The sequence below is a fragment of the Crinia signifera genome, chromosome 2 (assembly GCF_055691185.1).
Source record: "Crinia signifera chromosome 2, ASM5569118v1, whole genome shotgun sequence".
Lineage (NCBI taxonomy): Eukaryota > Metazoa > Chordata > Amphibia > Anura > Myobatrachidae > Crinia > Crinia signifera.
The window spans coordinates 2243229-2387407 of NC_139218.1; the positions used below are offsets into that span (position 1 = coordinate 2243229).

Below are 144179 nucleotides of genomic sequence, written 5' to 3' on the forward strand. Positions count from 1 at the left end.
GTGAACAGAAAAAGTTTACTCCATCAGAGTTTAAACTGGAAAGATTTCTCAGTTTTCTTCAATCAGGTCTGGACCTGGGCCTACATTTAGGCTCCTTGAAGGTGCAGGTATCTGCACTATCTGTCTTTTTCCAAAAGAAGCTGGCTAATATACCTGAAGTGCAGACATTTCTGCAAGGAGTGTTGCATATACAGCCTCCTTTTGTGGCCCCTACTCCACCATGGGACTTGGATGTCGTTCTAATGTTCCTAAAATCCTCCTGGTTTGAGCCATTGGAGGAAATTGAATTGAAATATCTGACATGGAAGACGGTGGTCTAACTGGCCCTAGCTTCGGCTAGGAGGGTCTCTGAGCTAGGGGCATTAACTTGCAAGAGCCCATATTTAATCTTCTATAAAGACAGGGCAGAATTACGCACCAACCCGCGTTTTCCTAAAGTGGTGTCTGCGTTCCATGTGAACCAGCCAATTGTGGTTCCTGCTAGTGGGCCTCATTCTGAGGTGCCAAAATCTTTGGATGTGGTAAGGATTCTCCGTGTCTACATCAGGAGAACAGCGAGAATTCGCAAGACTGATGGACTTTTTGTCCTTTATGATGCCCAAAAGATAGGGCGTCCTGCTTCTAAGCAGTCTATTGCACGATGGATCTGTGCAACCATTAAACAGGCTTATGTGGTAGCAAAGCTGCCTAGGCCTGCTGGGGTGAAAGCCCACTCAACTCGTTCAGTGGGGACTTCCTGGGCGGCGGCCCGAGGAGTATTGGCCTTACAATTGTGTAGAGCCGCCACATGGTCAGGCCAACACACTTTTGTCAAGTTTTATAAATTTGACGCTCTGGCCACTGAAGATACTCAGTTTGGGCAAGCGGTGCTGCGGCAATAAGTTCCGCACAATCCGCCCGTTCTGATGTCTTTGGTATATCCCCATCATTAAGAACGACTTCCCTGTATCCCATAAGAATGGTAGAGAAAATAGGATTTTAATACCTACCGGTAAATCCTTTTCTCGAAGTTCTTATGGGATACAGGGCGCCCGCCTCTGTGCGGAGTTTTGCCTTACTCACTTTTGTGAGATGTGGACCAATACAGGGTCCTTCTGTTGCCTTTTTTGTTCCTTGCGGACATAAGGGTATAGGTTACCAAGGTAACTTTACTGTTACATCGTGTACATTAGCGGTTCACGAGTGTAGATTGATAGTTCTTATAAATTGTTCCAGTTGGAACAAAGTTCAAAAAAAAAGTTGTCACGATTGACATGTTCTTAGGCCCTTAGACTTCCCAGTTTCTGTGGTCGCTAATGTGGTCTATGTATGTTGAATGTATGTTGGGTGTGCTGGATGAATCTCACCACGGTAAATATTACACATATTCCTCTCATATTGTTCTTCTCCTTCGGCACAGTTTCTCTTAACTGACTAGAGGGAGGGGAGCAGAGGGGAGGAGCCAGTACACCCAGTATAAAGTTTTATATGTGCCTGTCTCCTTCGGATATGCTCTTTTCCCCATCGTTAAGAATGACTTCCCTGTATCCCATAAGAACTTTAACGGATTTAACGGTAGGTATTAAAATCCTATTTTTTGGCACTGAAATGGTGTGAGTGATGAGGTGTTGGGTGTGTAGTTGTTTGGGGTGGTGTGTGGGTGTTTATGTAGTGTGGGTGTTGCGTTAGATAGGCAGATGTGTGAGTGCACACACACCTAGAGTAGTTTGTAGGGTGCAGGTTTATTTGAGATAACATTAAGGGAGGTGTAGTGTTATGGAGTGGCGAGGCGTTGGGGGTGTAGTGTTACGGAGTGGCGAGGCGTTGGGGGTGTAGTGTTATGGAGTGGTGAGGCGTTGGGGGTGTAGTGTTATGGAGTGATGAGGCATTGGGGGTGTAGTGTTATGGAGTGATGAGGCGTTGGGGGTGTAGTGCTATGGAGTGGCGAGGCGTTGGGGGTGTAGTGTTATGGAGTGGCGAGGTGTTGGGGGTGTAGTGCTATGGAGTGGCGAGGCATTGGGGGTGTAGTGTTATGGAGTGGCGAGGTGTTGGGGGTGTAGTGTTATGGAGTGATGAGGCATTGGGGGTGTAGTGTTATGGAGTGATGAGGCGTTGGGGGTGTAGTGCTATGGAGTGGCGAGGCGTTGGGGGTGTAGTGCTATGGAGTGGCGAGGCGTTGGGGGTGTAGTGCTATGGAGTGGCGAGGCGTTGGGGGTGAAGTGCTATGGAGTGGCGAGGCGTTGGGGGTGTAGTGTTATGGAGTGGCGAGGCGTTGGCGGTGTAGTGTTATGGAGTGGCGAGGCGTTGGGGGTGTAGTGTTATGGAGTGGCGAGGCGTTGGGGGTGTAGTGTTATGGAGTGGCGAGGCGTTGGGGGTGTAGTGTTATGGAGTGGCGAGGCGTTGGGGGTGTAGTGTTATGGAGTGGCGAGGCGTTGGGGGTGTAGTGTTATGGAGTGGCGAGGCGTTGGGGGTGTAGTGTTATGGAGTGATGAGTGATGTGAGCCCGTCCCTGCGATTCCCTGACCCGGGGGTCTGCGCATGCGTGGTTATGCGCTGACCCCCGCCGACACCTCTGACCGCACTGCCCTGCTCAGGCAGTGCGATGTGTAGCCATAGACTACAATGGGCTATCGCCATATCTGAATGGCAATAGCCCATGGGTGCGAAGCCGGGCTGCCCAATGTTGATACATCGGGCAGCTTTGCATCCCCCATGGCGGTGAAGGGGGGGGGTGTGTCTCAGCAGGGATCGGAGATTCCTGCTGCGGTCCCCCTTTAATACATTTGGGGGATACTAAATATTTGTGGTTAACCCCCAAAAACGGATGTTATATGATGTGAGTGATGATGAGTTGGTGGTGTAGTGGTATGGGGTGCTGGGTGGGTGTAGGGTGTGAGTGATGATGCGTTGGTGGTGTGGTATGGCATGCTGGGTGGGTGTAGGGTGTGAATGATGATGCGTTGGTGGTGTAGTGGTATGGGGTGCTGGGTGGGTGTAGGGTGTGAATGATGATGCGTTGGTGGTGTAGTGGTATGGCATGCTGGGTGGGTGTAGGGTGTGAGTGATGATGCGTTGGTGGTGTAGTGGTATGGCATGCTGGGTGGGTGTAGGGTGTGAGTGATGATGCGTTGGTGGTGTAGTGGTATGGCATGCTGGGTGGGTGTAGGGTGTGAGTGATGATGCGTTGGTGGTGTGGTATGGCATGCTGGGTGGGTGTAGGGTGTGAATGATAATGCGTTGGTGGTGTAGTGGTATGGGGTGCTGGGTGGGTGTAGGGTGTGAGTGATGATGCGTTGGTGGTGTGGTATAACATGCTGGGTGGGTGTAGGGTGTGAGTGATGATGCGTTGGTGGTGTAGTGGTATGGGGTGCTGGGTGGGTGTAGGGTGTGAATGATGATGCGTTGGTGGTGTGGTATGGCATGCTGGGTGGGTGTAGGGTGTGAGTGATGATGCGTTGGTGGTGTGGTATGGCATGCTGGGTGGGTGTAGGGTGTGAGTGATGATGCGTTGGTGGTGTAGTGGTATGGGGTGCTGGGTGGGTGTAGGGTGTGAGTGATGATGCGTTGGTGGTGTAGTGGTATGGCATGCTGGGTGGGTGTAGGGTGTGAGTGATGATGCGTTGGTGGTGTAGTGGTATGGGGTGCTGGGTGGGTGTAGGGTGTGAATGATGATGCGTTGGTGGTGTGGTATGGCATGCTGGGTGGGTGTAGGGTGTGAGTGATGATGCGTTGGTGGTGTGGTATGGCATGCTGGGTGGGTGTAGGGTGATAGTGATGATGCGTTGGTGGTGTGGTATGGCATGCTGGGTGGGTGTAGGGTGTGAGTGATGATGCGTTGGTGGTGTGGTATGGCATGCTGGGTGGGTGTAGGGTGTGAGTGATGATGCGTTGGTGGTGTGGTATGGCATGCTGGGTGGGTGTAGGGTGTGAGTGATGATGCGTTGGTGGTGTAGTGGTATGGCATGCTGGGTGGGTGTAGGGTGTGAGTGATGATGCGTTGGTGGTGTAGTGGTATGGCATGCTGGGTGGGTGTAGGGTGTGAATGATAATGCGTTGGTGGTGTAGTGGTATGGGGTGCTGGGTGGGTGTAGGGTGTGAGTGATGATGCGTTGGTGGTGTGGTATGGCATGCTGGGTGGGTGTAGGGTGTGAATGATGATGCGTTGGTGGTGTAGTGGTATGGGGTGCTGGGTGGGTGTAGGGTGTGAGTGATGATGCGTTGGTGGTGTAGTGGTATGGCATGCTGGGTGGGTGTAGGGTGTGAGTGATGATGCGTTGGTGGTGTGGTATGGCATGCTGGGTGGGTGTAGGGTGTGAGTGATGATGCGTTGGTGGTGTAGTGGTATGGGGTGCTGGGTGGGTGTAGGGTGTGAGTGATGATGCGTTGGTGGTGTGGTATAACATGCTGGGTGGGTGTAGGGTGTGAGTGATGATGCGTTGGTGGTGTAGTGGTATGGGGTGCTGGGTGGGTGTAGGGTGTGAATGATGATGCGTTGGTGGTGTGGTATGGCATGCTGGGTGGGTGTAGGGTGTGAGTGATGATGCGTTGGTGGTGTAGTGGTATGGGGTGCTGGGTGGGTGTAGGGTGTGAGTGATGATGCGTTGGTGGTGTGGTATGGCATGCTGGGTGGGTGTAGGGTGTGAGTGATGATGCGTTGGTGGTGTGGTATGGCATGCTGGGTGGGTGTAGGGTGTGAGTGATGATGCGTTGGTGGTGTAGTGGTATGGCATGCTGGGTGGGTGTAGGGTGTGAGTGATGATGCGTTGGTGGTGTGGTATGGCATGCTGGGTGGGTGTAGGGTGTGAATGATGATGCGTTGGTGGTGTAGTGGTATGGGGTGCTGGGTGGGTGTAGGGTGTGAGTGATGATGCGTTGGTGCTGTGGTATGGCATGCTGGGTGGGTGTAGGGTGTGAGTGATGATGCGTTGGTGGTGTGGTATGGCATGCTGGGTGGGTGTAGGGTGTGAGTGATGATGCGTTGGTGATGTGGTATGGCATGCTGGGTGGGTGTAGGGTGTGAATGATAATGCGTTGGTGGTGTAGTGGTATGGCATGCTGGGTGGGTGTAGGGTGTGAATGATGATGCGTTGTTGGTGTAGTGGTATGGCATGCTGGGTGGGTGTAGGGTGTGAGTGATGATGCGTTGGCGGTGTAGTGGTATGGCATGCTGGGTGGGTGTAGGGTGTGAGTGATGATGTGTTGGTGGTGTAGTGGTATGGGGTGCTGGGTGGGTGTAGGGTGTGAGTGATGATGCGTTGGTGGTGTGGTATGGCATGCTGGGTGGGTGTAGGGTGTGAATGATAATGCGTTGGTGGTGCAGTGGTATGGGGTGCTGGGTGGGTGTAGGGTGTGAGTGATGATGCGTTGGTGGTGTGGTATAACATGCTGGGTGGGTGTAGGGTGTGAGTGATGATGCGTTGGTGGTGTAGTGGTATGGCATGCTGGGTGGGTGTAGGGTGTGAATGATGATGCGTTGTTGGTGTAGTGGTATGGCATGCTGGGTGGGTGTAGGGTGTGAGTGATGATGCGTTGGTGGTGTAGTGGTATGGCATGCTGGGTGGGTGTAGGGTGTGAGTGATGATGCGTTGGTGGTGTAGTGGTATGGGGTGCTGGGTGGGTGTAGGGTGTGAGTGATGATGCGTTGGTGGTGTGGTATGGCATGCTGGGTGGGTGTAGGGTGTGAATGATGATGCGTTGGTGGTGTAGTGGTATGGGGTGCTGGGTGGGTGTAGGGTGTGAATGATGATGCGTTGGTGGTGTAGTGGTATGGCATGCTGGGTGGGTGTAGGGTGTGAGTGATGATGCGTTGGTGGTGTAGTGGTATGGCATGCTGGGTGGGTGTAGGGTGTGAGTGATGATGCGTTGGTGGTGTAGTGGTATGGCATTCTGGGTGGGTGTAGGGTGTGAGTGATGATGCGTTGGTGGTGTGGTATGGCATGCTGGGTGGGTGTAGGGTGTGAATGATAATGCGTTGGTGGTGTAGTGGTATGGGGTGCTGGGTGGGTGTAGGGTGTGAATGATGATGCGTTGGTGGTGTGGTATGGCATGCTGGGTGGGTGTAGGGTGTGAGTGATGATGCGTTGGTGGTGTGGTATGGCATGCTGGGTGGGTGTAGGGTGTGAGTGATGATACGTTGGTGGTGTAGTGGTATGGGGTGCTGGGTGGGTGTAGGGTGTGAGTGATGATGCGTTGGTGGTGTAGTGGTATGGCATGCTGGGTGGGTGTAGGGTGTGAGTGATGATGCGTTGGTGGTGTAGTGGTATGGGGTGCTGGGTGGGTGTAGGGTGTGAATGATGATGCGTTGGTGGTGTGGTATGGCATGCTGGGTGGGTGTAGGGTGTGAGTGATGATGCGTTGGTGGTGTGGTATTTCATGCTGGGTGGGTGTAGGGTGATAGTGATGATGCGTTGGTGGTGTGGTATGGCATGTTGGGTGGGTGTAGGGTGTGAGTGATGATGCGTTGGTGGTGTGGTATGGCATGCTGGGTGGGTGTAGGGTGTGAGTGATGATACGTTGGTGGTGTGGTATGGCATGCTGGGTGGGTGTAGGGTGTGAGTGATGATGCGTTGGTGGTGTAGTGGTATGGCATGCTGGGTGGGTGTAGGGTGTGAGTGATGATGCGTTGGTGGTGTAGTGGTATGGCATGCTGGGTGGGTGTAGGGTGTGAATGATAATGCGTTGGTGGTGTAGTGGTATGGGGTGCTGGGTGGGTGTAGGGTGTGAGTGATGATGCGTTAGTGGTGTGGTATGGCATGCTGGGTGGGTGTAGGGTGTGAATGATGATGCGTTGGTGGTGTAGTGGTATGGGGTGCTGGGTGGGTGTAGGGTGTGAGTGATGATGCGTTGGTGGTGTAGTGGTATGGCATGCTGGGTGGGTGTAGGGTGTGAGTGATGATGCGTTGGTGGTGTGGTATGGCATGCTGGGTGGGTGTAGGGTGTGAGTGATGATGCGTTGGTGGTGTAGTGGTATGGGGTGCTGGGTGGGTGTAGGGTGTGAGTGATGATGCGTTGGTGGTGTGGTATAACATGCTGGGTGGGTGTAGGGTGTGAGTGATGATGCGTTGGTGGTGTAGTGGTATGGGGTGCTGGATGGGTGTAGGGTGTGAATGATGATGCGTTGGTGGTGTGGTATGGCATGCTGGGTGGGTGTAGGGTGTGAGTGATGATGCGTTGGTGGTGTAGTAGTATGGGGTGCTGGGTGGGTGTAGGGTGTGAGTGATGATGCGTTGGTGGTGTGGTATGGCATGCTGGGTGGGTGTAGGGTGTGAGTGATGATGCGTTGGTGGTGTGGTATGGCATGCTGGGTGGGTGTAGGGTGTGAGTGATGATGCGTTGGTGGTGTAGTGGTATGGCATGCTGGGTGGGTGTAGGGTGTGAGTGATGATGCGTTGGTGGTGTGGTATGGAATGCTGGGTGGGTGTAGGGTGTGAATGATGATGCGTTGGTGGTGTAGTGGTATGGGGTGCTGGGTGGGTGTAGGGTGTGAGTGATGATGCGTTGGTGGTGTGGTATGGCATGCTGGGTGGGTGTAGGGTGTGAGTGATGATGCGTTGGTGGTGTGGTATGGCATGCTGGGTGGGTGTAGGGTGTGAGTGATGATGCGTTGGTGATGTGGTATGGCATGCTGGGTGGGTGTAGGGTGTGAATGATAATGCGTTGGTGGTGTTGTGGTATGGCATGCTTGGTGGGTGTAGGGTGTGAGTGATGATGCGTTGGTGGTGTAGTGGTATGGCATGCTGGGTGGGTGTAGGGTGTGAATGATGATGCGTTGGTGGTGTAGTGGTATGGCATGCTGGGTGGGTGTAGGGTGTGAATGATGATGCGTTGGTGGTGTGGTATGGCATGCTGGGTGGGTGTAGGGTGTGAGTGATGATGCGTTGGTGGTGTAGTGGTATGGGGTGCTGGGTGGGTGTAGGGTGTAAGTGATGATGCGTTGGTGGTGTAGTGGTATGGCATGCTGGGTGGGTGTAGGGTGTGAGTGATGATGCGTTGGTGGTGTAGTGGTATGGGGTGCTGGGTGGGTGTAGGGTGTGAATGATGATGCGTTGGTGGTGTGGTATGGGGTGCTGGGTGGGTGTAGGGTGTGAGTGATGATGCGTTGGTGGTGTGGTATGGCATGCTGGGTGGGTGTAGGGTGTGAGTGATGATGCGTTGGTGGTGTGGTATGGCATGCTGGGTGGGTGTAGGGTGATAGTGATGATGCGTTGGTGGTGTGGTATGGCATGCTGGGTGGGTGTAGGGTGTGAGTGATGATGCGTTGGTGGTGTGGTATGGCATGCTGGGTGGGTGTAGGGTGTGAGTGATGATGCGTTGGTGGTGTGGTATGGCATGCTGGGTGGGTGTAGGGTGTGAGTGATGATGCGTTGGTGGTGTAGTGGTATGGCATGCTGGGTGGGTGTAGGGTGTGAGTGATGATGCGTTGGTGGTGTAGTGGTATGGGGTGCTGGGTGGGTGTAGGGTGTGAGTGATGATGCGTTGGTGGTGTGGTATGGCATGCTGGGTGGGTGTAGGGTGTGAATGATGATGCGTTGGTAGTGTAGTGGTATGGCATGCTGGGTGGGTGTAGGGTGTGAGTGATGATGCGTTGGTGGTGTAGTGGTATGGCATGCTGGGTGGGTGTAGGGTGTGAGTGATGATGCGTTGGTGGTGTGGTATGGCATGCTGGGTGGGTGTAGGGTGTGAGTGATGATGCGTTGGTGGTGTAGTGGTATGGCATGCTGGGTGGGTGTAGGGTGTGAATGATGATGCGTTGGTGGTGTAGTGGTATGGCATGCTGGGTGGGTGTAGGGTGTGAATGATGATGCGTTGGTGGTGTAGTGGTATGGCATGCTGGGTGGGTGTAGGGTGTGAGTGATGATGCGTTGGTGGTGTGTTATGGCATGCTGGGTGGGTGTAGGGTGTGAATGATGATGCGTTGGTGGTGTAGTGGTATGGCATGCTGGGTGGGTGTAGGGTGTGAGTGATGATGCGTTGGTGGTGTGGTATGGCATGCTGGGTGGGTGTAGGGTGTAAGTGATGATGCGTTGGTGGTGTGGTATGGCATGCTGGGTGGGTGTAGGGTGATAGTGATGATGCGTTGGTGGTGTGGTATGGGTGGGTGTCTATTTAGTGTGTGGTAGTGTGGGAGATATGTCAGAGGGCACACACGGGTAGAATTGGGTGTAGGGGTAAGGGAGGTGAGTTGTGAGTGAGTAGGCGTTGTGTCTGTGTGTGTGTAGTGGTATGGGTTGTTGTGGGTGTATTTGTAGTGTGGGGTTGTGGTACTTACAGATGGTGTGTGAGAGAGGTGGACAGTCCGGCGGGTCCCGTTGGTAAGTATAATGCGGCGGGTCCCGGTGGTGTCAGGGGGCAGTTCTTGGCAGTGTGTCCGCCGTGCAGGCGGGAGCTGGGAGAACTTTGCAGCAGCCACTGTGTCCAATTTGTGGGGCAGGATGCGTAGCATGGACCCTGTGTTGTGGGGGGACGGGACTTCCGGCTGGTAGTTGCATGGGTCAGGGGGAGTGGCGGTGGATGAGGGGATGGCAAGGGAGGTGGGGGTGGAGTGCGGATCGGTGTTTGGCATGGCTGTGTTTGCAGAGGGGGGTGAGGCTGGGTATAAATCTGGAGTGTGTTTTTGTTTGGTATAATGCGGGGGGTGGGGGTGTTTCAGCTGATGGTTTGGACAGGGTGGGTTGCAGTGCATGAGGGGGTGGTAAGGCATGGGGGGGGAGCAGATTGTTGTTGGTGCTGGTTGCAAGTGCTGATCCAGGGGGTGTGCTCCATGGGGGGGTGGGGTGCGTTCAGACCCGTTGCTCCAGGGGGGGATGTGGAGCGTGCAGACCCGCTGCTCCGGGGAGGGGGGGGTGCATGCAGACACGCTCCTTGGGGGGGGGGGGGTGTGCGGGCAGACCCGCTGCTTTGGGAGGGGGGGGTGTGTGCTCCTTGGGGGGGTGGGGGTGGACAGACCCACTGCTCCGGGGGGGTGCAGGGTGCAGGCAGGCAGACCCGCTGCTCCGGGGGTGGGCTGTGCGTGCAGACCAGTTGCTCGGGGTTGCCTCTTTATTTGCTGATTAGCGCTGTATCAGTCAGGCTGCAGAAAGCTTTACCTCTCTTCCGCACCACAATGAAGGCATGAGGGGGGGGTGCTCATTAGGCCGAGGTATGTGGTGGGATAAAGCTAAACTACTGTACATGTGTCATTTTCAGAAGTCATTTCCTGGTGGGGTCTGGCTGATCTTTGCACTGTAAATTTCAGTACTGCGGCCAGTGTGTAATTAGCAGCCAACCAGGGAACGTGGTGAGAATGGGGTGAGAATGGGGTGAGACGGCTCAGGGCCGATCATGTGTGTGGTGCAAATGGTTCTTATCCACATAAACCAAATGAACTGAAATTGGGTCAATTTATCCGACTGACGGCTGCTGCGAGTGGATTATTAGGTCAGTGGTTCCAGACCTGTGTGCCCAGGCTCCCTGGGGTGCCTCGGAGCACTTGCAGGGGTGCCTCGGTTTGGTTGTCCAGAACCGATTCAAATTATATATGGTCAATGTAATAGGCAAAACCAGAGCTTGTGGCTTCCAGTTTTATAATATGTGGATAAACAGAAGTGAATCCTGTCCCTCACCACATAACTGGACCAAAGGATGACATATACGCACAACTTATTTCATTTAATATTGTTTTCTGAAATTCTCGGTAGCAAACATTGCACCTAGGGGTGCCGTGACAAATATTCTGATAATCTAGCGTGCCGTGGTGCAAAAAAGTTTGGGAACCACTGTATTAGGTGGGGGGGGGACGGACTCACCTACAACAGTTCCAGTCAGGGGCAGGCAGCATGCTGGTGAGGATGGCTCATGGCTGGCTGTGGCGTATAGGGACGTGTGCTGTAGCCCAGGCGGTGTGTATAACGCTGGTCTTTTCCCTGGCGGGGCGGGTTTGTGTGTAACGCTGGGCGGGGGGGGGGGCGGTCTCCTAAGGCAGAATCTGGCTAGAATTTGTGTGTATAACGCAGTCAATCACTCTTGTAACTCCGCCCAGCGTTATACACACAGGGGATGAGTGACAGATCTGGCTAAATATATAAGATACTAGGTGATTCATCGCACCCTATGGGCGCTCTTCACACTGTCGTAAGGGGCTGCGCCCCCTTAATTTGTGAACGTTTGTATTGGGAGAAATATGGTTAGAATTGTATGAAAGATGCCTGTATTGCAACTTGAGTTATAGGTGAAATGTGTTATATAGAGAGCATATGATGTGGAAGGGGGTGTGTATTGTTTTTTTAATTAAAAAGCGGTTACAGAGTAAGATTTACATTGATAGTGTGGAGGGTACAGTGACAATAATATAGTAGGGTGTTTTTGGGTCAGCGGCTCCCCACTGGCGGAGGTCACGATACAGGAAAACAGGAGGCTGGGTAGTGATAGGGGTGTGTGGGCATAAGGGGGACTAAAGAGGAGGGTGGGAGACACTGTGCAGCTTCTGCCAGTGGGTGAGGGTCCAGCGTGGCAGTACAGGACAGTGGCCCTGAGTCAGTGTCTCTTCCTACTGGGTGGGAGTTAGGGTCCATGAGAGCAGGAGGCTGGGCTATGAGGCATGATAGGGGAATGTGGGCAACACAGCGTCAGCGACTCCCCAGAGGTGAAAGTTACGGTTCAGGAGAGCAGAAGGCTGGGTAGTGATAGGGGTGTGTGGGCATACGGGGGACTAAAGAGGAGGGTGGGGGGACACTGTGCAGCTTCTGCCAGTGGGTGAGGGTCCAGCGTGGCAGTACAGGAGTACAGGACGGTGGCCCTGAGTCAGTGTCTCCTCCTACTGGGTGGGAGTTAGGGTGCATGAGAGCAGGAGGCTGGGTGGTAAAGCATGATAGGGGCATGTGGGCAACACAGGGTGAGCAGCTTCCCACTGGCGGAAGATACGGGGCAGGAGAACAGGAGGCAGGGCAGTGATAGAGGTGTGTGGGCATGAGGGGTAGTAAAGGTTTTTGGCTGTTGCAAAGTAGGAATGGCCATTGGTGCAGACGCCATCGATGGTTGGCATTGATTGCGATTTTGCACCCTGCCATATTACTTGTATAACCATCGATTGTTGTAGCTATCGATGGTCATCCATTATATCTGACTGAATAGGCCGTGGGTCAATCAGAACTCGGAGGCGGGTCCATCAGGACATCTGGTTCTCCCATATCGATGGCAAAAGTATTCCACATCGGCCATAAACCATCGATGATTTGAAATCATTGATGATCGATGGGCATCCCTAGAACTAGAGGAGGGTGAAGGACAGTATGCAGCTCCCGGCAGTGGGTGAGCGTCTCCTCCCACTGGGAGGGAGTTAGCGTGCATGAGAGCAGGAGGCTGTATAATAGCGGTATGTGGGCAAGACATTGATAAAAGTTGTGGCGCTGGTGCAGAGGACCGTGGGGACACTTCTGGCAGTGGGGGAACCTGCAGTGCGGCAGCCAGGGCCAGATTTCCCACCTAGGAGCACCTGCTTGTGGTGGTACAGGATCCCCCATTCTCACGGGGGTATGTAAAATGCGGGAGCGGGATCGGGGGGGAATTGCCGGAAGGGGGTCAGGGGGGTCTGCGATTAGCGCGAGAGGGCAGGGGTCCGCAAATCACGGGGGGGGGGCTTGAATCGCCGGAAGGGGGGTCCGCAAATTGCGGGAGGGGGGTTGTGGGGGTCAGTGAATTGCGGGAGGGGGGGTTGTGGGGGACCGTGAATCGTGGGAGGGGCACGGGGGGTGCCATGAATTAAGGGAAGGGGGGGGCAGGGGTGTGTGTGTGTGTGTGCGGGGGGTGCCGTGAATCGCGGGAGGGGGGGGTCCGCGAATCGTGGGATGGGATCTGCAAATCGCAGGAGGGGGGGTCGTGAATCGCGGGGGGGGGTCGTGAATAGCGGGAGGGGGGTGCGAGAGGTGCCGTGGGGGTGTCGTAAATCTCGGTAGGGGGCGGGGATCCGCAAATTGCAGGGGGCGCGAATCGCGGGAGGGGGTGTGGCGAATCACGGAAGGGGGGCACTGGGGTGCAGTGAATCACGGGAGGGGGGATCGTGGGGGGCCACAAATCGCGGGAGGGGGTCCGCGGGGGGGTGCTGTGAATCACGGGAGGGGGCTTGGGTCCGCAAATCGCGGGAGGGGGGCACGGGGGGGTCCACAAATTGCGTGAGGGGGGGCGCGGGGGGTGCCGCGAATCACGGGAGGGGGGGTCGCGGGGGTGCCGTGAGTCGCGGGAGGGGGGGAGTTGCGGGGGGGGGGCGCGAATTGCGGGAGGGGGGGTCCCGGGTGTCTGGGGGGGGGGTGCTTGCAGAGGGGGGGGGAAGGAGTAATGGTGGATGGTGGCTGTGGAGAAATGGTGGATGGTGGGCGTGTACTGTAGCCCTGGCTGGGCGGGGGGAGGTGATGTCAAGGGGGAGGGGTGAGTAGAACACTGGTCTTTTTCTTAGGGGGGGGGCGAGTTTGTGTATAACGCTGGGCGGGAACGTTATACACATAGAAAACTGGTCTTTTCCCTAGGGGGGCGGGTTTGTGTATCCTGCTGGGCGGGAACGTTATATACACAGGGGATGAGTGGCAGATCTGGCTAAATATATAAGATATTTATATATTTATATATATATATATATATATATATATATATATACACATATATATATATATATATATATATATATATATACATATATACGTATATATATACTGTATATCAATCACAGTTAACATGGCAGGAGGAAGCTCCAAGAGATAATACAAAACGTACACAGTCTGCTGATGGTACACTGGTGTGTGAGAAGTGCACCCCAGATCCCTCCCTCACTCAAACACAGGGTTCCCCTGCTTGGGCTTTGCAGCTCAATGAGGTTATATCACGGGATGCAGTCAGAATCCCAATGGTCAAAATCCCGACTGGGTCATAATACCGACAAGGACAAAATACCAACATTTAAAATACCGACAAGGACAAAATCCCGACATATAGAATGTACAGGTGAAACTGTCAACATGACTTTGGCTCGACAGGTTGCGAGGTTGACATGGGTATTTTCAATGTTCAAGCCATCTCTAAAGTAAGCCCACCAAGCAATCTCTAAAGTAAGCCCACAAGCAATCTCTAAAGTAAGCCCACCAAGTGATCTCTAAAGTAGGCCCACCAAGCGATCTCTAAAGTAGGCCCACCAAGCCATCTCTAAAGTAAGCCCACCAAGCCATCTCTAAAGTAAGCCCACCAAGCCATCTCTAAAGTAGGCCCACCAAGCCATCTCTAAAGTAGGCCCACCAAGCCATCTCTAAAGTAGGCCCACCAAGCCATCTCTAAAGTAGGCCCACCAAGCCATCTCTAAAGTAGGCCCACCAAGCCATCTCTAAAGTAGGCCCACCAAGATATCTCTAAAGTAGGCCCACCAAGCCATCTCTAAAGTAGGCCCACCAAGCTATCTCTAAAGTAGGCCCACCAAACCATCTCTAAAGTAGGCCCACCAAGCCATCTCTAAAGTAAGCCCACCAAGCCATCTCTAAAGTAGGCCTACCAAGCCATCTCTAAAGTAGGCCCACCAAGCGATCTCTAAAGTAGACCCACCAAGCCATCTCTAAAGTAGGCCCACCAAGCGATCTCTAAAGTAGGCCCACCAAGCGATCTCTAAAGTAGGCCCACCAAGCGATCTCTAAAGTAGGCCCACCAAGCGATCTCTAAAGTAGGCCCACCAAGCGATCTCTAAAGTAGGCCCACCAAGCGATCTCTAAAGTAGGCCCACCAAGCGATCTCTAAAGTAGGCCCACCAAGCGATCTCTAAAGTAGACCCACCAAGCGATCTCTAAAGAAGGCCCACCAAGCGATCTCTAAAGTAGACCCACCAAGCGATCTCTAAAGAAGGCCCTCCAAGCGATCTCTGAATTAGGCCCACCAAGCGATCTCTAAAGTAGGCCCACCAAGCAGCGATTTATCTTTGATTAATGTTTGCCACCCCACACTAATTTGCATGTGTCGGCCCACGCAGAGGATGAATCGTAAGAAATATGACACTAGCCGATCTCGTCTGACTCATCAGATAATCAAAGTCTGGGTGATCACCAGATTATCGGCCCAATTATTGTACAACGAATAGCGGCAGGAGGGATGGGGAGTCAGGAGTGGTAGGTTATAGCAGTCATGATGGGAGAGGATGAGAGCTGGGATGAGCATTTCCCCGAATGGGCAGCCTTCTACTAGCACCAGTGTATATCACCTATAAGACGGCACCTGTGTGAGGTCGCAGCACATGGCCATACCTCCCAACATCACCTTCTCCAGAAGGACACAATGCTCTGTTCCTAAACTTCCCTGGTAATGTATGATTGCCAGCACCTGTGGTGACACCTTTCTTATCAGTTACCTAGCTCCCCACAGGTGCTGGCAATCCTACATTATCCATACCTCCCAGCATGCCCCTCTCCAGGAGGACACAATGCTCTGTTCCTGGGCTTCCCTGGTAATGTATGATTGCCAGCACCTGTGGTGACACCGTTCTTATCAGTTACCTAGCTCCCCACAGGTGCTGGTAATCCTACATTATCCATACATCCCAGCATGCCCCTCTCCAGGAGGACACAATGCTCTGTTCCTGGGCTTCCCTGGTAATGTAGGATTGCCAGCACCTGTGGTGACACCTTTCTTATCAGTTACCTAGCTCCCCACAGGTGCTGGCAATCCTACATTATCCATACCTCCCAGCATGCCCATCTCCAGGAGGACACAATGCTCTGTTCCTGGGCTTCCCTGGTAATGTATGATTGCCAGCACGGGTTGGGATCATTTGGTCTATTGCATTATGGTAGAAAGTCATTAGGTCGAATCCATTAGGTCGACATGCTAAAAGGTCGACATGACTCTAGGTCGACATGGGAAAAGGTCGACATGATTCTAGGTCGAAAGGTCATTAGTTCGACAGGTCATTAGTTCGACAAGGTCATTAGTTCGACATTGTCTATGTCGACATTCACAAGGTCGACATGGGGTTTTTCACAGTTTTTTTACCTGAATGTCAACACAGTCGACATGGACACAGTTTAAAGTGCACTGCATCCCCTCGCATCGCTCGCTGCGCTCGCAATGCGTCGGGCACGGTGCCTCGCTACGCTCGGCACACTATTTTATTCTCCCGCCACGCCCTAGTGGATGGTAGGGCATGAAATACCGCCTGTCGGCACATGTTGGCTCAAAAAACAGTGAAAAACTCCATGTCGACCTTGTGAATGTCGACATAGACAATGTCGAACTAATGACCTTGTCGAACTAATGACCTGTCGAACTAATGACCTTTCGAACTAGAATCATGTCGACCTTTTCCCATGTCGACCTAGAGTCATGTCGACCTTTTAGCATGTCGACCTAATGGATTCGACCTAATGACTGTCGACCATAATGCAGTAGACCAAATGACCGCATCCCTACCTCCCAACATCACCTTCTCCAGAAGGACACAATGCTCTGTTCCTAAACTTCCCTGGTAATGTATGATTGCCAGCACCTGTGGTGACACCTTTCTTATCAGTTACCTAGCTCCCCACAGGTGCTGGCAATCCTACATTATCCATACCTCCCAGCATGCCCCTCTCCAGGAGGACACAATGCTCTGTTCCTGGGCTTCCCTGGTAATGTATGATTGCCATCACCTGTGGTGACACCGTTCTTATCAGTTACCTAGCTCCCCACAGGTGCTGGCAATCCTACATTATCCATACCTCCCAGCATGCCCCTCTCCAGGAGGACACAATGCTCTCCTCCTGGGCTTCCCTGGTAATGTATGATTGCCAGCACCTGTGGTGACACCTTTCCTATCAGTTACCTAGCTCCCCACAGGTGCTGGCAATCCTACATTATCCATACCTCCCAGCATGCCCCTCTCCAGGAGGACACAATGCTCTGTTCCTGGGCTTCCCTGGTAATGTAGGATTGCCAGCACCTGTGGTGACACCTTTCCTATCAGTTACCTAGCTCCCCACAGGTGCTGGCAATCCTACATTATCCATACCTCCCAGCATGCCCCTCTCCAGGAGGACACAATGCTCTGTTCCTGGACTTCCCTGGTAATGTATGATTGTCATTACCTGTGGTGACACCTTTCTTATCAGTTACCTAGCTCCCCACAGGTGCTGGCAATCATACATTATCCATACCTCCCAGCATGCCCCTCTCCAGGAGGACACAATGCTCTGTTCCTGGGCTTCCCTGGTAATGTAGGATTGCCAGCACCTGTGGTGACACCTTTCCTATCAGTTACCTAGCTCCCCACAGGTGCTGGCAATCCTACATTATCCATACCTCCCAGCATGCCCCTCTCCAGGAGGACACAATGCTCTGTTCCTGGACTTCCCTGGTAATGTATGATTGTCATTACCTGTGGTGACACCTTTCTTATCAGTTACCTAGCTCCCCACAGGTGCTGGCAATCATACATTATCCATACCTCCCAGCATGCCCCTCTCCAGGAGGACACAATGCTATGTTTCTGGGCTTCCCTGGTAATGTATGATTGCCATCACCTGTGGTGACACCGTTCTTATCAGTTACCTAGCTCCCCACAGGTGCTGGTAATCCTGCATTATCCATACCTCCCAGCATGCCCCTCTCCAGGAGGACACAATGCTCTATTCCTGGGCTTCCCTGGTAATGTAGGATTGCCAGCACCTGTGGTGACACCTTTCTTATCAGTTACCTAGCTCCCCACAGGTGCTGGCAATCATACATTATCCATACCTCCCAGCATGCCCCTCTCCAGGAGGACACAATACTCTGTTCCTGGGCTTTCTGGTTATTGCACGATTACCTTCATCTGTGTTGAACAGGTTAATTGATGAGAAAGGTGTCACCACAGGTGCTGGCAATCCTACATTATCCATACCTCCCAGCATGCCCCTCTCCAGGAGGACACAATGCTCTGCTCCTGGGCTTCCCTGGTAATGTATGATTGCCAGTACCTGTGGGGAGCTAGGTAACTGATAAGAAAGGTGTCACCACAGGTGCTGGCAATCATACATTACCAGGGAAGCCCAGGAACAGAGCATTGTGTCCATACCCTCCAACAGTACCGTTTTTAAACGGTCTGTACCGGCAAAATTCAAGTGTACCGAATGTACCGTTTTTTCTAGACAAAGAGTGTGTTCCTCCACCAGTGCGCACAGCAGCCTTCCTTGCTAAGTATATAGGGTGTTCCCTTAACCCTTACAAAACAACAGTGCAGAACAAGAATTTATACATAGCTTAGTTCAGGCGCTGATTGGTTCAAAATCTGGCAATCCTCCCATCAAATGTGTTGTGATGGTACCATGTAAAGAAAATTTTCAATATAGTGAAGTACGATTAACAACACTTTAATACATACAATCACTGGTAAATCCCACTTGGATCTCCAGTGTATACACTACATAAAAATTGACAGACAGAGTTTTCACACAGGGTAATCCCTGACAACAGCAGAATTTGCTAAAATCTCCAGGTGTGTATGGAGGATAAGGTCACAATTACCGGATTGGGGAAGAACTGGTATCAGCAGTTCTTATGCGCATTAGTGAAATTGTCCCGGGGCAAGTCACTCTCAGCAATCTTCCACTCTCCGGCACTGCGGCTCCAAGTCCTCCTGTCCACACCGCTGGCGAATGACCAACGCGTTTCGACTGTATAATCAGTCTTTATCAAGGTCCAAATACGAGATAAGTCCTCTCCCACCGTTGCGGGGTTTATAAGGGCTGAAGAATCGCTCATTAGCGATTACCAGTGTGTAGTCCCGCGAGACTACATTTCCCAGAGTTCTCCCCGCCGGAAGTGTCTTTATTCCTCTCCCGGAACGTCACTTCCGGTCGCAATGTTAATCGGAGATTTCTCAGATGCTGTCCGGACTACATTACCCATAATTCTTCTCACTAGAGGTGCGGCCGTACGTTGTATCGTCGCGCTGGCCGTCCTCTTACATTTGTTGTCATGGTGACTGTAAACATTCCGTTCTCCCGACCAGTCTATATGGTATTATAGCTGTATAGTATGAAAAAAAGGGATTATAACGGCTGCAAGTTATCCTTCATTTGACATGCATTATTTACTTCCTGAGTTGGGATAATATTGACAGAATAATTTAAAGTGCAGGTGCTATATGTAAACATGTCCAGTAATACATATTATAATACAATCAAATACAGAAATTAATACATTGAAAAGCTAAAAGTAGAAATGGTACCTAAAAACCTATAAAAACCGGTTAAGTGAACATGTGCGTAATATTAAAAAAGGATTGGACACTCATGCACTATCAAGTCTTTTTAAAAAATGTCACCAGAATGATGTAACAAAAATGTCTAAATTCTGTGGTCTGAGATGGGTAAAAGGTCACTGGAGACAGAGGGACATAACCACTCAGTTGGCAAAATCTGAAATGAAATTGATATATGAACTGGGGACCCTAATACCCAAAGGATTGAACTCAGACTATGAGATCAAGTGGTTTTTATAGGTTTTTAGGTACCATTTCTACTTTTAGCTTTTCAATGTATTAATTTCTGTATTTGATTGTATTATAATATGTATTACTGGACATGTTTACATATAGCACCTGCACTTTAACCCCTTCCCGCCCGCGGACGTACCTGTACGTCACGGCAGCGGGGTAGTTCGCGCACCTTGCCGTACAGGTACGTCCCCGCTGTGTCATGTCGCCTTGTCAAGTGACAAGGCGACATAGTATAGATGGCTGCTGTCATCAACAGCAGCCGATCGTGTCAGTGCGCCCGCGGACCAATCAGAGTGGTCCCGCCCCGCCGATCGCTGTGATTGGTCAGTCAGTCCTGACTACACCAATCACAGCCTTTCTATTGTAAAAGGGGTGTTTTGCTTCTCTTCCCGGGCTCTAACCCTCTCACTCGTGTTAGAGCCTTGGAAGGAGAAGCTGTGTCAGAGCTGTGTTAGAGTTTAGGCTGTGTAAAATTGCGCTGATCACCACAATACCCCTGCCTATATCACCCTCCCTGTGGTCATCTGTGCTGGGATCACCCTCCCTGTGGTCATCTGTGCTGTGATCACCCTCCCTGTAGTCACCACCTAATTTTGTGTGTTGTGATCCGTATAATTTTTCTGTACCTTATCCGTACACCATAATTTTTCTGTGCGTTATTCGTACCCCATAATTTTGCGGTGCATTTGTACCCCATAATTTTTTCTGTGCGTTACTCGTACCCCATAATTTTTCAGTGCATTTGTACCCCATAATTTTTTCTGTGCGTTATTCGTACCCCATAATTTTTCGGTGCATTTGTACCCCATAATTTTTTCTGTACGTTACTCGTACCCCATAATTTTTCGGTGCATTTGTACCCCATAATTTTTTCTGTGCGTTATTCGTACCCCATAATTTTTCGGTGCATTTGTACCCCATAATTTTTTCTGTGCGTTACTTGTACACCATAATTTTTCAGTGCATTTGTACCCCATAATTTTTCAGTGCATTCGCACACCATAATTTTTGCAGTGCATTTGCACATTGTCAGTGCTACAAAACCCCACACGTGTTGAAGCACCTCATAAATACATACACCAATAAAACTATGGCCCAACGAACATATACTGCCGAGGAGGCATACGCGTTTCTGGCCTCTGAAACTGAGTCTGCTAGCGAGGATGAGACAAATTTCCGTTTGTCATCCTCTTCATCATCTAGTGACTCTGATGAACCCCCGAGGAGGCAACGCAGGACTCCCACTGCAGTAGTCGAGTCCTCTGACCCCACATGGACAACCCCTGAAAACTACGTACCCCAGGTCCCTGAGTTCACAGGGAATCCAGGAATACAATTCAATTCAGCAGGGTTCAGAGAGCTGGACTTTTTTAAATTTTTTTTTAGTGATGATTTAGTTGATCTAATGGTCACCCAGACTAATGTTTATGCCCAACAATTTATTGAGCAAAACCCCACCTCTAATTATGCCCAGCCCCGCAAGTTGACCCCTGTACATAAAAATGAAATGGTTATATTTTGGGGCCTTGTACTGTGCATGGGGCTAGTGAAGAAGCCCACGATTAGGTCCTACTGGAGCACAGACATCTTATACAATACACCAATGTTCCGTGTGGCTATGTCAAGGACCCGCTTCGAAGCGATCCTTAGGTTTCTCCATTATAGGGATAATGCACAGTGCCCACCCCGGGATGACCCCAATTATGACCGGTTATATAAACTTAGACCCCTAATAGACCATTTTAGTACCAAGTTTGCCCAGGCATACATCCCCGAGAAGCACATTTCAATAGATGAGTCCCTGGTACATTTCAAAGGGAGGCTCCAATTCCGCCAGTACCTGCCAAGTAAGAGGGCAAGGTATGGCGTGAAGATGTACAAGCTGTGTGAGAGTACATCAGGGTACACACACAAATTTAGGATATATGAAGGTAGAGACACAAAAATAGACCCCCCACAATGCCCCCCCTTACTCGGAATTAGTGGGAAGATAGTGTGGGATTTGGTGCACCCACTGCTGGACCAGGGATACCACCTGTACCTGGATAATTTCTATACCAGCGTCCCACTATTCAAAAGCCTCGCTTCCAGAAGTACTGTGGCATGCAGCACTGCACGTAAAAATAATAGAAGCCTCCCTAGGTCGCTGCTTGGGCAAACACTTAGAAGGGGCGAGAGCAGGGCATTATGCAGCGACAATGTACTGTGTGTCAAGTATAGGGACAAGAGAGATGTCCTTATCTTGACAACAGTGCATGGCCATAGCAGCACCCCTGTCCCAGTGCGGGGCACAAGTACCGAAACCCCAAAACCCAACTGCATTGTGGATTATAATAGGTACATGGGGGGGGTCGACCTGTCAGATCAAGTGCTGAAGCCTTACAGTGCTTTGAGAAAAACAAGGTTCTGGTATAAAAAATTAGCTGTACACATAGTACAAATGGCACTGTACAACGCATTTGTACTACATCGATGTGCAGGCCAAAGGGGGACATTCCTGGAGTACCAAGAGGCAGTAATAAAGGCCCTTATTTTTGGCAACCAGGAACAGGGGGGCCCTAGTACTTCTGGAAGCGAGGCCTTGCGAATTGTACCAGGGCAACATTTTCCGAGTGAAGTCCCCCACACTGGAAAGAAAGGAAGGTCCCAGAAACGATGTAGAGTATGCTACAAAAAGGGGATAAGAAAGGACACAACTTACCAATGTGAAACCTGCCCCACACAACCCGGCTTGTGTATCAAAGATTGTTTTAAGATATATCACACTTCCCTTGAATTTTAATGTACTCCACACAGCTTGTACAAAGAGCAGCATGCCATTACCTTCCCTTCTGAGTCTTGCCATGTGTCCAAACAGAAATTTACAAACACATATATGCTATTGCCATACTCAGGAGAAAAAGCACCCCATAATATGTTACACAATTTCTCCTATTAACCCTTGTGAAAATGGCACATTTTGATCTAAAGTTACATATTAATGGAAAAAATTAGTTTTTTTTTTATTTTCACAGCCCATAACAATTTGACAAAACACCAGTGGGGTCAAAATGCTCACTACGGCCGTAAGTGAGTTCCATGAGGGGGGCTAGTAACAAAAAGGTATCACTTGCTTGGGATTTCCACTGCACAGGTACAATATGGGCTCTGCAAATGCAAGATGGCGCCCGAAAACCATTCCAGCAAACTCTGTGATAAAATGGCACTCCTTCCCTTCTGAAGCCTGCTGTCTGCCCAAATAGCGTTTTACAACCATATATGGGGTATTGCCATACTCAGGAGAAATTGTGTAACAAATTTTGGGGTGCTTTTTCGGTACTTATGTAGTATCTGGGCTGCCGATTTTTTGATTGTATGCCTTAAGTTAAGGCATACAATCAGATGCGATGCGATGCGATATCGCATCGCATCGCATCGCATCCGATATCGGATGCGATGACCCGATTTTTCCATAGGAATCAATGTTAAAATGATTCCTATGGAAAAATGGGTCCTTTTCATACCCCTACTATCCAAGTGGGCATGGAGTTGGATATAAACCTGTGGCGAGCGTAGCGAGCCACCGAGCCCGAAGCGTGGCGAGCGAAGCGAGCCCCGCGAGGGGACGGTATTCGGCCCCTCGCGGGGCTCGCTTCGCTCGCCACGCTTCGGGCTCGGTGGCTCGCTACGCTCGCCACAGGTTTATATCCAACTCCATGCCCACTTGGATAGTAGGGGTATGAAAAGGACCCATTTTTCCCATTGAATTCCATGTTAAAATGGACTCAGTCCATTTTAACATTGATTCCTATGGAAAAATCGGGTCATCGCATCGCATCGCATCGCATCGAATCGCATGGTCGCATGCGATGCGATGCGATCTCCCGATCCGACCCGATTTAGAAATCGGCAGCCCAGATACTACATAAGTACCGCTTTTTCTACTATTGCCCTTTGTGGAAGTATAAAATTATGGGGTGAATCTACAAATTAATGGAAAAAATGACATTTTTCATTTTCACGTATCGATGCCTAACAATTTGACAAAACACCAGTGGGGTCAAAGTACTCACTATACCCATAGATGAGTTCCTTGAGGGGTGTAGTTTACAAAATGGTATCACTTGTTGGGGTTTTTGACTGCTCTGATACAACAGGGGTTCTGCAAATGCAACATGGCGCATGAAAACCATTCCAGCAAAATCTGCGCCAAAAACGCCAAATGGTGCACCTTCCCTTCTGAAGCCTGCTGTCTGCCCAAATAGCGTTTTACAACCATATATGGGGTATTGCCATACTCAGGAGAAATTGTGTAACAAATTTTGGGGTGCTTTTTCTACTATTGCCCTTTGTGGAAGTATAAAATTATGGGGTGAATCTACAAATTAATGGAAAAAATGACATTTTTCATTTTCACGTATCGATGCCTAACAATTTGACAAAACACCAGTGGGGTCAAAGTACTCACTATACCCATAGATGAGTTCCTTGAGGGGTGTAGTTTACAAAATGGTATCACTTGTTGGGGTTTTTGACTGCTCTGATACAACAGGGGTTCTGCAAATGCAACATGGCGCATGAAAACAATTCCAGCAAAATCTGCGCCAAAAACGCCAAATGGTGCACCTTCCCTTCTGAAGCCTGCTGTCTGCCCAAATAGCGTTTTACAACCATATATGGGGTATTGCCATACTCAGGAGAAATTGTGTAACAAATTTTGGGGTGCTTTTTCTACTATTGCCCTTTGTGGAAGTATAAAATTATGGGGTGAATCTACAAATTAATGGAAAAAATGACATTTTTCATTTTCACGTATCGATGCCTAACAATTTGACAAAACACCAGTGGGGTCAAAGTACTCACTATACCCATAGATGAATTCCCTGAGGGGTGTAGTTTGCAAAATGGGGTCACTTGTGGGGGGGGTTCCACTGTATTGGTGCTTCGGGGGTCTTGCTAATGCGACATAGCACCCACCATTCATTCCACCAGAATCTGTGCTGCAAAATCCAAATATCACTCCTTCCCTTCTGAGTCCTGCCATGCACCCAAATGGTATTTTTTGGTCACATATGAGGCATTGCCGTACTCGGGAGAAATTGCGGCACAGATTTTGGGGTGCTTTGTCTCCTTCATTGCTTGTGAAAATGAAAAATTTTGAGCCAGAACTTCATTTTTGTGTAAAAAAATGTAATTTTGCATTTTCACAGCCCAGTTGTACCAAAATTGGTGAAACCCCTGGGGGTTTGAAATGTACACTATACCCCTAGATAAATTCCCTGAGGGGTGTAGTTTGCAAAATGGGGTCACTTGTGGGGGAGGTTCCTAACTTTTAGCATCTTATGGTGCCTAGAAACCTACATGGTGCATAAAAAATAATCTCATAAAAAGGAGGCTCCAAAATCAAGTAGGTGCTCCTTCTATTATGAAGCCTGTGGTTTGGTCAACGTGCACACTAGGGCCACATATAGGATATTTATGAAAACAAAAGAATTGGGGGAATCAATTTTTAGTCACATTTCTCTAGTAAAATCTACTGTGTTCCTTAGAAAAATGTATTAAAATTGAAAATCTGCTAAAAAAATGAAATTTTGAAATTTCACCTACACTTTGTTTTAATTCCTGTGAAACACCTAAAGGGTTAACAAACTTCCAAAATGCTGTTTTGAATACTGTGGTGCAGTTAATAATTTTGGTGCAGTTTTTGAAATGGCATCATATATGGGGGTGTCTCACATACAAGTCCCTCAAAGTCACATCAGAACTGAACTGGTCCCTAAAAAAATCAGTGTTTGAAATTTTCTTGAAAATTTGAGAATTTGCTATTTATATTTTAAGCCTCCTAGTGTCCAAAAAAATTAAAAGGAGGTTGAAATAATGATGGCAACATAAAGTAGACATATGGTCTTTGTTAGTTATTAACTATTTTGAGTGGTATGATTATTTGTCTCACAAGCAGAAAATTTAACATTTTGCAAATTGCGAAATTTTCAGTTTTTTTTCCAAATTTTGGTATTTTTCACAAAAAAACACAGACTGTATCGACCAAAATTTGCCACTAACTTAAAGTACAATGTGTCACGAGAAAACAATCTCAAAATCAGTTGGATAAGTAAAAGCATTAGAAAGTTATTGCCACATAAATTGACACATGTCTGATTTGAAAAATAGGGCTGCGTCCTTTGGGCCCAAATAGGCCGCGTCCTTAAGGGGTTAAATTATTCCGTCAATATTATCCCAACTCAGGAAGTAAATAATGCATGTCAAATGAAGGATAACTTGCAGCCGTTATAATCCCTTTTTTTCATACTATACAGCTATAATACCATATAGACTGGTCGGGAGAACGGAATGTTTACAGTCACCATGACAACAAATGTAAGAGGACGGCCAGCGCGACGATACAACGTAAGGCCGCACCTCTAGTGAGAAGAATTATGGGTAATGTAGTCCGGACAGCATCTGAGAAATCTCCGATTAACATTGCGACCAGAAGTGACGTTCCGGGAGAGGAACAAAGACACTTCCGGCGGGGAGAACTCTGGGAAATGTAGTCCCGCGGGACTACACACTGGTAATCGCTAATGAGCGATTCTTCAGCCCTTATAAACCCCGCAACGGTGGGAGAGGACTTATCTCGTATTTGGACCTTGATAAAGACTGATTATACAGTCGAAACGCGTTGGTCATTCGCCAGCGGTGTGGACAGGAGGACTTGGAGCCGCAGTGCCGGAGAGTGGAAGATTGCTGAGAGTGACTTGCCCCGGGACAATTTCACTAATGCGCATAAGAACTGCTGATACCAGTTCTTCCCCAATCCGGTAATTGTGACCTTATCCTCCATACACACCTGGAGATTTTAGCAAATTCTGCTGTTGTCAGGGATTACCCTGTGTGAAAACTCTGTCTGTCAATTTTTATGTAGTGTATACACTGGAGATCCAAGTGGGATTTACCAGTGATTGTATGTATTAAAGTGTTGTTAATCGTACTTCACTATATTGAAAATTTTCTTTACATGGTACCATCACAACACATTTGATGGGAGGATTGCCAGATTTTGAACCAATCAGCGCCTGAACTAAGCTATGTATAAATTCTTGTTCTGTACCGGTTTTTCTGCCCGGGCCCCGCAATGCACCCATTCCCAAGGGTGCATTGTGGGTCGGACAGAAGGAAACGCTTACCGTGCCCTAAAAAGTCATACCAATGAGTTTAGAAAATGATAGGTTTTCTGTCACCGCTGCGCAGACATTTTCCCGGAGCCAGGAACACCAGTTGGCATAGCCTGTGGTCTTTCATAAAATGGCCAGTGCCATAGTGTCCGCATTGTGAATAGGAGACATTTCTAAGCAGTAGTTTTCATTCTAGTTTTTGTGACCTTTGATTAGTGTTCCGAATTAAGCGGCATCATGTGACCGGTTTTTACCAATCAGTAGCAGTGGATTCATACTATAAACAACTCTGCTGCTTCCCAATCATGTAACCTGCTGCTGCCGCGATGCCTAAGCAACGGGCACGCACGCGCAGAGAAGACATAACATTGCATTGCCACCGCGCCACCCGGAGCTGCCGTGTATCCACAGTAACCAGAGCGCATACGCAGTATGAACAGAGCCCCCCAAGACAGGCCGCCCAGTGTTCTGATAAATACCCTTTCCAGGTGCCAAGTATTTCTTATATGACCCTGATGCACTATATATATAATGGGGGGGTGATCGGGAAAGGGGGCATGGCCACACAACACTTTTCCATTACCACGCCCCTTTACACATTGGCCACGCCCCTTTTCGAATGTGTACCGATTTTTACCCTTCATATGTTGGAGGGTATGAGTGTCCTCTGGAGAGGGGCATGCTGGGAGGTATGGATAATGTATGATTGCCAGCACCTGTGGGGAGCTAGGTAACTGATAAGAAAGGTGTCACCACAGGTGCTGGCAATCATACATTACCAGGGAAGCCCAGGAGCAGAGCATTGTGTCCTCCTGGAGAGGGGCATGCTGGGAGGTATGGATAATGTATGACTGCCAGCACCTGTGGGGAGCTAGGTAACTGATAAGAAAGGTGCCACCACAGGTGCTGGCAATCCTACATTACCAGGGAAGCCCAGGAACAGAGCATTGTGTCCTCCTGGAGAGGGGCATGCTGGGAGGTATGGATAATGTATGACTGCCAGCACCTGTGGGGAGCTAGGTAACTGATAAGAAAGGTGTCACCACAGGTGCTGGCAATCATACATTACCAGGGAAGCCCAGGAGCAGAGCATTGTGTCCTCCTGGAGAGGGGCATGCTGGGAGGTATGGATAATGTATGATTGCCAGCACCTGTGGGGAGCTAGGTAACTGATAAGAAAGGTGTCACCACAGGTGCTGGCAATCCTACATTACCAGGGAAGCCCAGGAACAGAGCATTGTGTCCTCCTGGAGAGGGGCATGCTGGGAGGTATGGATAATGTAGGATTGCCAGCACCTGTGGGGAGCTAGGTAACTGATAAGAAAGGTGTCACCACAGGTGCTGGCAATCCTACATTACCAGAGAAGCCCAGGAACAGAGCATTGTGTCCTCCTGGAGAGGGGCATGCTGGGAGGTATGGATAATGTATGATTGCCAGCACCTGTGGGGAGCTAGGTAACTGATAAGAAAGGTGTCACCACAGGTGCTGGCAATCCTACATTACCAGGGAAGCCCAGGAACAGAGCATTGTGTCCTCCTGGAGAGGGGCATGCTGGGAGGTATGGATAATGTAGGATTGCCAGCACCTGTGGGGAGCTAGGTAACTGATAAGAAAGGTGTCACCACAGGTGCTGGCAATCCTACATTACCAGGGAAGCCCAGGAACAGAGCATTGTGTCCTCCTGGAGAGGGGCATGCTGGGAGGTATGGATAATGTATGATTGCCAGCACCTGTGGGGAGCTAGGTAACTGATAAGAAAGGTGTCACCACAGGTGCTGGCAATCCTACATTACCAGGGAAGCCCAGGAACAGAGCATTGTGTCCTCCTGGAGAGGGGCATGCTGGGAGGTATGGATAATGTATGATTGCCAGCACCTGTGAGGAGCTAGGTAACTGATAAGAAAGGTGTCACCACAGGTGCTGGCAATCATACATTACCAGGGAAGCCCAGGAGCAGAGCATTTTCGAGAGGGTCACGTTGGGAGGTATGTATGCATACTTCTCAACTCCCACTTTTCGCGGGACGGACCATTTTTATTCTTAGGGACGGTCCTGCCTGAGGCTGGAAGTATCCCGCGGTCTGGGGCCAATTTGGAGTACCCCCTGTCCGGCACTGCAGAGCAGGGAAAAGACATTGGGGGAAAATTTGGGCCGGAAGGGGGACCTGTTTTCGGTACCCTCCCAGCAATCCAGGCATGTAGGCAACCCTGGCCCACTCCTTCCCCGTGTGACCCTCTTCCTGTCACCCACTGCCTCCCCCACACTGTCACCATTATGTATCATTACTAAGGACCCCTCTGCCTCGTACTGCCACCCCCACTGTTCCCCATACACAGGGGCTGTGGGGCCTCAGTCTGGTCACCCGGGAGCGGCCACTTGACACGGTTCCCGCCTAATCAGCCTGCTCGGGTCACGTGATTCCCCACTGATCGGTCAGGGCCAGGTGCCAATAATAAAGATGGCGGCGTCGCGTACATAACGTGACTGACATCGGAGCCAATAGCCTGTGGCCGCCTAGTCACGCTCAATATAACGCTCTCCAACCAATCCCGGAGAAGAGATGGACCCGGAAGTTGTTGTGTGCCGTGATGAGGAAGCCGGAAGTGACTGCGCGGTGACTGCTGAGGGCCCCGGGATGGAGCGGTGACCGGAGCCCATGGAAGGGGCGGAGCCTGTGGAAACTGAAAAAGGAGAACCGGGGGTGGTGTACACCATGGAGAACAAGCCCATAGTCACATGTGAGACTTCTGTATACCCCCTGCACTCTGTATATGTACACCCCTGTACACTGTCACCCCACATATATATGTATACACCCATGTACACTGTCACCCCACATATATATGTATACACCCCTGTACACTGTCACCCCACATATATATGTATACACCCATGTACACTGTCACCCCACATATATATGTATACACCCCTGTACACTGTCACCCCACATATATATGTATACACCCATGTACACTGTCACCCCACATATATATGTATACACCCCTGTACACTGTCACCCCACATATATATGTATACACCCCTGTACACTGTCACCCCACATATATATGTATACACCCCTGTACACTGTCACCCCACATATATATGTATACACCCATGTACACTGTCACCCCACATATATATGTATACACCCCTGTACACTGTCACCCCACATATATATGTATACACCCATGTACACTGTCACCCCACATATATATGTATACACCCCTGTACACTGTCACCCCACATATATATGTATACACCCCTGTACACTGTCACCCCACATATATATGTATACACCCCTGTACACTGTCACCCCACATATATATGTATACACCCCTGTACACTGTCACCCCACATATATATGTATACACCCCTGTACACTGTCACCCCACATATATATGTATACACCCCTGTACACTGTCACCCCACATATATATATATATATATATATATATATATATATACACCCCTTTACACACACACACATATGTACACACACACACACACCCCTGTACACTGTCACCCCACATATATATATATATATATATATACACCCCTGTACACTGTCACCCCACATATATATGTATACACCCCTGTACACTGTCACCCCACATATATATATATATATATATACCCCTTTACACACACACAAACACACACATATATATGTACACACACACACCCCTGTACACTGTCACCCCACATATATATGTATACACCCCTGTACACTGTCACACACACACACACACACACACATATATATGTACACACACACACACCCCTGTACACTGTCACCCACACATATCGCCTATATATATCCCCTATACACTGTCACCCATATATCCCATATATATACCCCTGTACACTGTCACCCACACATATCACACACACATATATATATACACACTCACACCTATACACTGTCACCGCACATATCGCCTATATATATATATATATATATATATATATATATATATATATATATATATATATATATATATATATATATATATATATATATACACCCCTGTACACTGTCACCCACACATATCCCACAAATATATATACACACTCACCCCTATACACTGTCACCCCACATATTGCCTATATATATCCCCTATACACTGTCACCCATATATCCCATAAATATTCCCCTTGTACACTGTCACCCACACATATCCCCTGTACACTGTCACTCACACATAACACACACACACACACACACACACACACACACACACACACACATATATATGTGTAACAGGACGGCACTCCGATGATGTAGCTTTCGTCGGTGCCAGGTCATAAAATGAAATGCAGTACACTTACCCCCCCCCCCCCTGTAGAAGGATGAAGACCAGCACTCAGACGTAGGTTTAGGTGAAGAAAAAGCGTGTTTATTCCATGTGTACAGGTAATAGCAACACGGGCTGTCCCGACAGCCGTTTCAACTGGGCATCAACCAGTTGTCATCAGGGGAACAGAGCACTCAGCAGCCCCAGTTTAAATACAGTAACAATTGCGCCAAAACATATGTTAATGAGGGTCCTTTGACCTTCCAGATTAGATCTGACATCAACTGTGCCCCGTCAGGTGGAGGGGGCAGGTGGCGCTGGAGTGAGTGACAGCGGGATTCCCCGTGCTGGCAGCCTGTGATAGGCTCGCTGCGGGGATCCCGCTATCAGCTGAGTGAACGCTGCGTTGCTAGGGAACGGACACTAGCGTCCAGTGGCAGTGACGGTGTGAGGGGGAAGTGTGACGCGCGAGGAATGTGGGCGGGTTGGACGGAGGCAATCCCGTCTGTACGTACTGGACGGAAGCTGCCTCTGTAATGTCAGATCTAAAGCAAACACTTTACAAGAAACAAATCGGTATCTGCAGTAGCTGGTACACACCGCACGGAGGTGATCAACACAGAAGTGAGTGCTGACACACAGCGGTGTCCGCTCGCACAGAAAGGGTGACCTGTCGACAGTAAATCTGTAGTAATGTAGAGGCAGAGGATCCCCACGGCAAGAATGGGGTCATAGCAGTGAATGAGCGCTGACACACAGCGGTGTCCGCTCTGGTAACAGCAGGAATCTACATTCAGTCAGTCGACAGGGGCACTGAACTGTTAAGAAGAGAGGATCAATACACATATAGGGCGCCAGTATACAGCATGCTTATCGTCTACCAACTGATAACAAAATAACGGGATTTAGGAAATGTAGACACCACGGTGTGTCGACTACATGACAGAGGGTCAAAAAGAGTCTTAACTCTAACAGATAGCGCAGTTAAACCAGTGGGTACTTATAAACAATAATAGACCCTTAAGGTGATATCAGCAAGGGTCATAAAACAGCAGGAGATAGGCAAAGTGTGAACACACGGCGGTGTCAACATAGCGATACATACAATGTGTGGACACACGGCGGTGTCAACACAGCGATACATGCAGATAAAACTGACACACGGAGGTGCCGGTGGTGAATGCATAACAATACAGAGTAGTAATAAAAGTCTTGAACTGTTAAAGGGGGGCGTCCAACCCAGGGGTAAGAAGGGGGGCACACGGGGAGCAGTGAAGTTAAATGAAACAACCCATTTTGAAGTCTTCGTTTAGTCCAGATGGGGCCATTGTGTTCAGCCTGAAAATCCACTGGAATTCTCTTTGAAGGAGAAGTCTGTCTCTGTCCCCCCCTCTTTTAAGTGGGGGGATGTGGTCGATAATGGCACATCGGAGTTGTGTGACTTTGTGGGCTTTGGATAAAAAGTGTCTTGCCACTGGGAGATTCTTCAGGTCATTGGTTGCATCTTGTGTTGTATAGCACTTTTTGATAGAGGATCGATGTTGGCTCAGCCTCTCCTTGAGCATCCTGGAGGTTTTGCCAATGTACAGAAGGTTGCAGGGGCATTTGAGGGCATAAATAACGAACTTGCTATTACAGTCCAAGCGGTGTTTAATGGTGTAAGATATGTGGTCTTGGGGGTTGATGAATTTATCACCTGTGATAAGGAACTGGCAGTTGGAACACCCTGCACATTTGAAAGTTCCATTTTTCTTACTGAGCCAATGAATCTTGCTGGCTGGTGCGGGTCCTGGGGCCATTTTCACTAGAAGGTCTCTGAGGTTGGGCCCCCTTCTATAGGCAAAGCGTGGCGGTGCGGCAAGTTCTTTGGACAAAGTTGGGTCACTGGCAATCAGATGCCAGTGTTCGTTGACTTTCTTGCGAATGTGGTTGGATGCCACCGTGTAGGTACTGCAGAAATTCATCGTTTTGGAGGTTGCTGTCAGTGGCTGTGGTTTGGTACCCAAAAGATCTTGTCTGTCCATAATTTCAACTCTTGCTATTGCTTCCTTAACCTCTCGTTGGCTGTAACCTCTCTCGAGGAATCTGTCACCCATGGTAATTAATGCTGCTTTGCATTCAATTGGGTCAGACGTAATGCGTCTTGCCCGGGGAAGTTGGGAAAAGGGGAGTCCTCTTTTCAAGGGAGCAGGGTGGAAGCTGGTAGCGTGTAGCAGAGTATTTTTATCGGACTCCTTAGAATAAATTGTAGTTATAATGTTGGATCCCTCAATCTTGACTGTAACGTCCAGGAAGTTAATGAGCTTGTCACTAAAGTTCATCGTAAATTTGATGGTGCTGGGGAGTGAGTTCAAGAAGTTGAAGAATTCAATCAGTTAGGATTCTCCTCCGGACCAAAGGATGAACAAGTCATCAATATAGCGTACGAAAAATAATAGTGAGTCCTTGTAGGTTTCATTGCCTGTGATGTATTTGGTCTCGTACTCTGACATAACGATGTTCGCATACGATGGGGCCATGTTAGACCCCATCGCAGTGCCCTGCTTTTGGAGGTAAAAGCGGTTCTCCAACAAGAAGTAATTCTTGGTGAGGATGGTTTCAATCAGAACCAAGAGGTATTCAACGGGGGGGCCATTGTAGTGTGCATTGTTAGTGAGTGTCGCTCGGCAGGAATCCAGTCCCAATTTATGCGGTATATTGGTATAAAGACTAGACACGTCTAGCGTGACTAATAGTGTCCCTGCCGGTATTGCTTTCAATAGCCCGATTTTGCGCAGAAAATCACTGGTGTCCGAGATGAATGTCGGGATCTGTTTCACCACAGGTTGAAGGTAGAAATCCACAATTTGCGAGATGGGCTGGCACAAGGAACCCCTGGCCGAGATGATCGGTCTGCCTGGAGGGGTTGCCATGGACTTGTGCACTTTGGGCAACGTATAAAGAAAGGGGATCTTGGGGTGGGTTTGGCACAGAAAGTCAGCGGTATCCTGATTGATGAAGGTATTGTTAGTACCGACTTGGATGATTTGATCTATGATTTTTTTGAACTTCCAAGTGGGGTCAAAGTCCAGTGTTTCAGAACACGTAGTGTCAGCCAACTGTGTCAGGGCTTCCGCGGTATAGTAAGAGTGGTTGAGGAGCACAATGCCACCCCCTTTATCCGCTGGTCGAATGACCAGTTTGGTGTCATTGGTCAGGGTTTTGATCGCCGCTCTCTCATCGCTCGTGATGTTATGGTATGAGATCTTCTGAGCCTTGATGAAGGGGTTCGTGTCCCTTTTCAGTACCCTGGTGAAGGTGGTGATGGACGGGTTTAACGTGGGGGGGGGTCAAATGTACTTTTGCATTTCAGTTTTGTCGGTTGCGGTGTTAACATGGTCACAGGTGTTGGCGAAGCTGTTGGTTTCAGGAAGTAATCACGTAATCTTAGTTGTCTGCCCAAGTGGAACATATCAACCTGCCATTTGAACACGTCCTGGGTGAGGGTGGGCACAAAAGAAAGGCCTTTATTAAGCAGGGATAATTCTGCCTGTGAAAGTTGGTGTTCCGAAAGGTTGAAGACCACAGTACCCATACTTATTTTGTTGTTTTCTTTCTTGATTTTTCTCCCACCTCTGCGAGTGGGTAAAGCGGGTTTTTTGGCGGTTTGCGGGTGCGTTCTCCTCTAGCAAGGTATCTGGTCTCTTGTGTGTTTGTTGTCGTAGCTTCAGAGTCACTTGTGGAAGTATGCGATCTGCTTTCCACGTCAGTGTACTGTGCAGGTTGTCGTCGTCCCGGGCCTCGTCTTTGTTGCTGGCGAAAACGCCTAGGCTCAATGCGTGAGAACCACGGGTAGACCCTATTTTCTTTATAGTCGAATTTGACTATTTTGTATTTACTTTTTTTGAATTTAAGCAAATTCTCCTTGAACTTCTCAATTTCTTTGTCAAGTTTGGTGCCAAGATCACTGGCTGGGTCCCGAATGGCCTGGTATGGGTCCGTTCTCTGGAGGTCCGCGATATCTGTTTTAATCAAGAGGAGATCTGCTGATGTTTGCTCAATAACCAGGAGCATGAGGTCTTGCGAGCATTTATTTAGCACATTGCACCATTTGATACAAAACTCGTTGTTGTGCCTGCCAAGGGTGGGTTGGTTATGCAGTCTGAAGCCTCTCGGAATAAGGGATTCTTTAAAATACTGGGAAAGTGTTTGGCCGTGGAGTTGGAGTTCAATTTCCCTCTTTTTGAGTTTTAGCAAGTCGTAATAGGTCTCCTCTGGTGTGTCTCTGTCAAATGCTAGATCATCTGTGTCTGAGAAAAGGATCCGCTCTACATCGGTGGTGTTAAACTGCAATGTGGATGCAGTTTCTCTTCCACCGGTCTGAGACATGGGTGCACAACACAGTATGCAAGATAGATGACAAGGAGAAAGGTAGCGTCCGGTGAGGAGTGAAATGAATAAAAGAACAAGTCAAATGTAGAAACACTGCAAGCTGCACCGGCCTGCTAGTGTAAGTCTCATAAGCTGGTGAGGGTGCTCTGTCCAGATAGGTAGAAATTCAGATAAATGGGTAACAGGACGGCACTCCGATGATGTAGCTTTCGTCGGTGCCAGGTCATAAAATGAAATGCAGTACACTTACCCCCCCGTAGAAGGATGAAGACCAGCACTCAGACGTAGGTTTAGGTGAAGAAAAAGCGTGTTTATTCCATGTGTACAGGTAATAGCAACACGGGCTGTCCCGACAGCCGTTTCAACTGGGCATCAACCAGTTGTCATCAGGGGAACAGAGCACTCAGCAGCCCCAGTTTAAATACAGTAACAATTGCGCCAAAACATATGTTAATGAGGGTCCTTTGACCTTCCAGATTAGATCTGACATCAACTGTGCCCCGTCAGGTGGAGGGGGCGGGTGGCGCTGGAGTGAGTGACAGCGGGATTCCCCGTGCTGGCAGCCTGTGATAGGCTCGCTGCGGGGATCCCGCTATCAGCTGTGTGAACGCTGCGTTGCTAGGGAACGGACACTAGCGTCCAGTGGCAGTGACGGTGTGAGGGGGGAAGTGTGACGCGCGAGGAATGTGGGCGGGTTGGATGGGCGGGTTGGACGGAGGCAATCACGTCTGTACGTACTGGACGGGAGCTGCCTCTGTAATGTCAGATCTAAAGCAAACACTTTACAAGAAACAAATCGGTATCTGCAGTAGCGGGTACACACCGCACGGAGGTGGTCAACACAGAAGTGAGCGCTGACACACAGCGGTGTCCGCTCGCACAGAAAGGGTGACCTGTCGACAGTAAATCTGTAGTAATGTAGAGGCAGAGGATCCCCACGGCAAGAATGGGGTCATAGCAGTGAATGAGCGCTGACACACAGCGGTGTCCGCTCTGGTAACACCAGGAATCTACATTCAGTCAGTCGACAGGGGCACTGAACTGTTAAGAAGAGAGGATCAATACACATATAGGGCGCCAGTATACAGCATGCTTATCGTCTACCAACTGATAACAAAATAACTGGATTTAGGAAATGTAGACACCACGGTGTGTCGACTACATGACAGAGGGTCAAAAAGAGTCTTAACTCTAACAGATAGCGCAGTTAAACCAGTGGGTACTTATAAACAATAATAGACCCTTAAGGTGATATCAGCAAGGGTCATAAAACAGCAGGAGATAGGCAAAGTGTGAACACACGGCGGTGTCAACATAGCGATACCCACTGGTTTAACTGCGCTATCTGTTAGAGTTAAGACTCTTTTTGACCCTCTGTCATGTAGTCGACACACCGTGGTGTCTACATTTCCTAAATCCCGTTATTTTGTTATCAGTTGGTAGACGATAAGCATGCTGTATACTGGCGCCCTATATGTGTATTGATCCTCTCTTCTTAACAGTTCAGTGCCCCTGTCGACTGACTGAATGTAGATTCCTGGTGTTACCAGAGCGGACACCGCTGTGTGTCAGCGCTCATTCACTGCTATGACCCCATTCTTGCCGTGGGGATCCTCTGCCTCTACATTACTACAGATTTACTGTCGACAGGTCACCCTTTCTGTGCGAGCGGACACCGCTGTGTGTCAGCGCTCACTTCTGTGTTGACCACCTCCGTGCGGTGTGTACCCGCTACTGCAGATACCGATTTGTTTCTTGTAAAGTGTTTGCTTTAGATCTGACATTACAGAGGCAGCTCCCGTCCAGTACGTACAGACGGGATTGCCTCCGTCCAACCCGCCCACATTCCTCACGCGTCACACTCCCCCCCTCACACCGTCACTGCCACTGGACGCTAGTGTCCGTTCCCTAGCAACGCAGCGTTCACTCAGCTGATAGCGGGATCCCCGCAGCGAGCCTATCACAGGCTGCCAGCACGGGGAATCCCGCTGTCGCTCACTCCAGCGCCACCCGCCCCCTCCACCTGACGGGGCACAGTTGATGTCAGATCTAATCTGGAAGGTCAAAGGACCCACATTAACATATGTTTTGGCGCAATTGTTACTGTATTTAAACTGGGGCTGCTGAGTGCTCTGTTCCCCTGATGACAACTGGTTGATGCCCAGTTGAAACGGCTGTCGGGACAGCCCGTGTTGCTATTACCTGTACACATGGAATAAACACGCTTTTTCTTCACCTAAACCTACGTCTGAGTGCTGGTCTTCATCCTTCTACGGGGGGGGGGGGGGGGGGGGGGGTGGTAAGTGTAATAGATATATATATATATATATATATATATAATCTCAAGGTATTTCAGCCCGGCACTTGTCCTTACTGGAGCTCAGCTGCCACGGTGCCCTCTTGAAGCTATATATATATATATATATCCCCTATACACTGTCACCCACACATATCCTATATATATACACCTCCTATACACTGTCACCCCACATATCCCATATATATATAAATATATACACCCCTATACACTGTCACCCCACATATCCCATATATATATATATATATATATATATATATATATATATATACCCCTATACACTGTCACAATATATATATAATATATATATATTATATTACACCCCCCTATACACTGTCATCCACACCTATCGCGCATATCTATCTATCTATCCCTATGCACTGTCACTGTGTCTGTTACAGGTGCTGGTGGTATATGGGGTACTAGGTGCCTGGGACTAATGTGCTGTGTCTGTTACAGGTGCTGGTGGTATATGTGGTACTAGGTGCCTGGTGGTATATGTGGTACTAGGTGCCTGGGACTAATGTGCTGTGTCTGTTACAGGTGCTGGTGGTATATGTGGTACTAGGTGTCTGGGACTAATGTGCTGTGTCTGTTACAGGTGCTGGTGGTATATGTGGTACTAGGTGTCTGGGACTAATGTGCTGTGTCTGTTACAGGTGCTGGTGGTATATGTGGTACTAGGTGCCTGGTGGTATATGTGGTACTAGGTGCCTGGGACTAATGTGCTGTGTCTGTTACAGGTGCTGGTGGTATATGTGGTACTAGGTGCCTGGGACTAATGTGCTGTGTCTGTTACAGGTGCTGGTGGTATATGTGGTACTAGGTGTCTGGGACTAATGTGCTGTGTCTGTTACAGGTGCTGGTGGTATATGTGGTACTAGGTGTCTGGGACTAATGTGCTGTGTCTGTTACAGGTGATGGTGGTATATGTGGTACTAGGTGTCTGGGACTAATGTGCTGTGTCTGTTACAGGTGCTGGTGGTATATGTGGTACTAGGTGCCTGGGACTAATGTGCTGTGTCTGTTACAGGTGCTGGTGGTATATGTGGTACTAGGTGCCTGGGACTAATGTGCTGTGTCTGTTACAGGTGCTGGTGGTATATGTGGTACTAGGTGCCTGGTGGTATATGTGGTACTAGGTGCCTGGGACTAATGTGCTGTGTCTGTTACAGGTGCTGGTGGTATATGTGGTACTAGGTGTCTGGGACTAATGTGCTGTGTCTGTTACAGGTGCTGGTGGTATATGTGGTACTTGGTGCCTGGGACTAATGTGCTGTGTCTGTTACAGGTGCTGGTGGTATATGTGGTACTAGGTGTCTGGGACTAATGTGCTGTGTCTGTTACAGGTGCTGGTGGTATATGTGGTACTAGGTGCCTGGTGGTATATGTGGTACTAGGTGTCTGGGACTAATGTGCTGTGTCTGTTACAGGTGCTGGTGGTATATGTGCTACTAGGTGTCTGGGACTAATGTGCTGTGTCTGTTACAGGTGCTGGTGGTATATGTGCTACTAGGTGTCTGGGACTAATGTGCTGTGTCTGTTACAGGTGCTGGTGGTATATGTGGTACTTGGTGCCTGGGACTAATGTGCTGTGTCTGTTACAGGTGCTGGTGGTATATGTGGTACTAGGTGCCTGGGACTAATGTGCTGTGTCTGTTACAGGTGCTGGTGGTATATGTGGTACTAGGTGCCTGGTGGTATATGTGGTACTAGGTGCCTGGGACTAATGTGCTGTGTCTGTTACAGGTGCTGGTGGTATATGTGGTACTAGGTGCCTGGGACTAATGTGCTGTGTCTGTTACAGGTGCTGGTGGTATATGTGGTATATGTGGTACTAGGTGCCTGGTGGTATATGTGGTACTAGGTGCCTGGGACTAATGTGCTGTGTCTGTTACAGGTGCTGGTGGTATATGTGGGTCTAGGTGTCTGGGACTAATGTGCTGTGTCTGTTACAGGTGATGGTGGTATATGTGGTACTAGGTGTCTGGGACTAATGTGCTGTGTCTGTTACAGGTGTTGGGGGTATATGTGGTACTAGGTGTCTGGGACTAATGTGCTGTGTCTGTTACAGGTGATGGTGGTATATGTGGTACTAGGTGTCTGGGACTAATGTGCTGTGTCTGTTACAGGTGCTGGTGGTATATGTGGGTCTAGGTGTCTGGGACTAATGTGCTGTGTCTGTTACAGGTGATGGTGGTATATGTGGTACTAGGTGTCTGGGACTAATGTGCTGTGTCTGTTACAGGTGTTGGGGGTATATGTGGTACTAGGTGCCTGGGACTAATGTGCTGTGTCTGTTACAGGTGCTGGTGGTATATGTGGTACTAGGTGTCTTGGACTAATGTGCTGTGTCTCTTACAGGTGCTGGTGGTATATGTGGTACTAGGTGCCTGGGACTAATGTGCTGTGTCTGTTACAGGTGATGGTGGTATATGTGGTACTAGGTGCCTGGGACTAATGTGCGGTGTCTGTTACAGGTGCTGGTGGTATATGTGGTACTAGGTGCCTGGGACTAATGTGCTGTGTCTGTTACAGGTGCTGGTGGTATATGTGGTACTAGGTGCCTGGGACTAATGTGCTGTGTCTGTTACAGGTGCTGGTGGTATATGTGGTACTAGGTGCCTGGGACTAATGTGCTGTGTCTGTTACAGGTGCTGGGGACCAGAGTTTGTTCACTGCTGTTTATTCTACACTCACACAGCAGCTGCCCAAGGAGCCAATGGAATGGCGAAGGTGAGGAAACACTGTCTCGCTGTATGGCTTTGTGCTCTATCTATCTGTATCTATATCTGATGGTTCCGTCTATGTGCTGTTCCCACAGAGCTTATGGCCGCGCTCCTAAAATGGTTCATCTGGAGTCCAACTTTGTCCAGTACAAGGAGGAGCTTTTACCAAAAGAGGGGAACAAGGCCCTGCTGACCTTCCCATTCCTGCACATCTACTGGACAGAGTGCTGTGTGAGTATCCCCCATCTCCCTGATTATACTGTGTATATCCTGATGGCAGTCCGGGGCCACAGACGGAGTATACTGTGTATATCCTGATGGCAGTCCGGGGCCACAGACGGAGTATACTGTGTATATCCTGATGGCAGTCCGGGGCCACAGACGGAGTATACTGTGTATATCCTGATAGCAGTCCGGGGCCACAGACGGAGTATACTGTGTATCCTGATAGCAGTCCGGGGCCACAGACGGGATATACTGTATATCCTGATAGCAGTCCGGGGCCACAGACGGGGTATACTGTATATCCTGATGGCAGTCCGGGGCCACAGACGGAGTATACTGTGTATATCCTGATGGCAGTCCGGGGCCACAGACGGAGTATACTGTGTATATCCTGATAGCAGTCCGGGGCCACAGACGGAGTATACTGTGTATCCTGATAGCAGTCCGGGGCCACAGACGGGATATACTGTATATCCTGATAGCAGTCCGGGGCCACAGACGGGGTATACTGTATATCCTGATGGCAGTCCGGGGCCACAGACGGAGTATACTGTGTATATCCTGATGGCAGTCCGGGGCCACAGACGGAGTATACTGTGTATATCCTGATGGCAGTCCGGGGCCACAGACGGAGTATACTGTGTATATCCTGATAGCAGTCCGGGGCCACAGACGGAGTATACTGTGTATATCCTGATAGCAGTCCGGGGCCACAGACAGAGTATACTGTATATCCTGATAGCAGTCCGGGTCCACAGACGGAGTATACTGTGTATATCCTGATAGCAGTCCGTGGCCACAGACGGAATATACTGTATATCCTGATAGCAGTCCGGGGCCATAGACGGAATATACTGTATATACCCGGATAGCTGTCCGGAGCCACAGACGGGATATATTGTATATACCCGGATAGCTGTCCGGGGCCACAGACAGAATATACTGTATATCCGGATAGCTGTCCGGGGCCACAGACAGAATATACTGTATATCCGGATAGCTGTCCGGAGCCACAGACGGAATATACTGTATATATACCCGGATAGCTGTCCGGGGCCACAGACGGAATATACTGTATATACCCGGATAGCTGTCCTGAGCCACAGACGGGATATATTGTATATACCCGGATAGCTGTCCGGGGCCACAGACGGAATATACTGTATATATCCTGATAGCTGTCCAGAATCACAGACGGAATATACTGTATATACCCGGATAGCTGTCCGGGGCCACAGACGGAATATACTGTATATCCGGATAGCTGTCCGGAGCCACAGACGGGATATATTGTATATACCCGGATAGCTGTCTGGAGCCACAGATGGAATATACTGTATATACCCGGATAGCTGTCTGGAGCCACAGACGGGATATATTGTATATACCCGGATAGCTGTCCGGGGCCACAGACAGAATATACTGTATATCCGGATAGCTGTCCGGAGCCACAGACGGGATATATTGTATATACCCGGATAGCTGTCCGGGGCCACAGACAGAATATACTGTATATCCGGATAGCTGTCCGGAGCCACAGACGGGATATATTGTATATACCCGGATAGCTGTCCGGAGCCACAGACGGAATATACTGTATATACCCGGATAGCTGTCCGGAGCCACAGACGGGATATATTGTATATACCCGGATAGCTGTCCGGAGCCACAGACGGAATATACTGTATATACCCGGATAGCTGTCCGGAGCCACAGACGGAATATACTGTATATATACCCTGATAGCTGTCCGGAGCCACAGACGGAATATACTGTATATACCCTGATAGCTGTCCGGAGCCACAGACGGAATATACTGTATATACCCGGATAGCTGTCCGGAGCCACAGACGGAATATACTGTATATACCCGGATAGCTGTCCGGAGCCACAGACGGAATATACTGTATATACCCGGATAGCTGTCCGGAGCCACAGACGGAATATACTGTATATATACCCGGATAGCTGTCCAGAGCCACAGACGGAATATACTGTATATATACCCGGATAGCTGTCCGGAGCCACAGACGGGATATATTGTATATACCCAGATAGCTGTCCGGGGCCACAGACAGAATATACTATATATACCTGGATAGCTGTCCGGAGCCACAGATGGAATATACTGTATATACCCGGATAGCTGTCCGGAGCCACAGACGGGATATACTGTATATACCCGGATAGCTGTCCGGAGCTACAGACGGAATATACTGTATATACCCGGATAGCTGTCCGGAGCTACAGACGGAATATACTGTATATACCCGGATAGCTGTCCGGAGCCACAGACGGAATATACTGTATATATACCCGGATAGCTGTCCGGAGCCACAGACAGAATATACTATATATACCTGGATAGCTGTCCGGAGCCACAGATGGAATATACTGTATATACCCGGATAGCTGTCCGGAGCCACAGACGGGATATATTGTATATACCCGGATAGCTGTCCGGAGCTACAGACGGAATATACTGTATATACCCGGATAGCTGTCCGGAGCCACAGACGGAATATACTGTATATATACCCGGATAGCTGTCCGGAGCCACAGACGGAATATACTGTATATATACCCGGATAGCTGTCCGGAGCCACAGACGGAATATACTGTATATATACCCGGATAGCTGTCCGGAGCCACAGACGGAATATACTGTATATATACCCGGATAGCTGTCTGGAGCCACGGACGGGATATACTGTATATACCCGGATAGCTGTCTGGAGCCACGGACGGGATATACTGTATATACCCGGATAGCTGTCTGGAATCACAGACGGAATATATTGTATATACCCGGATAGCTGTGTGTGTATAATGGTCTGGGGTAGGGTCGCGCCGTATAGCGTTCCGGGGTCGGGCCGCGCCGTATAGCAGTCCGGGGTCGGGCCGCGCCGTATAGCGGTCCGGGGTCGGGCCGCGCTGTATGTGCAGGGAACAATCCGGGATCACACCATTATACATCACTAGCGTTTCCCACAGACGTCCTACAGGCCATCTGGGACTCCAGCATGTCACGGGCTTCCCAGCTGTTAGTTCCCACACAGTCTGTTAGGGGTCTATTGGGAGGTCAGGGGGAGGATTCAGGATCTTGGTGTGACGTCTGTAGATATCTGGTCTCCCGCGGACATCACATTATACACACGGACTGTCGGGACTGCAACTAGACAAGCTGGAGGTAACTGTGTATTAGCTATGGTGTTATATACAGGGAGAGGGCGGGGTGGGATGTGTTATATACAGGGAGAGGGGACACACTGCATTGTGTTATATACAGAGAGAGGGGAGGCTGGGATGTGTTCTATACAGGGAGAGGGGAGGCTGGGATGTGTTCTATACAGGGAGAGGGGACACACTGTATTGTGTTATATACAGAGAGAGGGGAGGCTGGGATGTGTTATATACAGGGAGAGGGGGGCTGGGATGTGTTCTATACAGGGAGAGGGGAGGCTGGGATGTGTTCTATACAGGGAGAGGGGAGGCTGGGATGTGTTCCATACAGGGAGAGGGGAGGCTGGGATGTGTTCTATACAGGGAGAGGGGAGGCTGGGATATGTTCCATACACGGAGAGGGGAGGCTGGGATGTGTTCTATACAGGGAGAGGGGAGGCTGGGATGTGTTCTATACAGGGAGGCTGGGATGTGTTATATACAGGGAGAGGGGGGGCAGGCTGGGATGTGTTCTATACAGGGAGAGGGGAGGCTGGGATGTGTTCTATACAGGGAGGCTGGGATGTGTTATATACAGGGAGAGGGGGGGCAGGCTGGGATGTGTTCTATACAGGGAGAGGGGGGGCAGGCTGGGATGTGTTCTATACAGGGAGAGGGGGGGCAGGCTGGGATGTGTTCTATACAGGGAGAGGGGGGGCAGGCTGGGATGTGTTCTATAAAGGGAGAGGGGGGGCAGGCTGGGATGTGTTCTATACAGGGAGAGGGGGGGCAGGCTGGGATGTGTTCTATACAGGGAGAGGGGGGGCAGGCTGGGATGTGTTCTATACAGGGAGAGGGGGGGCAGGCTGGGATGTGTTCTATACAGGGAGAGGGGGGGCAGGCTGGGATGTGTTCTATACAGGGAGAGGGGGGGCAGGCTGGGATGTGTTCTATACAGGGAGAGGGGGGGCAGGCTGGGATGTGTTCTATACAGGGAGAGGGGGGGCAGGCTGGGATGTGTTCTATACAGGGAGGCTGGGATGTGTTATATACAGGGAGAGGGGAGGCTGGGATGTGTTCTATACAGGGAGAGGGGGGGGCAGGCTGGGATGTGTTCTATACAGGGAGAGGGGGGGCAGGCTGGGGATGTGTTCTATACAGGGAGAGGGGGGGCAGGCTGGGATGTGGTATATACAGGGAGAGGGGGGGCAGGCTGGGATGTGGTATATACAGGGAGAGGGGAGGCTGGGATGTGGTATATACAGGGAGATGGGGGGCTGGGATGTGTTTATATACAAGGAGATGGGGGACTGGGATGTGCGATGTGGTATATACAGGGGGCAGGCTGGGATGTGTTTATATACAAGGAGATGATGGGGGGGCTGTTATGTGGTATATACAGGGAGAGGGGAGGCTGGGATGTGTTATATACAAGGAGAGGGGAGGCTGGGATGTGGTATATACAGGGAGAGGGGAGGCTGGGATGTGGTATATACAGGGAGAGGGGAGGCTGGGATGTGGTATATACAGGGAGAGGGGAGGCTGGGATGTGGTATATACAGGGAGAGGGGAGGCTGGGATGTGTTCTATACAGGGACGGGTTGGATGTGTTATATGCAGGGAGAGGGGAGGCTGGGATGTGTTATATACAGGGAGGGGTGGGATGTGTTATATACAGGGAGAGGGGGGCTGTTATTTGTTATATACAGGGAGAGGGGATGCTGTGCTGTGGTATATACAGGGAGAGGGGGTGTGGTATATACAGGGAGAGGGGATGCTGTTCTGTGGTATATACAGGGAGAGGGGGGACTGGGATGTGTTATATACAGGGACGGGTTGGATGTGGTATATACAGGGAGAGGGGAGGCTGGGATGTGTTATATACAGGGAGAGGGGGGCTGTGTTATATACGGGGAGAGGGGGTTCTGGGATGTGTTATATACAGAGAGAGGGGGTGGGATGTGGTATATACAGGGAGGGGTGGTATATACAGGGAGAGGGGCGGCTGTTATGTGGTATATACAGGGAGAGGGGCGGCTGTTGTGGTATATACAGGGAGAGGGGGGCTGTTATTTGTTATATATAGGGAGAGGGGAGTCTGTTCTGTGGTATATACAGGGAGAGGGGGGACTGGGATGTGTTCTATACAGGGACGGGTTGGATGTGTTATATGCAGGGAGAGGGGAGGCAGGGAGAGGGGGGCTGTTATTTGTTATATACAGGGAGGGGGGGGCTGTTATGTGGCATATGCAGTGAGAGGGGAGGCTGTTCTGTGGTATATACAGGGACAGGGGGGACTGGGATGTGTTATATACAGGGACGGGTTGGATGTGGTATATACAGGGAGTGGGGGAGGCTGGGATGTGTTCTATACAGGGAGATGGGGGGTGGGATGTGTTATATACAGGGAGAGGGGGGGCTGTTATGTGCTATATACAGGGAGAGGGCGTTCTGGGATGTGTTATATACAGAGAGGAGGGGTGGGATGTGTTATATACAGGGAGAGAAGGGGTGGGATGTGTTATATACAGCATACCTCCCAACAGTCCCGATTGTCAGGGCCTGTCCCACCCGCGGGCGGCAGTGTCCTGCTGGGATTGTGCAGGGGTACGACGAACACTGGGGGGGGGTACTGCTGGGAGTGTCTGGGGGGTAAACCCGGTGCCCAGTGTCTGAGCATGGAGAGTGTGTGATGTGAGTACCAGGCCGGATATACCTGTATTAGGGGAGGGTGTGTGACTACGGACACCAGGCCGTATATGCTTACATACTGTAGGACACGTGTCTCCTGTAGGTCATACGTATGTAGCTGGCCGGGGTCTCTGTATATATCAGTACTTGGGGTCATGCTTACATACTGTAGGACACGTGTCTCCTGTAGGTCATATGTATGTAGCTGGCCAGGGTTTCTGTATATAACAGTACTTGGGGGTCATGCTTACATAATGTAGGACTTGTGTCACCTGTAGGTCATATGTATGTAGCTGGCCGGGGTCTCTGTATATAACAGTACTTGGGGTCATGCTTACATACTGTAGGACACGTGTCACCTGTAGGTCATATGTATGTAGCTGGCCGGGGTCTCTGTATATAACAGTACTTGGGGTCATGCTTACATACTGTAGGACACGTGTCTCCTTTAGGTCATATGTATATAGCTGGCCGGGGTCTCTGTATATAACAGTACTTGGGGTCATGCTTACATACTGTAGGACACGTGTCACCTGTAGGTCATATGTATGTAGCTGGCCGGGGTCTCTGTATATAACAGTACTTGGGGTCATGCTTACATAATGTAGGACACGTGTCTCCTGTAGGTCATATGTATGTAGCTGGCCGGGGTCTCTGTATATAACAGTGAGGTCATGCTTACATACTGTAGGACACGTGTCACCTGTAGGTCATATGTATGTAGCTGGCCGGGGTCTCTGTATATAACAGTACTTGGGGTCATGCTTACATACTGTAGGACACGTGTCTCCTTTAGGTCATATGTATATAGCTGGCCGGGGTCTCTGTATATAACAGTACTTGGGGTCATGCTTACATACTGTAGGACACGTGTCACCTGTAGGTCATATGTATGTAGCTGGCCGGGGTCTCTGTATATAACAGTACTTGGGGTCATGCTTACATAATGTAGGACACGTGTCTCCTGTAGGTCATATGTATGTAGCTGGCTGGGGTCTCTGTATATAACAGTACTTGAGGTCATGCTTACATACTGTAGGACACGTGTCACCTGTAGGTCATATGTATGTAGCTGGCCAGGGTCTCTGTATATAACAGTACTTGGGGTCATGCTTACATACTGTAGGACACGTGTCACCTGTAGGTCATATGTATGTAGCTGGCCGGGGTCTCTGTATATAACAGTACTTGGGGTCATGCTTACATACTGTAGGACACGTGTCACCTGTAGGTCATATGTATGTAGCTGGCCGGGGTCTCTGTATATAACAGTACTTGGGGTCATGCTTACATACTGTAGGACACGTGTCTCCTTTAGGTCATATGTATGTAGCTGGCCAGGGTTTCTGTATATAACAGTACTTGGGGTCATGCTTACATACTGTAGGACACGTGTCACCTGTAGGTCATATGTATGTAGCTGGCCGGGGTCTCTGTATATATCAGTACTTGGGGTCATGCTTACATACTGTAGGACATGTGTCACCTGTAGGTCATATGTATGTAGCTGGCCGGGGTCTCTGTATATAACAGTACTTGGGGTCATGCTTACATACTGTAGGACACGTGTCACCTGTAGGTCATATGTATGTAGCTGGCCGGGGTCTCTATATATAACAGTACTTGGGGTCATGCTTACATACTGTAGGACACGTGTCACCTGTAGGTCATATGTATGTAGCTGGCCGGGGTCTCTGTATATAACAGTACTTGGGGTCATGCTTACATACTGTAGGACACGTGTCACCTGTAGGTCATATGTATGTAGCTGGCCGGGGTCTTTGTATATAACAGTACTTGGGGTTATGCTTACATACTGTAGGACACGTGTCTCCTTTAGGTCATATGTATGTAGCTGGCCGGGGTCTCTATATATAACATTACTTGGGGTCATGCTTACCTACTGTAGGACACGTGTCTCCTTTAGGTCATATGTATGTAGCTGGCCGGGGTCTCTGTATATAACAGTACTTGGGGTCATGCTTACATACTGTAGGACACGTGTCACCTGTAGGTCATATGTATGTAGCTGGCCGGGGTCTCTATATATAACAGTACTTGGGGTCATGCTTACATACTGTAGGACACGTGTCTCCTTTAGGTCATATGTATGTAGCTGGCCGGGGTCTCTGTATATAACAGTACTTGGGGTCATGCTTACATACTGTAGGACACGTGTCACCTGTAGGTCATATGTATATAGCTGGCCGGGGTCTCTGTATATAACAGTACTTGGGGTCATGCTTACATACTGTAGGACACGTGTCACCTGTAGGTCATATGTATGTAGCTGGCCGGGGTCTCTGTATATAACAGTACTTGGGGTCATGCTTACATACTGTAGGACACGTGTCACCTGTAGGTCATATGTATGTAGCTGGCCCGGGTCTCTGTATATAACAGTACTTGGGGTCATGCTTACATACTGTAGGACACGTGTCACCTGTAGGTCATATGTATGTAGCTGGCCGGGGTCTCTGTATATAACAGTACTTGGGGTCATGCTTACATACTGTAGGACACGTGTCACCTGTAGGTCATATGTATGTAGCTGGCCGGGGTCTCTGTATATAACAGTACTTGGGGTCATGCTTACATACTGTAGGACACGTGTCACCTGTAGGTCATATGTATATAGCTGGCTGGGGTCTCTGTATATAACAGTACTTGGGGTCATGCTTACATACTGTAGGACACGTGTCTCCTGTAGGTCATATGTATGTAGCTGGCCGGGGTCTCTGTATATAACAGTACTTGGGGTCATGCTTACATACTGTAGGACACGTGTCACCTGTAGGTCATATGTATGTAGCTGGCCGGGGTCTCTGTATATAACAGTACTTGGGGTCATGCTTACATACTGTAGGACACGTGTCACCTGTAGGTCATATGTATGTAGCTGGCCGGGGTCTCTGTATATAACAGTACTTGGGGTCATGCTTACATACTGTAGGACACGTGTCACCTGTAGGTCATATGTATGTAGCTGGCCGGGGTCTCTGTATATAACAGTACTTGGGGTCATGCTTACATACTGTAGGACACGTGTCACCTGTAGGTCATATGTATGTAGCTGGCTGGGGTCTCTGTATATAACAGTACTTGGGGTCATGCTTACATACTGTAGGACACGTGTAACCTGCTGATCACATGTATGTAAGCGTGGTTCCTATCCCTACTTCTACCAGGACACGGAAGTGTACAAAGCCACCACCAAGGATGACATCACCAAATGGCAGAACGCTTTGCGGGCTCACGGCACCACCGACTGGCTGATTGTGGTAGTGGAGAGTGAGGCCAAGAAGAAGAACAAGACCAACATCCTCCCACGGACGTCCATCGCTGACAAGATCCGCAGCGACTTCTGCAACAAGCAGAGCGACCGGTGAGTTCGGCAGCGAGAGGTCACACCTTATACAGTGCCACCGCCCTCATTGTCCTCACGGACGAGCTACAGGTTATTCTCTGTCCCCTGCGCTGTAATACGGAGGTGTGACTAACCGGAGTCATGTGTATGGGCTATCTCACACGCTCCGGCTCCTGCCGAAACCCCGCACGGCCTAAGGCCGTGCTGCAGACAGTGGTTAATAATGGACATGATTGTGTCCATCCACGGCCTGGCCGCCCGGTTGCAGCCGGATCCCACCACTGGAAGGGGCGGCTGCCGGGCTGTGGCCAACCCCTCCATTGTAAACTTCTCAGTGCGGTGCGGCTTCTTGGCCGTGCGGGGTTTCGCCACCCGGCAGGAGTCTGAGCATGTGAAATAGCCCTTAGGGTCACTGGGTGGCTGGGGAGCGTGCTGGTGTGTGTGATGTGTCTCGTTACATATTGTGTAGGTGTGTGGTGCTGGTGTGTGTGATGTGTCTCGTTACATATTGTGTAGGTGTGTGGTGCTGGTGTGTGTGTGTGTGATGTGTCTCGCTACATATTGTGTAGGTGTGTGGTGCTGGTGTGTGTGTGTGTGATATGTCTTGTTACATATTGTGTAGGTGTGTGTGATGTGTCTTGTTACATATTGTGTAGGTGTGTAGTGCTGGTGTGTGTGTGATGTGTCTCGTTACATATTGTGTAGGTGTGTGGTGCTGGTGTGTGTGTGTGTGATATGTCTTGTTACATATTGTGTAGGTGTGTGGTGCTGGTGTGTGTGATATGTCTCGTTACATATTGTGTAGGTGTGTGTGATGTGTCTTGTTACATATTGTGTAGGTGTGTGGTGCTGGTGTGTGTGTGTGTGTGATATGTCTTGTTACATATTGTGTAGGTGTGTGGTGCTGGTGTGTGTGATGTGTCTCGTTACATATTGTGTAGGTGTGTGGTGCTGGTGTATGTGATGTGTCTCGTTACATATTGTGTAGGTGTGTGTGTGAGATGTGTCTCGTTACATATTGTGTAGGTGTGTGTGATGTGTCTCGTTACATATTGTGTAGGTGTGTGGTGCTGGTGTGTGTGATGTGTCTCGTTACATATTGTGTAGGTGTGTGGTGCTGGTGTGTGTCTCGTTACATATTGTGTAGGTGTGTGGTGCTGGTGTGTGTGATGTGTCTCGTTACATATTGTGTAGGTGTGTGGTGCTGGTGTGTGACGGCTCCTTGTTACATATTTTGTAGGTGTGTGGTGCTGGTGTGTGTGTCTCGTTACATATTGTGTGTGGTGCTGGTGTGTAGGTGTGGTGCTGGTGTGTGTGTGTGTCTCGTTACATATTGTGTAGGTGTGTGGTGCTGGTGTGTGACGGCTCCTTGTTACATATTGTGTAGGTGTGTGGTGCTGGTGTGTGAGCTCCTTGTTACATATTGTGTAGGTGTGTGGTGCTGGTGTGTGACAGCTCCATGTTTCATATTGTGTAGGTGTGTGGTGCTGGTGTGTGACAGCTCCATGTTTCATATTGTGTAGGTGTGTGACAGCTCCTTGTTACGTATTGTGTAGGTGTGTGGTGCTGGTGTGTGACAGCTCCTTGTTACATATTGTGTAGGTGTGTGGTGCTGGTGTGTGACCGCTCCATGTTACATATTGTGTAGGTGTGTGGCGCTGGTGTGTGACAGCTCCTTGTTACATATTGTGTAGGTGTGTGGTGCTGGTGTGTGACCGCTCCATGTTACATATTGTGTAGGTGTGTGGCGCTGGTGTGTGACAGCTCCATGTTTCATATTGTGTAGGTGTGTGGTGCTGGTGTGTGACCGCTCCTTGTTACATATTGTGTAGGTGTATGGTGCTGGTGTGTGACAGCTCCATGTTACATATTGTGTAGGTGTATGGTGCTGGTGGACCCACTGAAGGACACGTCCCGGTCGCAGGAGTCCTGGTCCCTGTTTCTGTCCAAGCTTCGCACGTTACTTCTCACGTCCTTCACACGGAACCTCGGACACTTTGAGGATGACATGAGGACTCTCCGGGAGAAGAGAACAGAACCTGGCTGGAGCTTCTGTGACTACTTCATGGTTCAGGTACCACAGAATATACCCCGTGTAGGGGCTGCTTCATCCTGTACCTGACCGGTGACGTACCACCATTTATACCCCGCGTAGGGGCTGCTCCATCCTGTACCTGACCGGTGACGTACCACCATTTATACCCGGCGCAGGGGCTGCTCCATCCTGTACCTGACCGGTGACGTACAGATAGCGCAGGGCTTGTCGTTGCTGGGGATGGCGGAGGACTCGCCACCCGCCATCCCCCGCCCCTCGCCATCTGTATGTCGGAAGGGGACGCGCGTGCACGAGGTGCACGCGCGTCCCGTTCCGACGGTGCCTTTCCCCGGGTCCCCGCCGGCTTCCCCGGGTCCCCGCCGGTCCACACCGCCCCCCCGCAGCCCCCCGCAGCCCTGCCCGTCTCCCTGAAGCTGGAGACGGGCAGGACTGCACCCGCCGCGCCGCCTCGCCGCCCGGCTATTGAGACGCTCGTGCGTGGGAGACGCACGAGCGTCTCATTCAGCCAGAGCGCCAGATTGCTGGTGGATCGCCAGGGACACGGTCCTGGCGCTCCGCCAGCAATAATAAGGCCAGCTCCATCTGTACCACCATTTATACCTCGCGTAGGGGCTGCTCCATCCTGTACCTGACCGGTGACGTACCACCATTTATACCCGGCGTAGGGGCTGCTCCATCCTGTACCTGACCGGTGACGTACCACCATTTATACCCCGCGTAGGGGCTGCTCCATCCTGTACCTGACCGGTGACGTACCACCATTTATACCCGGCGCAGGGGCTGCTCCATCCTGTACCTGACCGGTGACGTACCACCATTTATACCTCGCGTAGGGGCTGCTCCATCCTGTACCTGACCGGTGACGTACCACCATTTATACCCGGCGTAGGGGCTGCTCCATCCTGTACCTGACTGGTGACGTACCGCCATTTATACCTCGCGTAGGGGCTGCTCCATCCTGTACCTGACCGGTGACGTACCACCATTTATACCCCGTGTAGGGGCTGCTCCATCCTGTACCTGACCGGTGACGTACCACCATTTATACCCCGTGTAGGGGCTGCTCCATCCTGTACCTGACCGGTGACGTACCACCATTTATACCTCGCGTAGGGGCTGCTCCATCCTGTACCTGACCGGTGACGTACCACCATTTATACCCCGCGTAGGGGCTGCTCCATCCTGTACCTGACCGGTGACGTACCACCATTTATACCCCGCGTAGGGGCTGCTCCATCCTGTACCTGACCGGTGACTAACCATTTATACCCCGCGTAGGGGCTGCTCCATCCTGTACCTGACCGGTGACGTACCGCCATTTATACCTCGCGTAGGGGCTGCTCCATCCTGTACCTGACCGGTGACGTACCACCATTTATACCCCGCGTAGGGGCTGCTCCATCCTGTACCTGACCGGTGACGTACCACCATTTATACCTCGCGTAGGGGCTGCTCCATCCTGTACCTGACCGGTGACGTACCACCATTTATACCCCGCGTAGGGGCTGCTCCATCCTGTACCTGACCGGTGACGTACCACCATTTATACCCCGCCTAGGGGCTGCTCCATCCTGTACCTGACCGGTGACGTACCACCATTTATACCTCGCGTAGGGGCTGCTCCATCCTGTACCTGACCGGTGACGTACCACCATTTATACCTCGCGTAGGGGCTGCTCCATCCTGTACCTGACCGGTGACGTACCACCATTTATACCCCGCGTAGGGGCTGCTCCATCCTGTATCTGACCGGTGACTTTCCGCCGTTTATACCCCGCGTAGGGGCTGCTCTGCCCTGTATCTGACCGGTGACTTGCCGCCGTTTATACCCCGCGTTGAGGCTGCTCTGCCCTGTATCTGACCGGTGACTTTCCGCCGTTTATACCCTGCGTAGAGGCTGCTCTGCCCTGTATCTGACCGGTGACTTGCCGCCGTTTATACCCTGCGTAGGGGCTGCTCTGCCCTGTATCTGACCGGTGACTTGCCGCCGTTTATACCCCGCGAAGGGGCTGCTCTACCCTGTATCTGACCGGTGACTTTCCGCCGTTTATACCCCGCGTAGGGGCTCCTCCGCCCTGTATCTGACCGGTGACTTGCCACCGTTTATACCCCATGTAGAGGCTGCTCTGCCTTGTATCTGACCGGTGACTTGCCGCCGTTTATACCCCGCGTAGGGGCTGCTCTACCCTGTATCTGACCGGTGACTTGCCGCCGTTTATACCCCGCGTAGGGGCTGCTCTACCCTGTATCTGACCGGTGACTTTCCGCCGTTTATACCCCGCGTAGAGGCTGCTCTGCCCTGTATCTGACCGGTGACTTGCCGCCGTTTATACCCTGCGTAGGGGCTGCTCTACCCTGTATCTGACCGGTGACTTTCCGCCGTTTATACCCCACGTAGAGGCTCCTCCGCCCTGTATCTGACCGGTAACTTGCCGCCGTTTATACCCTGCGTAGGGGCTGCTCTGCCCTGTATCTGACCGGTGACTTGCCGCCGTTTATACCCCATGTAGAGGCTGCTCTGCCCTGTATCTGACCGGTGACTTGCCGCCGTTTATACCCTGCGTAGGGGCTGCTCTGCCCTGTATCTGACCGGTGACTTGCCGCCGTTTATACCCCATGTAGAGGCTGCTCTGCCCTGTATCTGACCGGTGACTTGCCGCCGTTTATACCCTGCGTAGGGGCTGCTCTGCCCTGTATCTGACCGGTGACTTTCCGCCGTTTATACCCCACGTAGAGGCTGCTCTGCCTTGTATCTGACCAGTGACTTGCCGCCGTTTATACCCCACGTAGAGGCTGCTCTGCCCCGTATCTGACCGGTGACTTGCCCCCGTTTATACACCACGTAGGGGCAGCCCTGGCTATTGTTCTTCCCTGTACTGTATCGGTGACCTCTCTGTGTTCCATGCTGCAGGAGGAGTTGGCTTTTGTGTTTGAGATGCTGCAGCAGTTTGAAGACGCTCTCGTTCAGTATGATGAGCTTGACGCTCTCTTTTCCCAGTACGTCCTTAACTTTGGAGCTGGCGGTGAGTGAATGAGGACTAGCGGTAATGACGCTCTTCCATCTGTCATCTAGAAACACTGCTTTGCTGTGCTGACGCTAGCGTGTTTCATACATGTATCCTGTAGCTTATGTTGTTACTTTTCTTTCCCAGATGGTGCCAATTGGCTCAGCTCGTTCTGCCAGCCGGTGCAGAGCTGGGATGGTCTTGCCCTACGAAAGCCCATTGACATGGAGAAGAGAGACTTGATCCAACGACGTTGCGCAAACTTGCTGGAACTGCGCAGTTACCTGTTCTCCCGACAATGTACTTTGCTCCTTTTCCTACAGCGTCCCTGGGAAGTAGCCGGCCGGGCGCTGGAGCTGCTCCATAATTGTGTGCAGGAGTTGCGGCTGCTGGAGGTGAGCGGGTGTGTTATACACATTGTGCTATTTGCGGCTGATAATTGTGTGCAGGAGCTGCGGCTGCTGAAGGTGAGTGGGTGTGTTACACACATTGTGCTCTATGCCGTGTGATGCTGGGACTGTGTGGCTGATGGTTGTGTGCAGGAGCTGCGGCTGCTGGAGGTGAGCGGGTGTGTTACACACATTGTGCTCTGTGCGGTGTGATGCTGGGACTGTGTGGCTGATTGTGTGCAGGAGCTGCGGCTGCTGAAGGTGAGTGGGTGTGTTACACACATTGTGCTCTGTGTGGTGTGATCCTGGGACTGTGTGGCTGACGATTGTGTGCAGGGGCTGCGGCTGCTGGAGGTGAGTGGCTGTGTTACACACATTGTGCTCTGTGCGGTGTGATGCTGGGACTGTGTGGCTGATAACTGTGCAGGAGCTGCGGCTGCTGGAGGTGAGCGGGTGTGTTACACACATTGTGCTCTGTGCAGTGTGATGCTGGGACTGTGTGGCTGAAAATTGTGTGCAGGAGCTGCAGCTGCTGGAGGTGAGCGGGTGTATTACACACATTGTGCTCTGTGCGGTGTGATGCTGGGACTGTGTGGCTGACAATTGTGTGCAGGAGCAGCGGCTGCTGGAGGTGAGCGGGTGTGTTACACACATTGTGCTCTGTGCAGTGTGATGCTGGGACTGTGTGGCTGATTGTGTGCTGGAGCTGCGGCTGCTGGAGGTGAGCGGGTGTGTTACACACATTGTGCGGTGTGATGCTGGGACGGTGTGGCTGATTGTGTGCAGGGGCTGCGGCTGCTGGAGGTGAGTGGGTGTGTTACACACATTGTGCTCTGTGCGGTGTGATGCTGGGACTGTGTGGCTGATTGTGTGCAGGAGCTGAAGCTGCTGGAGGTGAGCGGGTGTGTTACACACATTGTGCGGTGTGATGCTGGGACTGTGTGGCTGATAACTGTACAGGAGCTGCGGCTGCTGGAGGTGAGTGGGTGTGTTACACACATTGTGCTCTGTGCGGTGTGATGCTGGGACTGTGTGGCTGATTGTGTGCAGGAGCTGAAGCTGCTGGAGGTGAGCGGGTGTGTTACACACATTGTGCGGTGTGATGCTGGGACTGTGTGGCTGATAACTGTGCAGGAGCTGCGGCTGCTGGAGGTGAGCGGGTGTGTTACACACATTGTGCTCTGTGCGATTTGATGCTGGGACTGTGTGGCTGATAATTGTGTGCAGGAGTGCGGCTGCTGGAGGTGAGCGGGTGTGTTACACACATTGTGCTCTGTGCGATTTGATGCTGGGACTGTGTGGCTGATTGTGTGCAGGAGCTGCGGCTGCTGGAGGTGAGTGGGTGTGTTGCACACATTGTGCTCTGTGCGGTGTGATGCTGGGACTGTGTGGCTGATAATTGTGTGCAGGAGCTGCAGCTGCTGGAGGTGAGCGGGTGTGTTACACACATTGTGCTCTGTGCGTTGTGATGCTGGTACTGTGTGGCTGACAATTGTGTGCAGGAGCTGCAGCTGCTGGAGGTGAGCGGGTGTGTTATACACATTGTGCTCTGTGCGGTGTGATGCTGGGACTGTGTGGCTGCTAACTGTGCAGGAGCTGCGGCTGCTGGAGGTGCGTGGGTGTGTTACACACATTGTGCTCTGTGCGGTGTGATGCTGGGACTGTGTGGCTGCTAACTGTGCAGGAGCTGCGGCTGCTGGAGGTGAGCGGGTGTGTTACACACATTGTGCTCTGTGCGGTGTGATGCTGGGACTGTGTGGCTGATAACTGCAGGAGCTGCGGCTGCTGGAGGCGAGCGGGTGTGTTACACACATTGTGCGGTGTGATGCTGGGACTGTGTGGCTGCTAACTGTGCAGGAGCTGCGGCTGCTGGAGGTGAGCGGGTGTGTTACACACATTGTGCTCTGTGCGGTGTGATGCTGGGACTGTGGCTGCTAACTGTGCAGGAGCTGCGGCTGCTGGAGGTGAGCGGGTGTTACACACTTTGTGCTCTGTGCGGTGTGATGCTGGGACTGTGTGGCTGCTAACTGTGCAGGAGCTGCGGCTGCTGAAGGTGAGCGGGTGTGTTACACACATTGTGCTCTGTGAGGTGTGATGCTGGGACTGTGTGGCTGATAACTGCAGGAGCTGCGGCTGCTAGAGGTGAGCGGGTGTGTTACACACCTTGTGCTCTGTGTGGTGTGATGCTGGGACTGTGTGGCTGACAATTGTGTGCAGGGGCTGCGGCTACTGGAGGTGAGCGGGTGTGTTACACACATTGTGCTCTGTGCGGTGTGATGCTGGGACAGTGTGGCTGTTAACTGTGCAGGAGCTGCGGCTGCTGGAGGTGAGTGGGTGTGTTACACACATTGTGCTCTGTGCGGTGTGATGCTGGGACTGTGTGGCTGCTAACTGTGCAGGAGCTGCGGCTGCTGGAGGTGAGCGGGTGTTACACACTTTGTGCTCTGTGCGGTGTGATGCTGGGACTGTGTGGCTGCTAACTGTGCAGGAGCTGCGGCTGCTGGAGGTGAGCGGGTGTGTTACACACATTGTGCTCTGTGCGGTGTGATGCTGGGACTGTGTGGCTGCTAACTGTGCAGGAGCTGCGGCTGCTGGAGGTGAGCGGGTGTGTTACACACATTGTGCTCTGTGCGGTGTGATGCTGGGACTGTGTGGCTGCTAACTGTGCAGGAGCTGCGGCTGCTGGAGGTGAGCGGGTGTGTTACACACATTGTGCTCTGTGCGGTGTGATGCTGGGACTGTGTGGCTGCTAACTGTGCAGGAGCTGCGGCTGCTGGAGGTGAGCGGGTGTGTTACACACATTGTGCTCTGTGCGGTGTGATGCTGGGACTGTGTGGCTGATAACTGCAGGAGCTGCGGCTGCTGGAGGTGAGCGGGTGTGTTAACACACATTGTGCTCTGTGCGGTGTGATGCTGGGACTGTGTGGCTGATAACTGTGCAGGAGCTGCGGCCGCTGGAGGTGAGCGGGTGTGTTATACACATTGTGCTCTGTGCGGTGTGATGCTGGGACTGTGTGGCTGATAACTGTGCAGGAGCTGCGGCCGCTGGAGGTGAGTGGGTGTGTTACACACATTGTGCTCTGTGTGGTGTGATGCTGGGACTGTGTGGCTGCTAACTGTGCAGGAGCGCGGCTGCTGGAGGTGAGCGGGTGTGTTACACACATTGTGCTCTGCGATTTGATGCTGGGACTGTGTGGCTGATAACTGCAGGAGCTGCGGCTGCTGGAGGTGAGCGGGTGTGTTACACATATTGTGCTCTGTGCGGTGTGATGCTGGGACGGTGTGGCTGATAACTGCAGAAGCTGCGGCTGCTGGAGGTGAGCGGGCGTGTTACACACATTGTGCTCTGTGCGGTGTGATGCTGGGACTGTGTGGCTGATAACTGCAGGAGCTGCGGCTGCTGGAGGTGAGTGGGTGTGTTACACACATTGTGCTCTGTGCGGTGTGATGCTGGGACTGTGTGGCTGATAACTGCAGGAGCTGCCGCTGCTGGAGGTGAGTGGGTGTGTTACACACATTGTGCTCTGTGCGGTGTGATGCTGGGACTGTGTGGCTGATAACTGTGCAGGAGCTGCGGCCGCTGGAGGTGAGCGGGTGTGTTACACACATTGTGCTCTGTGTGGTGAGTTGCTGGGACTGTGTGGCTGCTAACTGTGCAGGAGCGCGGCTGCTGGAGGTGAGCGGGTGTGTTACACACATTGTGCTCTGCGATTTGATGCTGGGACTGTGTGGCTGATAACTGCAGGAGCTGCGGCTGCTGGAGGTGAGCGGGTGTGTTACACACATTGTGCTCTGCGGTGTGATGCTGGGACTGTGTGGCTGATAACTGCAGTAGCTGCGGCTGCTGGAGGTGAGCGGGTGTGTTACACACATTGTGCTCTGTGCGGTGTGATGCTGGGACTGTGTCTGATAACTGCAGGAGCTGCGGCTGCTGGAGGTGAGCGGGTGTGTTACACATATTGTGCTCTGTGCGGTGTGATGCTGGGACGGTGTGGCTGATACCTGCAGAAGCTGCGGCTGCTGGAGGTGAGCGGGCGTGTTACACACATTGTGCTCTGTGCGGTGTGATGCTGGGACTGTGTGGCTGATAACTGCAGGAGCTGCGGCTGCTGGAGGTGAGTGGGTGTGTTACACACATTGTGCTCTGTGCGGTGTGATGCTGGGACTGTGTGGCTGATAATTGCGTGTCCTTCCCTGCAGGTGTCTGTCCCGCCGGGGGCTCTGGACTGCTGGGTGTTCCTGAGCTGCCTGGAAGTGCTGCAGAGGATAGAGGGCTGTTGTGAGAGATCTCAGATCGATGCCAACATCTCGCACACAGTGGGGCTCTGGAGCTATGCAACGGAAAAGGTCTGTCTGTCACTGCGGTGTCGGATGGCGCGACTGTGTGCGGGGGCGGAGTGTACTGTGTGCGGCAGGGGGGGGGGCGTGACTGTGTGCTAGGGGTGACATTGTTCCTGCGTTACTGTGTGTCTTTGTGTGTGTATTACAATACTTTGTACTTTGGGTTGTACTTTGCATGTGAATAGCGTGTTCCTCTGGTCTGTGTCACAGCTGCAGTCTCTGGGGTCACTGTGCGGCCTGGTGTCAGAGCACGGTCCTTGCTCGGAGGATCTCCAGAGGACTGTAGATCTACTGGCGGGACTGGGAGCAGAGAGGCCGGAGACAGGTGAGGGGTCCTGCAGCTCAGGGACTGTACTCGGCTCCTGTTGTGTACAGTATGTGACTGACGGATCCTGTTCTCCCCACAGCCAACACTGCGCAGAGTCCCTACAAGAAACTGCAGGAGGCGCTGTCGTCAGAGGAAGCTTTTGAGAAACACTATCTGGTGAGACACCCCCTACCCCCCCACCGAAGTCAACAACCCTCCCTCCCCCAATATCAGAAGACTGGGAGCCTCATTCTCAGCCATGCCACTCTGCGGGGCTCCCCCCTTCCTGCAGCCGCAGTGCTGTGTGGGGCTCCCCCCTTCCTGCAGCTGCAGTGCCGCTGTGCCCCTTAGCGGTGTGCCAGCTCCTCCCCTCTGTGCCCCTTAGCGGTGTGCCAGCTCCTCCCCTCTGCACCCCTTAGCCATGTGCCAGCTCCTCCCCTCTGTGCCCCTTAGCGGTGTGCCAGCTCCTCCCCTCTGTGCCCCTTAGCCGTGTGCCAGCTCCTCCCCGCTGTGCCCCTTAGCGGTGTGCCAGCTCCTCCCCTCTGTGCCCCTTAGCCATGTGCCAGCTCCTCCCCTCTGTGCCCCTTAGCCGTGTGCCAGCTCCTCCCCTCTGTGCCCCTTAGCCATGTGCCAGCTCCTCCCCTCTGTGCCCCTTAGCCGTGTGCCAGCTCCTCCCCTCTGTGCCCCTTAGCCGTGTGCCAGCTCCTCCCCGCTGTGCCCCTTAGCGGTGTGCCAGCTCCTCCCCTCTGTGCCCCTTAGCGGTGTGCCAGCTCCTCCCCATTATACTCAGTCTTCGTTTGGTGCCTGCAGGAGCTGCATGTTGTATAGCTAGGGTTTATACTAGCAGCATGAGGATGACAGCACAATGGCTGCTGTGCCTGTCCACACTGGGGTAAGGGGGGCTCCGGATCTGGTTCTGAGATTTTTGGACGTGTTGCAGACCCCAGCCTTGACCGCACCGGCAGCATTGCAGCTTGTGATTATGGGCAGTGCACCCAATTAACAGGATTCCCAGCATTAAAAAAGCCTGAAAAACAGTTTGAAAAAGGTGGAGCTAGACTCTGGTGGCCACTCCCCCTGCTTCCCAGGAGCCCCAGCCTATCAGGGTGCCAGTGGCCATCTTTAATCATTACCTGTGGTGAGCCTGATATGCTGATCACTACACAACGTTAAGCTGCACAAAGGTGGTAAGTTCCAGTGGTGTATAGCTGGTTGGAGATTGTCTGCAGCGTTGCTGTACACCTCCCCTCTGCTGCCCTTCTGTCTAGCCTGTTATTGTGTGTCTGTCTGACGGTTGTTTGTAGCATTGCTGTACACCTTGTATGGCCTGTGTGGAACTGCTCCTCTCTGCTGCCCTTCTGCTGTCTAGCCTGTCTGTGTGCCCGTCTGTCTGTTGTTTGTAGCATTTCTGTACACCTCCTCTCTGCTGCCCTTCTGCTGTCTAGCCTGTCTGTGTGCCCGTCTGTCTGTTGTTTGTAGCATTTCTGTACACCTCCTCTCTGCTGCCCTTTTGCTGTCTAGCCTGTTATTATGTGCCTGGCTGCCGGTGTGCCTGGCTGCCTGTCTGTCTAGCCTGTCGGTGTGCCTGGCTGCCTGTCTGTCTAGCCTGTCGGTGTGCCTGGCTGCCTGTCTGTCTAGCCTGTCGGTGTGCCTGCCTGCCTGTCTGTCTAGCCTGTCGGTGTGCCTGCCTGTCTGTCTGTAGCATTGCTGTACACCTCCCCTCTGCCCTCTCTGTTGCCCTTCTGCTGTCTAGCCTGTTATTGCTTACGTGCCTGGCTGCCTGCGTGCCTGGCTGCCTGCGTGCCTGGCTGTCTGCCTGCCTGTGTGCCTGCCTGTTTGTCTAGCCTGTCGGTGTGCCTGCCTGTCTGTCTGTCTGTGTGCCTGCCTGCCTGCCTGTCGGTGTGCCTGCCTGTCTGTCTAGCCTGTCGGTGTGCCTGCCTGCCTGCCTGTCTGTGTGACTGCCTGCCTGTCTGTCTGTTTCTGTAGCATTGCTGTACACCTCCCCTCTGCCCTCTCTGCTGCCTGCCTGCCTGTCTGTGTGCCTGCCTGTCTGTCTGTCTGTAGCATTGCTGTACACCTCCCCTCTGCCCTCTCTGCTGCCTGTCTGTGTGTGTGCCTGCCTGTCTGTCTAGCCTGTCGGTGTACCTGTCTGTGTGCCTGCCTGTCTGTCTGTAGCATTGCTGTACACCTCCCCTCTGCCCTCTCTGCTGCCTGTCTGTGTGCCTGCCTGCCTGTTGGTGTGCCTGCCTGTCTGTCTGTCTGTCTGTAGCATTGCTGTACACCTCCCCTCTGCCCTCTCTGCTGCCTGCCTGTCGGTGTGCCTGCCTGCCTATCTGTCTGTAGCATTGCTGTACACCTCCCCTCTGCCCTCTCTGCTGCCTGCCTGTCTGTGTGCCTGTCTGTCTGTCTGTAGCATTGCTGTACACCTCCCCTCTGCCCTCTCTGCTGCCTGTCTGTGTGTGTGCCTGCCTGTCTGTCTAGCCTGTCGGTGTGCCTGCCTGTCTGTCGGTGTACCTGTCTGTGTGCCTGCCTGTCTGTCTGTAGCATTGCTGTACACCTCCCCTCTGCCCTCTCTGCTGCCTGTCTGTGTGCCTGCCTGCCTGTTGGTGTGCCTGCCTGTCTGTCTGTCTGTAGCATTGTTGTACACCTCCCCTCTGCCCTCTCTGCTGCTTGCCTGTCTGTGTGCCTGCCTGCCTGCCTATCTGTCTGTAGCATTGCTGTACACCTCCCCTCTGCCCTCTCTGCTGCCTGCCTGTCGGTGTGCCTGTCTGTCTGCCTGCCTGCCTGTCTGTAGCATTGCTGTACACCTCCCCTCTGCCCTCTCTGCTGCCTGCCTGCCTGTCTGTCTGTAGCATTGCTGTACACCTCCCCTCTGCCCTCTCTGCTGCCTGTCTGTCTGCCTGCCTGCCTGTCTGTCTGTATCATTGCTGTACACCTCCCCTCTGCCCTCTCTGCTGCCTGTCTGCCTGCCTGCCTGTCTGTCTGTAGCATTGCTGTACACCTCCCCTCTGCCCTCTCTGCTGCCTGTCTGTCTGCTGCCTTGCTGCCTGCCTGTCGGTGTGCCTGTCTGCCTGCCTGCCTGCCTGTCTGTATCATTGCTGTACACCTCCCCTCTGCCCTCTCTGCTGCCTGCCTGCCTGTCTGTCTGTAGCATTGCTGTACACCTCCCCTCTCCCCTCTCTGCTGCCTGCCTGCCTGCCTGTCTGTAGCATTGCTGTACACCTCCCCTCTGCCCTCTCTGCTGCCTGCCTGCCTGCCTGTCTGTAGCATTGCTGTACACCTCCCCTCTGCCCTCTCTGCTGCCTGCCTGCCTGTCTGTAGCATTGCTGTACACCTCCCCTCTGCCCTCTCTGCTGCCTGCCTGTCTGTAGCATTGCTGTACACCTCCCCTCTGCCCTCTCTGCTGCCTGCCTGCCTGCCTGTCTGTAGCATTGCTGTACACCTCCCCTCTGCCCTCTCTGCTGCCTGCCTGCCTGTCTGTCTGTAGCATTGCTGTACACCTCCCCTCTGCCCTCTCTGCTGCCTGCCTGTCGGTGTGCCTGTCTGCCTGTCTGTCTGTAGCATTGCTGTACACCTCCCCTCTGCCCTCTCTGCTGCCTGCCTGTCTGTCTGCCTGTCTGCCTGCCTGTCTGTAGCATTGCTGTACACCTCCCCTCTGCCCTCTCTGCTGCCCTTCTGCTGTCTAGCCTTTTATTGTGTGACTGTTCTATTCTGCTCAGTGTTTGTTTCTCTAGGGATGGCCATTCTTGCCATTGCCATCGACTGCAATACTGCAACTGGCCATCGATAGTGGCATACTATGCAATGGATGACCATCGATGATTTCACCTATCAATTTAATCCATTTTCTTGGAATGATTGGCCTGTGGACCAATGAAAACATGGGACGGGGCTTCACATGTGCCGGGGCGGAACTATGCTCTGTGTCCCTGTCCCTTGGGGGGGAAAAGAAAAAACCTATTAGTTTCTGCTTGAGGGAAACCGTCTGATTCGCCCACATTGAATTCTCATTGTCCGATGGCCGTCCCTACTCTATGGCAGCTGTACAAGTTCTGTATTTGTGATGAGCAGACCCCTAGTCCCAGCCTCTCGTATAGACAGCTTTCACGCTGGGCCCAGGCTCTGGTTAGATCAGTAACACCCTCTACATCATTATCTCTGCCTTAGGTGCTCCAGTGTGATGCATCAGATGAGAAGGAGTCTGAGGAGGATTCTGGCTGTGCGTCAGATACTGAGGAGTCAGAGCCAGTTCAGACCAAACATTCCCTAAAAGCAGAATTCTGGTAACTTATCCTTCTGCTTCTGTTTGTGAAGCTCCTCCTTCGGTGGACTCTTCTGCATCTCACTTATCTAAGCGGATGTTACTTCCTGTACCAGGAGCCACCTCTTTGAAGGAGGTTGCTGATGGACAGCTTGACCGTACCTTACAATCCATTGATATGGTAAATGGATTGTCTCTGCGTCCAGCTATGGCTGGTTGCGGGATGAACAAGGCTGTTGAGGCTTAGATATTGGTAGAAGGTCTTCAGGCCGGTAAGCTGGTTGAAGAGCTCATTTACCTTGTTGAACATATACAGGAGTCAGCGACTTACTTAGGTTCAGAATGGAATGTCTGCTCCGGGGTTTTTGGTGTCCTTAGACATAAGATACATCCCTACATATTCCCGTATGGCCTCCTCATCAAATGTAAATCCTAGAAATATTCATTTCTTCTTCGGGAGACATCAGGGGCCACAGCTTTACAGTGGGTAATAGGAGTGGGAGAGAGCTCCAGCACCCTAGAGGATAACTTTAACTGCCTCCCAGGCAGCCAGGCTCCTCCCCTCCTATACCCCGCCTCCAGGCCAAGGACCTCAGTTTTTCTAGGGTGCTGGCAGGAGCCAGATGCACCCAAAAGAGGGGCTATTATATAGCAGCCATAACTTTAATATTTTTTTTCTTCTTCTTTTTACACTATAAGTGTCAGAGCAGCAGCGCTGGGGGTCTGAATAGACCCCTGCACTGCTGGCTCCAACACCCGGGTCCGGCGCTGCATCGTCACCCGCGGGTGGGGACCTGCAGCGGCCCCCGGGCACTGGGGAGCCTGCAGCCACAGCCGGGAACCACAGGCGCCCCCTTCACAACAGCCGGGACGCACTGTGAGTAAGACACGCTCCCCGCCGGGAGCGTGTGCGATAGCGCAGCGAGGCGCACTGAGTGGCTGCTACAGCTGGCGAGGGGTGACCGCCGGCTGTGCTAGCAAGCGGTCGTCCGGCTCGCCGCCCGTCCCGCTGGACCACCAGGGATACTAGTTTGTGGGCAGCAGCGCTGGTATGCGGGGCCGCCCGGCGCGCACCGGATCCCCGCCACTTTACCAGCGCTGCATGAGGACATCTTCCCTGGGGGTTATTTGTAAGCAGGGGGAGGTGGCTCCCCCACATCAGCCCCTCCCCCTGGGACAGTAGGCAGGGAACTGTGCTTGGCGCACAGAGAGTTCCCCCCCACTGACATCCCTTCCTGTCTGCCTGGCTGCACGTGAGGAGGGACACGGAGAAGCTCCAGTGCCACCCGGGGTTCCACTCTTTCACTGCCAGGAGGCTTGGGCAAGTCCCCCCTGTACCTCTCCTGCGGGACACAGGTCACAGTTACTGAGTGCTCCAGCCAGCCATAGCTGCTGCAAGAGCCTAGTGCCATTTGCCTTCTATTTGCATTGTATGCCTATGTATGCTTGCTGTATATGTGTACTTATTAACCCAATAGCTGCTGCAGTATATTTGGTGTCATTTTGTACTTCGCCCTCCTGTACCTACAGTAATTATGCCCAACAAGGGCAAGTCCAAGAAGGGGGAGGCCCCAACATTGCTGTCATGCACAGCCTGTAATGCGGGCCTATCTCCCCTGGACTATGTACAGGACGGCCTATGCGTGAGCTGCTACAATGCGCAGGCGCTGCCCACGCCTACGGCCTCCTCTCAGGAGCCTGCTTGGGCCTCATCTCTTGTGCAGATGATGGCGCAGCTAGTTGATAGTCTCAGCTGTGCTGCCCCAGCGGCCCGTGTGGTCGTCCTCATAGGCGGCGGGTGCAGCCCCCCAGCATTGGATGCCCAGGCGGAGGGTTCATTGCCTGCAGATAGACGCAGGTCTTTAGTTAAAAGACCGGCGGCACTCCGGCCCCTCCTCATGCATGATTCAGATGATGATGAGGAGGAGCAAGACAATCAAGATGATGATGACTATGTGGAGGAGGCCGTCGATGACGCCATTGATGTCGCCATTGACATAGGGGATACCTGTGTTAGAGAGGACCCCCCGTCTCATAGAGAGGATCCCCCGTCTCGCCTTGATGTACCAGGCCTGATTACAGCGGTTAAGAAGGTCCTTCTAATAGACGACCACGTTGATCCGCCTGCGGAGTCGGGCCCTATATTTAAGCGCCCTAAACGTTCCTTAAGTCTATTTCCCAAGTTGGATAATCTTGACATGGTCATTAAGGAGGCTTGGGAGGTCCCTAATAGGAGGTTTGTCATTCACAAGCGTTTCTCCTCCCTCTATCCTCTCCCCCAGGAGGACAGGACCCCCTCGGAGACAGCCCCCAGGGTAGACGCTCATGTGGCAAAACTGGTTAAAGCCTCTCTGTTGCCCATACCTACAGCGTCTCTTAAGGATCAGGCGGATAGGAAGTTTGAAAACATCCTGAAGCTTATCTACACCACGGCAGGGGCAGCAGGCAGGCCTGCCCTGGCGTCACCCTGGGTGGCTATGGCCCTAACCAAATGGACTGCTGTCCTCACAGCAGGGGTGTCTGAGGGGGCCCCAGCAGAAACTCTACTGCCGACTATAGAGTTGATACATCAGGCAGCCCTCTACTTAGGCGAGGCAGCTCTTGATTCCGCTACTCTCTCCTCCAGGGTGTCAGCTTCAGCAGTGGCCGCTCGCAGATCACTTTGGCTGCGTTCCTGGAAGGCTGACACGGACTCTAAGAAGGCCTTGGAAGCTCTTCCATTCGACGGTTCCCTCTTATTCGGTCCTGAGCTGGATAGGATGGTCGCTACGGTGGCAGCTTCAAAAACTGCTTTTCTACCATCCACCCCGACTACACGGCCCCGTCCGGCCTTTCGGTTCCAGGGTCGTGGTAGGGGACAAGCCTTCTCCTCCAGATCTTCCCAGGGGGGCAGATCCTCCCGCCCTAGAGGCAAGCGTCCCTGGGCCACCAGACGCCCTGACCCCAAGCCTGCGGACAAGCCCGCCGCATAACGGGGTGGGCCCCCACCTGGGGGATCCCAAGGTGGGCGGTCTTCTGTTGAAGTTTTCTCCCATCTGGTTGGAATCCACCACAGACACGTGGGTTCAGGAGGTGGTCTCTCGGGGCTACTCCTTAACTTTTTGGCATCGCCCACCGACATCGTTCTTTTCCACGAGTCTTCCATCAGACCTGGAAAAGCGCAAAGCGTTAGAACAAGCAGTTCAACGTTTGCTTCAAGCAGGAGTCATCATACCCGTCCCCTTGTCCCAAAGGGGTTCGGGGTTTTACGCCAGCCTCTTCCTGGTCAGGAAACCAAACGGTTCCTACAGGCCCATACTCAACTTAAAGAAGCTGAACAAGTTTGTACGTGTTCCAAAGTTCAGGATGGAGACTCTGCGCTCCATTGTCCTGGCCCTTCAGCCAGGGGACTTCATGGCATCCTTGGACATACAGGATGCATACTTACACATCCCCATTCGCCCAGAACACCAGCGGTTCCTGCGCTTTGCCATCCTGGACCAACATTTCCAGTTCAGGGCACTACCATTTGGTCTATCCACTGCCCCCCGTGTATTAACAAAGGTGATGGCAGTGATGGGCAGCAGTCTGCGCAGCCAGGGTATCCGGATACTCCCATATCTGGACGACCTGTTGATTCTCGCACCTTCTGCAGACCTTCTCTGGGACCACCTGACTGTGGTGATACAGCTCCTGGAACGACACGGCTGGATCATCAATTGGGACAAGTCCTCACTGATTCCGGCACAGTCTATGGTTCACCTGGGGGCCAGGTTGGACACCATCCATCAGAGGATCTACCTGCCGGAGGACCGTCGGCTGACTCTGCAGTCCCGAATTCGTCAGCTCCTCTATCCCCGACGGGTGTCCATGCATGCTTGCATGAAGGTACTGGGTTCCATGGTGTCGACCTTCGACATGGCGGAATATGCCCAGTTCCACTCCCGCTTACTTCAGAAGGAGATCCTCTCCAAGTGGTCAGGATCCTACCTCTCTCTCCGATCTCAGGTGATAACCTTATCGCCGGTAATCAATCTCTCTCTCTCTCTCTCTCTCTCTCTCTCTCTCTCTCTCTCTCTCTCTCTCTCTCTCTCTCTCTCTCTCTCTCTCTCTCTCTCTCTCTCTCTCGGTGGCTCCTAGACCAGAACCTCATGATGGGACGGCCATTTTGGATCCACCAATGGACCCTTCTCACCACGGATGCCAGGCTCCGCAGTTGGGGAGCGGTCAGTTGCCAGAGGTCATTCCAAGGCCTTTAGTCTACATCGGAGGCCAAGCTTCAAATCAATGTTCTCGAACTGAGGGCGGTCTTCCAAGCTCTATGCCTGGCAGAACCCTGGCTGAGGGGTCATCCGGTGCAGGTCCAGTCGGACAATGCGACCACGGTGGCTTATATCAACCACCAGGGTGGCACCCGCGGTGGAAACAGAGAAGAAGATTCCTGCTCTATCAGCGGTCTTTATCCCAGGAGTCCAGAATTGGGAAGCGGACTTCCTAAGCCGTCAAACACTGAATGCCGGCGAATTGCTCCTCCATCAGGAGGTGTTCCAGATGCTGGTACGTCGGTGGGGCTCACCCGAAGTGGACTTGATGGCCTCTCAACACAACCACAAGGTTCCCCTTTACGGATCCAGGGCTTGCGACCCGGCCGCCATCTTGGTGGATGCCCTGTACGCTCCGTGGCCCCCCCGATTCGTCTGCCATTGCGCCCGGACCTTCTCTCACAGGGTCCGTGTCTGCATCCAGATCTGAGGCGCCTGGCTTTGACGGGGTGGCTATTGAAACCTCCCTCTTGAGATCTAGGGGGTTTAATGCGCGACTAATCTCCACCATGCTTAGAGCGAGGAAGGCTTCCTCGGCGAGGGCTTATCATCATGTTTGGAGGGCCTACTTTATTTGGTGTAGGACTCGCCACTTCAATCCTAAATCTTACCGCCTGGCTCGGATTCTATCTTTCTTACAGAAGGGCCTGGAGGCTGGATTGCGCTTATCTACCTTGAAGGTTCAAGTCTCGGCTTTGTCCATCTTGTTTCGCCGAAGATTAGCACTTTTGCGGGATGTCCGCACATTCCTGCAGGGGGTTTTGCACATCCAGCCTCCCTTTGTTCCCCCGGTTGCTCCTTGGTACCTTTCACTTGTGCTATCTGCGCTTCGGAAACCTCCATTCGAGCCTTTGCGGTCAGTGGACCAGTGTTGGCTCACCTGGAAAACGGTTTTCTTATTGGCAATAGCATCAGCTCGGAGGGTGTCCGATCTGTCTGCCCTGTCTTGTAAGTCCCCTTTCCTGGTTTTACATAATGACCGGGCGGTTCTTCGTACCGTCCCTTCTCACTTACCAAAGGTGGTGTCCAGTTTCCACGTTAACCAGGAAATCGTGGTTTCGGCCTTTCAGGGGTCAGATGCGTCTCCGGATCAATCCTCCTTGGATGTTGTCCGGGCGTTGCGCATCTATGTGCGCCGCTCTCGGTCCTTTCGCAGGTCGGACACTCTCTTCGTGCTGTATGGCTTTCAAAAGAGGGGATGGCCGGCCACTAAACAGACTATTGCCCGCTGGCTTCGTTCTGTCATCAGGCAGGCATACCTGGGCGCCTCCCTTCCGGTTCCGGCTGGTATCCGGGCACATTCCACCAGGTCTGTGGGGGGGCGTCTTGGGCTGTTCGGGGCGGTGCAACAGCTGAGCAAATTTGCAGAGCTGCGATATGGTCATCAGCTGCTACTTTCTTGTGTTTTTACGCTTTTGATACGTTTGCCTCCCAGGACTCGGCCTTTGGGCAGAGTGTGTTGGCTGCGGCACAGGCGCGTCCCCACCCATAGGTGGCTGCTTTAGGACGTCCCACTTTAAAGCTGTGGCCCCTGATGTCTCCCGAAGGAGAAAATGAGATTTATGTCTTACCTGGTAAATCTCTTTCTTCGAGGACATCGGGGTCACAGGGATCCCTCCCTGCCGCACCTGCTTCAGTTACGTTAAAGTTACGTTTCACTGGTTATATTACTCCTCTGTTGAGGGTACTAACATGTTCAGAATGTGTCTCTGTGTGGTGCTTCTCTTCCTTCTCTCTTGTCTCCTGCCATGGCTTGTTAAAAATACTGAGGTCCTTGGCCTGGAGGCGGAGTATAGGAGGGGAGGAGCCTGGCTGCCTGGGAGGCAGTTAAAGTTAACCTCTAGGGTGCTGGAGCGCTCTCCCACTCCTATTACCCACTGTAACGCTGTGGCCCCTGATGTCCTCGAAGAAAGAGATTTACCAGGTAAGACATAAATCTCATTTTCCAGTTCCGGGCACCCGCCAGGGTCTTTACAAAGGTCATGGCGGTCATGATGATAATTCTCAGGTGACAGGTCATCACGGTGATTCCCTACCTCGGCGACCTTCACAGGATCAGCTGCTATGGAACCTAGAAGTCACGTGTACGACATGGGTGGATTCTGAACCTTCCCAAGTCACATTTACAAGTGACACAGAGGCTTCTGTTCCTAGGCATGATTATGGACACCCAGAAGCAATCGTTTTTCATTCTTCGGGAGACGTCAGAGGCCACAGGGATTACAGTGGGTAGAACGTGGATGAACGAACCTTTCCAGCACCAGAAAGGTTAAACTTCTTGGCTGCAGCCAGCCAGGCTCCTCTACACCGCCTACAGGCCCAGCTACTTTCAGTGTTAGATGTGCTGTCAGGAGCCAACACACACTTATAGAGAGGGGCAGCCTTACTTCTTATTTTAATAGATTTTATTTTTTGTTATTTTTACACTGACTTGTGACAGGGCAGCAGCGCTGGGGGTCTGTTAGACCCCTGCGCTGCTGCCCCATCACCTGGGATCGGCAGCTGCACACCACTCACAGGGGACAGGAGAAGGACATGCCCACGTGAGTCTCCTCCCCTGATCCCTCCTGCCTGCTGCACGTGCAAGAGAGACACTGGGAGCTCTCAGCCAATCCGGGGTTCCACCTCTTCACTGCTTGGGCAAGTCCCTCCTGTACCTACAAAGATCTCAGGTTACAGTAATTTATGCTCCTGTCAGCCATAGTGCTTTGCAGAGCTCCGTTCCAGTTTTTTATTTACATTGTATGCCTGTGTATGTGTGCTGTGTCTCATACTGTTTTACCCGATCACTGCCTGTCAGAAGTATATTGTGTTACCTGTATCAGCTTAGTTACACAGGGGCCCCCTATATTGGTGTCCTTCACACTTTGCAAGGGGATGGCCAACAATTTATCACTGCGACTGTGCAGCCCCCTGTGGCAGCTTCCTCTCGGGATCCTGCCTGGGCCCAGTCCCTTACCCAGGTTATGTCGCAGTTAGTAGACAAGCTCTCATCTGAACCGCCCCTGCGGCCGGGACCATCCGCGTCAGGGTATCCACACATCTTTAAAGGGTAAACCTGGAGGCCGTAAGGCTCCGGTCACGGGGGCCCCTTCCCTCAGACCCCTCCTTCATTAGGACACTGATGAGGAGGAGGGACAACTTGTTGATGACAGGGATGGTGATGATGCTAACTTACAAAGGGCGGCACCATGGCACACATCGATGTCGGGGCCCTGGTTACAGCTGCTGCAGCTGTCACAGACATCCTAAACTTACAAGACACTTCTGAACCCCCTCGGTCTTCAGGCCTGTCCTTCAAGCATCCCAAACAGACACTGGCAGTTTTCTCTAAATCTTCTGATCTAGAGGAGGTCCTCGATGAGGCCTGGAAGCTGCCGAATAAGAAGTTTCCACTTCCTAAGTGGTTTACTTCCTTTTACCCATTCCCTCTGGAGGATAGGGTCCCCTGAGAGACAGCCCCTACTCTACTCTGCCTATTCCAACCGCGTCCCTTAAGGATTCCGCTGACCAGAAGTTGGAGATCTTTCTTAGTCTTATCTATGCAACCTCCGGGGCGGTGGCGCGGCCTACCCTGGCTTCTGCCTGGGTGGCTAAGGCTATGATGGCATGGACTACAGCCCTCAAGCTTCACTCTATTTAGGGGTGGCAGCATTAGATGCAGCCACCCTTGCCTCCTGAGCGTCCACCTCCGCTGTAGCGATGCGGCGGTCTCTGTGGCTCCACTCCTGGAAGGAAGATTCCAAGTTTAACTCCTTGTTTGGATTGGAATTGGACAAAATCGTGGCCACGGTGGCTGCTTCCAAAGCAGCTTTTCTGCCATCCATTCCTACTCCAGGTCACAACACTGCATTCCAGTCCTTTAGTTTTCAGGCCATATTTGTTCGAGTTCCAAATGGAAACATTGTGATCCATAGCCTTGGCTTTACAACCAGGAGACCACATGGCATCCCTGGACATCCAGGATGCATATCTGCATATCCCTATCAGGAACATCAATGGTTTCTGCGTTTTGCACTGCAGGACTGTCCCTTTTAGTTTCAGGCTCTGCTTTTTGGACTGTCTACTGCGCCTAGGGTGTTTACGAAAGTCATGGCGGTGATGGGCAGCAGACTTCGCAACCAGGGCATCTGGACGACCTGTTGATTCTGTCACAATCTTCGGAGATTCTTAATAACCATCTAAACACAGTGCTGATGGTCCTAGAACGTCATGGTTGGATCTTCAATTGGCCCAAATCATCCATGATTCCCGCACAGTCTGTGATCCACAATTCCAATCCAGTCCACTACAATGGGAGATCCTCACCAAGTGGTCGGGATCCTACACCAACATCCGGTCACAGCTGATAGCCTTGTCGCCGGCCGTACGTCTCTCACTCTCCTGGTGGCTTCTAGACAAGAACCTCACAGCGGGGAGACCATTTTGGATCCACCAGTGGACTCTCCTCACCACGGATGCCAGCGTCCACGGGTGGGGGGCAGTAACTTGCCAACGATCCTTCCAGGATCCCAAATATCAATCAATGTCCTCGAACTGAAGGCAGTCTTCTTGGCAGAGCCCTGGCTCGGGGGTCACCCCGTACAGTTCCAGTCGGCAACGATGATGGCGTATAAAAACCACCAGGGCTGCACTCGTAGTTGGGCTGCCATGGCGGTGACATCCCGCATTTTTCAATATGCGGAGAAGATCCCTGCTCTCTCAGCGATCTTTATCCCGGGAGTCCTCAATTGGGAAGCAGACTTCCTGAGCTGTCCGACTTTGGATCCTGGCGAATGGGTCCTTCATCTGTAGGTGTTTCAGATGCTGGTACAGCGCTGAAGCAGACTCGAGGTGGACTTAATGGCATCGGGTCACAACCACAAGGTCACCCTATATGGGTCCAGGTTTCGCAACCCAGGGGCTCTCATGGTGGATACCGTCAGGCCCTTGGCCATTTGCTCTGATGTACGCCTTCCCTCCGATTTCGCTCCTCCTCAGAGTGATCCACAAGTTGAAGGTGGAGGGCGGTACGTTGATCCTGGTGGCTCCCAGTTAGCCAAGACGGATCTGGTTCTTGGACCCGCAGGCCCTGTCAGGGACCCCTCCGATCCGTCTACCTCTACGTTCTGACCTACTCTCTCAGGGACCATGTTTACACCCAGATTTGTTGCGTCTGGCTTTGACTGGGTGGCTTTTGAGACCTCCCTGTTAAGAGCCAAAGGCTTTAAATAAACCTGACCAAATCTGTGGCACTAAACGTATCATCCCCACCTCATAGTTTGGAAATTCTCAAACAGTCCTTCTCCTTTACCTGGCACCCTACTAGTATTAGATACCTTGGCGTCACGTTGTCCTTTGACCTGTCCCGTCTCTATGATAATTTTAAACGTTTACTACTTACACTTCGCACTGAACTTAGAAGTTGGCTGAATAAACGCCTCTCCTGGCTGGGCAGAATTCGAGTGGTTAAAATGAATGTCCTCCCTAGAGTCCTGTACCTTCTGCAAACATTATCTATTCACATCCCAAAGGCTTGGTTTCGTGATCTACATAACGAGGTTAGAGCATTTATTTGGGGTAGCAAAAGACCACGATTCCAACACGCGATACTTTTCAGACGAAAGCATATGGGAGGACTTCAGTTACCAGATTTTTTAGTGTACTATGATGCTATTATATTAGGCAGGGTGTTGGAGTGGACGCGGTCAGTTGATACTAAACAATGGGTCCTCCTAGAAAGTGAATTTTTTCCCACGTCTATAGAATTTTACCCCTGGCAGTTTAAAGTTCGGGTCATTCCGCACCCCACAATAGGTCCCACTGTAGCTTGTTGGAACAGACTCCGGAAACTTTCCTGTGTATCATCACAACTCTATCCCCTCACCCCATTGTTTGATAACCCTGGTTTTCCCCCTGGAGTTGCCAACTCAATATTTGATACTTGGAAACGACAAGGGGAACAGCGGGTGGGCCAGCTGATGGATGGGACTAAGGTGATGCCCTTCTCTGCCCTACAGGACAAGTGGGGATTACCTTCATCGGAGCTCTGGAGATCCCTCCAACTCAAACATTATGCGCAGGGGAGGAGGTGCGTGTGGCTGCCAGCAGAGCTTTGACGCCCTTTGAGAATATGTGTCTCGCACCATTACGCCCTACGCTTTTCTTGTCAAGGGGCTATGGACTCTTGATAGAACACAAGTACAATACACTGCCTGCTTATGCCCAGGCCTGGAGCAGGGACCTTTCTATTGATTTAGACGTAGAGACTTGGACAAAAATGTTCCAAGCCACATTTGTTCGCTCCTTCAGCTACTCTGTAATTGAAACTCAGTTTAAGGTTCTCTCTCGCTGGTATAGATGCCCCCTCACAATAGCGAAAATGTTCCCTGGTACATCTAACATGTGCTGGAGATGTAATGAGGAGACTGGCTCTCCTCTTCATATCTGGTGGGAATGTAGACTGCTTCGCCCTTTTTGGGATCAAGTTATGTCACTTACTAAGTCTATTGTGGGCAGAGAAATCCCTACAACTCCCACGTTCTGGTTATTTAATTTGTACCCCGTATCGGTGAGTTCCTATAAAAAATCCCTACTGAAATTTTTGAATGGTGCCGCAAAAGCTGTCATACCAGTACGCTGGCGTTCCACATCCCCTCCCACGATTAAAGAATGGTTTACTCGTATAGATTTGTATATGTCCATGGAGGACATGAGTGCCCCCTGAACGTACCCAGGAGTTTACAGCAATATGGTTCCCGTGGATGGAGTTTAAGTCTTCACAGGCCTTCTCAGCCAATAACTAATTGGCAGTCTAAAAAACTTTTGTGGACCCCAGCCGCACTCCCCCCCCCCCCCCCCCCCCCTATCTTCCTTCCCTAACTACTATCCCCCCCCTTCTTTCTGTCTTTTATCTTTTCAGCTTTTTTATGTGTTGTGTGCTCCAGAGGCGCGATATGTGTACAATTCAAATTATTCAGACTTAGTCGATTTGTCAGGATATAATATTTTATTATCTTGTCCTTATAACATGTGATCTGTACTTTCTGGCTTGTTGATTACATTGCCATTGGGTGCTATAATTTTGTACCATTTCTAAAACCAATAAACATATATTGCAAAAAAAAAAAAGAGCCAAAGGCTTTAACTCAACCATGCTCAGGGCACGTCAACCTTCGGTGCTTACTTTTCCTGGTGTCGTGTTCGCCACTTCAATCCCAGGACTTACTGCTTGGCCAGGATTCTGTCCTTCTTACAAAGGGGCCTTGAGGCTGGATTGCGCTGATCTTCTTTGAAGGTACAGTTTTCGGCTTTGTCCATCTTGTTCCGTGGGAAGTTGGCATTGCTTCTGGATATCCGCACATTTATGCAGGGTGTCCTACATATTCAGCCTCCCTTTGTTCCTCTGGTGGCCACATGGGACCTTTCTCTGGTACTCACTGCTCTTCAGGCCCCGCCGTTTCAGCCTTACGGTTAGTGGACCTTTGTTGGCTCACCGGGAAGACAGTTTTCCTGTTGGTGATAGGTCAGACACTTTCCTGGCTGAAGCTGTCAGCTCTGTCTTGTCGGTCACCGTTTCTGACCTTCCATTCTCATCGGGCGGTCTTTAGCACTGTTCCTACTCACCCTAATAAGGTGTTGTCCAGGTTTCATGTCGACCAGGAGATTGTGGTCCCAGCCTTTCGGGGGCCGGATGCTTCTCCTGCGCTGTCTTCCTTGGTGGTCTGTGCATTACGCATCTATGTGAGACGCACTAGGTCCTTTCGAAAATCAGACTCTCTTTGTGCTCTATGGGTTTAAAAAGAGAGGATGGCCTGCAACTAAGCAGACGGTTGCCCGCTGGCTTCGCTCTGTCATCAAGCAGGCATACTTGGATTCCACCCTCCCTGTTCCGGAGAGGGTCAGGGCACATTCCACTAAGTCTGTGGGTGCTTCTAGGGCTGTTAGGGGTGGTGCAACAGCTGAGCAAATTAGCAAGGCGACGACTTGGTCATCCGCCAATACCTTCTTGCGCTATTACGCATGTGGTACATTTGCCTCCCAGGACTCTGCTTTTAGCCAGAGTGTACTTGGTGTGCGTCCCCACCTGTAACACAGCCCAAACCCTTAGGTGGCTGCCTTTGGACATCCCGGTGTTCGCCTCTCCCCTGACATGTCCCGAAGAATAAAATAGGTCTTACTTGTTGAATCTCTTTCTTTGAGGATGTCTCTTTCTTTGAGACCTCCCTGCTGCACCTGCTTTAGTTCTGTTACTGTTCTAGTTACCCAGTTCCTCTATTGTGCGAACTAGACTGTGTTCAGAATGTGTTATCTGTAGGGCGTTTATTTTCCTTCTCTCCTCTCCTGCCCTGGCTTGTTAAACTGAGCTGCCTGGCCTAGAGGCAGGGTAGAGGAGGGGAGGAGCCTGGTCTGCCTGGGAGGCAGGAAGAAGTTTAACCTCTTGGGTGCTGGAAGCTCCTCTCCCACTTTAGCTACCCAGCCTTAGCCAGTGGCCCTTGACATCCTCAAAGAAAGAGATTTACCAGGTAGAACATAAATCTCATTATTTTTCATGGACAGGAGGTGCGGTGGCGGTCAACGCTCTGTTTTGTCTCCCTGTTCCCTCAGTTTCCTCTGCCTTCTGTGGCATATAAAGAGCAAACGTGTCAAGGTTCTGTTGGTGCCTATGGATTGACCCTGTTGGGCTTGATATTCGGACCTACAGAGGCTTCTAATAGACCATGCATGGCCTCTTCCTCTGTGGGAAGATCTTCTGAAGAAAGGCCCTTTATGTCTTTCCGGATATAAAGCCTCTACATTTACCAGCATGGTTGTTGCTGGGGCCCTCTTGAGATGCAGGGTATTCTCATAAATGTCATTCCGACCATGCTTAATCTCCAAAAAGAGGTTACCTCAAACCCTTTCACCGCATCTGGAATGCTTACATCTCCTGGTGTGAAAATAGGAGGGTGGCCCCTCTGAGGTTCAAGGCATCTCCTCTTCTGCTGTTCCTTCAGGCGAGCCTTGTGACCAGCCTGCAGCTTGTTTTCTTGAAGATACTGGTTTCAAAATTGAGAATTTCTTCAGCGGTAGACGTCAGGGGCCCCAGGGATAACATTGGGTCTAGGAGTGACGTCACGACCAATCCAGCACCAGAAAGGTTAAACTTCTGGGCTGCTCAGAGACAGCCCCTGGGCTCTCACCTCCTATACCCCGCCTCCCAGGCTAGTCAGTTTTTATCGTGCTGGCAGGAGCCAACACGCATTAGAAAGGTGCTGCTATAATAGCAGCATAAAACTTTTAATTATTTTTTTTTTTTTTAATTCTTATTTTTACACTGACCGGAGTCAGTGACAGAGCAGCAGCGCCGGGGGTCTGTTAGACCCCTGCACTGCGCTCCATCACCCGGGACCCGGCAGCCCAACACCACCCACGTGGTTTCCACAAGCGGAGGTGTTCGGCTGGCTCTAGAGCACTGGAGAGCACAGCCGCAACGGGGACCGGGACGACAGTGGTGAGCCGCTTACAGGTAACGCGCTCCCCGCTGGGAGCGCGCGCGCGCATGTTTAATGGCGGCTGAGCAGCCCGGCGAAGGGGGATCGCCGTGCTGCACTAGCAAGCGGCAGAACCGCCGCCTTTTGAAAAGTGTTGAGCGCTCTGTCCCGCTGGACCACCAGGGAGATGTTGAGTGTGGGCAGTGGCGTCGGTACGCGGGGCCGCCCGGCAAGCACCGGATCCCCGCCATTTTAACGGCGCAACAAGATTCATATATTCCCAGTGGCCATTTGCTAGCAGGGGGAGGGAGCCTCTCCTCACACAGCCCCTCCCCCGGAGACAGGAGCTAGGATGTACCCACGGGGTTTCCAGCCCTGATCTCTTCCTGCCTGCCTGCTGCACGTGTTGGAAGGACACAGAGAGCTTTCTGCCAGTCTGGAGTTCCATCTCTTCACGGCCGGGCCATCTGGGCAAATCCCCCCTGTACCTCTCCTTCAAGGATACCAGGTTACAGTAATTTATGCTCCTGCCGGCCTTAGTGCTTTGCGGAGCTCAGTGCCAGGTTTTTTTATTTTGCATTGTATGCTCTGTTTGTGTGCTGTGTCTCATATTGTCTTAACACTATCACTGCCTGTCAGAAAGTATATTGTGTTAATTGTTACAGTCAGCTGCCTCTTGTACAATGTCAGAGGAAAGCGGTGACGACACATGGGCCCCTATATTGGTGTCCTGCACGCGTTGCAGAGCGGGCGTACCCCAGCTTGTAGAGGGGTTATGCCTACAATGTATAAAAACACATGCGCAGCCCCCTGTGGCAGCTCCCCCGTGGGAACCTGCTTGGGCCCAGCTTACCCAGGTCATGTCGCAGTTAATAGACAAGCTCTCTGCTGCACCATCCCTGCAACCGGGACCGTCCGTGTCTCGGCCATGTGCTCCCCCCGAGGAGCCAGCATGGGCGCGTGCTTTGGCAGACTCAGTTCAGGGCATCCGTGCCTCTTTAAAGGGTAAATCCCGTAAGCCCCGGGGTGGGGAGATTCCTTCTACCCTCACCCATCAGGATACGGATGTAGATACTGATGAGGAGGAGGATCAGCTGGTTGACGACACAGTCGACGCAGATGCTGACGACACCTCTAGGGGCGACATAACAGCAAAAGTCGATGTAGAAGCCCTGGTAATTGCGGTTAGAGACGTGTTACATTTACAGGAGGTCTCTGAACCCGTACAGTCTGTGGGCCCATCTTTTAAGCGTCACAAGCAGACGCGGACAGTGTTCCCTAACTCTTCGGAGCTAGAGGATGTCCTTGGGGAGGCCTGGGTGTTACCAAATAGGAAGTTTCCGCTCCCTAAGCGGTTTAATTCCCTGTACCCCGCTCCCTCCAGAGGATAGAGTTCGCTGGGAGACTCCTCCCAAGGTGGATGCACATATCGCTAAGATTGTGCGTTCCAATACTTTGCCCATTCCAACCGCCTCTCTTAAAGATGCCGCTGACAGAAAGTTAGAGAACTTTCTTAAGCTGATTTTTACAACAACTGGGGCGGTTGCACGACCTACCCTGGCATCTGCCTGGGTGGCAAAGGCCATGGTAAAATGGATTTCTCTCCTCACTAATATTATTACTGAGGGAGATAGTGTAGATGACATGTTTCCTATTCTTGACATCATGCATCAGGCTGCACTATATTTGGGAGAGGCTGCATTAGATGCAGCCACTCTTACTTCAAGAGCATCTGCCTCGGCAGTGGCGGCACGACGATCCCTGTGGCTTCGCTCTTGGAAAGCGGATACTGAGTCCAAACAAACTCTAGAGGCATTACCCTTTGCGGGTTCTCTATTGTTTGGATCAGAGCTGGACAAAATCGTGGCCACGGTGGCTGCCTTAAAGGCGGCTTTCCTGCCATCCACTCCTGCTCCACGTCCTCGACCGGCGTTCCAGTCCTTTCGTTTCCAGGGCAGGGGTAGGGGACAGTCGTTCACAAAGACTCAGGCCCAACCCGCAAAGCCCTCTAGGGCCAGAGGAAAACGTCCCTGGCCCACTAGACGTGCTGAACATAAACCCGAGGTTAAGCCCTCGGCATGATGGGCCGGCGCTCCACCTGGGGGATCCCAGGGTGGGGGGTCGCCTGCTTCGGTTTTCGCACATGTGGCTGGAGTCCACGACAGACGCTTTGGTTCGAGACTTAGTCTTCAAAGGCTATTCTATAACCTTTCGCCGTCGACCACCAAGCTCGTTCTTTTCAACAAGTTCTCCCAAAGACTTGGAAAAGCGCGTAGCCCTGGAACAGGCCATACAAAAACTACTTTCAGCAGGTGTCATTGCTCCCGTTCCAGTGTCGCAACAAGGCACAGGTTTCTACGCCAGTCTTTTCTTGGTACGGAAGCCCAATGGGACCTTCCGTCCCATTTTAAATCTAAAAAGACTAAACAAATTCCTTCGGGTCCCGAAGTTCAAAATGGAGACCTTGCGGTCCATTGTGCTGGCATTGCAACCAGGGGACTACATGGCATCCCTCGACATACAAGATGCGTATCTACATGTACCCATCAAACAAGAACACTGGCGGTTCCTCAGGTTTGCGCTGCAGGACCGTCACTTTCAATTTCAGGCACTACCTTTCGGCCTGGCCACAGCTCCCCGCGTATTTACGAAGGTCATGGCAGTGATGTGCAGTGCTCTTCGCCACCAGGGTGTTCGGATTCTCCCATACCTGGACGATCTGTTGATCCTGGCTCAGTCGCCCCAGGTTCTCCAGGCACACTTGACCAAGGTCGTGGCAGTCCTGGAACGCCACGGCTGGATAATCAATTGGCCAAAGTCATCCATAGTCCCTACTCAATCTATGATTCACCTAGGGGCCCTGTTGGACACAGTAAATCAGCGGATTTACTTGCCGGAGATACGCCGCAAGGCCCTGCAATCCAGAGTTCAACATCTTCTCTCACTCAGGTGTGTCTCAATACATGCCTGCATGAGGGTGCTGGGCTCCATGGTCTCGACCTTCGACATGGCGGAGTACGCTCAGTTCCACTCTCGACCATTACAACGGGAAATTCTGAGGAAATGGTCGGGGTCATACTCCAACATAAGGTCACACCTGATTGTCTTATCACCGGCAGCTCGGAGTTCCCTGTCATGGTGGCTTCTAGATCAGAACCTCATGGAAGGGAGGCCTTTTTGGATCCAAAAGTGGACTCTCCTCACCACGGATGCCAGTCTTCGTGGTTGGGGAGCAGTCACATGTCAGAAATCCTTTCAGGGGCTTTGGACTCCACAGGAATCCTTGCTATCCATCAACACTCTCGAACTAAGAGCTGTCTTACTAGCTCTCCGCCAGGCAGAGCCTTGGCTTCAAGGTCACCCGGTGCAGGTACAGTCGGACAATGCGACGACGGTGGCTTATATCAACCACCAGGGTGGCACTCGGAGTCGAGCAGCTATGGCGGAGGCCTCTTGTATCTTCCAGTGGGCGGAGAACAAGATCCCGGCATTATCGGCAATCTTCATCCCGGGACTTCTCAATTGGGAGGCGGACTTCTTGAGTCGGCAGACTCTGGATGCCGGAGAATGGACCCTACATCCGAAAGCATTTCAGATGTTGGTAGACCAGTGGGGCAGACCGGAGGTGGATCTGATGGCATCTCGCCACAATCACCAGGTCACCCTGTACGGTTCCAGGTCTCGAGATCCGAACGCTTACATGGTAGACGCTCTGTCAGCCCAGTGGCCGTTCGCTCTCATGTATGCCTTTCCCCCATTTTCACTCCTTCTCCGAGTTCTTCGCAAATTGAAGGCAGAAGGGGGCACGATGATCTTGGTGGCCCCTCATTGGCCTCGGAGGATCTGGTTCTCAGATCTGCAGGCCCTGTCAGTGGCCCCTCCAATCCGGCTACCTCTGTGGCCGGATCTGCTATCGCAAGGGCCGTGCCTCCATCCCGATCTGCAGCGGTTATCTTTAACAGGGTGGCTGTTGAGACCGCCTTGTTAAAAGCTAAAGGCTTTAATTCACGGGTGATTTCGACTATGCTCAGAGCTCGTAGGCCTTCTTCGGCCGGTGCTTATCATCGCATCTGGCGAGCTTACTTCGCCTGGTGTAGCTCACGCCAGTTTAACCCAAAAACCTATCGGTTGTCTCGAATTCTGTCCTTTCTGCAAAAGGGTTTAGAGGCCGGCCTTAGACTGTCATCACTAAAGGTACAGGTATCGGCCTTGTCTATTCTATTTCGAAGGAGGCTGGCGTTGTTGCAGGACATCCGCACTTTCTTGCAGGGGGTTTTGCGAATTCAACCTCCGTTTGTCCCACCGGTTGCTCCATGGGATCTTTCTCTGGTTCTTAAGGCTCTACAGGGTCCCCCTTTTGAACCATTGCGATCAGTGGATCTATCTTGGCTTACATGGAAAACTGTTTTTCTGCTGGCCATTGCTTCGGCTAGGAGGGTTTCAGATTTATCGGCTCTGTCCTGTCAGTCTCCTCTTCTGGTTTTCCACCCTGACAGGGCGGTCCTTCGAACAGTCCCTTCACACCTTCCCAAGGTGGTGTCCAAATTTCACGTTAATCAGGAGATAGTGGTCCCAGCCTTTCGGGGGCCGGAGGCATCTCCTGAACAGCGATTCCTAGATGTAGTGCGAGCGTTACATATCTATGTGCGCCGTACTAAAGCACTTAGGAAATCTAACTATCTCTTTGTCCTCTATGGATTTCAGAAAAGAGGTTGGCCTGCTACGAAGCAGACCATTGCCCGGTGGCTAAGGTCTGTCATCAAACAAGCTTACTTGGGTGCCGCCCTTCCGGTTCCAACGGGCGTCCGGGCTCATTCCACGAGATCTGTGGGTGCGTCTTGGGCTGTTAGGGGTGGTGCGACAGCAGAGCAACTTTGCAAGGCGGCGACGTGGTCGTCTCCTCATACATTCTTACGCTTCTATGCGTTTGATACGTTTACCTCACAAGACTCGGCATTCGGCCGGAGTGTATTGGCTGCGGCCCAGGCGCGCCCCCACCCATAGGTGGCTGCTTTAGGACATCCCAATGTTATCCCTGGGGCCCCTGACGTCTACCGCTGAAGAAAATGATATTTATGTCTTACCTGTTAAATATCTTTCTTCGAGGACGTCAGGGGCCACAGGGATCCCTCCCTGGCGCGCCTACTTCATGATATTAACATTAAGAGTTACTCCGTTGAGTCAACTTAGTTAAAATTTCCTCGGTTGAGGGTGTTTACACATGTTACAGTTATGGTTTCTCTATTGAGCAACCACACATACACATATATTTGTTGAGTGTGTTTCTGTATGGGTTTCTCTTCCTTCTATCTTGTCTCCTGCCTGGCTTGGGAAAAAAACTGACTAGCCTGGGAGGCGGGGTATAGGAGGTGAGAGCCCAGGGGCTGTCTCTGAGCAGCCCAGAAGTTTAACCTTTCTGGTGCTGGATTGGTCGTGACGTCACTCCTAGACCCAATGTTATCCCTGTGGCCCCTGACGTCCTCGAAGAAAGATATTTAACAGGTAAGACATAAATATAATTTTTTTACTAACAAGAAAATAGCTCTTCTGCCAGATGTTCAGAGGTTTTTCCCGGGGGAGGTCCTGTTGCATCCTCCGTTTGTTCCACCCAACGGCTACTTGGATCTTGTTCTTTCCTTTCAGCAGCCATCTGTTTTTGTGCTGCTGGTAGCTTCTGCCAGGCGTGTGTTGGAGTTAGGTGCTTTATTGTGTTGCATGCCTTATTTGATTTTCCATGTGGACAGGGCTGAACTGCGTGGGCGCATGTCTTTCCTTCCTAAGGTGGTTTCGAGTTTCCACTTAAATCAACCGTTGGTGATACCAGTTCTTTCTGATGCTTCTCGTGCATCTAGGTCTCTAGATGTAGTCTGAGTGCTCAGGATTTTTCTGGGTAGGACTGATTCTTTGCAGAAAACGGATACCTTGTTTGTCTGGTATGATTGCGTTCGACCTCGATGGCCTGCATCTAAACAGACACTTGCAAAGTGGATTAGATTCACTAATCGCCAAGCTGATTTCCTCCCAAACAGATCTGTGAGCGGCTACATGGTCAAGACCACATACCTTCATCCCTTTCTAAAGGTTTGACACCTTTGGTGGTGTGGTATTGCAGGGTTCTCAGCACTCTCCGGTGTGGGAGCTCTGTGACGTCCCCACTATAAAGTCTACATTCCAGTATCCTCTGCCGGATGAAGGAGAATACAACAGGATGTTGGTATTCATCGTTAAATCCATTTCTCCGAATCCACAGGGGATACTGGACAGCCCTGTCCGGCACACTTCTTTCTGCCTGAGTGATGATTTTTGTTCTGTGGTTCTGCTTTTGTTCAGTTTCTATGTCATTGTTCTGTTTACACCTTTCTGTTTGTGTTGGAGTTATATGTCTCTTGGCTCCTTCTCTCTCGAATTTCCAGCTCTCCTCTCATGGTTTGCTAAGACTGAGTTGGAGGAGGAGAGGGAGGGTGTAGGGGGGTATAGACGGGAGGAGCTGACACACTACTCAAATTATTTAAAATGCCAGCTCCCAGTTACTACACTTCTGTACCCACTGTAAAGTCTACGTTCCAGTGTCCCCTGTGGATTTGGAGAAATGTATTTACCAGTGAGTACCAAAATCCTGTTTTCTCTTTGCAGGAACTGGCCCATGCCACCATAGAAATGTACAACAACATTGGGAGAACTCGGTCCGCCAAGCTGGTGGGGAAGGACCTTGCCGACTTCTATATGTAACTAGCTAGCTGTATAATATTTTCCTTACTGGCGTCTCCCCCTCTCTGCAGGCACCCCGCCGGGAAATGTCAGCGCTCCGCCTTCTGCTCCCTGCTGGCGCCCCGCCTCCTGCTCCCTGCCGGGAAATGCTGACGCCCTGTCTCCTGCTCCCTGCCGGGAAATGCTTACGCCCTGTCGGGAAATGCTGACGCCCTGTCTCCTGCTCCCTGCCGGGAAATGCCTGTGCCCTGTCTCCTGCTCCCTGCCGGGAAATGCCGGTGCCCTGTCTCCTGCTCCCTGCCGGGAAATGCCGGCGCCCCGTCTCCTGCTCCCTGCCGGCGCCCAGTCCCCTCTTCCACTGTTCCCTGCTGGCGCCCCGCGTATGTGGTACAATCTATGTTGTGTTTCCTGCAGGAGGAAGTCCTTGCCGCAGAAAGCAGAGACTTATTTGCAAGGGGCACTTCGCATGTACCAGTCGGAGGGATGGGCTTTGCCCCTCACTCACACACGGAAACAGCTAGTTGAATGTCAGAAACTGCTGGGGCAAACAGAGCCGTATCCTGCTGTTACCATCTGCCTGAGCTTGAATGGGGCAGTAATTGTGCGCCGTGTCTAGTACATGTCTGTCTGCTTAGTGCTTTTTCTGCCATGTGTTCTCCTTAGCATCGCCACAGATACCTACAGACGTGCTGTCGGCTGGCTGCTGACGGGAATCTGTCTCAGGACGAGCGTGTGAAATACTGTCATGAGATCCTTTCTTTCTCTGAACAAAATATCAGCCCTGGAGGTGTGACGACTTCACATACTGACCGCTGTTATATTGTGCTCCTGTAGTTCCTGCACACCAGCATGGGATAGTGCCATGGTGACGCTGGGGGTAGTGGTGTGGTCCTTGTAATAGGATGGGGACATGGTCCTGGTGGTAGGTTGGATGGAGGATGGGGACATGGTCCTGGTGGTAGGTTGGATGGAGGATGGGGACATGGTCCTGGTGGTAGGTTGGATGGAGGATGGGGACATGGTCCTGGTGGTAGGTTGGATGGAGGATGGGGACATGGTCCTGGTGGTAGGTTGGATGGAGGATGGGGACATGGTCCTGGTGGTAGGTTGGATGGAGGATGGGGACATGGTCCTGGTGGTAGGTTGGATGGAGGATGGGGACATGGTCCTGGTGGGAGGTTGGATGGAGGATGGGGACATGGTCCTGGTGGGAGGTTGGATGGAGGATGGGGGGACATGGTCCTGGTGGGAGGTTGGATGGAGGATGGGGACATGGTCCTGGTGGGAGGTTGGATGGAGGATGGGGACATGGTCCTGGTGGGAGGTTGGATGGAGGATGGGGACATGGTCCTGGTGGTAGGTTGGATGGAGGATGGGGACATGGTCCTGGTGGTAGGTTGGATGGAGGATGGGGACATGGTCCTGGTGGTAGGTTGGATGGAGGATGGGGACATGGTCCTGGTGGTAGGTTGGATGGAGGATGGGGACTTGGTCCTGGTGGTAGGATGGGGGACAGTGTTCTGATCCCGGCGAGAGGGTGGGGGTCGGTTACCTGATCCCGGCGAGAGGGTGGGGGCGGTGACCTTATAGTAACCTATTCTGCTGACCTGACAATGGCACGATCCTTACTTGTATTGTTTCCACGTGTAACTCTCCCGTCTCTTCCTCAGGGAATGACATTTGCCTCCCTTTCGGCTCAGTTGCCCAGCTGTCCTCCTTACAGTTTGAGCCCCCCAATGCGGTGGTTCATGTTGGGGGAGCTCTGTGCATGGAGCTGACTCTTCTCAGCCTGATGCCAGAGCCTTTTCACCTCGACCATCTCTCAGGACATTTCCATTACAGCCTGGACAAGAACAGTTATCGCAAGACTGCAGAGTGGCTGACCCGTCACAAACCAGCTGGTGGTGCTGTTTATTTCCAGCCAGAGACACCTTTGGGTGTAAGAGGACCTCCACCTGCTCTAGAGCTGTCGGAGATGTATGAGAAGAGCCCCTCAGAAGGCGGACTGCTGAGCACAGGCGTGATCTGTAAAAATGTCCACATGTTACTCCGAGCTCAGGACTCCACATCATCTCCTCTGGACCGACACTCTGGGCTCAACCTGGATGATGGTGCCCACACTCTGAGGTGCAGCAATGTCACCCTGCAGCCGGGACTCAACCGCCTGACCTTCCACACTCAGGTACTGCAGCTCCCCTGCTCTTTGGTACTGCCGGTTAGAGATAGCTATGGTGGTGAGTGGGCGGAGTCGGGTCTTCTCTATGGAAGACGTAGAACAGTACAGGTGTGTGTGTGTGTGTGTGGTCTTAGTCCTAGTGCAGTACAGGTGTGTGTTGGGGCGGCGGTCCTAGTCCTTGGGCAGTACAGGTGTGCAGTGCTTTTACTAGGGTAATACAAGTGGGGGCAGTACAGGTGTGGCGGGTCCTCTGGTAGTACATGTGAGAGGGCTCTACTCCTAGGGCAGTACAGGTGGGGCTGGAGTCTAGTCCTAGGGCAGTACAGGTGGGGCTGAAGTCTACTCCTAGGGCAGTACAGGTGGGGCTGGAGTCTACTCCTAGGGCAGTACAGGTGAGGCTGGAGTCTAGTCCTAGGGCAGTACAGGTGGGGCTGGAGTCTAGTCCTAAGGCAATACAGGTGGGGGGTGGGCTTTAGTCCTAGGGAAATACAGGTGGGGCTGGAGTCTAGTCCTAGGGCAGTACAGGTGGGGCTGGAGTCTAGTCCTAGGGCAGTACAGGTGGGGCGGTAGTCTACTCCTAGGGCAGTACAGGTGGGGCTGGAGTCTACTCCTAGGGCAGTACAGGTGGGGCTGGAGTCTACTCCTAGGGCAGTACAGGTGGGGCTGGAGTCTACTCCTAGGGCAGTACAGGTGGGGCTGGAGTCTACTCCTAGGGCAGTACAGGTGGGGCTGGAGTCTACTCCTAGGGCAGTACAGGTGGGGCTGGAGTTTAGTCCTAGGGCAATACAGGTGGGGCTGGAGTCTAGTCCTAGGGCAGTACAGGTGGGGCTGGAGTTTAGTCCTAGGGCAATACAGGTGGGGCTGGAGTCTAGTCCTAGGGCAATACAGGTGGGGCTGGAGTCTAGTCCTAGGGCAATACAGGTGGGGCTGGAGTCTAGTCCTAGGGCAATACAGGTGGGGCTGGAGTCTAGTCCTAAGGCAATACAGGTGGGGGGTGGGCTTTAGTCCTAGGACAATACAGGTGGGGGGTGGGCTTTAGTCCTAGGACAATACAGGTGGGGGGTGGGCTTTAGTCCTAGGACAATACAGGTGGGGGGTGGGCTTTAGTCCTAGGGTGGTACAGGTGGGGGGTGGGCTTTAGTCCTAGGGTGGTACAGGTGGGGGGTGGGCTTTAGTCCTAGGGTCTTACAGGTGGGGGTGGGCTTTAGTCCTAGGGTGGTACAGGTGGGGGTGGGATTTAGTCCTAGGGTGGTACAGGTGGGGGTGGGCTTTAGTCCTAGGGTGGTACAGGTGGGGGTGGGCTTTAGTCCTAGGGTGGTACAGGTGGGGGTGGGCTTTAGTCCTAGGGTGGTACAGGTGTGGGGGGGGGGGCTTTAGTCCTAGGGCGGTACAGGTTGGGGTGGAGTCTAGTCCTAGGGCAGGTTGGGGTGGAGTCTAGTCCTAAAGCAGTACAGGTGGGGGTATGGGGATTAGGTCCTAGAAAATAACTGATGGGGTCTTTGGAGCATTATTTCATGAACAACTTTTTTGCACTTCATGAAAAAAATACCAAAAGCTTCTTCTCCCAGTACATTTTTTTTTTTTTTATGTCTTAACACTGGAACTTATGCTTGTGCATCACCAAATTGCTTTCTCTTGAGGGAGATATACTGGTGCGCACCTCGCATTACGTCCTCCCGTTGGTGTGTATATACTGGTGCACCCCCACATTACTTCCTCCCGTTGATGTATATATACTGGTGCACACCTCGCATTACGTCCTCCCGTTGGTGTGTATATACTGGTGCACCCCCACATTACGTCCTCCTGTTGGTGTGTATATACTGGTGCACACCTCGCATTACGTCCTCCCGTTGGTGTGTATATACTGGTTCACCCCCACAGTACTTCCTCCCGTTGGTGTGTATATACTGGTGCGCACCTCTCATTACGTCCTCCCGTTGGTGTGTATATACTGGTGCACCCCCACATTACTTCCTCCCGTTGGTGTATATATACTGGTGCGCACCTCGCATTACGTCCTCCTGTTGGTGTGTATATACTGGTGCACCCCCACATTACTTCCTCCCGTTTGTGTATATATACTGGTGCGCACTTCGCATTACGTCCTCCCGTTGGTGTGTATATACTGGTGCGCCCCCACATTACTTCCTCCCGTTGGCGTGTATATACTGGTGTGCCCCCACATTACTTCCTCCCGTTGGTGTGTATATACTGGTGTGCCCCCACATTACTTCCTCCCGTTGGTGTGTATATACTGGTGCGCCCCCACATTACTTCCTCCTGTTGGTGTGTATATACTGGTGCACCCCCACATTACTTCCTCCCGTTGGTGTGTATATACTGGTGCGCACCTCGCATTACGTCCTCCTGTTGGTGTGTACATACCGGTGCGCCCCCACATTACTTCCTCCCGTTGGTGTGTGTATATACTGGTGCGCCCCCACATTACTTCCTCCCGTTGGTGTGTATATACTGGTGCGCCCCCACATTACTTCCTCCCGTTGGTGTGTATATACTGGTGCGCCCCCACATTACTTCCTCCCGTTGGTGTGTGTATACTGGTGCACCCCCACATTACTTCCTCCCGTTGGTGTGTGTATATACTGGTGCACACCCACATTACTTCCTCCCGTTGGTGTGTATATACTGGTGCGCCCCCACATTACTTCCTCCCGTTGGTGTGTGTATACTGGTGCACCCCCACATTACTTCCTCCCGTTGGTGTGTATATACTGGTGCGCCCCTCCACATTACTTCCTCCCGTTGGTGTGTATATACTGGTGCTCCCCTCCACATTACTTTGTCCCGTTGGTGTGTGTATACTGGTGCACCCCCACATTACTTCCTCCCGTTGGTGTGTGTATATACTGGTGCGCACCCACATTACTTCCTCCCGTTGGTGTGTATATACTGGTGCGCCCCCACATTACTTTGTCCCGTTGGTGTGTGTATACTGGTGCACCCCCACATTACTTCCTCCCGTTGGTGTGTATATACTGGTGCGCCCCTCCACATTACTTCCTCCCGTTGGTGTGTATATACTGGTGCTCCCCTCCACATTACTTTGTCCCGTTGGTGTGTGTATACTGGTGCACCCCCACATTACTTCCTCCCGTTGGTGTGTATATACTGGTGCGCCCCTCCACATTACTTCCTCCCGTTGGTGTGTATATACTGGTGCGCCCCTCCACATTATTTCCTCCCGTTGGTGTGTATATACTGGTGCTCCCCTCCACATTACTTTGTTCCGTTGGTGTGTATATACTGGTGCTCCCCTCCACATTACTTTGTCCCGTTGGTGTGTATATACTGGTGCTCCCCTCCACATTACTTCCTCCCGTTGGTGTGTGTATATACTGGTGCGCCCCCACATTACTTCCTCCCGTTGGTGTGTATATACTGGTGCGCCCCTCCACCTATATTTATGTCATTGGTTGCTATGTACTTTTGCATCCCCTCATTATTTTCTTCCACTAACGGCAATGTTAATGGACGCCAGCCCTACGCTTTGGCTACTCCCTTCACTGTCACAGATAGGGATCTGGGCTCAAGGGACCTGACCAATAGGGGATTCCCTGGTCTCAGCTATAACCACATGTTACTGACTCCACCCACTACGCAGTGTGCGGGGATAATCAATGCCACCACGGATACCTGTTCAGGTCCCCACTGGTCGCTGGCAGAGAGCGGAGCTTGGATACGCTTGATCCGTTACCAGGACAGGCAGAGGACAGACTACGAATGATGATAAAATAATAGTCAGTAAAGTGGCTTTTGTACTTTCCCTGATTTCCCAGTAGGACAGGTTTGCTGTGATCTCAGATTCTTCCTCTCCTTATTGTACTGATCTGCCATGTTGTGTCTGTTCAGGCTCAGGATCCCGGCACTTACACCTTGCGCCAGCTTGCTGCATCTTTCCGAGATGTTCAACTACGGCTGCCCCATGTGTACCCAATTGTGCAATACGATGTTTACTCTCAGGAGCCGCAGCTGAAGGTGGAGCCGCTGAGTGGTGAGTGGCGTTGGGGGAGCCGCTGAGTGGTGAGTGACGTTAGGGGGAGCCACTGAGTGGTGAGTGACGTTGGGGGGAGCCGCTGAGTGGTGAGTGACGTTGGGGGGGGCCGCTGAGTGGTGAGTGGCGTTGGGGGGAGCCGCTGGGTGGTGAGTGGCGTTGGGGGAGCCGGTGAGTGACGTTGGGGGAGCCGGTGAGTGACGTTGGGGGGAGCCGCTGAGTGGTGAGTGACGTTGGGGGGAGCCGCTGAGTGGTGAGTGACGTTGGGGGGAGCCGCTGAGTGGTGAGTGACGTTGGGGGGAGCCGCTGAGTGGTGAGTGACGTTGGGGGGAGCCGCTGAGTGGTGAGTGACGTTGGGGGGAGCCGCTGAGTGGTGAGTGACGTTGGGGGGAGCCGCTGAGTGGTGAGTGACGTTGGGGGGAGCCGCTGGGTGGTGAGTGGCGTTGGGGGGAGCCGCTGGGTGGTGAGTGACGTTGGGGGAGCCGCTGGGTGGTGAGTGGCGTTGGGGGAGCCGGTGAGTGACATTGGGGGGAGCCGCTGAGTGGTGAGTGACGTTGGGGGGAGCCGCTGAGTGGTGAGTGGCGTTAGGGGGAGCCGCTGAGTGGTGAGTGGCGTTGTGGGATCCGCTGAGTGGTGAGTGGCGTTGGGGGAGCCGCTGAGTGGTGAGTGGCGTTGGGGGAGCCGCTGAGTGGTGAGTGGCGTTGGGGGAGCCGCTGAGTGGTGAGTGGCGTTGGTGGAACCGCTGGGTGGTGAGTGACGTTGGGGGGAGCCACTGAGTGGTGAGTGGCGTTGGGGGAGCCGCTGAGTGGTGAGTGGCGTTGGGGGAGCCGCTGAGTGGTGAGTGGCGTTGGGGGAGCCGCTGAGTGGTGAGTGACGTTGGTGGAACTGCTGGGTGGTGAGTGACGTTGGGGGGAGCCACTGAGTGGTGAGTGACGTTGGGGGGAGCCACTGAGTGGTGAGTGGCGTTGGGGGAGCCGGTGAGTGGCGTTGGGGGGAGCCGCTGAGTGGCGTTGGGGGGAGCCGCTGAGTGGCGTTGGGGGGAGCCGCTGAGTGGCGTTGGGGGAGCCGCTGAGTGGCGTTGGGGGAGCCGCTGAGTGGCGTTGGGGGAGCCGCTGAGTGGCGTTGGGGGAGCCGCTGAGTGGCGTTGGGGGAGCCGGCGAGTGGCGTTGGGGGAGCCGGCGAGTGGCGTTGGGGGAGCCGGCGAGTGGCGTTGGGGGAGCCGGCGAGTGGCGTTGGGGGAGCCGGCGAGTGGCGTTGGGGGAGCCGGCGAGTGGCGTTGGGGGAGCCGCTGGGTGGTGAGTGACGTTGGTGGAACCGCTGGGTGGTGAGTGGCGTTGGGGGAGCCGCTGAGTGGTGAGTGGCGTTGGGGGAGCCGCTGAGTGGCGGTGGTGGAACCGCTGGGTGGTGAGTGGCGGTGGTGGAACCGCTGGGTGGTGAGTGGCGGTGGTGGAACCGCTGGGTGGTGAGTGGCGGTGGTGGAACCGCTGGGTGGTGAGTGGCGTTGGTGGAACCGCCGGGTGGTGATTGGCGTTGGTGGAACCGCTGGGCGGTGAGTGGCGTTGGTGGAACCGCTGGGCGGTGAGTGGCGTTGGTGGAACCGCTGGGCGGTGAGTGGCGTTGGTGGAACCGCTGGGTGGTGAGTGGCGTTGGTGGAACCTCTGGGTGGTGAGTGGCGTTGGTGGAACCGCTGGGTGACGTCTGAGATCTTAGCATATTTAGGCAGCTGGATCTGTACCTGGCAGGACGTGGGCACCACACATATGTCAGTAACTTACTAACATCCCTCTCATTCATATCACAGAATGCCTCCTGGCTGGTGTTCCACAGAAGTTAAAGTTTACGGTGACGACTGGACATTATCTGGTGAAACCAGGCGACACCCTGCAGCTGAATAATGCTGATACTATGCCCATAATTGCCAGGCCGGACTCTGCAGCATCCATCTATCAGAACAGCCATGGTGAGCACAGTGACCCTACTAGGGTCTCCCTTTCCCTCCGTCCATTCCTTTACCACGAGCTGGATAAACATCCAATAGAAGTGGAGCTTGTCACAGACCACTTAGTCCCATCGCATGATGTGCTGAGGAGACCTCAGCAGTGAGTGCAATCAGGTTCTCCCATACTTGCCGCCTGTACTAGGTGCGGATATACGTACGCGGAACAGGAAGACTGTATAGATGGCATCACACTGTATTACGGCCTGGCCCCCCTGCCATTCTCTGTGGTAGCGCTCCATGCATCTGTGATTTTAGCCCCATGCCAGTCTCTGTTGTAGTGCCCCCCGTGTGTGTCCCCTTGCCAGTCTCTGTGGTAGTGCCCCATATCTCTGTGGTTAGTGCCCCTTGCCAGTCTCTGTGGTAGTGCCCCGTGTCCCCCCTGCCAGTCTCTCTGTACCATGCTTGATGTTCTCTCGCACCTCTCTGGTTCTCTTGTGTGCAGGTGAAGTGTCTGTCGGTGCTCTGAGTATCCACCGCTCTGATAAAGTGACGAGCATCTCTCTGCCTCCGGCCCCTCCATACCATCTCATGGAGTTTGAGTTGGACGTGCTGTCCCTGTTACCGGATGGAGGCCAGTTAGTAAACGGCGAGGTTCCTCGGAGGGAAAAGGAGCCCCAGGATAGTGATGGTGTCGGCATCACGGAACAGCGGGTGGGTGACCGGCTGGAGGGTGGGGCTGTACGTCTGTATCGGGTGGGTGTCCTTTTGGAGGGCGGCGCTGTACGTCTGTATCGGGTGGGTGACCTACTGGAGGGCGGGGCTTTTCGTCTGTAGCGGGTCGATGACCGGCTGGAGGGCGGGGCTGTACGTCTGTAGCGGGTGAATGACCGGCTGGAGGGCGTGGCTGTACGTCTGTAGCGGGTGGGTGACCGGCTGGAGGGCGGGGTTGTACGTCTGTAGCTGGTGGGTGACCGGCTGGAGGGCGGGGCTGTACGTCTGTAGCGGGTGGGTGACCGGCTGGAGGGCGGGGCTGTACGTCTGTAGCGGGTGGGTGACCGGCTGGAGGGCGGGGCTGTACGTCTGTATCGGGGGAGGGCGGGGCTGTACGTCTGTATCTGTGGGGAGGGCGGGGCTGTACGTTTATAGACCCATGTGCATGGCTGACTTGACTTTATTTTTGCAGGTTTCCGTGGAATGTCCGTGGTCCATATATTCCACCATCATCAGTCTGACGTTCCACCTTCCTCTACGAGCTCAGCACACATTGCTCTCCTCTGGGACAAGGTGACATCACTAACGTCTAGTATATAGGGGCCCACTGGCTGCTGTGCTGACCTTATCCGCGTCTCCAGCACCCCCTTCCCTGGTAGTGCGTCCTGTGTGTGATATAACGCTATGCAATTGTTGGGTCAGCATGGCGAGCGCAGCGACCTTTTCTAGGGGTGAACCTATGACCCATACGTGATATAACTGGGTTTAGCGGGCGCTGTTCTCCTGCAGTGCCAGCGGGCGGTGCTCTCCTGCAGTGCCAGCGGGCGGTGCTCTCCTGCAGTGCCAGCGGGCGGTGCTCTCCTGCAGTGCCAGCGGGCGGTGCTCTCCTGCAGTGCCAGCGGGCGGTGCTCTCCTGCAGTGCCAGCGGGCGGTGCTCTCCTGCAGTGCCAGCGGTTTGTGTTACATTCCTCTTCTCCATCTCTCCCAGGAAATACATCCAGGTCTGTGTGGAGAACACCTGTGACTTTCATTTCCAGGTGTCTGACAGCTGCCTTACGTCCTCCCAGGAGCTGCAGTTCCGTCCTTTGCACTCCGCAGACAGCCAGGTAACTCCCACAATGCACTGCACCATACCGGACATAGGTCTGTCACCCCAGCAGGTAACACCCACAATGCACTGCACCCTACCGTACAGAGGTCTGTCACCCCAGCATGTAACCCCCACAATGCACTGCACCATACCGTACAGAGGTCTGTCACCCCAGCATGTAACTCCCACAATGCACTGCACCATACCGTACAGAGGTCTGTCACCCCAGCCGGTAACACCCGCACTGCACCATACCGTACAGAGGTCTGTCACCCCAGCAGGTAACACCCACAATGCACTGCACCCTACCGTACAGAGGTCTGTCACCCCAGCCGGTAACACCCTACTGCACCATACCGTACAGAGGTCTGTCACCCCAGCAGGTAACACCCACAATGCACTGCACCCTACCGTACAGAGGTCTGTCACCCCAGCAGGTAACGCCCACAGTGCACTGCACCATACCGTACAGAGGTCTGTAACCCCAGCAGGTAACGCCCACAGTGCACTGCACCATACCGTACAGAGGTCTGTCACCCCAGCAGGTAACCCCCACAGTGCACTGCACCCTACCGTACAGAGGTCTGTCACCCCAGCCGGTAACACCCTACTGCACCATACCGTACAGAGGTCTGTCACCCCAGCAGGTAACACCCACAATGCACTGCACCCTACCGTACAGAGGTCTGTCACCCCAGCAGGTAACGCCCACAGTGCACTGCACCATACCGTACAGAGGTCTGTCACCCCAGCAGGTAACGCCCACAGTGCACTGCACCATACCGTACAGAGGTCTGTCACCCCAGCAGGTAACCCCCACAGTGCACTGCACCATACCGTACAGAGGTCTGTCACCCCAGCAGGTAACCCCCACAGTGCACTGCACCATACCGTACAGAGGTCTGTCACCCCAGCAGGTAACGCCCACAGTGCACTGCACCATACCGTACAGAGGTCTGTCACCCCAGCAGGTAACGCCCACAGTGCACTGCACCATACCGTACAGAGGTCTGTCACCCCAGCAGGAATCGCCCACAGTGCACTGCACCATACCGTACAGAGGTCTGTCACCCCAGCAGGAATCACCCACAGTGCACTGCACCATACCGTACAGAGGTCTGTCACCCCAGCAGGAATCGCCCACAGTGCACTGCACCATACCGTACAGAGGTCTGTCACCCCAGCAGGAATCGCCCACAATGCACTGCACCATACCTTACAGAGGTCTGTCACCCCAGCAGGAATGCCCACAGTGCACTGCACCCTACCGTACAGAGGTCTGTCACCCCAGCAGGAATGCCCCACGTCACTGTACTGTGTATAGACTGATAAACCTGGAGTGTAGGGAAGCTCCCAGACCTGTAGTATAGTGAGGAGATTGTATCCAGGGGTAAGAGTGACAGCGGACTGTACAGCACACACTGGCTTTATACATTATACAGGGACTTTGCGGTAGAGTAAGGCCTGTTTCTTCTGCGGCAGACGTCAGGGGCCACAGGGATTACTGTGGGTAGAGTGGATCAAGAACCATTCCAGCACCAGAAAGGTTAAGCTTGTTGGCTGTTCCCAGGACAGCTCAGCTCCTCCCCTCCTCTACCCCGCCTCCAGGCCAGGCTCCTCCCCTCCTCTACCCCGCCTCCAGGCCCAGCTAGTTTCAGTGTTAGATGTGCTGGCAGGAGACCACACGCACATTATAGAGAGGGGCAGCCTTATGCAACCTTACTTCTTATTTTTACATTGACACCTTGTCAGTGACAGGGCAGCAGCGCTGAGGGTCTGTTAGACACCTGTGCTGCCGCCCCATCACCTGGGCCTGGCAGCCGCACACCACACAAGGTGGCTGCCCCAGAGGAGGTGTATCCGGGTGGCACAGGGGGACCGACCGCGGTCACTGGACACCGGGTAACATGCTGGAATGGCTGAAACAGCCCGGGGGGGACACCACCAGGCTGCGCTAGCAAGCGGCCGGACCACCAGGGATCGTGTGTGGGCAGCAGTGCCGGATCCCCGCCATTTATGCCATGCTTTCCTCTGTATTACTGCAGAGTGACAGAGAGATATTTAGATCTCTGCACTAATATAGCCTTAAGCTCCATACACACTGGGCGACTTTGAGGTGAAAGTCGCTCAAAACAGCAGGTTTGAGTGGCTTTCAGCTGAAAGCCGCCCAGTGTGTATGGCCTGGTGATGAGCGGTGAGTGCTGCTGCGCGCTCCCGCAACATCGCCGGGAAAGCCGTTCATCTGCTGGTTATACCAGGACGGCTTTGCATATCGCTCCGCTATGTGTATGGACCTTTACAGGTGCATCTCCTGCCCCCCCCCCTCCTTTCTTACAGAAAGATACACTGTGTGATTGTTGCAGTTTGCAGACAGCTAGGTCATACAGAGGACAGCAGGCAGCTATAGCCTTGCTGTGCTGCTGTTACCATGTTGCAGCATATCACATGCTATGATGAGGTCACACTTGGGGTGACACAGAGGTCACTGCCTTACTTTGATGCCATGCTCAGACATACTATAAAGGTCCATACGCACCCGGTGACTATGCCCATCGTGTATGGCAGTGATGATCACTATCTTCGCTGCAGGGAAAGCCGCTCAGTGCATACACACTGAGCGGCTTTCACTCTGCCCGGTGCCAACGGAGGGGGGAGGATGGCGTTGCGTAGCGCAGAGCTTTGCATAGCTGTCCTGAAGGACGCTCATCTGCTGGCATAACCAGCAGATGAATGGCTTTCCCGGTGATGTTGCGGGAGCGCGCAGCACCGCTGGGGCACACACACTGGGCGGCTTTGAGCTGAAAGCCGCTCAAACCTGCTGTTTTGAGTGACTTTCAGCTCAGTCGCCCAGTGTGTATGGGCCTTTAGGCTTGTAACACTGCAGTGTACACATACGGAGCTTGTTGTGGTGTGTACACTTGGTACAGTCCAGCGTGGGATTGGACTATGTAGTCGGCTTTTTACCTTGCGATCACGATGCGCCCTCCCGGCAGGGCAGCAAGGACTATATGGTGGACGTCTAATGCAGATAGCACATGAGTTGGCTTATGTTTCCATAGCAGAGGAATCTGACAGTGTGTGCACACCATTACAGTTCTGGTCCAGACACTTGTAAAGTGTAAAAGACTTATGCAACTTTTCAAACTCTGTCGGCCATAGTCCAGGTCTGTTTTAGCTGCCGTCATCCAGACTACCATGGGTTATTTCATGCTCTGACTGGGCACTATGGCAAACGTCACCAACAGTGGACTCTGAAGTGCAATTTCTCCACAGAATAACCGGCCGCGGGACTGAAAGGATAGCCCCGGCCGCCCGGACAGACAAAGGGCGCTTGGCGCCAAATTCAAAACACACTCACTGTTTGTTTATTTGTGTTGGGCACCGCAGCCCCGGTCCCCCACCGACCGCAGACACCCTCCGGCTCCCGGCGTGCAGCTCAGGCGACGAGGCACAGCCATTAAACCCTGACATGCCAGGGGCAGTGCATGGTGACTGCGCCACACTGCCCTGGGCTCCAGTGGGGTGTGGGTGCGCCGCAGCCCAGTTCAGAGGCTGCGGCGGGCAGCACCAAAGTTTAACCCCCAGCGCGCTGGGCTAGGGAGAAGCGGCTGTGCCGCAGAAGCCCCAGGCGCTTGGGGGAGAGGCTGTGCGCATTCCCAGCATGGAGGAAGGGGCCCTGCAGCCAGGATGGCTTTCCTGGGCTGCAGGGTTAAGGGAGCCCAGTGCGGCGCACTGGGCACCATGTATAATAAACACTGCACATTGTCACATGAAAATGAACCACTGATATGTAATGTATTGCACAGCACTGAGCTGGGACTACATGCTGCAGGGGGATGAAGCCTGTGCAGGGGCACAGGCTTGGTACAATGTATGTAATGGAAACAATGTATTTGAAATGTATTGTGAATGTAAAATGCACTTACTGTACTGCTGTGTCCCATGGGGTCCAGAGTCCTGTGTGGGCTGCTCGGTTCCCCCCAGACTTTATCCCAAAAACGGAATGCTTTCCCAGACAGTCTCCAAGCTGGGAGCTGCAGGGATGGTAGCCGGGAACCTCAGCTTTCCAACAAGCTGAGTAGTTCCCTGGAGCTCCATGGGGCTCTCCGTCAGCGGGCAGGGGCATCAGGGCTGCCCATCTCTTGGGTGGATGCAGCTGTGGATGTGCAGTACGGATGGTGTAATGGTTAGCATTACTACCTCACCACACTGAGGTCATGGGTTCGCTTCTCGCCATGGCCCTAACTTTGCGGAGTTTGTATATTCTCCCCGTACTTGCGTGGGTTTACTCCAGGTACTCCGGTTTCCTCCCACAAACCATTTGGTTTCTCAGTTCTTACAGTTCTAAATTATGTTGGCGGAGTAACACTGGCTGCAGCTTTTAGAATTAATAGCTAATATGGCCTTGACTACGCATCCCTTGAGGGACGCAATCTCACTTTGGTAAAAGTTTTGCCGGTTGCCAATGTTGACGGCCGTGTTCACTTCAGTGCCATCATATGCCATATACCAATTTGCTGCCTCTTATTTGTATGACCTATGGGTACTTGTTTCCTAGCACGGTGCGCCCACTAAGCTATTTACTTAGTGGGCTATTCTGCCTAGTGAAATCGCATCGCATATGCCATTTTAGGGCCATGCGATGCAATTTTCCTATATAATTTGTTCACTGCTCTCTTTGCCCCGGGCCATTGCATTACATCTGCCACAAAATCGCATGTGATTTTATAGGGTGTGTGATGCCATGACATTAGGTATACAGTAATACGATTGTATGTCCCAAAAATAGGTTTAACGCAGGTTTAACGCAGTCATAGTCATACACTGCAAAAACTGTGGCTTTTATCAACCACTAGGGTGGCACTTGGACTGGGGTGGCCATGGCGGAGGCCTCCCGCATCTTCCAATTTCGGCCTTGGCAATCTTTATTCTGGGGGTCCTCAATTGGGAGGCGGACTTTCTCAGCCGTCACACTCTGGATGCCGGCGAATGGACCCTCCCTTTGGAGGCGTTCCTGTGGTTGGTAGACCATTGGGCAGACCAGCGGTGGATTGATGGCCTTACGCCACAATCACCAGGTCACCCAGAACGGGTCCAGGTCGTGAGACCTAGCGGCTTGCAGGGTCAACACACTGTCAGCCCCGTGGCCGTTCGTTCTGAGGTATGCCTTTCCCCATCTCACTACTTCATATGTTAAAGACAGAGGGGGGGGGGGGGTGGTCACTTTGGTCCTGGTGCTCCTGCATGGGCCCAGGAGGATCTGGTTCTCGGATTTGCAGGCCCTGTCAGGTGCTCCTCCGATCCGTCTGCCTTTATGGCCAGAACCGCTCACAGGACTGTTGAGAAAATCCTTTACTTCAAGGGTCATATCACTATACTCAGGGCCCGTCAGCCTTCTTTGGCTGATTCTTATCGCATCTAGCGGGCTTATTTTTCCTGGTGTCCCTCTTGTAGGTTTAGTCCCAGGACTTACCATTTGTCTAGGATTTTTTTCCTTTTGATAAAAGAACTTGGAGGCTGGCCTCCACCTGTCTTCTTTAAAGGTGCAGGTCTCGGCTCTCTCCATTCGATGGGCTTTGTTGCACGATCTCAGCTTCTTCTGGCAGGGGGTCCTGCGAATCCAACCTCCATTTGTTATCCCGGTTCGGTGGGATATTTCTCTTGATTCTTTAGGCCCATCAGGGTGCCCCTTTGACCTCTTGCGGTAGGTGGCCCTTTGCTGGCGTACCTGGACAACGGTTCTCCTGTTGGCCATTGCTTCGGCCATGAGGGTGTCTGCCTGGTCGGCTCTGTCCTGTCAATCTCCTTTTCTAGGTTTTTTGAACCGTTACTTTACTCCTCACAAGGTGGTTCCTGAATTTCAGGTCATCCAGGAGATAGTGATCCCTGTCCTTTTGTAGGCTGGAGGTCTCTCCTAGGCAGTATTCCCTGGATGTCGCCTGTGCTTTGCACATCTATGTACGTCACTCTGGAACACTTCAGTGATCTGACTCTCTCTTTGTCCACTGAAGATTTCCGAAGAGGGGTTGGCCTGCTACCATGCAGACTATTACTATTGACAGCCGATAGCTGCTGTCGGTTATCAAGCAGGCTTCCTTGGCCACCTCCCTCCCGGTTCTTCTTAGGGTCCGGGCTCATTCCACTATGTCTGTGGGTGCGTCTTGGGCTGTTACGGGTGGTGCAAGTGCAGAGCAACTTTGCAAAGTCCTCCGCTAATGCTTTCTTACTCTTTTTTTGCGTTCAACACGTTAGCCTCCCAAGACTCAGCATTTGGCCAGAGTATACTGGCAGCGGCACTGGCGCGTCCCCACCCTTAGGTGGCTTGTTTAGGACGTCCCACTGTAATCCCTGTGGCCCCTGACGTCTGCTACAGAAAAAAAAACAAGATTTTTGTTTTACCTGGCAAATCTTTCTTTGAGGATGTCGGGGCCACAGGGATCCCTCCCTGCTGCGCCTGCTTCATTTGTCTTGCAGTTCATAGTGGATTTGAGTGAACTTAGTTAATAGTTCCTCCGTTGAGGGTACTTACACATGTTACAGTTTCTCTGTTGAGGAAACACACACACACATGTTTAAATGTTTCTGTATGGGTTTCTCTTCCTTCTCTCTTGTCTCCTGCCTGGCTTGGTACAAACTGAAACTAGCTGGGCCTGGAGGTGGGGTAGAGGAGAGGAGGGGCTGGACTGTCCTAAGAACAGTCAAGAAGTTTAACCTTTCTGGTGCTGGAATGGTCACTCATTGGCTCTCTACACACTGTAATCCCTGTGGCACCTGACGTCATTGAAGAAAGAGATTTAACAGGTAAGACATAAATCTCGTTATTGTGTGCACTCTGAAGTAGAGCATCATCCCAGCTCTGAGCATACTGTAATTCTCACATCATCTCACAGATACTATGTAGAGGAGAGAGAAGAGCATACATTATACCTGCCCTAGTTACCCCACTTCTTCTCCTCACTGGAGTTGCCCCATTTCACATGGTCTCGTCACCAGCCCCAGTGCCTACATGTCCTCCTCCATCCTCACTGTGTGAATAACCATGTCATATTTCCCCAGGATATCCAGAGCCGGCAGTGTCTGTTCTATGTCTGGGAGGTGACATGGCGACAAGGTCTCCCTGCATTGCTTCCTTGCAGCTTCTCTGTCCGCTTCTACCCAATACCTCTGCCACAGACCTGCAGCCACCTCCAGCCCTTCACCTACCACTTTCACCTGGAACACTTTTATGTGAGTAGCAGTCCTAGAGTCTGCCATGTCTATGTACTGAGGATGTCTTCATAGGTGTCTCCTAGAGCCGGCCATGTCTATGTACCGAGGATTTCTTCATAGGTGCCTCCTAGAGCCAGCCATTTATTTACTGAGGATGTCTTCATAGGTGTCTCCTAGACCCGACCATGTCTATGTACTGAGGATGCCTTCATAGGTGTCTCCTAGAGCCGGCCATGTCTATGCACTGAGGATGTCTTCATAGGTGCCTCCTAGAGCCGGCCATGTTTAGTACTGAGGATGTCTTCATAGGTGTCACCTAGAGCCGGCCATGTCTATGTACTGAGGATGTCTTCATAGGTGTCACCTAGAGCCAGCCATGTTTATGTACTGAGAATGCCTTCATAGGTGTCTCCTAGAGCCGGCCATGTCTATGAACCGAGGATGTCTTCATAGGTGCCTCCTAGAGCCGGCCATATCTTTGTACCGAGGATGTCTTCATAAGTACCTCTTAGAGCTGGCCATTTATGTACTGAGGAGGCCTTCATAGGTGTCTCCTAAAGCCGACCATGTCTATGTACTGTGGATGTCTTCATAGGTGCCTCCTAGAGCAGGCCATTTATGTACTGTGGATGTCTTCATAGGTGTCTCCTAGACCCGACCATGTCTATGTACTGCGGATGTCTTCATAGGTGTCTCCTAGAGCCGGCCATGTCTATGTACTGCGGATGTCTTCATAGGTGTCATCTAGAGCCCAACAGATCTATGTACTGCGGATGTCTTAATAGGTGTCTCCTAATGTCGACCATGTCTATGTACTGAGGATGTCTTCATAGGTGTTACCTAGAGCTGGCCATGTCTATGTACCGAGGATGTCTTCATAGGTGCCTCCTAGAGCCGGCCATTTATGTACTGTGGATGTCTTCATAGGTGTCTCCTAGACCCGACCATGTCTATGTACTGAGGATGCCTTCATAGGTGTCTCCTAGAGCCGGCCATGTCTATGCTCTGAGGATGTCTTCATAGGTGCATCCTAGAGCCGGCCATGTTTATGCTCTGAGGATGTCTTCATAGGTGCATCCTAGAGCCGGCCATGTTTATGTACTGAGGATGCCTTCATAGGTGTCTCCTAGAGCCGGCCATGTCTATGCTCTGAGGATGTCTTCATAGGTGCCTCCTAGAGCCGGCCATGTCTATGTACTGAGGATGTCTTCATAGGTGCCTCCTAGAGCCGGCCATGTCTATGCACTGAGGATGTCTTCATAGGTGCCTCCTAGAGCCGGCCATGTCTATGCACTGAGGATGTCTTCATAGGTGCCTCCTAGAGCCAGCCATGTTTATGTACTGAGGATGTCTTCATAGGTGTCTCCTAGAGCCGGCCATGTCTATGTACTGAGGATGTCTTCATAGGTGTCACCTAAAGCCAGCCATGTTTATGTACTCAGGATGCCTTCATAGGTGTCTCCTAGAGCCAGACAGATCTATGTACTGAGAATGCCTTCATAGGTGTCTCCTAGAGCCAGACAGATCTATGTACTGAGAATGCCTTCATAGGTGTCACCTAGAGCCAGCCATGTTTATGTACTCAGGATGCCTTCATAGGTGTCACCTAGAGCCAGCCATGTTTATGTACTCAGGATGCCTTCATAGGTGTCTCCTAGAGCCAGACAGATCTATGTACTGAGAATGCCTTCATAGGTGTCTCCTAGAGCCAGCCATGTCTATGAACCGAGGATGTCTTCATAGGTGCCTGCTAGAGCCGACCATATCTTTGTACTGAGGATGTCTTCATAAGTGCCTCCTAGAGCTGGCCATTTATGTACTGAGGATGTCTTCATAGGTGTCTCCTAGACCCGACCATGTCTATGCACTGAGGATGTCTTCATAGGTGTCTCCTAGAGCCGGCCATGTCTATGTACTGCAGATGTCTTCATAGGTGTCTCCTAAAGCCGACCATGTCTATGTACTGCGGATGTCTTCATAGGTGTCTCCTAGAGCCGGCCATGTCTATGTACTGCGGATGTCTTCATAGGTGTCTCCTAATGTCGACCATGTCTATGTACTGACTATGACTTCAGAGGTGTCTCCTAGAGCCGGCTATGTCTATATCTAGAGGAAGTCTTCATAGGTGCCTCCTGGAGCCGGTCATATATATGTACTGAGGATGACTTGAGAGGTGTCTCCTAGAGCCGGCCATGTCTATATCTAGAGGAAGTCTTCATAGGTGCCTCCTGGAGCTGGTCATCTATATGTACTGAGAATGACTTCATAGGTGTCTCCTAGAGTTGGCCTTTTAGAACCAGCACTTCTTCCTTGTGCATACAGCCTGTTATAGGGGCACTATGGTTCGGAGACTAATGTACAGTGTCACACGTGGTATTGAGGCTCTCAGTACCTGTCAGCATTGGCTGATAGAACTTCTGTCTGTTTTGTGTGTAGGACAGATGCAGCTATTGGAAGATGGGCTGGTTATATTTGTCGGTGGTGACACTAATGCATGGGTGTTCTCTCCTCCACCAGACGCTGTACACAGTGCATGCTGAAATCTCACCGCCTGCAGGGAATGAGTATTGTAAGATGGGATCTCTATGCTCCCTAGAAGTTTGCATCACGCGGCTGTGTGACCCTCCAGAGGCGGACAAGGAGGAGACTGTGACAGACTGTGATGGTTACAGCAGCACTCAGCTCTTCTACCAGGGTGAGGATACTGAGTCCCCCATTGGGAACAGCTGATGTCTCTCCCGCTACCCGAATGTGCTCATGCTCTTTCTCTTACAGTTGTGGATGGTGGCAGTAACTGGGCAGTGTGTGGTCGAAGTTCTGGGGTGGTCATAATGCCGGTGACACGTGGAGCGTGCCACACTGTGCGCATGGAGGTGATGCCCCTTTTTGCTGGATATTTACCCTATCCCGATGTACAACTCTTCCGATATCTGCCACATCACTCGTACGCACAGCAAGTGGATGCAGGTAAGTGCACACCTCGCGTTATAGGGGCTTCTCTTAGGGAGTCTGGGGGAGGGGCTTCTACCAGGCGCTTTGGGGTGGCTCATTTTTTGGGTGCTGGGAGAGTTTACTCTTGGGACCATACAAGGGCAACTTTCCCAAATGTCGTAGTTAAGAGGCAGTTGGGGTATAGATCTGACAGATTCACTGCCATAGCCACCTACAACCAGGAGGAGGTGCACGTTGTACTGAGGCTGGGTGTATGAAGTATATCACACTGCATGGTGTACTGAGGCTGGATGTACGAGGTATATCACGCTACATGGTGTACTGAGGCTGGATATACGAGGTATATCACACTGCATGGTGTACTGAGGCTGGATGTACGAGGTATATCACGCTACATGGTGTACTGAGGCTGGATATACGAGGTATATCGCGCTGCACGGTGTACTGAGGCTGAGTGTATGAGGTATATCACGCTGCATGGTGTACTGAGGCTGGATGTATGAGGTGTATCACGCTGCATGGTGTACTGAGGCTGGATGTACGAGGTATATCGCGCTGCACGGTGTACTGAGGCTGGTTGTATGAGGTATATCACGCTGCACGGTGTACTGAGGCTGGATGTATGAGGTATATCACGCTGCACGGTGTACTGAGGCTGGATGTACGAGGTATATCACGCTACATGGTGTACTGAGGCTGGATGTACGAGGTATATCGCGCTGCGCGGTGTACTGAGGCTGGTTGTGTGAGGTATATCACGCTGCACGGTGTACTGAGGCTGGATGTATGAGGTATATCACGCTGCATGGCGTACTGAGGCTGGATGTACTGTATGAGGTATTTCTTCCTACGATCCCCATGGCAGCCAGTATACTGGGATATTCCCCTTTCCAACCAATCAGACAGGTGATCTTTTGCAGGGACCGCCCACTCTGGGTACATCAGCCCCCTTCTACCTCCCTTCAGTGTCATTTTCTCCTGTCTCCGTATAGGCAGTTAGTGCAGGGTCGTTATGTTTATTTCAGAAGGATACCTCGTTTGGAGGGGGATAGGTCCCCCGGGGGGAAGAAGAATATGCCGGGAAGGACCTTATTTATAAGCCCTTTCCCCGCAGTATTGTGCCTGCCGTCCCTATAACCACAAGTACAGGTTGCGGGGGTATTCCTACCTTATCCCGCGTACAGATGCAGAGGCTACTAGTGCGTCTGGCTGCCTCGCGTGTGTTGCCTGATGTCCGGCCAGCAGTTTCAGGTGCCCGTCGGCCAGAGCGCGCTCTATCACAGAGCGGGGAGAGCGCTCACGCCGCCGGCAGAAGGTGCGGAAGCGTGTCAGGCGCGTACTTCCAGCCAGTATTTCCGATGGGTGCACAAGTGAAAGGTGCCCCCCGGAAACTAGGAATGGCTATATTGGTTCCGCTTGCCGTTTTTTGCTGGGAAACGCTGGAACATGAAGGGTTAAGGCGCGGTATTTAAACCTAGCCTCCCTCTGGTGCAAAGTTGGCTTGCTTCACGCTGTTCCTGTACTGGTATTGCAGCATGGATGCGCCTTCCCCCCAAAGACCTGATGGTGCCCCCAAGAGGTATTCCTGGTTTTGTGGCACCTAGTTACTTTTGTGTTTTGTTTTGTTGTAGTTAGCTCAGTTTAACTTCTTATATGTATATCGTTTATATAGTGTGCCTTCTTCACCTCCTAAGAAGAGGACCTCCAAGAAAAGACATGTTACCTCTCGGTGCTTGGCATGTGATAAGGAGATCTCTGCAGCAAACAAGAAATCAGTTTGTGAAGAATGTGATACCTCGCCTAAACAAGATCAGGAGCCTAGCTCACGAGATGACTTGATACGGAACTTAATGGACTGGATGAAGAAGTCATTCGTGTCCAAAGAAGATCTCGCCCAGATGCAGGTGGTCAAGAGGTCAAGGTCCATGGCGGGTTTGTTCTACGAGGAAGGTGAATCCTCCACGGAGGAAGAAGTAGATGTGGAAGGATCTGGTGCAGAGTCCGGAGAAGTGGAGGAGACCAGATCATTCGACCTTGAGATAGTTGACGCTTTATTGAAAAATATATATAAAGCTATGGACTACAAGGAAGATGGTGCGACTACGGACAAGGATCCATTGTTCGAGACACGAGGAAAGAAGGGTAGAGCCTTTCCAGTGCATAAAGTAGTACGAGATATTATATCAAAAGAACATTCGACTGTGGAGAAAAGGATGTCTGTGGGTAACAGAATTGATAAGATGTACCCGTTCAGGGATGAAGAATTCCTTAACTGGTGTCTGATTCCTAAGGTGGATGCGGCGGTAGCTGAGCTCACATCAAAGTCAACTATCCCTGTAGAAGATGCAGCGGCTTTCCGTGATTCCATGGATAAAAGAATGGAAAATGCCTTTAGGAAAATACACTCATCCTCAGCAGTATCCCTAAAAGCTGGTGTAGCGACAGCCTCGGTGGCCAGAGTCCTCCGCCTATGGTTAACCAATCTTCACACAGATGTGGAAGAGAAAATCTCCAGGCAGTATATTCTGAAAAACCTCAGTATTATGCAGAAGGCAGTGGAATACCTGTGCGAAGCCTCGCTAGACTCAGTTCTGTACTCTGCTAGATCCATGGCAGCTGGGGTCTGCGGAAGAAGAGCGCTATGGTTGAAACCGTGGAGTGCGGACGCTAGCTCTAAAAATACTCGTGCCTCTCTACCCTTTCAGGGTTCATACCTGTTTGGGCCTAAACTAGATACTCTGATCCAAAAGCTGTCAGGGGGTAAGTCTATTAGGCTGCCCCAGGATAGAAGAAACAAATTTCAGAGTTTCTCTTCCAACAAGCAAAACTATAAAGAAGCCAGAAGCTATAGGCCAGGCAAAACATTCTATCGAAGAGGCAACCCGAATACCTCCAGATTGGGATCCCGACAGCCTTTTCGAAGAGGAGGAAAAGCATGACTATGCGGATGCGATGGGCGTAGGCGCCAGACTTCTTCTGTTTTGGAAAAGATGGGAGAAGTCCATTACAGACAAGTGGGTACTGCAAATTGTTTACAAAGGCTACAGTATAGAGTTCCTAGAGGTACCCTACCAGAACAGATATCTAAGATCAGCTATTCCAAGCCAAAAGATTCTCAGAGACAACCTGATGTTAAAGGTTCAGCAGCTTCAAGAAATAGGAGCGATAGAAAAAGTTCCTTTTGCTCAAAGAAGGAAAGGGTTCTATTCAAGACTATTTCTAGTGGAGAAGAGCTCAGGAGGATACAGAATGATATTGGATCTGAGACAACTGAACGAATACATAAAAGTAGTAAAGTTTCGTATGGAGACTATGGGTGAAATGTAATAGGATGAGAGATTCAGAAAGTGAGAGATTTGGTAAGAAATCTCCAGTTTTTTTAAAGTGGCAATCATTGACACAGCAAAATCACACTGGTTTTGCTGTGTAGATGATTGCCACTTTAAAAAAACTGGAGATTTCTTACCAAATCTCTCACTTTCTGAATCTCTCATCCTATTACATTTCACCCTATGTCTTCAATCCTTGCCGGTCTAGCAAAGAACGAATTTCTAGCATCGGTGGATCTCAAAGACGCATATTACCACATCGCTATAGAACATCGAGACAGGAAGTTCCTAAGATTTTCGCTGGGACGCAGTCACTTCCAATTTACTTGTCTACCCTTCGGGCTGAGAACCTCGCCGAGAGTATTTACAAAAGTCCTGGCCCCCCTATTAGCAGAATTGAGGAAGGAAGGTGTACAAATCTGGGCTTACCTGGACGACCTGCTGATAGCAGGGAGATCGTGTCAAGAGGTTCAGGAAAAGATTGCCCGAACAACAGAGTTCTTGGGTTTCCATGGGTGGATCCTGAATATAGAGAAGAGTTGTCTCCAGCCAGTTCAACAAATTCAATTCCTAGGGGTCAGGATAAATACAAGAGAGTTTCATGTGGCATTGTCTCTGGAAAGAGCAGCGAAGATCCAGGCCCTAGCAAGAGAGATGTTATCTATGAACAAGTTCGGCCTCAAGGTGGCACTGAAGTTATTAGGAATGATGGCTTCTTGTATTCACATAGTGCCCTGGGCACAGTGGCGAATGAGAGGTTTTCAGTGGCTACTACTCCCCTTCCTAAGGAAAAGATGCGACGACAGAAAGATGTTGAGTTGGTCTTCAACCGGAAGAGACTCAGTTCGCTGGTGGATAGAAGACCTGCATCTGAGAGTATCGAGTCTGGAGAACCGGCAGTTTCGGGTTCTAACCACAGATGCAAGCAGCAGTGGTTGGGGAGCTCATATAGAAGACATATCGGTCCAAGGACGGTGGTCAGAGGTAGAAAGAGCGATGTCCTCCAATGCAAGAGAATTGCTAGCGGTCTGGGAGGCGATCAAGCAAGTGCACTGGAGGATCAGGAAATCTCATTTAAGGGTGATGACAGACAATGTGACAGTGGTATCGTATATCAACCACCAAGGGGGTACAAGGAACAAGAGACTCATGGTCATAGCAGGTCAAATTATGGCATGGGCAGAAGAGAATCTGTTTTCAATCTCAGCCGTTCATATCCCTGGGATAGAGAATGTAGAGGCAGATTTCCTAAGCCGGAAGACGATGGACCCGGGCGAATGGGAGCTGAATACAGACGTCTTCCTCGAGGTGGTCAGAATCTTTGGCCAACCAGAAGTGGATGTAATGGCATCTTTCAGCAACAAGAAGGTGAAGACATTCTTTTCAAAATATTATCACCCACAAGCCTCAGTCCTAGATGCCTTCTCGGTAAAATGGGAATTCAGGCTGGGATACGCGTTTCCACCATTTCCCCTGATAGCCAGGACTCTCAAGAAGATCAGAGAGGACCAAGTAGAGATGGTGATAATTCTTCCCTACTGGCCAAGGAGATCTTGGTTCACAAATGTACTGAGAATGTCGAAAGTCTCCTCTTGGTGCCTCCCGGCCAGAAAGGACTTACTAAAACAAGGTCCTTTGACCCATCCAAACCCCACAATGTTATGCTTGAGGGCATGGAAATTGAGCGGCAAATCTTAAGAAAAGCTCATGTTACCGACTCAGTTTCAGAGATGTTGCTGAAGGCAAGGAAGACAGTGTCCTCTCTGCTATACTATAAAGTTTGGAAGAAATTCATCTCATGGGGTGGATATGAAGGTAACTTCTCAGAGATACCCATGGCAGAGGTGTTACAATTTCTCTATGAAGGTTTTGAGCTGGGGCTTGCACCAGCAACCCTAAAGACTCAGATCTCAGCCTTGAGTATTCTGCTGGAGCGTAGACTGTCAGAGAACAACCTCATCATTAGGTTCTGTAATGCTATGAAAAGAATTCGTCCTCCCAGGAAACCCCTAGTTACACCTTGGGACTTAAATTTAGTTCTTAAAAGCTTAGCTAACGAGCCATTTGAACCTTTGGAGGAAGTACCGGGGAAATATATGACCTGGAAGGTCATTTTTCTAGTGGCCATTACATCAGCCAAACGGGTCAGTGAACTACAGGCTTTATGGATGGAGGAACCTTACTTGAAGTTTCTACCTAACAAAGTTATACTGAAGACTAATCCAGAATTCTTGCCGAAAGTAGTCTCGGAGGCCAATATCAATCAAGAGATTGTCCTACCAGCCTTTTGTCCAGATCCTAAGGATGACAAGGAGAAGTCTTGGCACTCATTGGATCTAGTGAGAGCAATTACTATCTACCTTAAACGAACGGAATCGTTCAGGAGATCCAAGAGTCTGTTCGTAATACCTGAGGGAGTCAGAAGAGGTCTTACACCTTCTAAACAGACCATAGCTAGGTGGATTAAAGAAGTCATTCAATTTGCCTACAGTAATGAAGGAAAGACGGTTCCACTGGTGATTAAGGCACATTCGACGAGGGCAGTGGCAGCTTCGTGGGCTAAGAAGGCTAACGTGTCAGCGGCAGAGCTGTGTCGCGCATCTACGTGGTCTTCACTCCATACGTTCTCGAAGCATTATGCTCTCAATGTGTCTTCTGCCCACTTTGGGAATTATGTGCTTGAGGAAGCCCTCTTGGGTAACACTGTACAATAAATTGTTTAAGCAGCACTTGGTTCCCGTCCTATTTTTTCTTGGTTTGCTTGGGTAAGTCCCAGTATACTGGCTGCCATGGGGATCGTAGGAAGAAAAATGCGAATTATACTCACCGATAATTCCTTTTCTTCTGAGATATCCCATGGCAGCCATAGTTCCCTCCCTATGTATGTGTTCTTCTGCAGGGACTCTGTTGGTCCGGAGACACTCGAATGACACTGAAGGGAGGTAGAAGGGGGCTGATGTACCCAGAGTGGGCGGTCCCTGCAAAAGATCACCTGTCTGATTGGTTGGAAAGGGGAATATCCCAGTATACTGGCTGCCATGGGATATCTCAGAAGAAAAGGAATTATCGGTGAGTATAATTCGCATTTATCACACTGCATGGTGCACTGAGGCTGGATGTATGAGGTATATTACGCTGGGTGGTGTACTGAGGCTGGATGTATGATGTATCTCTCACTGCATGGTGTACTGAGGCTGGATGTATGAGGTATATTACACTGCACAGTGTAATGAAGCTGGATGTACAGATGGGTCTTTTCCCATCTTGGCAGGGGATGGCGCTGGCGTCGCCAGCCGCCATCCCCCGCCAGCGCCATGGCGATCGTGAGAAGGGGACGCGCGTGCACGAGAGGCGCGCGCGTCCCCTTCCGACGGCGCTTCTATACGTTTCCCCGGGTCCCCGCCGGCTTGCCTGCGGTAACCCGGGGTCCCCGCCGACTGCCCGCACCCCCCCTAACCCCCCCCCTAACCCTGTCCGTCTCCCTGAGGCAGAGACGGACAGGGTTTCCGTCGCGCTAGCGACGGAGACTGAGACGCGCGTGCGTCTCAGTCTCCTCGCTGGCGTGGCTGCTGGCGGGTCGCCAGCGCAGACGCCATGGCGACCCGCCAGCAAGGATGGGACAAGACCCATCTGTATGAGGTATATTACACTGCATGGTGTACTGAGGCTGGATGTATGAGGTATATTACACTGCATGATGTACTGACACTGGATGTATGAGGTATATCATGCTGTACTGAGGCTGGGTGTATGAGGTATATCACGCTGCATGGTGAACTGAGGCTGGGTGTATGAGGTATTTTGCGCTGCATGGTGTACTGAGGCTTGGTGTATGAGGTATATCACGCTGCATGGTGTACTGAGGCTGGATGTATGAGGTATATCACGCTGCATTCTGTACTGAGGCTGGATGCATGAGGTATATCACACTGCATGGTGTACTGAGGCTGGATGTATGAGGTATCTCACACTGCATGGTGTACTGAGGCTGGATGTATGAGGTATATCACGCTGCACGGTGTACTGAGGCTGGATGTATGAGGTATATCACGCTGCACGGTGTACTGAGGCTGGATGTATGAGGTATATCACACTGCATGATGTACTGACGCTGGATGTATGAGGTATATCACGCTGCACGGTGTACTGAGGCTGGAGGTATGAGGCATATCACGCTGCATGGTGTACTGAGGCTGGATGTATGAGGCATATTACGCTGCATGGTGTACTGAGGCTGGATGTATGAGGCATATCACACTGCATGATGTACTGACGCTGGATGTATGAGGTATATCACGCTGCACGGTGTACTGAGGCTGGAGGTATGAGGCATATCACGCTGCATGGTGTACTGAGGCTGGATGTATGAGGTATATCACGCTCCACGGTGTACTGAGGCTGGATGTATGAGGTATTTTGCGCTACATGGTGTACTGAGGCTTGGTGTATGAGGTATATCACGCTGCATGGTGTAGTGAGGCTGGATGTATGAGGTATATCACGCTGCATTCTGTACTGAGGCTGGATGCATGAGGTATATCACGCTGCATTCTGTACTGAGGCATATCACGCTGCATGGTGTACTGAGGCTGGAGGTATGTCACGCTACATGGTGTACTGAGGCTGGGTGTATGAGGCACATCACGCTGCATGCTGTACTGAGGCTGGGTGTATGAGGTATATCACGCTGCATGGTGTACTGAGGCTGGGTGTATGAGGTATTTCACGCTGCATGGTGTACTGAGGCTTGGTGTATGAGGTATATCACGCTGCATGGTGTACTGAGGCTTGGTGTATGAGGTATATCACGCTGCATGGTGTACTGAGGCTGGATGCATGAGGTATATCACACTGCATGGTGTACTGAGGCTGGATGTATGAGGTATCTCACACTGCATGGTGTACTGAGGCTGGATGTATGAGGTATATCACGCTGCACGGTGTACTGAGGCTGGATGTATGAGGTATATCACGCTGCACGGTGTACTGAGGCTGGATGTATGAGGTATCTCACACTGCATGATGTACTGACGCTGGATGTATGAGGTATATCACGCTGCACGGTGTACTGAGGCTGGAGGTATGAGGCATATCACGCTGCATGGTGTACTGAGGCTGGATGTATGAGGCATATCACGCTGCATGGTGTACTGAGGCTGGATGTATGAGGCATATCACACTGCATGATGTACTGACGCTGGATGTATGAGGTATATCACGCTGCACGGTGTACTGAGGCTGGAGGTATGAGGCATATCACGCTGCATGGTGTACTGAGGCTGGATGTATGAGGTATATCACGCTCCACGGTGTACTGAGGCTGGATGTATGAGGTATTTTGCGCTGCATGGTGTACTGAGGCTTGGTGTATGAGGTATATCACGCTGCATGGTGTAGTGAGGCTGGATGTATGAGGTATATCACGCTGCATTCTGTACTGAGGCTGAATGTATGAGGTATATCACGCTGCATTCTGTACTGAGGCATATCACGCTACATGGTGTACTGAGGCTGGATGTACGAGGTATATCACGCTGCACGGTGTACTGAGGCTGGATGTATGAGGTATATCACGCTGCACGGTGTACAGAGGCTGGATGTATGAGGTATATCACGCTGCACGGTGTACAGAGGCTGGATGTATGAGGTATATCACGCTGCACGGTGTACAGAGGCTGGATGTATGAGGTATATCAAGCTGCATGGTGTACTGAGGCTGGATGTATGAGGTATATTACGCTGCACGGTGTACTGAGGCTGGATGTATGATGTATATCACGCTGCACGGTGTACTGAGGCTGGATGTATGAGGTATATCACGCTGCATGGTGTACTGAGGCTGGATGTATGAGGTATATCACGCTGCACGGTGTACTGAGGCTGGATGTATGAGGTATATTACACTGCATGGTGTACTGAGGCTGGATGTATGTGGTATCTCACACTGCACGGTGTACTGAGGCTGGATGTATGACGTATATCACGCTGCATGGTGTACTGACGCTGGATGTATGAGGTATCTCACACTGCATGGTGTACCGAGGCTGGGTGTATGAGGTATATCACGCTGCACGGTGTACTGAGGCTGGATGTATGAGGTATATCACGCTGCACGCTGCACGGTGTACCGAGGCTGGGTGTATGAGGTATATCACGCTGCACGGTGTACCGAGGCTGGGTGTATGAGGTATATCACGCGGCACGGTGTACTGAGGCTGGATGCATGAGGTATATCACGCTGCATTCTGTACTGAGGCTGGATGTATGAGGTATATCACGCTGCATGGTGTACTGAGGCTGGATGTATGAGGTATCTCACACTGCATGGTGTACCGAGGCTGGATGTATGAGGTATATCACGCTGCATGGTGTACTGAGGCTGAGTGTATGAGGTGTATCACGCAGCATGGTGTACTGAGGCTGGATGTATGAGGTATATCACGCTGCATGGTGTACTGAGGCTGGATGTATGAGGTATATCACGCTGCATGGTGTACTGAGGCTGGATGTATGAGGTATATCACGCTGCATGGTGTACCGAGGCTGGGTGTATGAGGTATATCACGCTGCACGGTGTACTGACGCTGGGTGTATGAGGTATCTCACGCTGCATGATGTACTGACGCTGGATGTATGAGGTATATCACGCTGCACGGTGTACTGAGGCTGGATGTATGAGGTATATCACGCTGCATGCTGCACGGTGTACCGAGGCTGGGTGTATGAGGTATATCACGCTGCACGGTGTACCGAGGCTGGGTGTATGAGGTATATCACGCGGCACGGTGTACTGAGGCTGGATGCATGAGGTATATCACGCTGCATTCTGTACTGAGGCATATCACGCTGCACGGTGTACTGAGGTATGAGGTATAACACGCTGCATGATGTACTAAGGCTGGATGTATGCGGTACATTATGCTGCATGCTGTACTGAGGCTGGATGTATGAGGTATATTACGCTGCATGGTGTACTGAGGCTGGATGTATGAGGTATCTCACATTGCATGGTGTACTGAGGCTGGATGTATGAGGTATCTCACACTGCATGGTGTACTGAGGCTGGATGTATGAGGTATATTACACTGCATGATGTACTGACGCTGGATGTATGAGGTATATCACGCTGCACGGTGTACTGAGGCTGGATGTATGAGGTATATCACGCTGCACGGTGTACTGAGGCTGGATGTATGAGGTATATCACGCTGCACGGTGTACCGAGGCTGGGTGTATGAGGTATATCACGCTGCACGGTGTACCGAGGCTGGGTGTATGAGGTATATCACGCTGCACGGTGTACCGAGGCTGGATGTATGAGGTATATCACGCTGCACGGTGTACCGAGGCTGGATGTATGAGGTATATCACGCTGCATGGTGTACTGAGGCTGGAGGTATGAGGCATATCACGCTGCATGGTGTACTGAGGCTGGATGTATGAGGTATATCACGCTGCATGGTGTACTGAGGCTGGAGGTATGAGGCATATCACGCTGCATGGTGTACTGACGCTGGATGTATGAGGTATATCACGCTGCACGGTGTACTGAGGCTGGAGGTATGAGGCATATCACGCTGCATGGTGTACTGAGGCTGGATGTATGAGGCATATCACGCTGCATGGTGTACTGAGGCTGGATGTATGAGGCATATCACGCTGCATGGTGTACTGAGGCTGGATGTATGAGGTATCTCACATTGCATGGTGTACTGAGGCTGGATGTATGAGGTATATTACACTGCATGGTGTACTGAGGCTGGATGTATGAGGTATCTCACACTGCATGGTGTACCGAGGCTGGATGTATGAGGTATATCACGCTGCACGGTGTACCGAGGCTGGATGTATGAGGTATCTCACACTGCATGATGTACTGACGCTGGATGTATGAGGTATATCACGCTGCACGGTGTACTGAGGCTGGAGGTATGAGGCATATCACGCTGCATGGTGTACTGAGGCTGGATGTATGAGGCATATCACGCTGCATGGTGTACTGAGGCTGGATGTATGAGGTATCTCACATTGCATGGTGTACTGAGGCTGGATGTATGAGGTATATTACACTGCATGGTGTACTGAGGCTGGATGTATGAGGTATATCACGCTGCACGGTGTACCGAGGCTGGATGTATGAGGTATATCACGCTGCATGGTGTACTGAGGCTGGATGTATGAGGTATATCACGCTGCATGGTGTACTGAAGCTGGATGTATCAGGTATATCACGCTGCATGGTGTACTGAGGCTGGATGTATGAGGTATATCACGCTGCATGGTGTACTGAGGCTGGATGTATGAGGTATATCACGCTGCACGGTGTACTGAGGCTGGATGTATGAGGTGTATCACGCTGCATGGTGTACTGAGGCTGGATGTATATCACGCTGCACGGTGTACTGATGCATGAGGTATATCACGCTGCACGGTGTACTGAGGCTGGATGTATTAGGTATATCACGCTGCACGGTGTACTGAGGCTGGATGTATGAGGTATATCATGCTGCACGGTGTACTGATGCTATATTAAGGCATCTCACGATGTGTAGCATATTGGAGCAGGAGGTAGGAGGCATCTCGCGCTGCATGGTGTACTACATGACACTACATTTATTGCTCACCAGTGTGCTGACGGTTTTTCCATTCTTGCTTAAACACTCTGTTTCTGCACTTCCACAGACAGCTGGATGGAGAATGACTCTGTATCCGTGGAGGACCCTTGTGAGGCTCCTAGTGGGCGGACAGAAAGCAGCTCTCTTTCTCCGGGGCCCGCCAGCTCATCAGCAGAGCAGAAAGGACTTCCAATGCCCCGACTCCAACCGTTCCATGCTGGGCAGGTCTGCAACAGCAGTGTGGGGCGCCAAATCCTAGTTATTCCCAGTATGGATGACCATGTGCTGGAGGTCAATGTCACATGACACAGCGCCCCACAGCGGGCGGAGCCAAATCTGTATTATGTATGTACAGCTGGGTGTGGGGCCTGGACTGGAAGCTGTATGCGCAGTATCACTTTACAAGACACCTGGATGAAATGGAAGCTTTGGACTATTACAGCAAAGCTGTTCTTAGTGCAATACTCTGCTGGACTGTGTGACGATCTATGGCGGTGGTGTGCTATACATAATGCTGTGCATGTTATTCTGCGCTGTTACTTCCCAGTAACTGGGGCGCTACATGGCGGGGTGTATGGCGAGTGACGGCAGGACACTATCTCCGTGTGTGTGTGAGAGAGAACTCCCAGTATTGATCTTATCTTTACCAACTTGTACCCTGATAAGGCCAATGCTCACCTCATGTCCCAATACATAGCTAGGATTGGCCAATGCCATCTCTCTGCTAAGCCCTTGTGGTCATACCATGGATTGGCCAAGATCCGCTTCATGCTGTGACCTCATGTCCTATGAGGTTATATAATGTAATGTCTGACGTCAGGTGGATGGTGTGACCTCATCTCATGTCATACAATGTTATGTAATGTATTGCCTGACATCCGGTGGATGGTGAGACCTCATCTCACGTCATACGAGGTTATATAATGTACTGTCTGACGTCAGGTGGATGGTGAGACCTCTTTATCTCACGTTGGGACCTCATCTCATGTCATACGAGTTTATATTAATGTATTGTCTGATGTCCGGTGGATGGTGTGACCTCATCTCACGTCATACGAGGTTATATAATGTACTGTCTGACGTCAGGTGGATGGTGAGACCTCTTTATCTCACGTTGTGACCTCATCTCATGTCATACGAGTTTATATTAATGTATTGTCTGATGTCCGGTGGATGGTGTGACCTCATCTCATGTCATACGAGGTTATATAATATATTGTCTGACATCAGGTGGATGGTGTGACCTCATGTCATACGAGGTTATATAATGTATGGTCTGACATGAGGTGGATGGTGTGACCTCATCTTGTGTCATACAAGGTTATATAATGTATTGCCTGACATCAGGTGGATGGTGTGACCTTATTATCTCATGTTGTGACCTCATCTCACGTCATACGAGGTTATATAATGTACTGTCTGACGTCCGGTGGATGGTGAGACTTCCTCTCATGTCATACGAGGTTATATAATATATTGTCTGACATCAGGTGGATGGTGTGACTTCCTCTCATGTCATACAAGGTTATATTAATGTACTATCTGATGTGAGGTGGATGGTGTGACCTCATCTCATGTCATACGAGGTTATATAATATATTGTCTGACATCAGGTGGATGGTGTGACCATCTCATTTCATACAAGGATATATAATGTATTGTCTGACGTCAGGTGGATGGTGTGACCTCATCTCACGTCATACGAGGTTATATAATATATTGCCTGACATCAGGTGGATGGTGAGACCTTGTTATCTCACGTTGTGACCATCTCATATCATACCCAGTTATATAATGTATTTGTTGACATCAGGTGGACATGTGACCTTATGTCACGTTGTGACCTCCTCTCATGTCATACAAGGTTATACAATGCATTGTCTGACATCAGGTGGAAGATGATACCTCATCTCGTTATACGAGGTTATATAATGTGTTGTCTAACATCAGGTGGAAGGTGAGGCCTCATTATCTCATATTGATTGACCATTATTGGGTTCATGGTAAGAACTCCTATTTAATTCATTCCTGGGATTTACCAATTCTGGGTGCTCATCATTTCATATTGTACATAATCCATATCCAGGATTGGTTCCTTACTGACTGATGTCATGTTCATGCTGTGATGTCATCATCAATCGTATCATATTAGGTCTTGATTGGCCAATGTTGGGTAGTTACTGAGGATCGTCTCTATAATTAAATATAATTACATCAGGATCCAATGTCTGATGTATCAGTAAATTCCATTGTATTAGTATCCAGCATTGGTCAATGTGAGGTATATACTTCTTATGTGTTGGGGAGTGTGAGGATTATGTAAGTGTATACCTCCCGCTGACTTGTCCTGGATAAAACCTAGTACAAGGTAAGATACACATCTGGAATCAGTCAGTGTAAGGTCCTTGTTATAGTTCTGTATAGACACACACACACACGAGATTAATATGAAATCCAGGCGTTTAAAATTCCGACGTTGGAATCACGACAAGGGGGGGACATGGATTCCCCCCCCCCCCCCCCTGCAAGCTCACTGGTCTCGGCACACTAATTTATTCTCCCTCTATGGGTGTCGTGGACACCCACGGAGGGAGAAAGTGTTGGGATTCCGGCGTCAGGATTTTAAACGCCGGGATTCAAACCACCGGGATTTGCACGGCATTCCACACACACCTCTCCTCTACCCAGAATACACCTTGCTGCTATATGGGAGGATCCTGTCACCAGTCCAGCACCTGATGTAAGACCTGGAAGTTGCACCAGTTTGGTAAGACCTGTCTTCTAGATGTGCTGCCCTTTACTATATTATGGGATTTTTAGGTAACAGCACTATTTATTTTTTGGTATCCTATACCTTTAATAAGGTGAAAGCTTGTATTAAGAGTACCCAGAATACATGTGTTTTACCACAGACTGCTTCTCTCTTACTGACTGCCAAGTGGGGGTGGGGGGGTGGGGTTGTGTGTGTGTGTGGGGCTCCTTACTGACTGCTGAGTGTGTGTGTGGGGGGGGCTCCTTACTGACTGCCATGTGTGTGGGGCTCCTTACTGACTGCCGAGTGTGTGTGTGTGGGGGGGCTCCTTACTGACTGCCATGTGTGTGTGGGGCTCCTTACTGACTGCCGAGTGTGTGTGGGGGGGCGCTCCTTACTGACTGCCGAGTGTGTGTGGGGCTCCTTACTGACTGCCGAGTCTGTGTGTGGGGTGGGGTGGGGGGGGGCCTCCTTACCGACTGCCATGTGTGTATGGGGCTCCTTACTGACTGGCGAGTGTGTGTGGGGCTCCTTACTGACGGGCGAGTGTGTGTGGAGCTCCTTACTGACGGGCGAGTGTGTGTGGCTCCTTACTGACTGCCGAGTCTGTGTGTGGGGGGGGCGGGCTCCTTACCGACTGCCATGTGTGTGTGGGGCTCCTTACTGACTGCCGAGTGTGTGTGGGGCTCCTTACTGACTGCCGAGTGTGTGTGGGGCTCCTTACTGACTGCCGAGTGTGTGTGGGGCTCCTCACTGACTGCCGAGTGTGTGTGGGGCTCCTTACTGACGGGCAAGTGTGTGTGTGTGGCTCCTTACTGACTGCCGAGTCTGTGTGTGGGGGGGGCTCCTCACCGACTGCCATGTGTGTGTGGGGCTCCTTACTGACTGCCGAGTGTGTGTGGGGCTCCTTACCGACTGCCATGTGTGTGTGGGGCTCCTTACCGACTGCCAAGTGTGTGTGGGGCTCCTTACTGACTGCCGAGTGTGTGTGACGCTCCTTACTGACTGCCGAGTGTGTGTGTGGCTCCTTACTGACTGCCGAGTCTGTGTGTGTGTGTGTGTGTGGGGCTCCTTACTGACTGCCGAGTGTGTGTGGGGCTCCTTACTGACTGCCGAGTGTGTGTGGGGCTCCTTACTGACGGGCGAGTGTGTGTGGAGCTCCTTACTGACGGGCAAGTGTGTGTGTGGCTCCTTCCAGACTGCCGAGTCTGTGTGGGGGGGGGGGGGGGGGCGGGCTCCTTACCGACTGCCATGTGTGTGTGGGGCTCCTTACTGACTGCCGAGTGTGTGTGGGGCTCCTTACTGACTGCCGAGTGTGTGTGGGGCTCCTTACTGACGGGCAAGTGTGTGTGTGGCTCCTTACTGACTGCCGAGTCTGTGTGTGTGGGGGGCTCCTTACCGACTGCCATGTGTGTGTGGGGCTCCTTACTGACTGCCGAGTGTGTGTGGGGCTCCTTACCGACTGCCATGTGTGTGTGGGGCTCTTTACCGACTGCCGAGTGTGTGTGGGGCTCCTTACCGACTGCCGAGTGTGTGTGGGGCTCCTTACTGACTGCCGAGTGTGTGTGGCGCTCCTTACTGACTGCCGAGTGTGTGTGTGGCTCCTTACTGACTGCCGAGTCTGTGTGTGTGTGTGGGGGGGGGGGGGCTCCTTACTGACTGCCATGTGTGTGTGAGGCTCCTTACTGACTGCCGAGTGTGTGTGGGGCTCCTTACTGACGGGCGAGTGTGTGTGGGGCTCCTTACTGACGGGCGAGTGTGTGGAGCTCCTTGCGACTGGTCCCCTAACAGCGAGTGGGATGGTGGGCCAGGTTTTCCGGATAAGCAGCCGGCACATGGCGCTATTGCATGAATCTCATGGGAGCTGAGGGCGGAGCGTCCCCATGTATGAAGGTGCGGCCATTTTAGGATCTTAGATGCTGTGAACGGACCTGCTGTCTCTTGCTCCTGTGCGCAGGGGGCCAGGATTGACTATAACAGGTGGGGGGCGCTAGAGTGGTATAGTTTGGCGCATCATCAATTACTTGCCCTTTATAGATTGTCCTGGGGTGTATTTGGCTGCATTAGCATACCTCCCAACAGTCCCGATTGTCAGGGCCTGTCCCACCCGCGGGCGGCAGTGTCCCGCGGTGTGGGGGGGCAGTTGGGAGTCCCCCCCTGTCAGCTGCTAAGCAGCAAGGAATAAACGCTGTGCGCATGCGCACAGCGTCTATTCCCGCAGCCAGGGGGCTGGGGGCATGGTTAGAGGCTCACAGAGCCTCTGGGTCATGCCCCCATAGCGGCAAAATGGGGGCGTGGCCTCGTGAAAGAGCCGCGAGTATAGGCCACGCCCCCAAAAATTTCGTCCTTCCGGCTGCACTGGCAAAGTTGGGAGGTATGCATTAGGACGGGTGATCCGCTCCTGGCTCCCCTATTGCTTTTCCCCTTCCATTCAGAAGATTAAGATTAGATACAACTTTATTGTCATTATCCTAATTTAGGACAACAAAATTCAATTTAGCATCTATCCGTATACATCCATATTATAAAAAACCAGAAGTCCATACAATTTACAATTATACAATGAATACTAAAAACCCATTAACCCCCCACCCAAACTACATTCCCCATTTAATTTAACAATAGTCCTTGGAAAAAAGCTATTCTTCATCCTAGACGTCCTATTCCGTAGGCACCTAAACCGCCTACCTGACAGTAATAGCACAAATAATCAGTTTGCCGGATGAGTTATGTCTTTTAAAATATTGTGTGCTCTTCGTAAGCAGCGTTTACTCTGAATCTCCTCAGCAGATGGGAGTGTAGTGCCCATTATACGTTAGGCCGATTTAATCACCCTCTGTATAAGTTTCCTTTCTGCAGTGGTACAATTTCCATACCAAACAGAAATGCAGCTGGTCAAGATGCTCTCAACTGCACATCGGTAGAAATTTAACAGTATACGATGTGACAGTTGATGTTTTTTCAACATCCTAAGGAAAAAAAGGCGTTGATGAGCCTTTCACCAAGCACTTAATATTAATTGACCAGGTTAGGTCCTCAGAAATCTGAGTCCCCAAAAATTTGAAACTCGAAACACGTACCACCCATGCTCCATTGATTTGTATTGGCATGATTGGGGTAGATTTTTTCTTACGAAAATCCACCACAATCTCTTTAGTCTTGCTAGCGTTAAGGAAGAGATTATTTACTCCGCACCAATCCACCAGATGCTGAATCTCATTCCTATATGCTATTTCATTATTATTATCAATTAGCCCAATCAATGTCGTATCGTCTGCAAATTTAATGATGGTGTTAGAATTGTAAACCGACTTGCAGTCAGATGTAAAGAGATAGGATAAAGAAACGGGCTCAATACACAGCGTTGCGGCACTCCAGTATTCAAACTTATCGATTCAGAGCTCACTGTACCTATCCTGACTACTTGAGGCCTATCGCTTAAGAAATCCCCTATCCAGTTACATAATGGACCGTTAATCCCTAGCTCTACCAGTTTTGAAACTAGTCTAGTTGGTAACACCGTATTAAACGCCGAACTGAAGTCGACAAACAACAGTCGGGCGTAGGTATTGTTGTTCTCCAGATGTGAAAGCACAGTATGAAGTAACAGAGAAACTGCATCATCAATACTTCTATTGCTACGGTATGCAAACTGGAATGGATCTAAAGACGGGGGGAGACCAGCCTTCAGATGTACTAACACCAACCGCTCAAAGCACTTCATGACTATCGGTGTAAGAGCCACTGGACGGTAATCATTCAAACTCATCGGCCTGGGATTTTTAGGCACCGGGATGATAGCAGTACTTTTAAAGCAAGCAGGACCCCCGTCAGCTGTTCAGCACAAGCTCTCAGTACTCGTCCTGGTATGCCATCCGGTCCCGCCAACTTGTTCGTGTTGATTTGACCCAGACCAGCGAGAACCTCTGCAGATGTTAACACAAGAGATTGACCAGAAGGAGGCATTCTAGTTACCCTTTCACTATTGTCTCTATCGAACCGGGCGTAGAATTGGTTCAACTCATTTAGTGAGGAGACATCTAGATGAAGGGATGAACTGGTTTTATCAGCTTTGTAATTACTAATACCCCGGATGCCCTGCCATAAACGGCGGGTATCAGCTTTTTCCAGATTATCCTCCAGCTTTAATTTATAACCACGTTTAGCCCGGATAATGCCTTTCTTCAAGTCTGCTCTAGCTATACCATAAGCTTTAGCATCCTCTCTCCTAAAGGCAATATTCCATGCCCGTAACAGAAGCCGAACCTCCCCATTCCTCCACAGCTTCTCGTTCGGGTATACCGAGATCTTTTTCCAGGTAGTGACACTATTCGTGGTAACGCCTATATAATCAAGCACAGAGGAAGCATACAGGTTTAGATTAGTAATTACATCAGACCTCCAAGATTCATATGGTCTAAATGAACTCCAATTAGTAAGTCCAAACTTCTCCTGCAATAATGCATCAGCTCCCGCAGGCCAAACTTTGATTTTCTTAACGGTAGGTTCTGTCTTTTGCCGTAATGTAATATACTTCGGGGAGAGAAATAAAGATACATGGTCCGATTGCCCCAAATGGGGGAGGGTGGGCCACTTTATATGCATAACGGATATTAGTGTATACATGATCCAGGGTTCTGTCACCTCTTGTTTTACAAGAGACATGCTGATAATACTTTGGCAGAACAGATTTTAAATTTGTATGATTAAAATCACCAGCAGCTATGAACGCCGCCTCTGGATTGGCAGACATATGTTTGTTGATAGAAACATAGAATTTGACGGCAGATAAGAACCACTTGGCCCATCTAGTCTGCCCCCTTTTTTAAACATGTTACCTCAAACCATATTTGATCCTTATTTTTTTGTAAGGATATCAATATGCTTATCCCAAGCATGTTTAAATTGTACTACTGTATTTGCGTCTACCACCTCCTGATGGGAGGCTATTCCACTTATCTACTACTCTTTCTGTGAAAAAATTCTTCCTCGCATTTCCCCTGAATCTTCCTCCCTCTAGTTTCAGTGCATGTCCTCGTGTTCTGTTGCTCCTCTTCCTGTGACTAATGTCTCCCACCTGTACCTTGTTAAAGCCCTTGATATATTTGAAAGTTTCTATCATGTCCCCCCTTTCCCTTCTCTGCTCCAAAGTATACATATTAAGATCTTTTAGTCTTTCCTGGTACGTTTTGTGATGTAGGCCATGCACCATTTTAGTTGCTCTTCTTTGTACAGTCTCTAATGTATTTATATCCTTCTGGAGATATGGCCTCCAGAACTGAACACAATACTCTATTGATGGAACTATACAAGCCCTCCATAGCCACATTTGCCGTAGCATCTGGGGGAATGTACACTGCTGTAATAAAAATAGAGGTAAACTCCCGGGGCAGATAAAAGGGTCTGCACTTTATCATGAGGAATTCGAGGTCGGCTGAGCAATGTCTCTCTGTTATCACAAAGTCCTTGCACCAAGCATTATTGATGTAAATGCATAGCCCACCTCCTCTAGATTTCCCAGCATCAGTGGAGATTCTGTCAGCCCTTATAACACAACGGTCAGGCAACATAATAGCACTATCTAGTATGACATCATTCAACCATGACTCTGTGAAGATGGTAACATTGCAGTCAGAGAATCTCATACTGTGCCTGATATTGAGTTGCAGTTCCTCCATCTTATTCACCAGGGACCTCACGTTAGCCAGAAATATAGTGGGTAGTGGAAGCCGAGAGGGTGCCTGTCTCAGCCTCTCACATAATCCCCCTCTCTTCCCCCTCCGCTGCCTTCTGTCCCGCCGCCTCCTCCGTCTACTACCCTGCCCGACAGGATGTGTGACCTCCGGATCCATGGCAACCGCCGGGTCACGCCAGAAAGCGTCTGCCGTCCTCCCCTCCACCGCGCTGCTGCTGCGGCTGCAGACACCGCTCTGGCCGCTCTCCATCCACCTCCCGCCGATACGGAGCATCTCGGCCGGCGTATACATCAGGCGGGCGGCATCCACCCCCTCCAACAGCCCCTGGAAAATGAGGTAAATCAAAAATATGCCGTAAGCACGGAGACGCTGGGCCTCGCGATCTACTCGCGCCGCCGCCATCTTGATAGGAAGATGTATGATTGCCAGTGTATTTATATAGGATTATTCTGTGTGAGTGTCAGAACGACATCCAGGGGCTCTCACCATCTCTGTAAGACCACTGAGGGAATATTCCAGTGTTTTGCTGCTTGTGATATTCTCTGTGTAGGACAGGATGTCTGGCTGCATTGAGCCCTCCACGTGACAAGCTCTCACCTGGGGGCCCCAGAATGGGAGCGTGTCTAAGATTTTTCGGTCAGTTTGGAACCAGATGTGCCAAGACGCTTGGGTTAGAGATCTCTTATTCATGGGGTACAAGTTGGAGATTGAGGTTTTTCCGCTTCTTCAGTTCCTCACCTCCGGTTTCCCAGCTTCAGATACCAAGTGTCTACATTTACAAGTGAGAGTCATGGTTCCAGTTCCCCTACTTCAAATAGGGCTGCAGCTGCCTTTTATTCCGCCTACTGCTCCTTGGATCTCAATGTGGTGTTGCAGCTTGTGCAATCTCCCTTGTTTGAGCCCCTGGAGTCGGCCGACCTGGAACACAGCCTTGCTGCTCACCATGGCATCTGCTAGTTGGGATGTGCTCCTTATGTCATCTTTGATGGGGACAGCACAGAGCGTCGTACTCATCCGGCCTTGTTGCCAAAAGGTGGTATCTGCTTTTCATATTAACCAACCTATTGTGGTTCCAGCATTGCCTGGTGATTCTCCAACCTCTTGGGTCTCTTGGTGTTGGAGGGGCTCTTCACATTTATGGGGCTAGGACAGCTCTGCGGAAGTCTGATTCCCTTTTTGGCTTTTATGATGTGAATAAACAGGGATGGTCTTTTTGCTCGCTGGATCCGCATGGCAATCCATCAAGCTTTACTATGGTTTCACGGCCCGTTCTAGCCTCTGTTTCAGCTTATTCCACCCGTTACATGGGTTCCTCTTGGGCAGCGGCTGCTCATGGTGTGTTCACATTGCAGTTGTGTTGTGCCGCTTCTTGGAAGGGCCAACTACACTTGTAATATATGAAGGACTGGTAACCATACACACATCACTATGCCACTAACCAGAGATCATTCTCCGAGTCCACAGGTGTCACTTGAGTTACACTGGGGAATAGAAGGCGACCACAGGGAGCACGGGCACTTTAAATATAAAATTAGTGTGGCTAACTCCTCCCCTTCTACTCCGCCCCCCCCCCTGTAGCGCTCCCTGTTTGTGTGTGTGTGTATGTGTATATATATATATATGTGTGTGTGTGTATATATATATATATATACCATATCGCTTTTTAGATCCTGTGGCAGCTTCTCCTTTTCACTGTCTCTCCCATCCAGTGTTTCTATCTGGATCTGCTATACCTACTCTCCCTGGGGTGTGTGGTAGTGTGTAGACTTCTCTGTGTGCCTTATAATTGTCAATTATGGCATGGGGGAAGCTCCAAGAGGATTGCTTGTAAGATGTGCAATTCTAAATATTCACCTTCCTCTGCAGGGATTCTATACTGTGATAACGCCCCCCCCCCCCCCTCTCGTGTCACAAGCTCTAGCTGGACCCCCTTTCTGGGCCTCACAGCATACAGATGTCATGTCACGCTTATACTCTGAACTCTCACAGTCTCAGAAAGATAGAAAGATATCTAGAAGCCAGCAGAGTGATTTAGTCTCTATGGTACAGAGCCTCACTAGAGCCTTGGCTCCGGGGCAATCTGAGACTCACCCCTCCTCCTCGCGGCCCCCCCCCCTTTTGCAAAGGAAGAGGGCCCCTCCACTACACATGGACTCCCCTGATTCTGACGACATGCCAGAATTAGAAGAGTGAATTTGCACCCCCTGTAGATAACGAGACCTGGAAACATCCAGACAAACGTTTTCAAACCCCTCGCAGGTATTTACAAAATAATCCCTTACGGCTTGAAGGTAGAAAGAGGGTAGAAATACCCCCCTGCGGTGGATTCATCCGTATCGCGACTATAAGAAAAAGACAGTCCTTCCAGTTGATGGGGTCACCACCCTCAAGGACATCTCTGACTGCAAGTTGGAGTTAACCTTAAAAAAATATTTATTCAGCTGCTGGGGTATTGCAGCGTCCGGCACAAGTCGGATGCTGGGTAAATAAGGCCATAGGGATATGGGCCTCACAAATCTCATCTGAGATACGTGAGGGCTCAGACCCTGCTACTATCATGCAGCTGTCAGAACAGATTCAAGAGACCTCCACTTCTCTGATGGAGGCTTCCTCTGACATTTGGATTGTTGCAGCTAGAGTTCTGCACTATCTATTACAGCTGGAAGAGCTCTCTGGCTACACCAGTGGCAGGCGGACGCTGAATCAAAGCGTGCAGTGGAGTCCTTGGCCTTCAATGGGGAGGTCCTGTTTGGCCCAGACCTGGATAAATGGATATCCCAGGTGACAGGAGGTAAGTCTCACTTCCTCCCCTCTGCAGCACCACGTCCTTCTCGCAGGACCGCACAGGTGCCATCCTTGCGGTCCTTCCATCCCTCAAACTAATTTAGAGGTCGATCCAGAGGGGGTGCTCCTTTACACCGAGGTTCCAGAGGTCACGGCAGAGGTGCCTCTGCAACAACACTGGACCCCAAGACAACCAAGCCTACAGCATGACTGTCTTCCTTCCCATCTGGGGGACCCCAGGGTGCGAGCTCGACTGCGGAATTTCAGTCGTTTGGCTCCAGTCCTATCAGGACGCCTGGGTAAGGGATATTGTGACCCTAGGCTACAAGATTAGTTTCAGTCTGTCTCCCCCAAACAGGTTTTTCAAGACCGGACTGGCAGTACCTTCAGAGAAGGGGCAACAGCTATTGGCAGCTATTGCCAAATTACGAGACACAGGGGTGGTGGTACCGGTTCCTGTAGAACAGCGTACCCAGGGCTACTACACCAGTCTTTTTCTCATGCCAAAGCCAGATGGCTCAGTACGCCCCTTTCTCAATTTACAGGATCTGAACCCGTATTTGCACGTGGTCAGATTCAAGATGCAATCGCTGCAGTCGGTGATACAGGGGTTGGAACAGGGAGAGTTTCTGGTATCTATCGATATCAAGCATGCGTACTTGCACATTCCCATCTGGCCCCCTCACCAAGCATTCCTTCGGTTTGCGGTGCAAGATCATCACTGCCAGTTCCAGGCACTACCATTTGGCCTCTCGTCAGCACCTCGGATCTTCACCAAGGTGATGATGGAAGTCCTCCGCACTCAAGGGGTGACAATCCTTCCATATTTAGACCTTCTGCTGAAGAGTCTTTCCCGAGAAACCTTGCTAGAGAACATTCTTCTTCAAGACCCTCACATCCCACAAGTGGATTCTCAACTTCGAAAAGTTGCAGCTTCACCCAACTCAGGGTCTTTTGTTTCTAGGACACAGACCAGATGAAGGTGTTTTTTACCATCCGACAAGATCCAGTCCTTACAGACCTTGGTCAGGCTTGTCCTGCGTCGCAGACAAGTGTCCGTGCACCTTTGCACCAGGCTCCTGGGGAAGATGGTATCCACGTTCGAGGCGATACAGTTCGGCTGTTTCATTTGTCGCTTCTGCATCAGTGGTCAGGTACGCACCTACACTTACAGCAGATGGTGACCCTATCTCCTCGGGCTCGTCTGTCCTTTCTTTTGGTGGCTTAACACCTCCAACCTCCAGCAAGGAAAGAGGTTTGCAATCTTCTCAGTCATCAGGATGTACATCCAGGGAAGTGGCGCTTACATCCTCAGATTTTCCAGAGGCTGATCCACCGGTGGGGTTGCCCTCAGGTGTACCTGATGGCGTCCCGTCACAACTTTCAACTCCCCAGGTTCTTCGCTCGAACGCGAGACCCACAAGCAGAAGGTGTGGATGCACTGGCACTTCCAGTTTGTGTACCTCTTTCCACCGTTTCTGTTAATACCTCGAGTTCTTCAACGCATCCGGAGAGAAAGAGTCACGGCACTGTTGATAGTACCAGACAGGCCACGTCGGTCTTGGTACACCAATCTGACAGCACTGCTGATAGACGAGCCGTGGCTCCTGCCTCTTCAGGACGACTTTCTCAGCCAGGGACCCTTCATCCTCCCAGATTTAGGTTGTCTTTATTTGGCTGCTGAAAGGTCCATCCTGAGGTGTGCTGGTATCCCCAGAGTGGTAATACCCACCATGCTACGTGCTAGAAAGGAGGTCACCTCGGCACACTATTACCGCACATGGCGTTCTTATGTGGTTTGGTGCGAGAGGCATAGAGTTTCCACATCCTTGTACAAAATAGCAAGACTCCTTTTTTCTACAGGAAGGATTGAATTTGGGGCTGAATACCCTGAAGGTACAGGTCTCGGCTTACTCCATCTTTTTCCAAAGGAAATTGGCCTTCCTTCCTGAGGTGCAAACCTTTTTCCAGGGGGTTGTACGCTTACAACCACCCATTCGTCCTCCAACGGCTCCCTGGGACCATGACTTGGTCCTCCAGTATTTACAGAGTTCAGTGTTTGAGCCTTTGGAGGAGATGGACCTCCGTTATCTCACTTGGAAGGTGGTCCTGTTACTGGCTCTGGCGTCCGCCAGGTGGGTATTTGAACTGGGGGCTCTTTCTTGTTGTTCCCCCTTCCTTCAGTTCCATTCTGACAGAGCGGAGCTCCGTACTAGTCTGTCCTTTCTACCAAAGGTAGTATCTTCTTTTCACCTGAACCAACCCATTGTGATTCCAGCTTTTACGGATGAAGATCACTGGATGTTGTCAGGGCTCTGCGCATCTATGTATCTTGCACAGCCCCATTAGGAAGTTTGATGCTCTGTTTGTCACCTACGACTTCTTACGTCGCGAGTGGCCAGCTTCTAAGCAAACACTTTCTAGGTGAATTTGACTGACAATTCGTCAGGCCTATGTCACCTCTTCTCGGCCTCCTCCTGCTTGCATAACAGCACACTCAACCAGATCTGTGAGCCCCTCTTGGGCGGCTGCCCGAGGAGTCTCCCTTCAGCAACTCTGCTGAGCTGCTACATGGTGGGGCAGTAGAACCTTTGTTAGGGTCTACAGGTTTGATACCTTAGCTGCTCAGGCTTCATTGTTTTGCCGCATGGTATTAAGGGCTTCTCAGCGCTCACCCACCCGGGTTGCAAGGTCTGGGACGTCCCCAGTGTAACTCCAGTGACACCTAGTGGATGAAGGAGAAAGAGGGATTTTATACTTACCGTAAATCCTTTTCTCTGAGTCCACAGGTGTCCCTCAATGCCCGCTTCAGCGCTGTTCTCTTCTGGTGCCTACGGGCATGTTACCTACAAGGATCATTACCTTGGAGTTACCTGTTAGGGTTGAAACTGTTATGTTATAATACTACGTTGTCTGTTGACTGTATGTTTTGGTTATCAGTGTTTTTTCTCACGGTCTTCTTCTTTACTTCATGTATTGAATAATGTGTGTGGTGTTAACCTCCTCTTCGGAAGTGTGTTTTTATCTTCCTGCTCCCATTCTGGCACAATCTTTGAGTCTGCTTGAGGGGGAAAGTAGAAGGGGAGGAGATGGGCAAACTAATTTTATATTTAAAGTGCCCATGCTCCCTGTGATTGTCTTCTATTCCCCAGTGTAACTCCAGTGACACCTGTGGACCCTGAGAAAAGGATTTACGGTAAGTACAAAATCCCTCTTTTTTGCACAGGAATGGTAGGTCAGAGGTTCCCAAACTGTGTGCAGACACTTGCAGGTGGTGCCCTGGGTGGGTGGTCCAGGTCTAATTCAAATTATTTACGGGCAATGTAATGGATACGTCCAGTGTATGTTCACATATATTATGATTGGAAATTACAAACCGCAGTGAGTCCAGTCTCTCGTCACATAAGTGACCCAAAGAATGATCTTTAAACACAATTCACTTCTTTTAAAACATTTCATAAGAGAAACTTTTGGCCTTGCGGAACCCTGACTAATAATCTGGCACTGTAGTCCACTGTGATTCAAAAAGGTTTAGGAACTTCTGTTTCAATTACAAGTATATTACATTACATTGATTTACCCTGACTTACTCCAAAAGTCCCAGCTATAGAGAAATGATGGACCTATCGGTCATATGTAATAGTACTGGAAGGACCCTTGCAGCTTGCTGGGCTCTGCTCTCATAGGACCTGGCCAATAGGATATTATCTCTTATGGTCACTGCCTCCACACACTGTACAGTGGCTGGGTATGACGCTGCCACCACAGGCACCAAATAATCACTTCAGGCTGTTATTAGCACACCTGCAGGAGACTAGTAGCCACAGTGCTGCCAGGTATGGTCCTCAGCACACTGGCAGGAGACCAGTAGCCCCTGTCCTCAGCACACTGGCGCAGTAACACAAGGGCTAACCACTTCCATGCTGTGGCCACCATTAACCATTTGGGGAGAGGCACCAAATAATCACTTCAGGCTGTTATTAGCACACCTGCAGGAGACCAGTAACCACAATTCTGCCAGGCTCGGTTCTCGGCACACCTGCAGGAGATCAGTAGCCACAGTGCTGCCAGGCACGGTCCTCGGCACAACAAAAGGAGACCAGTAACCACAATGCTGCCAGGCCCTGTCCTCCACACACTGACAGGAGACCAGTAACCACAATGCTGCCAGGCATGGCCCTCAGCACACTGGCAGGAGAGCAGTAACCACAATGCTGCCAGGCATGGCCCTCAGCACACTGGCAGGAGACTAGTAACCCCTGTCCTCGGCACACTGTCGCAGTAGCACGAGGGCTAACCACTTCCATGCTGTGGTAACCATTTGGGGAGGGGGTGGCGGGTGGCTGCCACAATTATGGTTTCTACTTCGGGAGACGTCAGGGGCCAAAGCTTTACAGTGGGTAGTGGGAGAGCACCAGCACCCTAGGTTAAACTTGAACTGCCTCCCAGGCAGTCAGGCTCCTCTACCCCGCCTCGAGGCCAGGAAGCTCAGTTTTTTATGGGTGCTGGCAGGAGCCAGATGCACCCAAAAGAGAGACTGCTATATTAGCAGCCATAATAATTTTTTATTCTTTTATTTTACACGGACTGTGTCAGAGCAGCAGCGCTGGGGGTCTGAGCAGACCCCTGCGCTGCCGGCTCCATCACCCGGGTCCGGCGCTGCATCGCCACCCGCGGGTGGGAACCTGCAGCGGCCCCCGGGCACTTGGGAGCCTTCAGCCACCACCAGACGCTGGGGACCACAGTGCACTGTGAGTATCATGCTCCCCGCCGGCTGTTACAGCCGGCGAGGGGTGACCGCCGGCTGTGCTGACAATCGTCCGCCCGTCCCGCTGGACCACCAGGGAACCTAGTTTGTGGGCAGCAGCGCCGGTATGTGGGGCCGCCCGTCATGCGCCGGATTCACTCCATTTTTCCAGTGCTGCAGGTGGACATTTTCCCTGGGGGTCATTTGTTAGCAGGGGGAGGTGGCTCCCCCCACATCAGCCCCTTCCCCTGGGGACAGTAGGCAGGTAACTGTGCTTGGCGCACAGAGAGTTCCCGCCACTGGCATCCTATTCCTGGCTGCACATGAGGAGGGACACGGAGAAGCTCCATTGCCACCCGGGGTTATACTCCTTCACTGCCAGGAGGCTTGCGCAAGTCCCCCCTGTACCTCTCCTACGGGACACAGGTCACAGTAATACCCCTTTCAGACAGAAAAAAAGACCTGGGAATTTCCCTGGTCCAGGAGGGTAGTTTTTTCTGTCTGAAAGGGTCAACCCGGGTCTAAAATGCCAGGGCTTCAACCCAGGAATTTACCTGGGTTTTTCCCGGGTCTTTATTCCAAAAACCCGGGTCGCCGGCTGTCTGAAAGGAAACGACCCGGGTTTTTGAGATTATTACACATTGTTAGGCACTGATTGGTTATGAGGATGGGCCTCTCTGATGGGCTGGGAGGGCATGGCAATGGGGCTGGCCTCTGAGGTCATTAGGGAGCTGAAGGAAGGATAGCATGGCCCACTGGTAGAAGCAAGAGGTGAGAGTTGCTGGCAGTGAGAGGGGAGGAGGATATCGGCAAACAGATGACTGGGACAGTCAAAGATGCCACAGTGTACTCAAACATTGCAAATATACTGACAGCCATGTGAGGTAACATGTACCTTCCAGTATATAAAAACAATAAAACTTGTTTACAACATATCCTTGTGTCATGCCATCATACCTCCCAACTTCTGTGTTGGTGAAATAGCGCGAGCGCCCGAAAAGGGGGCGGGGCGCATGCAAATGAGGGCGCGGCTTTTGCTAATTAGCCGTGACCTAATTTTCATACGAGAATAGACGCTGTGCGCATGCGCACAGCGTCTATTCTATTAGATTGGGGGGTCTCCCAACTGCCACCCCCCGCAGCGGGACAATGCCTGCCGTGGGTGGGACCGGGACAGGACCCGAAAATCGGGACTGTCCCGCTGTAATCGTGACAGTTGGAAGGTATGTGCCATGGTTAATGCAGTGAGCAGTCACCACCCACTTCTGATGACCTCATCTCTGTGTGCCTTTAAAACTGTCCTATTCTTATGACACACAGAGTTTAGCAGGAAAAATCTGGCTTCTGTGTGAAAGGGGTCGACACGGGAAATACCCGGGTTTTTGCTCCTGTGTGAAAGGGGGTCAGCACCTTGCTGCCTAGTTCTACCTGGGTATTTGTATCCGGGAAATACCTGGGTTTTTGGGATTTTTCTGTCTGAAAGGGGTATTACTGAGTGCAGTCCAGTCAGCCATAGCTGCTGCAAGAGCCTAGTGCTATTTGCCTTCATATGTATGCTTGCTGTATTATGTCATGCTGACTTAACATGGAGGGACACAGAGAGCTTGAGACAGTCACTGCCAGGCCACCTGAGCTCCCCTGTAAGGCCGGTTTCACACACTCCGGCTCCTGCCGGACGGTGAAATCCCGCACGGCCAGGGAGCCGTGCCGCACACAGTAGTTTATCATGGAGGGGATGGCCACAGCCCGGCAGTCGTCCCTTCCAGTGGCGGGATCCGGCTGCAGCCGTGCGGCCGGGCCGTCCTGTGTGAATGGACACAATAGTGTCCCGGAAATCGGGTCCCCCGGAAAGGGTGGCAATCCTCCCACATATCCCCCCCAGCTCCTGCGATGTGACCCTCGGCGGGGGGGTCCGCAGGTAAAATGCAGCGATCGCGGCATTTTAGCCCCGCCCCCGCAGTGCAATGACTGAAATACCGGCATTGCACGGCGGGGGGCGGGGCTAAAATGCTGTGACGCTGTAGACATGCCCCCAACAGGGCATCATCTGTGTGGCCACGCCCCCGGACCGCCTCTTTTTCCAGTCCTGGAAATGGCCCCGCCCCCCTGCCTGACAGAGCTGGCTGCCCTCTCCCGGAGAGGGCAGCTCAAAAGTCGGCAACTATGTCTATATCACTGCTTTGTACACTGCACCTGTCTATATCACTGCATTGTATGTCTATTACAAGCTGGCTGTGTACTGTGTAACACTATCACTGCCTGTCAGAAAGGCTGCCTGCCAATGATTGCTATATGTGCCTAGTACTAGCTTACTGCGTACTGTGGTGGCAGCACGGATGGTGTGATGGTTGGCATTACTTCTTCACAGCGTGGGTTCAATTCCCACTATGACTCTAACTGTGGGGAGTTTGTATGTTCTCCCCGTATTTGAGTGGATTTACTCCGGGTATTCCGGTTTCCTCCCACAATCCAAAATATAAAACAGAAGTATGCTGTGTTAGCCGTACATATGGGCTAAATGTCTACGCCACCGCAAGCTATGCATAGTACCAGCTTACGGTGTATGGCTTGAACACTATCTCAGCTGGTCAGGAGAATACTGTGTAGTGGTACAGTATAGGCTACCTGCCTATTTTTATGCCATTGTATGCCTGGTATAATTGTAGTATATTGTCTTACCTGTGCTTTAGCAGCCGGTTCACAGTGCTATAATACTGCAACGTCTTCCAGGGGTACCAGTCCCAGTGACTCTGGGGCTCCGGCGCGGATGTCTTGTACATCCTGTAATGCTGGCTTATGCCCCTATTACTAGTGCAGGATGGCTTATAGGCAGGCTGCTACAATGCGTGAGCAATGGCCACAGGTACAGCCTCCTCTCAGGAGCCTGCTTGGGCCACGTTCTTTACTCCGTTGCCGGTGCAGCTAGTAGCAGCCTTAGATCGGCATCATCCCTTGGGTGAGTGCTTATCTGCCTCCGGACAAGGTCCCCAGAAACGCCGTCCCCATCCTTGGCGGGTGTAGCTCCCTGCACAGTGGAAACGCTCTGTACCCGCAGGTAGACACAGTTACACCCGTCATCCAGACTCCTCCGTCAGCAGACACAGAGAGGAGGACACCTAGGATTAGCATTGTCTAGAGGGGACCGTCGACGATGGTATGGAAGATGGGGGACCTGTGATAACGTGAATCCCCTCGTCTTGAGGTGCCGACCTTGGTCTCAGCTGTCAAATAGTTCCTTACCCTAAATGACCCAGCTGAGCCGCCTACACCTTTGGGTGTCTCCCTAGGTGTATTCTGGGTTTATTCTGTAAATCAGTGAACTCGACTAAGGTCATCAGTTGGGAGATTCCTAACTGGAAGTTTAGCTTGCCAGCGGTGGTTTCCCTTCCTTTTACCCCCTTCCACAGGAGGACATAGTCCCCTGGGGACTGTCCCTAAAGTGGACGCACTCCTGCACCAGGCATCTGCTTGGGTGGCTAAGGCCTTAGTTGCGTGAGCAACTTCTCTTGCAGCGGACGCTGCATAAGGGATGTCGGAGGAAACCCTGCTGCCTTCTATTGAGCATCACGTGACACTTTACCTGGGGGTGGCGGCTCTGGAAATTACACCACTCGCCTTCAAAGGGTCACCTTTGGCGATAGCTGCACACGCATACCGTTGTTTACGCTCTTGGAAGGCCCGAACTCAAAGACCCTTTAAAGGTTCCTTCTTATTTGGGCCAGAAACAGATATGGGGGCCGGTTTAGATACTATTCTGGCAGAGGATATCCCTTCTGGGGGATTGCCATCTGGCTCTACAGTCTAGAATCAGACCTCTCTTCTCCCCCTGGCGGGTGTCTGTGCATGCCTGCATGGGAGCCCTGGGGTTGGTGGTATTGGCCTTTGCGTTGGCAGAATAGGCTCAGTTCCATACCAACCCTCTACAGGGGAAGATACTCTCCAGGTGGTTGGGACCCTATCACAATATCCGGGCCCAGAAGTTCGCTTGGTCTCCAGCAAGGCCCCCCTTTCTTGGTGGCTTCGGGACGGAACCTCACTACTGGATCCACTTGTAGACACTCCTAGCAACGCATGCTAGCCTCCGTGTTTGGGGGGTGGTCACTCCAGGGTATCTGGACCACTCTAGTGGCCCAGCCCTCCATCATCGTCCTCAAACTGAAGACAATCTTCCGGGCAGTCCGCTTGGCGGAACCCTGACTTAGGGGTTGCCCAATGCAGGTCCAGTCTGCCATTGCGACAAGGGTGGCTTATGTTAACCACAAGGGTGGCACTCGTTGTCAGCCCACTATGGCAGAAGCATCTGGCATCTTTCAGAGATGATCCCTGCTCTTTCAGCAATCTTTGTCCCGGTAGTCCTGAATTGGGTGGGTCTTCCTTGGCCGTCAGACCCTGGATGCCGATGACTTGACCCTCCATCGGGAGGTGTTTCAGATGCTGGTACAATGGTGGGGGCCAACCGAGCCTTGATAGCCTCTCGCCATACCCTCAAACCACCACTGTGCGGGTCCAGGTCTTGCGACCCGGAGGCGGGGCTTGCCTGGTAGACGCCCTGTCCGCTCCGTCCACACTGATGGCGCCTTTCCGCCACTTTTCCTCCTTTTGCAAATGTCGTGCAAGCTGAAGCCGGAGGGCGGCTCATGATTCTGGTGGCTCCACCTTGGCCCAGACGGATCTGGTTTTCGGATCTGCAGTCCCTATCGTAGCCCCTCCTATTCATGCTCTCTCAGGGTCCGCCTCTCTCTCTCTTAACTTTGAGGCACCTGGCTTTGACGGGGTGGCTGTTGAGACCTCCCGGTTAAGACCCAGTGGGTTTCACTCAAGAGTGATCTCCACCATGCTCAGGGCGAGGAAACCTTCCTAGACTGGGTGTACCATCGCATATGGAGGGCTTACTTTCCCTGGTGCGAACTCTACCCTTCAGATTCCAGGACTTACTCCCTGGCTAGGGTTCTGTCCTTCTTGCAGAAGGGTCTGGAGGCTGGGTTGCGTTTATCATCTTTAAAGGTTCAGATTTCGGCCTTGTACATCTTGTTCCGTCGACGAGTAGCCCTGTCAACGGATGTCTGCACATTCCTGCAGTTTGTCTTGCATATCCAGCCTCCCTTTGTTACCCCAGTTCCCCTGTGGGATCTCTCTAATCCTGTCTGCTTCAGGGCCCACCTTTTGTGCCCTTGCGGTTTGTTGACCTGTGTTGACTCACCTAGAAGATCGTTTTCTTGTTAGCGATAGCTTTGGCCAGGGGAGTCTCTGACCTGTCAGCTCTGTCCTGTAAGTCCTTTTTTCTTGGTCTTTCGTTCTAACCGGGCGGTTCTTCCTACCGTCCCTTCTCACCTACCTTAGGTGGTGTCCAGCTTTCAGGTCAACCAGGACATTATTGTTCCGGCATTTGGACAGTCTGTTGTTGCTACGGCTTGGTCCTTCTTGGACGTTGTCCGGCCGGGGCACATCTATGTGCGCCGTTCTAGGCTGTTGCACTAGTCAGACTCTATCTCTCTCTTTGTATCTATATGGTGTTCGGATGAGAGGGTGGCCCGCCTCTACGCAAACTACTGCCCGCTGGATTCGCTCTGGCAGGCATATTTGGACACCTCCCTCCTGGTTCCGGCAGGGATTCGGGCACATTCCGTTAGGTCTGTGGGGGTGTCCAGGGCTGTTAGGGGCGGTGCTACAGTTGAGCAAATTTGCATGGCAGCGACTTGGTTGTCCGCCAATACTGTCTTGCGGTTTTGCTCTTTTGATACATTTGCCTCCCAGGACTCGGCCTTCAGCCAGAGTGTGTTGGCTGCAGCATAGGCGCGTCCTCACCCATAGGTGGCTGCTTTAGAACGTCCCACTGTAAAGCTGTGGCCCCTGACGTCTCCCGAAGCAAAAAAATTTGATTTATGTCCTTTCTTCAAGGACGTCAGGGGCCACAGGGATCCCTCCCTGCTTTACTTCCATTACGGTAAAGTTACGATTATGTTATATTGCTCCTCGGTTGAGGGTCCTAACATGTGTTCAGAATGTGTTCTGTGCGGTGCTTCTCTTCCTTCTCGTCTCCTGCCTTGGCTTGTTAAAAACTGAGCTTCCTGGCCTGGAGGCGGGGTAGAGGAGGGGAGGAGCCCAGCTACCTGGGAGGAAGTTCAAGTTTAACCTCTAGGGTGCTGGTGCTCTCCCACTCTCACTCCCACTGTAACGCTGTGGTCAGGGAACTCTGTCCACATTACCCCACACAGTGCATGTTTTGCTGGTAACCCAGCAGGTGCACAGGTGTACTAATTACTCACAGACACATTTTATAAGGTCCGCAGGTGGAGTCTGTGAGGAGACCTGCAGAACATGCACTGCGTTGGGTAATGAGGACCGAGTTACCTGACCACTGGTCTACATCTACAAGTCATTGTCTAGTCAGCTAATTCCAAAAGTGAGAAAGCCGGACAGTGAGCCAGGAGCAGATTTGGGTGGAGTTTAGAGATTCACAGATGTGCTCACATCCATTCACAAGGCTGCTGATGCCGGGCCATCTGCCCTCCCCTCACAGTGTGTGTTCACATGCAGGGCCATCGAACGATGTGGGATGTGCACCCTCTGGAGGAAGTGGACGGGCAGCTGATATCCGCTGATGTCAGCTGCTTGCTCCTGGCACCGATATCACAGCCCGATTACCATGGCAATGACCAGCGTTTATATGGGAACGCCCATGAAATGCTGGGAGTTCCCATGGGCACGGCTATCTGCTACCGCCGCCCGCAGCCTTGGGTGCATGCACCCAGTGAACGTCTGTGTTCGCCTGGCGTATGTAGATGCATAAAGAGACCATGCGCATACGCCCACCATCGGTCCCTGTGCGAATGTTCTGGTCTGTGTGAACAATTAAGGTGCAGCTCCTTACGGGCTCAGTTCCCCTTAGGACAGGGATGTCCAAACTTTTTGCGACGAGGGCCTGATTTGGTGAAGTGTAAATGTGTGGGGGCCGACCATTCAGCCTGACATTCTTTGAATCATTAATCACATCAGAATGGTCCCCCACTCTGCCCCCATTCACTCTATGTCCCCCAGCCTGCCCCTCCTTCACTGTATGTCCCCCAGCCTGCCCCTCCTTCACTGTATGTCCCCCACTCTGCCCCCTCCTTCACTGTATGTTCCCCACTCTGCAACCATTCACTCTGTCCCCCAGCCTGCCCCCCCTTCTCTTAATGTCCATCAGTGCCTCCATTCATTGTATGTCCCCAAGCCTGACCCCCATTCACTGTATGACCCCCATTCACTATGTACCCTACTTTGCCCCCATTCACTGTATGTCCCCCAGCCTGCCCCTGCTCCCCTTCTCTAAATGGCCATCACTGCATCCATTCACTGTATGTCCCCCAGCCTGACCCTCCTTCACTGTATGTCCCCCACCCTTCTCTGTATATTTCCCAGCCCCTTGTGTGAGCCAGAGGAAGGAGAGGCAAAGCAGGCACTGCAAGAACAGGAGATGCTTGGACTCCCACTGCTGCCCTCCTCTGCACTGCATGTTACGGGAGCAAGCTTCCCCCGTGCTGCACCCCTCCCCAAACACTGCTGTCACTGTGATTGTGGAGTAGGGTGATATATGATTGCAGCAGCAGGGGTAGGATGCCAAACACTTCTAACTGTGGCGGCCGGAACCTCCTCACTGCAGCAGACATCAAGGTAAAGGCGCGCTTGCTGGGGCCCCACCTTTAGTGTCCTGTGCTTCCCACATCTGATGCTCTGCCAGCTTCCAGCTGGATGCTACAGGCCGCAATTGGCCCCTGGGCCTGACTTTGGACATGCCTGCCTTAGGATGTAGCAGGCGAAATGTCTGCAGAACTTCTACCACCTGTATTATTTAACAGTGGGGCAGATAAATGCCAGGGTGATAAAGAAAGATAAACGTCCAGCCAATCAGCTCCCAACTGCCATGTTACAGGCTGTGTCTGAAAAAAGGCAGTAAGGAGCTGATTGGCTGGACGTTTATCTCTCCTTGGGCCAGATTCTCTAAGCTTCAAAAGCATAGTTGCCTACCCTCCTGCATTCTGCAGGAGACTCCCTGAAATAGCAGCAATCTCCCTCTCTCCCTCATTAGTCTAGCAATCTCCCTCATGTCACTAGCCCACATTACATTGTTACATCATAGTTACCTCCCTGCATTCTGCAGGAGACTCCCTGAAATAGCAGCAATCTCCCTCTCTCCCTCATTAGTCTAGCAATCTCCCTCATGTCACCTAGCCCACATTACACTGTTACATCATATTTACCTACCCTCCTGCATTCTGCAGGAGACTCCCTGAAATAGCAGCAATCTCCCTCTCTCCCTCATTAGTCTAGCAATCTCCCTCATGTCACCTAGCCGACATTACACTGTTACATCATATTTACCTACCCTCCTGCATTCTGCAGGAGACTCCCTGAAATAGCAGCAATCTCCCTCTCTCCCTCATTAGTCTAGCAATCTCCCTCATTTCACCTAACCCACATTACACTGTTACATCATAGTTACCTCCCCTCCTGCATTCTGCAGGAGACTCCCTGACATAGCAGCAATCTCCCTCTCTCCCTCATTAGTCTAGCAATCTCCCGCATGTCACCTAGCCCACATTACACTGTTACATCATATTGACCTACCCTCCTGCATTCTGCAGGAGACTCCCTGAAATAGCAGCAATCTCCCTCTCTCCCTCATTAGTCTAGCAATCTCCCTCATGTCACTAGCCCACGTTACACCATAGTTACCTCCCCTCCTGCATTCTGCAGAAGACTCCCTCAAATAGCAGCAATCTCCCTCTCTCCCTCATTAGTCTAACAATCTCCCTCATGTCACCTAGCCCACATTACACTGTTACATCATATTTACCTACCCTCCTGCATTCTGCAGGAGACTCCCTGAAATAGCAGCAATCTCCCTCTCTCCCTCATTAGTCTAGCAATCTCCCTCATTTCACCTAACCCACATTACACTGTTACATCATAGTTACCTCCCCTCCTGCATTCTGCAGGAGACTCCCTGAAATAGCAGCAATCTCACTCTCTCCCTCATTAGTCTAGCAATCTCCCTCATGTCACTAGCCCACATTACACAGTTACACCATAGTTACCTCCCCTCCTGCATTCTGCAGGAGACTCCCTCAAATAGCAGCAATCTCCCTCTCTCCCTCATTAGTCTAACAATCTCCCTCATGTCACCTAGCCCACATTACACTGTTACATCATATTTACCTACCCTCCTGCATTCTGCAGGAGACTCCCTGAAATAGCAGCAATCTCCCTCTCTCCCTCATTAGTCTAGCAATCTCCCTCATTTCACCTAACCCACATTTTACTGTTACATCATAGTTACCTCCCCTCCTGCATTCTGCAGGAGACTCCCTGAAATAGCAGCAATCTCCCTCTCTCCCTCATTGGTCTAGCAATCTCCCTCATGTCACCTAGCCCACATTACACAGTTACACCATAGTTACCTCCCCTCCTGCATTCTGCAGGAGACTCCCTCAAATAGCAGCAATCTCCCTCTCTCCCTCATTAGTCTAACAATCTCCCTCATGTCACCTAGCCCACGTTACACTGTTACATCATATTTTCCTACCCTCCTGCATTCTGCAGGAGACTCCCTGAAATAGCAGCAATCTCCCTCTCTCCCTCATTAGTCTAGCAATCTCCCTCATTTCACCTAACCCACATTACACTGTTACATCATAGTTACCTCCCCTCCTGCATTCTGCAGGAGACTCCCTGAAATAGCAGCAATCTCCCTCTCTCCCTCATTAGTCTAGCAATCTCCCTCATGTCACTAGCCCACATTACACAGTTACACCATAATTACCTCCCCTCCTGCATTCTGCAGGAGACTCCCTCAAATAGCAGCAATCTCCCTCTCTCCCTCATTAGTCTAACAATCTCCCTCATGTCACCTAGCCCACATTACACTGTTACATCATATTTACCTCCCCTCCTGCAATCTGCAGGAGACTCCCTGAAATAGCAGCAATCTCGGTACTTGTGTATTTTGGCGGCGCCCCCGATGTCCGTCGTACGACGAACAGATCGCATCGCATGCCATGCACCCGATGGCATACGATGCGATGCGACGCAATTTTGACCCCCTATACGACCAAAAATCGTATAAGCACCCGAAAGGGTGCTTTTGAGCACCCAAATGGGTGCTTACAATGTTAAATGCACCCCCACGCCACCCCCCCACTATAAACGTGAACCCGAAGCGTGGCGAGCGGCGGCGGTACGCGTCCTACGACCTTTTCATACCCCCACTATCCACGTCGGCGTGGAGTTGAGAATAGAATAGTGTGGCGAGCTCAGCGAGCCACCGAGCCCGAAGCGTGGCGAGCGGACGCGGATACCTTCACAGGTAAACGCGTCCCTTCGCGGGCTTCACAGGTATCCGCGTCCCCTCGCGGGGCTCGCTGCGCTCGCCACGCTTCGGGCTCGGTGGCTCGCTGCGCTCGCCACACTATTCTATTCTCGACTCCACGCCGACGTGGATAGTGGGGGTATGAAAAGGTCGTAGGACGCGTACCGCCGCGGTTCACGTTTATAGTGGGGGGGTGGCGTGGGGGTGCATTTAACATTGTAAGCACCCATTTGGGTGCTTAACATTGTCTAAGCACCCATTAGGGTGCTTAGACAATGTTTAATCGCATCGCATCGCATCGTATGGCATTGTATGCCATGTACAATGGCATACAATTTAAAAATTGTATGCCATCGTGCACTATCGTACGATATCGCGTCGCATCGCATACCATCGTATGCGTTATGGTATGCGATGCGATGGGCGCTGCCAAAATACACAAGTACCGCAATCTCCCTCTCTCCCTCATTAGTCTAGCAATCTCCCTCATTTCACCTAGCCCACATTACACTGTTAAATCATAGTTACCTCCCCTCCTGCATTCTGCAGGAGACTCCCTGAAATAGCAGCAATCTCCCTCTCTCCCTCATTAGTCTAGCAATCTCCCTCATGTCACTAGCCCACATTACACAGTTATTATTTATTTATTAGCAGTTTCTTATATAGCGCACACAGATTCCGCAGCGCTTTACAGAGAATATTTGACCATTCACATCAGTCCCTGCCCCAGTGGAGCTTACAATCTATATTCCCTACCACATGTACACGCACACACAGACATTCTAGGGTAAATTTTTTGGGAGCCAATTAACCTACCAGTATATTTTTGGATTGTGGGAGGAAACTGGAGTACCCGGAGGAAACCCACGCAAGTACGGGGAGAATATACAAACTCCACACAGTTAGAGCCATGGTAGTTACACCATAGTTACCTCCCCTCCTGCATTCTGCAGGAGACTCCCTCAAATAGCAGCAATCTCCCTCTCTCCCTCATTAGTCTAGCAATCTCCCTCATGTCACCTAGCCCACATTACACTGTTAGATTTTGGGGTAAAAAAGGAATGAGAGACAGATACATTTACATTGAATCATCAGCACCATTTCCCAGCACTTTACCAAGTATAGTAGCTCTTACTAACTGCGCTGGGGCTAACTGCTTTGGATATAAGTCATTATAAAAGATTCCACTCAGATATCGCAGGTCACACCCACGCTTCTAGGTGCCACGTTCACAATCTCTCCATATATG

The 144179-nt window shown here is 51.5% G+C and overlaps 1 protein-coding gene across 3 annotated transcripts; it reads left to right on the forward strand.

Annotated features, from left to right (window-relative positions):
• Window positions 1-29107: 29107 nt before the first annotated feature.
• On the forward strand, window positions 29108-119514 carry TRAPPC10 (trafficking protein particle complex subunit 10). 3 transcript variants are annotated; one of them, XR_014470217.1, is made up of 24 exons: window positions 29108-29328; window positions 40228-40309; window positions 40398-40533; window positions 49569-49765; window positions 51626-51821; window positions 54715-54826; window positions 54956-55203; window positions 59398-59544; window positions 59749-59863; window positions 59946-60022; window positions 84493-84584; window positions 84982-85122; window positions 85242-85354; window positions 86238-86749; window positions 90617-90758; window positions 92560-92718; window positions 93200-93408; window positions 93881-93981; window positions 94397-94514; window positions 101555-101725; window positions 104225-104402; window positions 104483-104674; window positions 116671-118216; window positions 118276-119514. XR_014470217.1 is itself a non-coding variant. In XM_083171440.1 (23 exons), exons 1-23 carry the CDS (start codon window positions 29247-29249, stop codon window positions 116907-116909), a joined length of 3759 nt encoding a protein of 1252 aa, XP_083027566.1. In that variant the 5' UTR covers window positions 29108-29246; the 3' UTR covers window positions 116910-119514. The 3 variants fall into 3 exon arrangements, 1 of the variants encoding a protein (XP_083027566.1); XR_014470218.1 differs by having other exon boundaries at window positions 116671-117396; window positions 117951-119514; XM_083171440.1 differs by having other exon boundaries at window positions 116671-119514.
• The last annotated feature ends 24665 nt before the right edge of the window (window positions 119515-144179 follow it).

Coding starts and splice junctions, on each gene's coding strand:
- TRAPPC10 (XM_083171440.1), top strand. CDS start 29,247: ATGGAAGGGGCGGAGCCTGTGGAAACTGAAAAAGGAGAACCGGGGGTG. Junction 94,515..101,554: donor TGCACTCCGCAGACAGCCAG/GTAACTCCCACA, acceptor ATATTTCCCCAG/GATATCCAGAGCCGGCAGTG. Junction 101,726..104,224: donor TTCACCTGGAACACTTTTAT/GTGAGTAGCAGT, acceptor CTCCTCCACCAG/ACGCTGTACACAGTGCATGC.